We start from the raw sequence: 111,572 nt of genomic DNA, 5'->3' as shown, positions 1-111,572 counted from the left end.
CATTTGGAAATGAATTATGGCAGATATACAGATGAACTGTACATGTTCACACAATGAGATTTTAAAAATCCACTAAACAACTCTCTGGAAATGAAGAGATTTTATTAGAGGACACAGATTATTAGAGAAGACCAAACAATACAATGTTAGCAAACGAAAAGCAAAAGAAATTCCACAAAACATAGATTTGATATGTGGAGAAAATGTGGGAATTATTTGAAAAAAATGTTGTGGTTATAATGATGAATGAAACACGGGGATAAAAGTCAAAGTTCTTTTTAGTAGAGCTTAAAAGACTTTGTATTCTGGAATGAAGAAGTACTAAGTATTCACCAGAAATTTCGGTGAGTCTGCTCTAAAGAGATTTTTTATTTTATTTTATTTTATTTTTTTTACATTCAGTGGAGAATAAAAGTAATTGAGAGTGGAGAGAATAAGGAAGTTACAAGAAAAAATTAAGTTAAACATATAGACCCCAGCTAAATGTTCACTGGTGGGGTAGAGGGAGTTACGTTAAAGAATATTTTAAAATATTTAAACACCCCAACTTTGATAAACAATAGTAACATTAGAGTCATTTGGTAATAGCAAATAAGATGAAAGTCTTATTTCCATATACAGTGTGGGCCCGACCCTTGACATATGCTATGGTAAAGAAAATGCAACACCAGATTCGGCTGGTGATACTTAAACACCTCGTACCTGATAGCACATTGCAGGTAATGACTTTGATGTATAAAAGAGAATTCGTAAAGTAGGACTGAGTACTAAGTCATATTAACTAAAATCCACGCAAAGCTCTGGCCTTTCATTTATCTATTCATTCTATGCATTTATCCCATAAATACACAGATTTGCTTTCATTGGGAAGCTCTTTGCTGGTCTCACCTGGGTTCACTCTTAATAGTTGCATTCAGCTGGGGGATCAGTGGGTGGCTGAGCTCAGCTGGGAGAGCTGGGGTGGTTGAGCCTCTCTGCAGTCTTTCCTCCTGGGCTTCCTCAAAGCATGATGGCCTCAGGGCAGTTTTCCAAAAGGGCGAAGGCAGAAGCTGCAAGATCTCTTCAGTTCTAGGCTCTGGAGCTGATACACCATTACTTCTGCCACATTCTACTGGTCACAAGCCTAGCCCAGATTAATAGGAGTAGCTGCAAAATACTGTGGCCATGTTTTCCAACCCACGACAGATGGTGGTAAGTGCTGTGAAGAAAAATCAAGCAGGGAAGGAGAAAGGAGGTGCTGAGACACAACAGGGAGAAGGCTTCACTTTTAAATAGGGTGGTCAGGCAAGACTGCATTGAGAAAATGATGAGAGTCAAGACCTCCTGAAGATAAGGGCGTGAACCATGTGACTACCTGAGGGTAGAGCACTTCAGGGAGAAGGAACAGCTGGCTCAGAGCCTGCTGAGCTTGAGTAACAGCAAGAAGGCCAGCGTGGGTGGCCCAGAGTGAGGGGCCCGCAGCAGGAAATGTCCTCAGAGAGGAAACAGAGCAGTCCAGTGAGGCAGTACTGATCACTGCAAGAACTTAGGTTTTCCTTCTGAGTGTGATGGAAAGTCATTGGAAGTTTTCAACAATCAGATGGACATTTTGACAGGATCACAGACAGAGGGGGGCAAGGGTTAAAACAGAAAAACCAGTCTGGAGGCTACTGCAGTAACCCCGGTGAGAAATCAGGGGAGGGGGAAGATAGTTTGCTTATGGATGGATTGTGGATGTGACAGAAAGAAAAGGAGCAAGGATGATTCCAAGGTTTTGGGCCTGAGTAACTGGAAGGATGAATTTCTCGTAAACGGGGTGGGAAATCCTCTGGAGGAGCAGGGTGTGGGGAAGATCAAGAGCTCGGTCTTGTACCTGTTAAATTTGACCTGCCGGGGAGACAGCCAAATGGAAATCTTGAGTAATCTACAGCATCTACGGGTCTGGAACCACGGGAGAGGCCTGGGCTGGAGATACTCATTGGGAGTTACCCCAGATATAAATGGCCATTGGAGCCACAGGACTGGTGTGATCACTCTGGGGTGAGGGCAGAGAAGTCTAAGGACAGAGCCCTAGAGTTTGAGGAGGTGAGGGCAGTGGGGTATTAGGAGAGACAGAATGTGGATCCTGGATGTCAAGGGAAGAAAGAGTGGCAAGGAGGAAACAGTGATCAACTATGGCAAATGCTGCTGAGAGGTCAGTGGGATAACGACTGAGAATTGGTCAGTGAATGTAACAACTTGGAGGTCACTAGGATGCTTGACAAGAGCAGTTTCTAGGAAGTGGTGGGATGAAAACCTTATGAGAGTCAGTTCAACAGAGAATCAATGAATTGGAGGCAGCTAGTGTAAGCTACCCTTGAGGAGTCTTGCTTAAGGGTGTGACCACTGGCGTGAGTGGCAGTCAAGGCAGGGATGGAGAGCACATCACTGGAGGAGAAGAGATCAGGGGATGGAGAGGCCAGGGTATGAGAAGCATCTCAGCCGTGTGGGTATTGAAATCACCAAGAATTATCAAGAGTAGTGATGGAGAGCTGAGAGCTAGCAACTCAGGGAGTGATTTGTGGGGCTGCAAGAAGATACAGTGACTGCTGGAGTCCAGTGACATGAGATTCAAAGCTGGGTGTTTTTAGGGAAGGAGGGAGAGCAGCAATGAAGAGAAATGAAGACGTCTTGCATGTTGCCAGGTCCAGTTGGATGAGGAGAGCAGAAGTGTTGCAAAAGAAACAGTGTCCTCTGGGGAGAACCAGGTTTCAGGGAAAACAAAATGCAGGGAATTTGTAGGGAAAGGAAGAGAATGGAGGAAATTTTGTTGGTGTAAATATTGGAGGGCACAGAGGACCAGTTTCAGAAGTCAGGAAGGGGCGGGAGTTGGAGGAATAAAAGGGAATGTAAAGAACTACTTGGAATTAGAGTTAGGAGAATGTGAGGTGAGCTGGAAAACGTACCTAACTAGGATAAAGGGCAGGATGAGATTGCTGAACTCAAAGCAGATGGTGGTGGACAGTGTTGGAGGCAGGGAGGGGTGCTGGCCTTGCCATGCACAGTGGATCCGGATCTGGGATCCTGCAGCTTCCACTGGGCTACTGCTGAGTTGAAGGAGGTCTTAGGCACAGCACTAGGTCCCCGGTCCCTAGTCTGTGAAGGCGGAGCTGGCAGAGGGTTGGGCTGATCTGAGGCCCCCTGGACTTTGCTGGGTTAGTTTGAGAGCTAAGGGTGGAGACTGCAGCAAGAACTTTGAAAGTTGCTCCTTTCACTTTACATTCACCTTAAGGACCTAACAGCAGGGAATGGTGAAGTTGGGAGGACTCCAGAGCTCCTATGCTTTATTAGAGTGACTTATGCACTCACAAAACTTCAGTTCTGGGCTGTTGTTTGACAGAAACACGGCACTACGGCCTCAGGGTCATCAAAGGCTATTTGAAGCATGAGATATGGGAAGAATCCAAGCCCATATTTTTTTATTCTTAAGAAGATCTAAGTGTGCTGTCAGAAAAGTGAGAGTTCAGAGTTCAGTGAGGAATTTCAGGCTACACTAAAATTTTCATCTTTTAATTGGGGACAGCTCTAAGATTTTGTACATTTAAAACCCTGAAAAATATTCTGTAAGAGAGATGGAATTAATAAAACATTTTCCCTTAAAAAAAATCACTTCTTCCATTATTTATTTCTTCTGCGTTTTGAGAAACTTCTTGAAAGTGTGGCCCTTCTAATGAACTCCAAGGAGCTTTCTCAGGTTACCTCCACAGGGGACCAGAACACAATTATTTTGATTTGAATGATTTCTTGAAGAGTTGAACAATAAGACAAATGGAGCACCATTAATGCATTTTCTTATATTTTCCATTTAGTAGCAAATGTAAAAGGGTGTTGGTTATCGTCTTAAATAATAGTAGCCATCTCTTTTTTAAAAAAATTTCAGGTTAGTTTTACATAAAGTAAAATGTGTACATCCTACATGTGCAGTTTAACGAGTTTTGTAAAATGTATACATTCATGTAATCATTACTCAAATCAAGAGAGGGAACATTTCCCTCAATACTGAAAGCTTTTCCACACCCTTTTCTAGTCAATACCCCTCGCTGAGAGGCAATCATTCTGATTTCGATCCCTATATATTAATTTTACCTGTTCTCAAACTTCATGAGAGCAGAATCATACAGTTAAGTAGTCTTTTGTGCCTGGATTCTTTGGCTCAACATAATCTAAAGATTATAAAGATTCAGCCATGCTGTTGCCTGAATCAGTTGTTCCCACTGCCCCCCGCCTTTTTGTTTTCTTTTTGAGACAGAGTCTTACTCTGTCACCCAGGCTGGAGTGCAGTAGCATGATCTCGGCTCACTGCAACCTCCATCTCCTGGGTTCAAGCAATTCTCTTGCTTCAGCCTCCTGAGTAGCTGGGATCACAGGCATGCACCACCACACCTGGCTAATTTTTGTATTTTTAGTACAGACGAGGTTTTACCATGTTAACTGGGCTGGTTTTGAACTCCTGACCTCAAGTGATCTGCCCACCTCGGCCTCCCAAAGAGCTTGGGATTGCAGGTGTCAGCCACTGTGCCTGACACCTTTTTTTTTTTTTTTTAAACTGCTGAGTAGTGTTCCATTCTATAAATATATCATTATTCTGTTGATGAACATTTGGGTTGTTCCCAGGTTGGGGCTATTATTATAAATATGAAGATTTTAAAAAGCACCTTTGAAGATTGTTTTGTAAGTCTTTTTGTGGATGTATATTTTCGTTTTTCTTGAGCAAATACCCAAGAATAGATGATAGCATAGAAGAGATCATAGGGTAAGTATATATTTAACTTTAAAAAATTACCTGTTTTCCAAAGCAGCTATTCCATATTTCATTCCTGCCAGCAATGAATGAAAGAGTTCTGATTCCTCTACATCTTCACCAAGACTTAGTGTTATCAGTCTTTTTAATTTGAGCTATTCTAGGGTGGTATATAGTGGTGTTTCATTGTGATTTTAATTTGATTTTCTGATGAGGCATAATGGGCACATTTTCATGTGCCAACTACCTATTTAGACTTCTTCTGTGAAACATCTTTTCAATTCTTTTGCCCAATGTCCAGCTCTTTAATAAATCTTGTTGAGGATATGACCCTCTCAGGCAGTATTCAGTTGACTGACCACATTCTTTAATAGAGAAGCTAAATGTTGTAGAGACATTGAGGCAGCAGTGGTAGAAATAAAATTGCTGGGTAAGAGCATTAGATTCATACATTCGTTCATTGATTCATTTTTAGAGATGAGGACAGGATCTTCCTATGTTGCCCAGGCTTGTCTCAAACTCCTGGCCTCAAGTGATCCTTGCACCAGAGCCTCCTGAGTAGCTAGGATTGTAGGTGTAAGCCACCACACCTGGCCAAAAACATTGAATTTAGAGCTTTCCAAACAGTTTAAATTTGTCAGGACAAGTATAGAAGCAACCGTTTTATTTGTAAAAGCCTCCACATGCTATTTCAATTCAGAGTTTCAAAACACAGAGAACAGGTACTCTCTAGAACCTCAGCATAAAATTCAAGTTTGGAAAATACCTGAAAGTGGTGTTACAGCTTATGAAACATTAGATTTTTTCCATATGTATATTTTGAGATGTATAATTTTATTTAAGGACTGTCCAAATTTCTGTCATAATGGACATGTGTCCATTAAAAAGCCCACCAAAAAAACACTTTACTTTAGAAGTTGGCATATTCAAAAATATAAACACAAAGATGTCATATCAGAGATAAAATAATCTCTAAGATTCCAATTCTAAGAGGCTCTGAAAAGAAAGTATATGTAGCAGCAACTACCCAAGTATCAGGAATTGTTCATTGTTAATATCAATTGTGGCTGATAATATAGGTTGAGTCATTCAACATCCATTCCCAATTATTCTTTTCCTTTTCTTCCTTTACTGTGAAAGCTGGAAAACCAAAAGCTTCATCTCTGATTTTTCCCATGTGATGTAATTCTGGCCAGTGAGCTACAGATTAAAGACACTGGGGAGGCATGCGCCTGTAATCCCAATTACTCAGGAGGCTGAGGCACAAGAATCACTTGAACCCAGGAGGTAGAGGTGGAGGTTGCAGTGAGCAGAGATCGCACCACTGCACTCCTGCCTGGGTGACAAAATGAGACCCTGTCTCAAAAAAAAAAAAAAAAAGACACTGGGGAGAGGAGCCCTTTACCAAGTACAAGTCAATGTCTCGCTAAAGAAAAAAAAATCCTTTTTCCCAAGAACATAAATAGGAGGCCTGTCTGAAAGTACAGCATTCATCTTGGGAACATGAAAGGGCAGGAGAATGAGCCATCAGTCTGACATGGTCAAGAGCAGAGAGCAGAAAGCCTGGTTTCCGACGGCACTACTGTTCTGCTGTACCAGCCGTGGACTTCCTACCCCTGGACTTCTTATTGTGTGAGACAATAACACCCCTATCTGTTTAAGCAGCAGAGGTTTTCCGATATTTGTTGCCAAGTGTATTGCCAGCTGATTCACTAGTGTTTGAAAGAAGATACCATACCAAACACAAAATTAACTGCTTATATTATGCACCATTATCTCTTTATTAAACCTGGTTTTATCAAAGACATAATTGACTTTTCAAGGAACCCCCAGTATTAAGACATCATTATACTTCTGCATGAGCAGAAGGGCTTAACACTTTCACCCCATTATCTGCTCCTGGAACCAAATTTGAAACTATTGATAAATGTTAGTAATAACCTGCTCCAATATTGTTTTAGCATTTATGAAAACTGTACCAATTATTTTAATATGCTATTTTTTACCAATGATATCTTCATACGCTCTTAGTGTTTTAAAACAAACATAAATTCCCTTTTTAGCAGTACGAACATTTGCATTTAGATCAGAAACCACAGCAGTATAATAAAACAGGGGTCCCCAATGCCTGGGCCATGGACCAGTACCAGTCCCTGACCTGCTAGGAACTGGGCTGCACAGCAGGAGGGGAGCAGCCAGCGAGCAGTACTGCCTGAGCTCTGCCTCCTGCCAGGTCAGTGGCAGCATTAGATTATCATAGGAGCGCCAACCCTATTGTGAACTGTGCATGTGAGGGATCTAGGTTGGGTGCTCCTTATGAGAATCTAACTAATGCCCGAGGATCTGAGGTGGAACAGTTTCATCCCAAAACCATCTTCCATCCCACCACGGAAAAATTGTCTTCCATGAAATCTGTCCCTGGTGCCAAAAAAGTTGGGGAACCACTGTACTAAAACAATAAAATTGTATACAACACCACGAAATGGTTTGGTCAATAGTTGAAAACAGAATATACAGCTCTAAAATCTCTCTATAAATGAAGTTTGTTTGTAGCTTTACAGAACTAAAAACAGAAATATGTGAACAAACTTTAAAAAAGCAATTTTGGAGAAAAATATGTTTAGAGAAGGTATTCTACTGAGACAGTGTTAAGCAAGTGGTGAAGAATGTTGATTCCAGAGCCAGACAGCCTGCATTCGGACCATCTTCCTTCTGCCAGTGTCATCTTAGGCAGGTGTTAGTCAGCTCGGGCTGCCAAACAAAATGCCATGGACTGGGTTTTGTGGCTGAAACAACAGAAATTTATTTTCTCACAATTTGGGAGGCTGGCAAGTCTAACATCAAGGTGCCAGCAGGGTTGATGGCTGGGGAGTGTTCTCTCCTGGGGTGGCAGATAGCTAGCTGCCTTCCACTGTGTCCCTACATAGTTTTCTTGGGTATGTTCATGAAAAGAGAGATATGCCTCTCATCCTCTTCTTACAAAGCCACCAACTACCTCAAAATATCATCACATTGGGGGTTAGGACTTCGACATCTGAATTTTGGGAAGACACAATTTGGTCCATAGCAGCAGGTTACATAACCTCTCGGTGCCTACATTGCCTTAGCTGTAGAAAGAGTTGATAATAATGCAAAGGGTTTTTGCAAGGATTAAGTGAGTTAATACATGTAAAGCTCTTAGAAAAGAATGTGATGCATAATAAAGGCTATACAAGTTTGGTTATTATCACTGGCCATATTTTAGCAAATTTCTGGTAGGGAATTCTCACTTCCCAAAACTATGATCAAAATGTATTGAAGTTATTAATCAGGGCTTCTCAGCCTCACTGCTGATGACATTTTGGGGCCTGACAGTTCTTTGCTGTGGGGTTGTCCTATGCCTTGTGGACGATTAGCAGCATCCCTGGCCTCTACCCACTAGATCCTGGGAGCACCTCCACTCCGTTGTGGACATCCACAAATGTATCCGGACATCACCACATGTCCTCTGTGAGGTAAAATCACCCCTGGCTGAGAACCAGTGCTATACATCTATTAAAGACACAGAAGCAGCTACATGAATTTATAGCTTCAAATAGTGTCATTTTGCAAACTTAAGAAATTCTTACAAAACCTAAAGAATGGGAAACTATGTCAACAATCCCTTTTTATAGTGAGCACTGAGGTTTTTCATATAATTTGGAACCTTTGTATTTTTTTTTCTCCAGGTCCAGTGAATTTGGCAGCTAAAGATTTAAAAACATATACTTCTTTCCTTTTGTTAAGATGTAATTAGTAAAGTAAGGTTCATGTTCAATATCCTAGTTTCAAGATAATCTTTTGAATATATGCAGAAGGTTACTTAAAACAGATTTTGATATATCACTGAGGTGTCCGTGATTCTGAAATTCTGATAAAACAGAATGGATCATCTACATTGTGCTGTCCAATAGAATTTTCTTCACTGAAGGGAATATTCTGTTCTGTAATATCCAATATGGAAGCTACTATCCGTATATGACTACTTGAGCCCTTGAAATGTGGCTAGTATAACCATGGGACTGAATTTTTAATTTCATTGTAATTAATTAAATTTTACACAGTTACATGTGGCTAGTAGCTATACTATTAGACAACACAGATCTATATACATAAAGAAATGATTATGTTATTTTCTTCCTTAATAGGGTCTTTTTGTCAGTGGGCAGACTGCCCCATACCCCACACATACCACTTACCACATGTTAAATACAATAGAAACAGGTTTTTATAATCCACATAAGAAATGGTTCTTGTAGTCACATATGGTGTAATGTTGTAGTAGAATATGGTTTCTCGCTTCTACTTCTCTTAGAAGGTTCAACACTTTATACTTTACAATTCTGTTGTAAAGCTAACATTCCCTAACAGACCCTGCAGTCTCTGAAGAGAGAAGACTTATTTTTATTAAAATTCTTTGTCATTATGGTGAAGCCCCATATATAGCAGGCATGCAATAAACTTTTATTATAAATATATAATATTAAAATGTATAATTTTTGTAAAAGTAGAAAAAGCAGAGCTAGAGTGAGTATGGCAGAGGTTAATTTACAATGAAGGTATAAGAATGACTACTATAGAGTTTAAGTCCCAATAAATTTACATAGTTGGCAGGCATCGCCTTAAAGGCTAGGATAAAATGCAAATGGCATAGAACATTTCACCTGTGCTGAAATAGTTTAAAGAGTTTTTTAGCAAGATTTTCACCTGGGCAGTTTTTTAACTTTTCTGTTTGTTTTGTTTTGAGATGGAGTCTTGCTGTGTTGCCTGGCCTGGAATGCAGCAGCTATTCACAAGCATGACCATCACACACTAGAGCCTTAAACTCCTGGCCTCAAGCAATCCTCCTGCCTCAGCATCCCAAATGGCTGAGACTGTAGGTATGTGCCATTGCACTCTGCTTGAGCAGTTTTCTCTAACTCTATTCCTTGCCCTGCCTGGTACACACACACTTCTTTGGGAACCACTGTGGGAGAACCCATTTTTGCTGACAGGAATGTGTTGGGGGTAGTTAAAAAAAAAAAAAAAAAGGTTATAAACCACTCTCCTGAAAACTCATGTTGGCAATTGTTTTACAGGTTGTAGCTGCACACAAACATCATAATTCTTACAAGAAGTATCTCTGCAAGCAATATTCCTTTCTTAAAGGCAATTCTATAATTAAGGCAAAGAGGTTACCAGCATCAGTAGTGATCTATATAATAATGGCTGACATTTGTTGAGTGCTTACTGTTTCAAGCACTGTTCTTGCAGCTAAAATGCAATTATTTAATCTTCATAACAACTCCATGAGGTAGATAACAATGTTATCCCATTTTAGTTGAGGAAACAGGCACAGAGAAGTTAAGGATTTTGTGCAAGATCACACAGCTAGTAAATGATAGAGCCAACATTTCAAGTGGGGCTGATTCTGAAACTGTAGTCTTAATTCTATGCTATCCTGCACTACACTCACCCAGGGCAAGTGCTTGCTTGTAACCAACACAGGAAAAACAGATTCCATTTCAACCACTGACTCAGATTTATCAAGTGTACAGATAAGAGAAAGCAGCAGGTTGATTGCAAAGCTTACTGCCACTCTGAAAGGCTATGAAAATGAAAATTGAGGGTTGTATTAATAGAAGTAATGGTTTATACCATTACTTTTAATGGCAAAAAAACCACAATTACTTTTGCACCAACCTAATAGAAAAAGGTTAATTTCCTAAGCATATGAAGATTCCCAAAATCAACTATGCAAAAAATTTATTTTTATATTCATATTTCTTTTCTTTTTTTTTTTTTTTTTTGAGATGGAGTCTCACTCTGTCACCCAGGCTAGAGTACAGTGGCATGATCTCGGCTTACTGCAAGATATTTCTACCAAGATGGAAAACCTAAAATTAAAATGAGACCTCACCAAAACCTTTTCTTAATATAAAATCTTGGCTGGGTATGGTGGCTCATACCTGTAATCCCAGCACTTTAGAAGGCCGAGGCGGGAAAATCGCTTGAGAACTCAGGAATTCAACTCCAGCCTGGGCAACACAGGGAAACCCCATCTGTACAAAAAAATAAAAAATTAGCTGGGTGTAGTAGTGTGTAACTGTGGTCCCAGCTACTTGGGAGGCTGAGGTGGGAAGATTACTTGAGCTTGGGAAGTTGAGGCTGCAGTGAGCCGTGATCATGCCAATGCACCTCAGCCTTGGAGACAGAGACCCTGTCATAAGAAATATAACATAAAAATTTAAAAATAAAATCTGAAAATCATGTTGACTGATTAGAAAAACATAACAGGCAAGTTATTGAGGCCTTACTACCATTATTCACAAAAACTCACAGTGCTACAAGTAATCTAATCATGTTCACAACAATTAACTTTTTCTTATAAAATTTTTATTGAGAATAGTTAGGAGTGTTTTATTTCATAACTGAAAACATATTTTTAAAGTAATACTTCTATTAAAAGTGCTTCTAACAATGACTAAAATGAAACAATAACAGTTGCACTGAACAATGTGCTAGATACCGTGCTAAATTTATAGTTAGTCCTCAATCCTCAAAAAAAAACTAAAGAGGTAAGTATTATTATTATTATTTGAAACAGGGTCTTGTTCTGTTGCCCAGGATGGAATACAGTGGCATGATCATGGCTCACTGCAGCCTTGACCTCCTGGGCTTAAGCAATCCTCCCTCCTCAGCCTTCTGAGTGGCTAGAATTACAGGTGCACACCACCACGTCCACTAATTTTGTTTTTATTTTCTGTAGAGACGAAGTCTCACTATGTTGCTCAGGCTGGTCTCAAACTCCTGGGCTCAAGCAATCTTCCTGCCTTGGCCTCCCAAAGTGCTGGGATTATAGGCATGAATCACCATGCCCAGCCAAGTATTGTTATAACGTTATTATTATTATTACCTACTTTGTACATGAAGAAATTGAGGTATGGAGAGGTGAAGTAACTTGCTTAAAATCATACAAATAAATGGTGGAGCTAGGGTTCAAATCCAGTTATCCTAGCTGTACTGCCACTAAGTGAGAGTATTAAAATGCAAAGAAAATACTTTCCCTGTAAGACATATTTTGCTGAACAAAACCTAATGATGGCAGAAATGGAATGACTTAAAGATGGAAAATGGGAACTTACATGCAAACATTTTTCAGTATTTTGTTATACTATCCAAATGTTCAATACAAAATAGATTAAAATTTAAAATAATTTGTACTTTAATTTTCCTTATAGCCAAATCAGTCATATTTTATTCTTTAAATATTTTTTTAAAAAACAAGGGCTGGGCCCAGCGTGATGGCTCATGCCTGTAATTCTAGCACTTTGGGAGGCTGAGGCGGGTTGATTACCTGAGGTCAGGAGTTCGAGACCACCCTGACCAATATGGTGAAACTCTGCCTGTCTCTACTAAATACAAAAAATTAGCTGGGCATGGTGGCGCATGCCTGTATAAATCACAGCTACTAGGGAGGCTAAGGCAGAAGAATCACTTGAACCCAGGAGGTGGCGGCTAGTGAGCCAAGATTGCACCATTGCATTCCAGTCTGGGCAACAAGAGTGTAACTCCGTCTCAAAAAAATAAATACAAACAAGGGCTTACTAAACACTTAAATTTTCTCCTTTTCATTGCAGAGCACAAAACATTCATTACTCCAAACTACCCTGTGGCAATAACTTAATATTTATTTGGAGACAGGGTCTTGCCATGTTGCCCAGGTTGGAGTGTGGTGGCTATTTACAGGTATGATCATGGTATACTGCAGTCTCAAACTTCCAGGCTCAAGGAATCCTCCCGCCTCAGCCTTCCAAGTAGCTGAGACTACAGGTGTGCACCACCATGCCTGGCTCCATGGCAATAACTTAAAAAGCAGCAAAGTGCTTTTTCTTAGTTACTTTTGTATTTCTTTCTTTTTTTTTTTTTTTTTTTTTTGAGACAGAGTTTCACTCGTTGCCCAGGCTGGACTGCAATGGTACGATCTTGGCTCACTGCAATCTCTGCCTCCTGGGTTCAAGAGATTCTACTGCTTCAGCCTCCCGAGTAGCTGGGCTTACAGGCACTTGTCACCACACCCGGCCAATTTTTATTAGAGACGGGGTTTCACCATGTTGGCTAGGCTGGTTTCGAACGCCTGACCTCAGTTGATCCACCCGCCTTGGCCTTCCAAAGTGCTTGGATTACAGCATGAGCCATCGTGCCCCATCGTGCCCGGCCATGTCCAAGCATTTCTATACTGAAATACAACTGAGTTACAAGTTCTTTTTAGTTCTGTCATATAACAATTATATACATTTAAATTATATGTGTAGGAAATATATTTATGAATTTCACTGCATGACAGTAAAGGGGGATACAGTATTTTTATAAAAAAGGAAGCAATGGGACTGACAGAGTTAAGATTTACTGATAGCGGTCAGCTGTAATAACACAATTTGCATAGACGGAAAATTAAATAGAGAAAGATAACTAATGTTTGTTTCTAATGCAAGAGTAAAATAAAACCAGCATCATTTAATCAAATGGAAAGAAAAATCTGTTCGATGCTTAACTTTTGTGTTGGAACCCAAAATTACCCCAGCATTCCTTCTGATGAGTATGTATTAAATTTTCGGACAGCTGTGCAGATGAGCTGTGATCACGGCAGGCTGGGCAGCATCAGCACTGCTTTGTCACAGCGCCTCCTCTTCCCTCAGATGCTGGTGTGTAGCATAAACAGGGCTTTGTTAGGTGGTGGGACTATGGTTTTGCTGTGTGGAAAATCAAATTGTTAGCGCCATCCTCCACATTTCATTTACATAGTGTCACACTGCCTAAAGTAACCTGACATTCTATTGCTTTCCTCTTCAATGCAAAGCCGTGTATCTGGTTCACATATTAAGGATGCAACCTTCTAAAAAGGTCAAACAGAAAGTTACTAAAACAGTTTACTGCACAATGATAAATTCAAATGGCCAAAGATATTTGTGTAATTTTTTCAGTAGCTAGAGAGACAACTGTGAAAAAATATAAAGCAAAAATTTCCAGAGAAATGTGATTCATAAAAAGTAACCCATACAAAAGCATAATTTTAATTTTTTATTCTAATTGTTACGTTTTTAAACATTCTATGTATCCACATCTCTTAGATTTAAAAATTCAGAATGGCAAACTGAATCTGCAGATGTGAAAAGTTAAGATTCTAAGGTTTTTTCTTAAATTGATATCAGTAGACTCTACCACAGAAGAATCCAAAATGAACTTGTGGTCTGTTATTTGTTACAAAATAACCTCCCCTCAGTGTGAAACAGTTTGATAAAGTTTAGTATTTTCTCGCACTGTTTCCAGGTAATAAACCTTAAATTTTATTATTGTCAAATGAAAGAGCAAATGAATATGAATTTTTTCAAATTATTTACTCGACAAATTCGTTAAGTTTAAGGTTGCACATAAAATTATAATGACAATTCAAATAAGGTAAGCAGAATAAACCATTTATTAAAACATTGTGTGATAAAATAAACTTTTTGACCCAATGCTACACTGGTAAACATTTTCCCTTATTAACATGTTACCTAAAACACAGTTAAATTATATCATCTGGGCCGGGCGCAGTGATCCACACCTGTAATCCCAGCACTTTGGGAGGTAAGGTGGGCGGATCACCTGAGCTCAGGAGTTCGAGACCAGCCTGGTCAACATGGGGAAACCTGTCTCTACCAAAAATACAAAAATTAGCCAGGTGTAGTGGCACACGCCTATAATCCCAGCTACTCGGGAGGCTGAGGCAGGAGAATCGCTTGAACCTGGGAGGTGGAGGTCGCAGTGAGCTGACATCATGCCACTGCACTCGCAAGACTTCAACTCAAAAAAAAAAAAAAAAAAAAAAAAAAATTACATCATCTGACCAGAACCAAAAAATACTTCTGTCCTTTACCACTCAATGATTGAACAGTGAGGTGAGTGCAGATCTACGTTTTCTTGCTGAATGACAGAGAATAGTAACTTTAAAGGCAATCAAAATTCCATATGCCTAAAAGTTAAATTTTATCTACCCCGTTCACTGGCCCAAACTTAAAATCCTCACATCACATAAAGATTTCATGGACCGCTCCCTTTCCCTGCCAAAAATACATATTAGGAACAAACTAAGAATAAGAGTTGGGTTTTAAACTGCACTTTATTTGTTACTATAACATTCTTTTTTAACTGATCAACCATAAGCATGCAAAAAGTTCTCTGAAACTGCTTCCACTGCCTGTTGTAGAGAAATGGGTAAATTATAAAGGTGATTCAATTTGGAGTTCTTTCCTTTTTTATAGCACTTCTAAGCTGTGTGCGCGACACACACCACAGAGGTAGAAAGGACCATCTTTAATAAATTATCTTCTTAATCGCAGAGAATTTCTGAAAATAAAACTGACAAAATGCTAAACCAAGGCTTTGATGAGTCCCAAAGGACCACAGATCCATCGGCTCCTATTTGAAGAATTCATCCCCTGGAGTGTTCTAGCCTTTGTAGGGCACTGGATTACAAGATCCACCAGGGCTCTGAACAACTGCACTAAGAAGCCTTCTAACCACTCTCATTTGCCGATTCTTTGGACCACCCAGTCCTGCTGGCAGAGAGGGCAGCGATTGTTCTGTTTCACCCACAGGGACATGCAGCAGTTGTGGAAGGAATGATTACATTCTCCCCAGACCACTGAAAGAAAGAAAAAGAAGAGTTGACATTACATATTTCAATTTAAATACTGAACTCAAAATTATAGCTTATTTTATATTACAAATAATAATCTTGAAAAAAGATAGTTAATTGGCCAAAATAATGTTTTTCTATCTATAAAGAAACAGAAACTTAAATGTGTAAGTTACACAGAGACACAAGTCACTGTTTGAGAGCCTTTCCATCCCCGTTCTAGAATCTATGGGTGATGTGATGACCCCTAGTTCCTACACAGCTCCACATGCTGTCTTCTTGAACTTAGGAGATGAAAGGACTTGAACCTTCCTTAGATCTGACCTTCTCAGTTATGCACTGACCTTAGAGACCTTCTGGGCTTTGTTTTATGGAAAAATGTCCTTCCAATTTTTATTTACCAAGACAGAATGAGTTGTAAATGTTTTTAGCATGCAGTAGGCTATTATAAATAACATGCTTCTAAATATTCAGTTGTACATCTACTGAGCTGAGCTGTTTTCTAGAAGTAATGAATTGTCAAGTCATCCATAAGCAGTGCAATTCCTCATGTGACGATGAAATTTTCAAAGTGGCTGGCTGGAGAGAGAGGTCTCTCTGTGATCCAAGAAAGTGGCCTGCTCCTCACAATTCCCAAATTAATACTTTTTAAACAAGCAGCATGGAAGAAAAACTTTAAAACAAGGGAAATCATCCATAACCTAGAATGCAATCTCAAATTTGGTATTCATCTGTCCTTTGCTTGATCAACTGAGCTATATGACAAGAGAAAAAGATTAAATGAAAGAAATAAGGCAGAAAAAAAGAAAAAAAAATTCCTATGAAAATTTGCTACAGGGGGCAGGAAGCAAGGGTGAAACATTCTGAGTGTTTCAGGAGGAAGAACTGGATCAAAACTGCAAGAATCAATATTAAGAAGTTCTATGTACATCATGTATTTGTGTTCTATGTACACCATGCAAACACAAAATACAAAGCCAATCTTTTATTCTAAGAAAATCTGTAAACATGTTTATATAGCAAACCAGACTTGATCACCTCAAGAACTAGGGCATAAAAATCTTTGAACTGCCTAAAATATTTAGCCTACGACAACTTTTATAGTCTAAGACTCTAAAGAAAATTTGATACACAAACCACATTCCAAAAACATACTTGAGACTTAGAATTTTTCTACTCTGGTTTTAAAGTTAAATACCGTATTATAAAAGTATTGAAAAGTGAAATGCCTTATTAAAACCAAAAGTGACCTATAACATAGCCAAAATTCAAATAATGTTTTGACATTCTGATTTTATAATTTTCTAAATAGAAAATATTTAATTTTTGATTACCAAAATGTTTATTATGACCATGTCTGGAATATATAACCAATTCTTAATTATGGCAATAAAAGGATTTGCAGGTGCATTCCATTAAACTCTTCTGAGAACCAACATATTTTATATTAATAATGGATCACTGCTTTACAGTTTATTTTTGTGTATTGATAAAGTCAATCTTAATTTCAAACTCAAACATCCCTACTGAGAGAAAACCTTCAGTTGAAAAAGCAAGAGAACGAAATTACAACATACCAACACAGTCCTCTTGTTTGTTTTCAGCTTGACATCTAAGACAGGCATCTAAAAGTAAACAAACAGCAATTCTCATTCTGATGCTCAGAATGCAATTGTTAAAAACCAGACACTTCAAAGTCAAAAGCTCTAAGGGTTAGAGACGGCAGTAAAGACTCATACTATTAATTTCTCATCTGAATATAACTATTTAAAGAGGAATAAAGTACAAGGCATTCTACTAATTTACTTATAACCAGGGGCAATTTCACAACAGTTAACAATAAATCCTCTATTTTTATAAGCTCTGATGAAAAGATGTCCTGACAGTGCCAACAGAGAATATTACTAGAGAAAAATATGCCACACTCCACTATATTCGAAGTTACTATATGCTTACTGGGCATGCTCATGGGCAGTTTATTTTCAAGACACCCTTTAAATAAACCATATATATATGTTAGCATTTGTTTATACCCAAGGAACCAATAATAAAGTTTACTGGGAGGGTTTGGAATGGGAAGGAGAGTTTTCACTCCTCTTCCAGGTAATATACATACCTTCCTCAATTTCTGAACTATGTGAATATATAACTTACATAAAAATTAAATTGAAAAAATTTGATTCTTTCATAAACAGGTTTTTTAAAGTCATCCATACTTACTGATACAGAAGTTTTCCTTCAGCAACTCATCAAAGGCAACTTTTCACTTTCTACCCTAAGACACTTGAAACTTCCTCTAAAATGAACTGCTTTGTATGCTCCTAATAGGTTGCTACTGATGGTCATCCAGACAAGGCTGGTGGAAGCCAGTGAGACACAGAGGGGAAAGCAACTGCTGCGGAGCCAGACCCACAGTCAAATCCCATTTCACTGGCATTGATTAGGTTCATGGCCTTGGACCAATTACGAACTCCAATTCCCTCATCTGTAAAAAAGGGACAATACCGTGAGGTATTTATATATTAAGTGGGAATGATATATACTGGTGTGAATTTTATAGATAAAATAAGTAAATACTAGATATCCCTAAACACTAACGTTTTTTTCTTTGTAAGAAAATGCTTGGGAGCTAAATGATGAGAACACATGGACACACGGCGGGGAACAACACACACTGGGGCCTTTCGCAGGTGGAGGGTGGAGAGGATCAGGAAAAATAACTAACGAGTACTAGGCTTAATACCTGGGTGATGAAATAATCTGTACGACAAACCCCTGTGACACAAGTTTACCTATGTAACAAACCTGCACTTATACCCCTGAACCTAAAATAAAAGTTAAAAAAAAAATACTTCCTTTACAGGTAAGTCTGAGCCCAAAGCATTTACCCAACAATGGTAAAGTACTTTAATAAATTACTTTATTACTGGTTTCTTGGATATCCTTCTAGAATTTCTTGATGTACATATAAACAAACACTAACATTATATGTATGGGTTATTTAAAAGGGTGTCTTGAAAATGAACTGTCCATGAGCATGCCCAGTGAGCTTACAGTAACTTCTAATATAGTGGAGTAGGTGTAAACACTAAAAATGAGATCCTAAAGGCTGTACTAGAAGTTTTCAAAATTCAATCTGGAATACTATCAGCTTAATGAAAAAAGTACTATAGAATATTTTAGGGACCAAAAATGGACTCATCCACTAGCTGGAAGAGGAGTCAGTGTTGGGTAAAAGGAAGTTCAAACCAACAGAAAATAGTTTTTAACATAAATAGGAGAAAAATAATTCTGTAAAAACAGAAACACTGTGGAGTTGAAGCCTGCTTCTCTTCTTACACTGGATTTTGCTCAGGCATTTGTTTGCTCCTCTCCACATGCTCTTACCCTTAAAAACACACCACCGCCCTAGTCTCTTCAGTGTGGATTAAAAACAACCACTGCCTCCTAAGGTTTTCTTCAATCCCACAATTACTCCTCTGTGCAAGGAGTTATGCACTGCGGACACCAAAATGACCAAGGCTGGGTCTCAAGGGGCTCACCAGCAAATGGGGACGTAGACAGACAACTATATATCATGAGGGTTGTGATACAACAGTGAAGACATGCTACCTGTATCTGGCTCTAGTTCTGTGCAATCACAGAATTTTAATATTAAGGTTGGTGATCCCAACTATCTCTTTACAAATTAGGAAAATAAGGCTCCCAAATGTTATGTGAAATATCCAAGGTGACACAGTCATGAAGGGTTACCCTGGCTATTATAACTGGCTGTACTAGCAAACCTATTCAACCCTTTTCATCAGCACTTGCTCACTGTGCAATCATCACTCCTTTCTGAATGAAGGGAGGATAGTGGAAACCAAGATGAGAGTGTTATCCGTATCAGAATGGGCTGACAGGCAAATCTTGGGAGCAGAAAGTATAATAAATCACAAGTGTGAGATAAATTCCAAATACTAAGGAAAGGGAACAAAGTGGGTTCTTGTTGCTGAATCTAGGAATCTCTAAATTACGCTTATAGCTCTAATGTAGATTATCAAAACTGACCCAAATCTACACAAATTCCTAACGTTTCAGATAAAAGATAAAAAATCTCTTTAATGATCTTCCTAGAATCTAAAACAGCACATTTCTAAGGAGTACAATAACACCTTTTAGAAGGGTGCTAGGGTAAGGACTAGGAAGTCTGGAAAAAAAAATTTCCTTCTGCTGTCACCTGACCTCTAAGTGGGTTTTAACACCTCATAAACAAAATACAAAGGTCTAGCCTAGAATACTTTCCTGAACCCAAAGTACAGCTGTTTGCAAATATGCAAGACTGATCCTGTAGTAGCAGGATACTTGCTATAATTAGAAAGTTTACGATGAAATGTGTCCTTTATAGCCTATACTTTGACCTACATTAAAATATCTCAGTAAAGTTTATTTGTTGCAAAGTTTCAATCATTATTTCAGGTAATACATTTCCACTTACTGCTTAAATGTTTTTCCTTTGGGGAGGAAATAGCTTTTGGGGAGAGAAATCTTTTAAAAATACCCTTTGGGAACATTATTTTTAAACTGAAAAGGAACTAAGTGAAAGTTTAGTTTCCTTTAAACTAAAGGAAATTTATTTAGAAGATAAAATGTTTAGCAAAACTTGTATTGTAAAAAAAAAAAAAAAAAAAAGTCTCCTGGATCAGTTAAAAAATGCTTCCCAAACTGGAAATTATGATTCCTAAGTGAGGGTAGGGGCAGCTGTATTGCTGGCAAATACACTAGATACTTTTAAAGCCTAATATGTTTTGTTTGTTTTTGAGACAGGATCTCATTCTGTCACCCAAGCTGGAGTATCGTGGCAGTGGCAGGAACAAGGCTCACTGTAACCTCGACCTCCTGGGCTCAAGGGATCCTCCCACCTCGGCCTCCTGAGTAGCTGGAGGCCACCATGCCTGGTCACTTTTTTTATTTCAATTTTTAATTGTAGAGATAGGGTCTTGCAATGTTGCCTAGGCAGGTTTCAAACTCCTGGGCTCAAGTGATCCATATAAAATAAGTGGGTCATGTCTAATAACAAGGTCTTTCAAAAGTAAAAGGTAAAAATATCTGAATCCAATTGTTGTAAATCCTCTTTGAAACAAGCCCTTAGAATAAAAGACAAAAGAGCATAAATTGAGAAAGCTCTTGATTCTGGAAGGTTTAAAGTCTCATTCCCCCTCAAGGACAGCAATTCTCTTTATGTTCTCCAATTCTCTCATTTTTCAAGACAAGTCACTTTTCAAACTATAGAAATATCTGTTTTCTTTAACTACCCTCAATAAAGAACTCCACTGAAGATGCTCTCACAGTAATTTTAAATACCCTATCTGAAAATATAACTTGCATTTAAATAGCACCTGCTTTTCAAAGTGGTCTGAGATCTTAGAACCATATAAAACATAGTAAGATTAAACTGTTCTGAAACGTTTCGCTTGGTCTAATATTTTAACTCAAAATATCACAGAAAGAAGACATATTTGTAAGAGGGTTCTCCACAAAGGCATGACTCAGAGCAGGGCAGTATCTTCTCCAGGAAATGACATCCGATATGGAGAGGGGGGTGTAATGGAGATGAAGTTTTACATTTCTGAAAAAAGGGCTTACAATTCTTCAGCTTCCATGAAACTTAGATATTCTTGAATCACACTGTCCCCTTCAAGCCACGCTAGTGCTATCTGACCCGTCTTAGATCAATCCAGATTTAAAAGCCATTCGAAGAGCGGCGGTAAGCTAATCCGGAAATGCAATGGCTGTGAACACTTTCCTGCGTCCCTCGAGGAGAACTAAGGGTGTCGTTTTGTGGAAGATGACTCCGGAGCATCACTTTGGTGGTGACCAAGACTATTATAAAGTTCACTGCTGAATCACGGCCTTTACTCTGTCCACCTTGCGATGAGCTTTTAGAACAGGGGCTGGCCACACAAACCGGTGTTTCCTGCTAGTTCCCAACAATCACCCGGTTTTATTTTCCTGGTCACACCCATCACTACCTGAAATTACCTTGTTTACCTCCCTTTATTGCCCATTTCTCTCCCTAGAACACCAACCACCCGGCGCCGGGCCGCCTGTTGCACAACCCCTCAGCCCTCAGGAGCCGCAGCAGGATCGTGGCTCCGCGTTCCTCCGGCGCCCGGGCAGGGCGACCTCCACCCACTCCCCAAGGCAGTGGACTTTCCGAGGCTTCTGGCTGTCGTCCGTCCCTTCCCAACCCCGAAGTCGGGTCCCGGAGGCCGCAGCGCGGCCCCGGCCTTGCGTGCAGCGCTTACCCATCACCTGGACCCTGCAGATGGCGCACGTATCGCACTCAACGTCCCAGCTCCACATGGCCACCGCGTTCCACTTCTTGAGGGAGAACATCTTGTCGCCTCCCGACTTGGAGCCTGAGCTCCCGGAGTGAGACGCCAGGGCGCAGGTTTCCTCTCCGTCTTCCACGTCGGCCATGGCGGCGCCGCGGAGGCGACGGCGGAGACGTTGGCTTGGGGTAGGCGGGAGGCTAGGGCGGCTCTGCTGGGCCGCCGGACGGGCCACAGCGCCGCCCTCAGGCCGCAGGCCACCGTGGTGCCTAGACCCCGGCCGCCCACGATTGGCTGGCGCGGCCCAGTGACGTCACCGGACGCCAGCGGCGGGGGGCAGGCAGGCCCCGCCCTCGCCCTCCTGGGGCGACGGAGCGGGCTTGGCGGCCTCTCGGGGCGACGCAGCTGAATTCGCCTGCCGCGCTGCGGGGTATTACGTCTGAGCAGGCGCACAGATTATGCTGGACTGTGTGTTCTGCTTTATGGCTTGATTAAAACTACTGCTCTCAGAAATAATCTTGTTTATTTATTTGTTTGTCTCTTCCCTCCCAAGTGTAAAACTCTATCAGAGCAGGGAACACGTTCTTATCACCACATTGTCCTCGGTATCTGCAAAATGCCTGGCCACAAGAGGCACAATTATTTTTTGAGTGAATTAGTGATCTTAAACATCTAGATATCTGGTTCAGTGATTCTCAGACTTTTTGGTCTCAGGACTCCTTTTCACTTAAAAATTATTAGTCCCTTAAAGAGGTTTTATTTATGTAGGAAACGTATAAACATATATATACACACACACATTATGTATGAATATATATACATATATACAATGAATATATGTACATTCATGTATAATGAATATTCATACATTTCCTGTATATGTATACACACATATATAGAGATTAATGTTTATTTTTAAGAAATTAAAACATTTTAAAATGTATTCATTAAAAATCACAGTAATAACCTCATTAGAGGTTATCACTAGAGGGATAACTTCACATACCATGTAATTTCTAGAAACTCCGGTGTACACTCGTAGAATGAGAGTGAAAAGAGAGAACTAGCTCTAAATATTGTTAGGCAACTAGTTTGCCCTCTTTTGACCCCTAAAAGAGGTCAGGATCCCAGGAGTCCCGGTGTGTGGCGACACAACCCACACGTATTTTTCAGGCCCTGCTTCCTCATCTGCGCAGTCTCCATTCCTTCTGCTCAGTACATTTGGGCTAGTTTAACTTCCTCTTTTTATATGTAGGACTAATGAGGTCCGAAGAAGTGAAATGACAAAGATCACATCGTTATTACAGTAGTGTTTCTACCGCTAGCCCACCATCACATGTGTTTCCAAGAAAGCAGGCATCTCCATTGAAAAGAAAGCAGAAGCACAGACAGCCTAAGGAGATACCTGATTCCACCGTCACCTAGTGGTGGACACCTACTCTGTCAAGTTTGGATTCTGAGCCTCTCGCCATCCCCTCATCTCCTGATACCTGGGCAAAAGCTAACCAGGCTAATGGAGCCTTGCAGGGGAAACAAGAATGCATTAATATATAGAAACATAAATATGGACGCAGGGTCATATTTGGTTAGATGCAAATGTGTATTTGCTGAGTGGTGTGTTAAGGGCTGTGAGGGTACAGGATGCAGTGAGGGAAAGCCTCATGGGAGAGGTGAAGTTTGAACTGGGGGAACATGGGAGGCCTTCAGGGCCAGTGGAGAGAGCAAACCTCTCTGAGCTGTTGGCCAGAGCAGAGCACAATGGTGGTGGCAGACAGGAATTGGACCACACCAACTTTATAAGCCAGACACCCATTGGAGTGAGCACACAAAACATGTGTTCCCTTCTTACTGAACGACCACACATCTGCCTAGAGATGGCTGTAAATGCTAGGTATCTAACAAAGAGAAGGATAAAACGCACCCAGTTGGTGAAAAGTTTGAAAGACAAAAGGATGAAATGGTGAAAAGGGAGAAGGATGGCTTTGCTGGAGGAATGGTATGTGCCCTTGCTGAGGCATGAAATCTGGAGAGAGGTGTCTGCTGCGGTGAAATTTGAGAATAGAAGCCAGGAGGGAGCATAGGGGCGGGAAGTGGAAGGCGGGTTGGGGAGATGAGTATGGTTTTGACACACTACATGTCAGGAGAACTTTTTCTCCTGACAAAAAGAACAGGAATGAGTGATGCGCCGGAGTTCAGTGCAACAAGCAAGCATGCATGGGGAGAAGGGAAAGCAGGAATGCGGTAGAAAGTTCAGGCGGCAGCAGCTGTTCAGGCGTGGCGGGGCCAACGGGTCTCCTGTGATTTCCCTCCTTTGGTTCACCTTCATGAGAGCTTGTCTGCCATCATGAGCACCCAAAAGGCAGGAACTATAGGGGGCCTTGAAGGCAGCAAAACAAATATCTGTCCTCCTCATGGCCTGCTCAGTTCCCACTCCACCACTGTGCGTTGTTCCTCTCACCAGTCCTTGGTGTGTGGGGACACAACCCACGCTTATTTTTCAGGCCCCGCTTCCTCAGCTGCATGGTCTCCATTCCTTCTGCTCAGTACATTGAAGACGTAGTTTCTTTAATTTTGAGGACTTCTCTTTAGCAGAATATTTAAGGACTAACTGATAAATATTTAGGAAAAGTTTGTCTCAGTACAAGTGGACATTTTTGTTATTTCTTTGGTCCTCACTCCAACCATCATTTCCCCCTTCTGTGCCATTCATCTTTAACAAAATAAGTTTTCCTGTTGTCAGGGAGGTAAAACTTTCCCTCTACCCTCTTAGGTTCAGTATTTGGGGGGACTGCAAATTAAACAACAAAACACAGATTAGCAGGAGAAAAGATAGATTTTTATTCACCGAAGTAGTCAGAGTTCATAGAAAGTTATGACTCAAGGGGCAATTAGAATTTGGGGCTTATATACTGTCTAAATAAAGGAAAGGGAGAAGGAGAAAGGGTACTTCTGGAAAATAACTTTCAGAAAAGATAAATGGGCCTTTGGGAGAATAGATGGGAGATATGATAGTTTTGTGACAAAGTCTATTAGCTGATTTATTATCCCAGTACTAACTTCTTGTTTCTAATGATAGGGTCAATCTTCCCTGGTTTTAAAATTCCTGGGAAGGAATTTAAGACAGTTGAATTCTTTTGAGAGGCATTGCTTTTAGACAGGTAAGTTCAGGGAAAAAATTAAAATAAAATAAAACAACTCTTCCTGCATCTGTCGATTCTCAAATGCCTTTCACTCAAAATAATCCTTATACTATAGAGGCATATTCTGGACTTCTTTCCTGCACTAAGGAAAGAAAACAAAAACAAACCTGATGACATTTGCTTGTTGAGCTGGAGTAGTTTCCCCAAAGGGACCAATGTTTGGAACTATAATGACAAAGCAAAAAAATTGTTCCTAGAGGCTAGAGATCAAAGCTAGCCTGAAATGTATATGCTACCTCCTCCTGGGAATGTCCTTCTAAGCAAGTCTGCTCTCCATCACACTTGTCAGACAAGAGTTATGGCTCATCTTTTTTCTTGGAAATAATTGTGTTCATGTCCATAGGTCCCTGAGCATTTGCTGGTCTTTTTTGGTCAGATGGAACCCTCCAGTTCATTTGCCTGTCTTGGTCTTAGATGACGCTGCTGTGGCCACAAATTATTAATCCTGCTGCCCCACTCCCCCAACACACACACACACACACACACACGTGCACACACACCCCATACTGAAAGCGTGCATTTGACCAAAGCAATCAGCCTTTGTTGGAGAATTCCTTAAATCCTCCCAACATTATATTTCATTCATTGTAAGACATCAATCATCAACTGTGTGACGTAAATCAATTTCAGATGTAAAAAAAAAAAAGTGATGTAGAATATTTCAGAATAGATGAAAAATGAAAGAGAGAAACCCATGCCTAAATTTCATGATGCCTTCTTTAGAAACCTGGTGACTTTGCTGAGAAAGTAGAGTTTTGGGGATCGATTTTAATCCATTTGTCTAAAATTGCTCCACATTGAATCTTCTGGAGCTGCAGGTGTGGATGAGTATAGCACTGTGTGTATGTTTTTACCTCTTTTTTGAAATCTGCTGAGTTTTTCTATTAGATATTGGTGACATCTGCTTGAATGACTCATTGTTGTTTCATACTCGACAGGTGAAAGGGAGTTCATTTCCTTTCTTGCAAAATTTAGCTTTCTTTCAACAGTTTGCTTTCTTTGCCTGAGATGTAATTCTCTCCTAGGTATAACTGTTCTGGTCTGAAACCACAGTCACTGTTGACTCTTTCCCCTTCCTCACCCTTCATACGTTATTATCTGTTCATTCTTTCTTTAGAAGTTTCTAGAGTCAACCAAACTTTCCATTCCCATTGTGGAATCTTAACCTCATCACCCTGCTTCTGGATTACGGTGTCCTGACTTCTTCGCTGCCTTTCCTCCCCAGTCTAACTCCCACTCAATCTAACATGCCTGGTTAATTTTCCTGTCTCTGACACTCTCCTGCTCAAAATGTTCCAAAGCTCCACATTATCATCAGAACGAAATCTAAATGTCCTGATTGTTCATTTAAGCCCTGCCACAATATGGCCCCAACCTACCTGTCAAGGCCATCCCCGGCACCCCTCTGCAGGATCCTGGTGAGATTGGTCTGCACAGTCATCCAAGTGTACCATGAACTGGCTTTTCCTCAAAATCAGACAGAACTTTTCCTGCCTTCTTCAGCTGGATTGCCCTCTGTGCTTAGAAAAAACGTACTCATCTTTGTGTTCTCACTGGCCACTCTTTGCCACCACATATTCATGTCCTCCCAGGAAATCACAGGATTTACTGCGCGTCTTCTACACTTTTGGCACCAGGTCACACAGCAAGCAAAGAGCGCTGTTACTGATGTTTAACAAGCTCATCATAATTTATTGAACAATTTTAAGTTTTTGAAAATTGACAGCTCACAAATGATAAAAACAGTAAAACAGGAATACAATAAAAACCCAAGTACTATTAATAGACTCTCCAGAAATTCCTGTATATGTACAAGCAGATACATGATGCATCAATTTAAAAAAAAAATTTTTAATTGTGGTAAAATATGCATAACATTTACCATCTTAACCATTTTTAAGTGTACAGTTTAGCAGTGTTTAGTATGTTCACAGTGTTGTGCAAACAATCTCCAAAACTTTTTCATCTTGCAAAACTGAAACTCTGTACCTATTAAACAATAACTCCCTCCTCATACATCCTCCCAACCACCATTCTACTTTCCGTCTCTGATTTTGACTACTGTGATTATCTAAGTGCAGGCATGCAGTATTTGTATTTTTGTGACTGACTTATTCACTTAGCATAATATCCTTAAAGGTTTATCCATGTTGTAGCATGTGTCAGAATTTCCTTCGTTTTTAAGGCCAAGCAATATCCCATTTTATGTATATATCACATTTAATTTATCCAGTCATCTCTTCATGGACATTTGGGCTACTTCCATCTTTGATTTACTGTAAATGATGCTGTTTTGAACATGGTGTTCAAATATCTCTTAATGACGCTACATTCAGTTCTCTTAGATACATACAAACGTGAAATTGCTGGATTATACTATGTCAATTCATTTTTGTATGGATTTTTCACATATTCTATACCTGTTTTTAAAAATGGTGTTACTTGGATGCCTTTCCATATAAGCACTTACGTATCCACATTATTCTTTCAATGACTGCATAGTATTCTACCACATACATTTACTGTGATTTATTCTCCTGAAACTCTTTGAGAAAAATTTAGTTATTTCCCATGTAAAATAAAGAGTGCTGCAGTGAACATCCTCATATGTATGTCCTTGCACACATGTGACAGTAAACACATTTCTAAAAGTAGAATGGCCGGGTCGAAAGCTATGTATTTTTCATTTCAATAAACACTGCCAAAAGACCCGCTAAAGGGGTATACTGATTTTACACTCCCACCCAGTGGATATGTGTGGCAAATTTCAAAAAAAGTCTTTTTAAATTTTATTTTCATTTCTTTTTCTTTTCTTTTCTTTTTTTTTTGATGGAGTCTTGCTGTTTCGCCACGCTGGAGTGCAGTGGCGTGATCTCGGCTCATTGCAACCTCCAACTCCCTGGTTCAAGCCATTCTCCTGCCTCAGCCTCCCAAGTAGCTGAGATTACAGGCATGCGCCACCATGACCAGCTAGTTTTTGTATTTTTAGTAGAGACGGGGTTTCACCATGTTGGCCAGGATGGTCTCTATCTCCTGACCTCGTGATGTACCCATCTCAGCCTCCCAAAGTGCTGGGATTACAGGCGTGAGCCACCGAGCCCGCCCAGCCTATTTGCATTTCTTTTAAGCAGGAACTGTTCTCAGGAGCTCTCACATATTGGATACATCAGTTCTGGTAAATTTGTTACATTGATCTTGTTACTCTATGGTCCTATTGCCTTTCTTATCCTGCTTAATGACACATATTTTTCCAACTCATATACTTTATTTTTGACTTTTAATGCAAGAAAATCTTGGCTTTTTTTTTTTTTTTTTTTTTTTTGGGAGATGGAGTTTCGCTCTTGTTGCCCAGGCTGGAGTGCAATGGTGCGATCTCAGTTCACTGCAACTTCCGCCTCCCGGATTCAAGCGATTCTCCTGCCTAAGCCTCCCGAGTAGCTGGTATTACAGGCATGTGCCACCACACCTGGCCAATTTTTGTATTATTAGTAGAGATGGGGTTTCTCCACGTTGGCCAGGCTGGTGTCGAACTCCTGACCTCAGGTGATCCACCTGCCTCAGCCTCCTAAAGTGCTGGGATTACAGGCATGAGCCACCGCACCTGGCCGAAGATCTTGTCTTCTTAACTAGCTCCTAAGACCCTGGAGAATGGAGCTAATTTACTATGCCATTCTTACCCCACAGTTAGTTTGATCTACAAACTTGCTAGCACTTGTTAAATGTTTTTTGTTTTTTATTTTTACTTCAAAGCGAAGAGGTCTTAAGTCTTCTTTTTTTCATTTCTTTCCTATGTTTCTTGTGTGGTTGTCATAGGTGAAATAACTGGAACCACTCAATTCTAACATCCACAATGATAGCAGCAATAATAAGAGCCACTCATATTTATTTTTGAGTATATAACATGAACAAGGCATTGTTCTAAAATGCCTGACATGTGTGGCCTCATTCAATGCTCACCAATTGAGATAGGCACTACTGTTTTTTTTTTTTTTTTTTTTGTGGTAGGGCCTCACTTTCTCACCCAGGCTGGAGCACAGTGGTGCAATCATAGCTCACTGAAGCGCTGTCCTCCTGGGCTTAAGCAATCCTCCTGCCTCAGCCTTTCAAATAGTGAGGCTTACGGGCACATGCCACCACAGCTGGCTAATTTTTCAACTTTTTGTAGAGATAGGGGGTCTCACTATGTTGTCCAGGTTGGTCTTGAAGTCCTGGCCTCAAGAGATCCTTTTGTCTCAGCCTCCCAAATTGCTGGGATTACAGGCGTGAGCCACTGCACCCAGCCCTGCTCCTCTTAACTATATCTTACATATAGTAAGTTCCTCAGTTACAAGAGGAAACTGAGGAGCATGAGGTAAACTGACTTGCCGAGGCTCAGTACCTGGAAAGTGGCAGTTCCTCCACAGAGACTTCTGGTTCATCTAACTGCCCAGGCCATGCTCTTCATCCTGCACCATATTGTTGTGGCATATAAAACCCAACTCACCCACTGTCATCCGTACATCAATCAACTACACCTCTTCCATCTGTCACAGGGCTGTGTTGCATCTTCATGGTGGGGCAGAGGGATTTGAAGTTTCCTCATTTGGCCGGGCGCAGTGGCTCACGCCTGTAATCCCAGTACTTTGGGAGGCCAAGGCAGGTGGATTACCTGAGGTCAGGAGTTCGACATCAGACTGGCCAACATGGTGAAACTCTGTCTCTACTAATAATACAAAAAATCAGCTGGGCATGGTGGTACATGCCTATAATCCCAGCTACTCAGGAGGCTGAGACAGGAGAATCGCTTGAATGTAGGAGGCAGAGTTTGCAATGAGCTGAGATTGCACCATTGCACTCCAGCCTGGGCAACAGAGCAAGACCCCATCTTAAAAAAAAAAAGTTTCCTCATTTAGGGAGAATCCTCATTTTTAGGGATGGTGTCTTTTAGGAAGTGGTTATTATTTCCAAGCATTCTTATTGCTCCCAACTATAGGTATATTTATGAAAGAGAATTCTTTCCTTCTTAGGTAAAAGTATGACTTCCTTCAACTTATAAATTTCATATGCAGGAGAGATGAAGCCTCAGAGAATTGCATCTCTTTTTACTAAGGCCTACTTGTGAAACCCACATTTTAGAAAATGACAAGTGTGATGGGATCATCACAAGATAGGATTATCACATGACTTTAAACTTTCATATAATAATCATCAAATTTGAGAACTTGAAAGGGACTTGGTTACAGTGAAAAATATTACTATAGAATAAGCAATATCTATCTAGGCATGTCTGCTTGGCCATGGAAATAGATGACATCCATATGGAAATACAGCACCCATATTCAGTTTTTAGTCTGTGAAATAATAAACAGGACATCATAAATTATAGAAAAAAGGAGTTCAACTTCTTACAGTAGAGAATAAACATACATAAAGCATTACCTCCTAAGAGGTAGCACAGCCTTCATAAAGAGTTTAGGTAAATTTAAAGGTAAATTTATCTTTTCAGATCCACAATAGGTTAGCAGCAACTAGGATGTGGGTAGCGGTGGGAATTAAAGAGGGGAGGCCCAGTCTGTGCCAATCTTTGAGGAAACTGTTGTTCTCTTACTACTTGTCTCTCGGTTCAATAATCATCCATCAGACTGGAATGATGGTGTAGAGGAGCATGACCTAGAACCTAAATTCTCATATAATCAAATGCAAAACCGGCAGCTGATGGTGCCATCTGCCCCAAGGGCCCAGGCTCCACACAGCACTCCCTGGTGGCTGCTCCCCACTGACACAGACGTCCAAGAACTTACCTTTTTCTTCTTTTTACGGATAGTATTAGACTTCTTGCTGTTTTTCCAAATTGATCTGAAGGTATCTGAAGAGATCTGGGGAGTGACTGTAATTTTTAAGACCGGTAGTTTACCTGCAAGGGGAAAGAATATGATCATAAACAGGTAGGATATCTCACAACTACCTTAGAGGGAGTGGGTCTTAGGCTTCTGAGAGAGGCGTTCTCCCACATTCTTATTAGCCAAGTGACTTTTCTCTGACCTCATACCTCTTCCTTATATCTTCTTGGCGTGAGTGATCCTGACAATTAATTTACCTCTGAAGTAACTTTTTACACTTGTCCTGTCTTTCCCATTCGCACTGTCATGTCTTTTACCTGGATGATAGAACAGCCTCTTAACTGGTTTTCCTAATCCCAAACGTCCCCAACTCCAAGCCCATCCTGGACCCTGCTTCCAGATTAATCATCTGAAAGCAACATTCTGATCTTATCATTACCAGCTCTAATACCATTCCTGGCCCTCTTTCTTTAGTAGACATCTCTTGTTTCCGCCTACCCAGCTTCCATTTTGCTTCTTTCTGGAACAGTACCTTGAGTCTGTTTTAGGGTTCCACTCCCCTGCCCTCCAGGGTATGCACATAGCCCAGGGATGTCTAGTGTATTTCATCTCCCTGGCACAGTGATTGCTTAACAGGTGTGCATGTGACTCACGGTCGTCCAGTGAAAATCCAAAGAAGAGCTCCTTCTTGAGATTATTAACCAGGCAGAATGTAACCCTTTGGCTAATGCTGCTCAACTTGCCCCCATGTGGGAAAGAGCCTGCCCCAGAGTAAAGTCAACACAGCAGCAGAACTCTTAGGAGACGGAGGTGGTGGCATTATGGGAACCCTTGATTCCAGCTGGACTTTTAGCTAGAACCACCCTGGACTTATAGGAGTCAACAGATTTACTTTTGTACTTAAGTCAGTTTGAATTGGTTTTCTATCATTTGAAACCCAGAGTTCTCACTGATTTTCCTATAAAATAAAGACCCAAATCCCTAATTGTTATTCAGAGAGCCTATGTCAACCCCTCCTCCATATTCTTTCCCATGGCACTCTGCCTTCTCCTCTTTCCTGCTTTTCATTTAGCCATATGGCCAGGTCCTGCTTACAAGACAATGTGGTTTAGAATGTCACAACTTGAGGACGGGTGCAGGTGTTCACGCCTATAATCTCAGCACTTTGGGAGGCCGAGGAGGGCAGATCACCTGAGGTTGGGAGTTTGAGACCAGCCTGACCAACGTGGAGAAACTCTGTCTCTACTAGAAATACAAAATTAGCCAGGCATGGTGGCTCGTACCTGTGATCCCAGCTACTTGGGAGGCAGGAGAAATGCTTGAACTCGGGAGGCGGAGGTTGCAGTGAGCCAAGATCATGCCATTGCACTCCAGCCTGGGCAACAAGAGCGAAACTCTGTCTCAAAAAAAAAAAAAAAAAAAAAAAGAATGTCACAACTTGGAAAGGGCCAGAAATCAGATACTAGCACTTCCTCCTTGTCCTTTCCTTCTTTTTCTTCTGGCCTGGAATGGAGATGAGAGGTTACAGGTGTGGCAGCCACCTTGTAGCCATGAGGATAAGGGGCATTTGCTGAGGCGATGGTGGAGAAGGAGAGAAGGAATCTGGGACGTTGATGATGTGGGCAGTAGCTGTACCTGCCCAGTCCTCTTCCACCTGTGTAGGGCACTGTAGCTGGTTCTGTTACCTGTAGCCAAACACTATCTCTATGTGACACAGTATTTAATCGGAAACAGGTATAAATCATGGTCAAGGAGAAAAACAAAGCTGAGTTAGAAATACAAAGAGGACAGGTCCAAAGCAGGGGAAGGCAAAGCCTTCAGTAAGCAAAGATCAAAGTCTTGACCACTGAGGCAAGGAGGCAGTGTGGGATGCACGGCGCAGGCTGTGAGGTGTTTCATATGCTACAGACCATTTGAAATGGGGCCAGCAGCGTGGAGTGGAGGCCAGCTGAGGCCTCACAGGATTCATGTGTCACCTAAGCTCACAAAAGTCTGTTACGTTTCCTGGATGCCACACTTTTGGTCATCCTTTCTACTTATTTTCCACTTATAAAATTCTGCTCATTGGCCAGGCGCGGTGGCTCACACCTGTAATCCCAGCACTTTGGGAGGCCAAGGCGGGTGGATCACGAGGTCAGGAGATCGAGACCATCCTGGCTTACACGGTGAAACCCTGTCTCTACTAAAAATGCAAAAAAATAGCCGGGCGTGGTGGCGGGCACCTGTAGGCCCAGCTACTCAGGAGGCTGAGGCAGGAGAATGGCGTGAACCCGGGAGGCAGAGCTTGCAGTGAGCCAAGATCATGCCACTGCACTCCAGCCCGGGCGACTGAGCAAGACTCCGTCTCAAAAAAAAAAAAAAAAAAATTCTGCTCATTCTTCAATGAAGCATATCCCAAGTGTATGAGACTTCCTGTTCTTTTGTGCAGACTAAGATGATTTAAGCTAGCATTAGGTATTGGCCTGGACTTATACAACAACAAATTACATGGTGAGAAAGCTAAGCACTTTTCAATTCTCTCTTTAAAAATATTTTTGGCTGGGTGCAGTGGCTCGTGGCTCATGCCTGAAACCCTAGCACTTTGGGTTTCAGGAGTTCAAGACCAGCCTTGGAAAGATCTCATCTCTACAAAAGACCTAATCTCTACAAAAAATTTAACATTAGCCAGGCATGGTGGCACATGCCTGTAGTCCTAAGTACTTGGGAGGTTGAGGTAGGAGGATCACTTGAGCCCAGAAGTTCAAGGATACAGTGAACGAAGATCATGCCAATCCACTACAGCCTGGGCAACGGACCAATTTTCTTTCTTTCTCTTCCTTTCTTTCTGCTTCCTTCCCTTCCCCTCCCTTCTCCTCCCTTCTCCTCCCTTCCCCTCCCTTCCCCTCCCTTCCCCTCCCTTCCCCTCCCTTCCATTCCCTTTCCTTCACTTGGCTACAGACCAATTTTCTTTCTTTCTCTTCCTTTCTTTCTGCTTCCTTTCCTTTCTTTCTTTCCTTCCTTCCTTCTTTCTTTTCTTTTCTTCTTCTTCCTCTTCCTCCCCTCCTTCCTCCTCCTCCTCCTTCCTCCTCCTCCTTCTTTCTTCTTCTTTCCTTCCTTCTCTTTCCCTTCCTACCTTCCTACCTTCCTTCCTTCCTTCCTTCCTTCCTTCTTCTTCCTTCCTTCCTTCTTTTTTTCCTGTTTTTTTTTTTTTTTGAGACGGAGTCTTGCTCTATCGCCCAGGCTGGAGTGCAGTGGTGTGATCTTGGCTGACTGCATGCTCCGCCTCCCGGGTTCACGCCATTCTCCTGCCTCAGCCTCCTGAGTAGCTGGGACTACAGGCGCCCACAGCCACGCCCGACTATTTTTTTTTGTACTTTTAGTGGAGACGGGGTTTCACCGTGTTAGCCAGGATGGTCTCGATCTCCTCACCATGTGATCCGCCCGCCTCAATCTCCCAAAGTGCTGGGATTACAGGCGTGAGCTGCCACGCCTGGCCTGCCTTTCTTTCTTCCTTTCTTCCTTTCTTTCTTCCTTTCTTCCTTTCTTCCTTCCTTTCTTTCTTTTCTTTCCTTTCTTTCTCTTTCTTTCTTTCCTTTCTTCCTTCTTTCCTTCCTTCTTTTCTTTTCTTCTTCTTCCTCCCCCTCCTCCCTCCTCCTCCTTCCTCCTCCTCCTTCCTCCTCCCCCTTCTTCTTTCTTCCTCCTCTTCTTCTTCCTCTTCTTCTTCTTCTTCTTCTTCCTTCTTCCTCTTCCTCTTTTGTTCCTCTTCTTCTTCTTTTGTAGAGATAGATGGGGTCTCCCTAGGTTGCCCAGGCTGGTCTCAAACTCCTGGGCTCAACTTATCCTCCCACCTTGGCCTCCCAAAGTGCTGGGATTACAGGTGTGGGCCATTGCACCTGGCCCCAAGTCCTCTTCTGCAGAGGCAGCCACTTTCAACTTATTCAGCAGTTTTTCATGATATTTACTGCCCGATTTTAAGCAAAGTGCTTATGATATTATTTCTTGATATTTCTGTTTAAAATATGTAAATATTGACTTTTGTAACTTCTTCTTGCCAAGCCTCCCAATAAAGATATATCACAATTTTTAGTTAAATCAACACTTGGTGTATTCATTGGTATTTTTTTTGTACATATTTCATTGTATATCTGTCTTCTGTCTAAGTTAATAATTGCCTGTTTTTTCATTTGCAGAGTTTTCTGTGTACCTATTCTAAATATTTTCCCAGAGGTTTCTGTCATTTCTCATATACTTATCAATATTTCTTTCAAAATACTTAAGTATTTCTTTTTTATTTATTTGTTTGTATTTTTAGTAGAGATAAGGGTTTCCTCATGTTGGCTAGGCTAGTCTTGAACTCCTGACCTCAGCTGATAAAATACTTAAGTATTTCACATGCTCTATAAGTTCAGTTTTTACCCAAGTCTTTCTTCTTTCTGAAGTCTTCTACTTTTCTGCTCCAATTTGGATTTACCTCAACCATCATCTGGGACTCCCTTTTTTACTGTCCTGTATAGGGCCTTCTGATTTCTGAACTTGGTGTTCTTTGTAGTTTACTTTATTTTATTTTATTTTTATTTATTTATTTATTTGAGACAGAGTCTCACTCTGTTGCCCAGGCTGGAGTGCAGTGGTACGATCTCGGCTCACTGCAACCTCCGCCTCGTGGGTTCAAGTGATTCTCCTGCCTCAGCCTCCTGAGTAGCTGGGCTTATGGGTGGTTACTGCCATGCCTGGCTAATTTTGTATTTTTAGTAGAGAGGGGGTTTCGCCAAGTTAGCCAGGCTGGTCTCAAACTCCTGACCTCAAATGATCCACCCGCCTCAGCCTCCCAAAGTGCAGGGATTACAGGTATGAGCCACTGCGCCTGGCCTGTCTTCGTGTTTTATTTTCTCATTTTGCTCAAGCATGTTCTTTGAAAGTTTCCTAGGAATGGACTCAGAGGAGGTGCATGTTTGGAATGCTTGCATGTTGAAAACATCATTATTTTGGCCTCATATGTGGTTAGAAGTTGGGAATGTATAGACTTCTCATAGAATTGTCATAGTAGCACTTTGTTGCCCCTAGCTTCTGGTTAGAAAGTCTGATGTCATTCTAATTCCCAGTTCTTTGGATGCAAATTATTTTCTTTCAGTCAGTTGTTAGGATCCCCTTTTTATTCCTAGTGTTCTGAATGTCATCATGATGTACTTTTTATATTTCCCTGTGCTGGACACCCAATGGGCTCTTTCAATGTGCAGATTTATGTTCCTTGGTTCTGGGAAAGTTCTTTATTTATTCCTTTGATAATTCCCTGTCTTCACTTTTCTCTGTTTTCTCTTTCTGAAAACTCTGAGTTAGACACTGATGTTCGTAGGTTGATCCTCGTCTCTTATATTTTCTCACCAATTTTTCATCTTCTTATCTTTTGTTTTACTTCTGAAGACTTTCTTTTTTTGGGTGGGGGTGAGCTGAGTACAGGGAACTTTGTTGATGGTACACAACAAAGCAGGGCTCCTCAGCCCTTCCCTCTTCAGGGGTCTGTGTTAAAGCAATCCTGTTAAAATGTGGGTTACATCAGTTAATTCCTAGGTTTATCATTCTCAAAAGCCTTTCCATCTCAACAGAGTTATACCCTAAAGTCCTCACAAGGGTCTGGAAGGCCTTCTGCTCTGCATACTTGCATCTCAAATTGTTTGGAAACTGAGGAGGGGGCAGTCTCAGTGTGGTGGGGGACTGAGTGCAGCAGGTATTCCCCAGCAGCTGAGGGCCTCCCTCATCTTCTCTGCTCTGACTGGTGGTCCAGGGGTCTTACTCCTTGGAGGTCATGTGGAATTTGGCCTTGTTCTTACTGGAACATGCTCATACTGGAACATGTACGCCATGTAGTTGTGGTCAATGAAGGGGTCATTGATGGTGACAACATCCACTTTGCCAGAGTTAAAAGCAGTCCTGGTGACCAGGGCCTACTATGGACACATCTGTTTATTCTGGCCTTCACCTTCACCCTGGTGTCTGAGGGGCGCAGCTGGTGCTGCATGAGAAAATGCAGTTGTCTATCGAACTGGAGGAGCAGAGGGCTGACTTTCTTGATTTTACCTGTCAACCTTTTTTTTTTTTTTCCAGAATATTTTATTTTGGCTATCATTTTTACTTTCCAAAAACTTTTTCTTATTTGCTAACTGTTCTTTTTTCATAGTACCCCATTCCTTTTTCATGGTTGCCTTATCTTTTCTTGCATTCAGAACGTTACAATGTTAGAGCTTTTTTGTTTTTCTTTAGTTTTCTGCATTGTTTCTGTATCTTCAGGGTTCCTTTATTCCCTCTGTTTCAGGGTTAGTCTCTCATGTTGGCTACTTGCCTCAAGTGTCTGGAGGTTCTCAGGTATCTGTTCACAATGAAGCATAAGACATACAAAGGCTGATGGGCAGCTCTCATGTATGTTCAGGGCTTGCTGACCCGCTAGGCTTCTTTGAATGGTGAGGAGATGGCCAGCTGTCAGCATCTAGAATTTCCTTTTCTAGGGCAATTCAATTTCTCAAGGAATACCCCAATCTTCTACATGGCTGTCAGCCTTCTGGAAGCAGGGCAGATAAGCCTGGGATGGTAGTAAGGACTGAATTTCAACTGTTCAATGGATACAATTTTCCTTAATTCTCGTATTTGTAGCTTCTCCCCAACCCACATTTTCCACCTTGCTGGGTGTTCTGGGTCTGCTCAAAGGCCCTGTGTAGTTTTTCCAGAGAAAACTCCTTAACTAGAATCCTTGTTCTGCCCTTGCCTCCCCTATAGTCGATTTTTAACATAGAGCTGGAGCAATCCTGTTAAAATGTGGGTTACATCAGGTTACTTCTAGGTTTATCATTCTCAAAAGCCTTTCCATGTCAACAGTTACACTTGAAAGTCCTCACAAGAGTCTAGAATGCTTTCTGCTCTGCATACTTGCATCTCAAATTGTTTGTCCTCTGACTCTCCCATTCTAGCTCACTCCATTCAGCCATGCTAGCGGCTTTACTGAACACACCAGGAGGCTTCTACTTTAAGGCCTTGGTACTTGCTGTTCCTTCTAGCCAGAATGCTCATCTCTCAGATATTCATATGGCCTGCTCTGTCACTGCTTTAGGTCTTTACTCAAGTGTCCCTTCTCAGCAACGCCTTCCCTGGCTACCCTCACTAAGATGGCAACCCCCACACCCTGACACACACTTTACCCCCCATTTGCTTTATTTTTCCTCTAAGTATGATCCCCATCAGATATACAATCATATATATGCCTCATGAAGGCAGGAATTCATGACTCCCCTCCCCAGGGTCTAGAACAGGGCCCGGTACATGATAGGCATTAACAAATATATAAAGAAAGAAGAATGAATAAATGAAATGTTCCTTCAGTACTCTGTTTTCTTATTAGTGAAAAAGCAGTAAGACAGAATAACAGCTTCTTGTTTCACTAGTTTTTTTTTTTTTTTTTTTTTTTAATGAAATGAGGTTGCTAATTTCTCTGAGGAAGATTTCATTGGCCTAGTCCATCATTAAAGTCAGGTTATTAAGATCTCCTTGACAGCCAAGTAAGTGACCTGAGGCTGTTAATTTGGATTTCGTGAAAGAATTAGAATTAGAATTAGAAATTAGCTTGTTAACTTGCAAATGTTAAGAAACAATCAATTGAAGAGCTTTAATACTACTATTGCTTTTAATGTTTAAAATGATGCCATTAGGGCAAAATGGGAAGAGATTTTCCCTATAAAACCCAACCAGTTAACCCTGTTTTGAGGAATCTTCTTGGTGTTCAAACTAACAATCCAATTGAAGTATTCCATCAGAAACACCATAATTATTTCAGCTCAAGAGATAGATGCATTAAGGCTACTCATTATATATATTACTATATTTGAAAAAATGATTCTTGAACTATAAATTACTTTTTAATGCCTTATAAATGAGTATTTGTATTTTCAGGTGGGTATTTCATAATTATCTTCTCATTTATGCAAATTAAAACATTTACTAAGCAAAGCATGATGTTTTCCAGCTCCAAATACGTACTCAGAGATGATCATTTTCCATCAAGTCATCTGAGACTGATTGTCATTAGCATTCACTAGAGTCATGGTCACGAGACTGCCTGCAGACTTGTAACAACTTCTCCCTCAATGTATAATGAAAAAGTTACTATGGTGCCAGGAAAAACAAAATGAAATCATTCACCTGCCTTCAGTTTATCAAGCTTAAAGCTATATTTGAACTAAATTTAACAGAGTACTTCTGCTGAAATTGAATTCAACTCTAAAGGAATAGAAAGTAGATATTCTGTTTCTCTAAAGGGATAATTTAAACATCATGGAATCACTTGATTGGAGTTTTAGTTTTAAAAATGTTAATACAATATATAGTAATATCATTATAATTCTTCTATCTAAAACTCCAGAACCTTAAAAGAAAAATGCAATCTATGATTATACTACGTCTCTAAGACCACGCTGAGGAAATGGTAGAGACCCATGCTGGGACTGCTTAATTCTCTCAGCTTAACCTACCCAGTAACACACCAAGAGTTCTTTCTGCTTTTCTTAAGGTTGAATTTGCGTTTTCAAATGTGTTTATGAAGTCTTCCTTTGAGCTTCACTTAAAATGACATTTCTTCCCCTCCTCTGCCTTAGCATGGCGAGCAGCCATCATTAATTCCAGTCATGCATGCTGGTGATGGAGAGGGCAGGAGTGGCAATAGGAACCAACTCCTTCCACACATGATTCTCTCCTTTTCAAAGGATTGCAGCATCATAAAAGACTTACTGCTTTCCCTATGCCGATCACAATTTAATCATTCTTTGATTATCCAGAAAGCACATCAAAATCTTATGGGGGGTGTTACTTGAATTTTCTTTTTCTTTTTCTTTTTTTTTTTGAGACGGAATCTCGCTCTGCCGCCCAGGCTGGAGTGCTGTGGCCGGATCTCAGCTCACTGCAAGCTCCGCCTCCCGGGTTCACGCCATTCTCCTGCCTCAGCCTCCGGAGTAGCTGGGACTACAGGTGCCCGCCACCTCGCCCGGCTAATTTTTTGTATTTTTTAGTAGAGACGAGGTTTCACCGTGTTAGCCAGGATGGTCTCAATCTCCTGACCTCGTGATCCGCCCGTCTTGTTGGCCTCCCAAAGTGCTGGGATTACAGGCTTGAGCCACCGTGCCCGGCCTCGAATTTTCTAATTGATATCTGGAGACCTCTCTGCAGGTTGGGCTGAGAAGAGAATGGAGAGTGGGAAAAGCATTTCTTGGAGAACAGGCAAGGATGAGAGGAGCAAGAAAGAAAAAAAGCAATAGAGAAAATTTCCCCTTAAAAACACGTGTTACTTAGATCGAAGGCTACATATGACATCCTAGAAATTCTTGAACTCTGTGCAAATCACTGGGAAAATTGACACAATGATGGCTGGCCTGTGACAGTGTCCCTGGTCATTGCATAGTTCGGGCCAGTTACTTAAATGAAAAAAGCGGAGCAAGTTGTGAGTAGTACAGCATTTAGGAGTGAGTGGCTGTAGGCAGGTGGAGGGGAAACACATAACCTGAAAACACTCTACCTGTCTTTCTGGCTCTCAGCGCTTCAAGTATTTCAGCAGCAGCCATTTCTCCCAGAACATTGTTTCCAAGGTCAATTTCCCTTAAGTGGGCAGAGTATTTGATCAGGCTGTCGAAAGAAAATCACACACACACACACACACACAGGCATCGTGTCAAGCATTGTTACTCAAAGAACCTCAATTCAGTTATTTTGGAGAATGATCTCTCTTTTTAAACCCCTCCCCCAACCCCAAACCCAAGATGATGCATTGGCACAATGTGAGACCAAAGACATCCCAAAACCAATTTTTACCAATCTAATCTCTCTAGTTTGGATACTTCTCCTAGGTAAGTTGGTAGAATAAGAATTTTTGGTTGTTTGAATCGTTCATTTGTTTATTTACTCAAAAGATATGGTATGATATAATGTAATGTAGGACTACCTACTTTAGATTTTATATACCAGCAAATGTCTAAAACTTTAGAGGGACAGAGAAAGGTTTGGCAACTTTTGGTATGTCAAGAAATAACAACTGTCAACACTGTAAACGAGCAAACATTTTTACATCAAAGTAGGAAGGGCATAGTCTGAAAACAAAGGATAGCTTTTTAAATCAAATAACTTTAGTTTTACGAAAAGTAAACTGCACTGTTGTTACATTCGTAATTTCTTTGAGGACTATTGCAAAAAAAAATTTTTTTTTTGAGACAGAGTCTCGCTGTGTCACCCAGGCTGGGGTGCAGTGGGATAATCTTGGCTCACTGCAACTTCTATATCCCGATTTAAGCAATTCTTGTGCTTCAGCCTCCCAAGTAGCTAGAATTACAGGCACATGCCATGACGGGAAATTTCTTAAAGTGCAAGCCTTGCACTGGACTGCCGACTGGTCTTTGGGACTCTGGCATCATGAGTGAATAAGAAATCTGGGCAAAGGCCTGGACTCCTGGTCAGCTTCAACTCCTTGTCAAATCATGTGTCAAATCATGTGATCACGGCAGGCTATGTGCCCTCACCTCCCTCATCTATAAAACTGGCCCGAAAAAGGCTGTTCTGCCTATTTCATAAGGTTGTAGTGAAAACAGAATGAAGCCATTTCTATGAAAGTATTTTGCAAATGCAATGCCGATGATGGTATACTGAGAGCATACTTATTACATGCATATTATGTACGTAGCACTGCAGGGATTAAGAGAAGTTTGACACAAGGCCTCTGCTCTGAAAGAAGTTATATGACTATCAATAAAACAATTTCAAGCCCTTACCACGGGCTGCAGGTATGAAATTTCAGTTAGGGACCACACTGAATACGAGGCTACCTTCTCGCTCATTGTGTATATGTTCCACTGATTAAGCAGCCGGAATGCAAGGCCAGTGCTGAATGGTCCTGCCAGACTCTCTCAAAGGTCTTGCTCTTGAGGAAACTGTCGGCCTAGTCAGGATTTGACCAGCCTTGGCTTCCTGCACTGCCTGGTTGTGTGCAGTGTCTTCAGACAAAATGAGTGGACAGCAGGGATGTGAGGCAGAACAGATGGTCCACAGAAGGAGGGCAGGAAGTGAGGAGGACGAACTTCATAACTCAACAATTCTACATCTAGGTCGACTCCAGAGGCCATGGATCTCACCACTACACCATGCAGCCTCACGAGTGAAGGTTTGATGGAGTATTCACTACATGCCAGCTGTGACCAGGGCCCCACATGGTTAAGTGCCTATGCCCTGCACAAGGTGCCTTCCAAGAGGGTAAGTGGGGCTGAAATCCAGCAGAGTTCTGCTTGCCAAATGCTGGGCTCCAAAGCATGGACCTGAAAGGGGAACTTCCTCTGATTCATTGGCCAGAGGTGGTGCCTTCTAAATTCATCTGTGCAAAGGGACTAACAGCCCCTGGTCAATCCCCTTGGCTCTCTTACATCCACCGAGCTCCTCTTCCTGGATACTGAGAGCCCCCAGTGATAAAAGGTGAGGAGCTATGAATCTGTTCCCTGAAGTCCTCCTGAAGTCTGTGATCATCCTCCAGCTCTCTACAACTGGCCCAGAGTGGGGCCTGCCAGAGTGGGCTGGGGCTGCAAAGACGGTGCTTCTACCTCTAGGGCATAGCCTGTCAGCACTGCAGAGGGGCGCAGCAGGAGCGTGGGGGTTTGCCTGTGAAGGTGGAAATGGAGAGGGGTAGCTATGCTTGAGGTGAGCATGCAGTCGACTGCACAAGTCACATTGGAAAGCTACCAGCTGCCCATGGGATGGGGTGAGGCTGAAAAGGTGTGGAAGAGTTCGATGATACAATATTTAAACTAGCCAAGTTAAATGGATGCTAAATTTGCACGAAGTTATCATTATGAGTTCAAGTCGTTCAGGTCGCTAGAGTAGGAGTAGTTGAAAGGGAATGCAAAACCAAGGAGGCAGGTGGCAGTCATCATGAATGAGAGTCAGGAGTGGTGCAAGAAACATCAGAGTGAAATGAAGGTGAGCTGGGTAGAGAGGGGAACATGGGAGTACTCCAGGGTTCTGGGAGGGTAGGGATGCTTCAAACAAGGAACTTGGCTTAGACTTTGAGTCAGTAAGACCCAGGTTTAAAATCCTTTTTTTTTTTTTTTTTTTTTTTTTTTTTTGAGATGTCGCCCAGGCTGGAATGCAGTGGTGCAATCTCAGCTCACTGCAACTTCCACCTCCCGGGTTCAAGCGATTCTCCTGCCTCAGTCTCCTGAGTAGCTGGGACTATAGGTGTGTGCCACAACACCTGGCTAATTTTTGTGTTTTTAGTAGAGATGAGGTTTCACTATGTTGGCCAGGCTGGTCTCGAACTCCTGGTCTTAGGTGATCCACTTGCCTTAGCCTCTCAAAGTGCTAGGATTACAGGTGTTAGCCACCATGCCAGCCCTAACACTCAGTTTTACAGTTACAACTCTGACTTTCTGGGCAAGTGACTTACCCATTTTGAATCTCAGTTTCCTCATCCGTAAAATGAGAGTAATGATATTTATGACTTAGAATTGGTGTGAGGAGTAACAAACCTATGTTCACAGCATCTATTGCATTATAGGTGACCATAAAGTGACGCACGACTTCTGCTTTTGGCTATGATGGAGAAACGGGGATTGAATTTACCCTCTGCCCAAAATCAAATTTTAACCACCAGAGAAAATATATTGAACAATGGTTTTCAAATATTGGACAAGAGACAGGATAGGCCAACAAGCTCTGAGAAGGAGAACACATAAGGTGAGCCCTGTGAGTGCCCCACTTACTGCCTGAAGAGCCTTTCTGGGTCCCCAGCACTGCAGGCAGGGAGGGCAATCAGATTCTGTTGGTCTCACTGAGTTGAGACACAGACTTCAGAGTTTGGGTAAAGGTGGCTAGAATTTATAGGACAGAATTTCGGAGAGGAGAGGGCCTTATAGAAATAGAGAGTTCTGTGCCTTTTGCAGAGAGTTTGCCCCAAAAATTTGGTTGAGTACACTTCTGAGGAAGGTACTAAGGCTAGGGAAACATTCACAGGACAGGCAAGTGGAACAAGCCCTGAGGCTCATACAGGGCTGAGAACAGATAATATTCCTACCAGCCAGAGTGTAAAAACCTCCTAATACATGAGGCATCGACAGCTAAAAAGTGTATTGCCTCAGTAGTGGGACCAAATTAATCCTAGAGTCAAAACTCTTCTGGATGTGTCCAAACAAAGCTTTAAAACAAGCCTCGGCTGGGCACGGTGGCTCACGCCAGTAATCCCAGCACTTTGGGAGGCCGAAGCAGGCAGATCACTTGAGGCCAGGAGGTCAAGACCAGCCTGGGCAACATGGACAAACCCCGTCTCTACTAAAAATACAAAGATTAGCCAGGCATGGTTGCATGCGTCTGTAGTCCCAGCTACTCGGGAGGCTGAGGCATGAGAATCGCTTGAACCTGGGAGGCGGAGGTTGCAGCCGAGATAGTGCCATTGCACGTCAGCCTGGGTGACACAGTGAGACTCTGTCTCAAACAACCAACCAACCAACCAACCAACCCCAGAAGCCTCAAAGGAATCCAACTATTGCCAAGAAATTAACTGTATCAGAGGACAAGCCTGTAAATATTAAAAGGAATGAAAAGGGAATTTTAAAAATCCATCACCCAATAACATAAATTCACCATGTTTGGCCTCTACTGAAAAGAGAAGCAGGAAATCTGACTTATAACTGGGAACAAATATTAATCAATCAAAATATCCAAAAATGATACTGAAGATAGAATTAATAGTCGAAGATATTAAAACATTTAAGTATACTCTATATATTCAAGAGGGCAGAGGAAAATATGAACATGAAGAAGACTGAAATGGAAGATACTGAAAAAACTCAAATTGGGCCAGGAGCGGTGGCTCACACCTGTAATCTCAGCACTTTGGGAGGCAGAGGCAGGCAGATCACCTGAGGTCAGAAGTTCAAGACCAGCCTGGCCAACATGGTGAAACCCCGTCTCTACTAAAAATACAAAAATTAGCCAGGCATGGTGGCGGGTGCCTGTAATCCCAGCTATTTGGGAGGCTGAGGCAGGAGAATTGCTTGAACTTGGGAGGTGGAGATTGCAGTGAGCTGAGATCACGCCACTGCACTCCAGCCTGGGTGACAGAGAGAGACTCTGTCTCAAAAAAAAAAAAAAGAAAAAAAAATTTAAAAATTTAAATTGAACTTTCAGAGATTAAAAAGTACAATGTCTGAGATAAGAAAAATACATTGGATGGACTTTGCAGCATAGTAGACATTGTAGACAATATGTGAAGACATAGCAACAGAAACTACCCAAAGTGAAATGCAGGGGAGAAAAAGACCAAAAAAAAAAAAGAAAAAAGAAAAAAGAAAAACACAACATCATTTAGCTGTGCAATAAAATCAAGTAGCCTAACATATATGTAATTAGAGTTTCAGAAGGATAAAAGACAGGAGTGATAGAAAAAAAAATACTTGAAAGGGAGTGGTCTAAAATTTTCTAAATTTGATGAAAACTACAAACACATAGATCTAAGAAGTTCAACAAACTCCAATCTGAAAAAACAAGAAGAAAGTCACACTAAGCATGTCATACTTAAATTGCTGAAAACCAGTGATAAAAAGAAAGTCTTAAAAGCAGCCAGAGACTGGACATGGTGGCTCACACCTGAAATCCTAGCACTTTGGGAGGCTAAGGTGGGTGGATCACTTGAGGCCAGGGGTTTGAGACTAGCCTGGGCAACATGGCGAAACCCTATCTCTACTAAAAATACAAAAAAAATTTAGCTGGGCATATTGGTTGCACACCTGTAGTCCCAGCTACTTGGGAGGCTGAGGCACGAGAATTATTTGAACTGGGGAGGCAGAGGTTACAGTGAGCCAAGATCACGTCACTGCACTCCAGCCTGGGTGACAGTGAGACTCTGGAAGAAGAAAAGAAGAGAGAAGAAAGAAGAAGAAGAAGAAGAGGAAGAAGAAGAAGGAGGATGAGGAGGAGGAGGAAGGAGAAGAGGAAGAAGAGGAAGAGGAAGAAGAAGTAGAAGAAGAAGGAGGAGGAGGAAGAGGAGGAGGAGGAGGCAGCATACAGAGGAATAAAAACAAATTATATACAAAAGAATAGAGATAAAAATGATGTCTCTTCAGAAACAATACAAGCAGAAGATAGTGATGCTTCTTCAGAAACAATACGAGCAGAAGATAGTGCAGCAACATCTTAAAAGTATTAACTGCCTGCTGGGCATGGTGGCTCATGCCTGTAATCCTAGCACTTTGGGAGGCCAAGGCAGGTGGATTACCTGAGGTCAGGAGTTCGAGACCAGCCTGGCCAACATGGTGAAACCCTATCTCTACTAAAAATACAAAAATTGGCCAGGTGTGGTGGCACATGTCTGTAATCCCAGCTACACGAGAGACTGAGGAAGGAGAATCACTTGAACTCAGCGGGTGGAGGTAGTAGTGAGCCGAGACTGCGCTACAGCACTCCGGCCTGTGCGACAGGAGCAAGACTCCATCTCAAAAAAAAAAAAAAAAAGTATTAACTGTCCATCAAATATTTTGTACCTTGCCAAAAAAAAAAAAAAAAAACAAAAACACTTTAAAAATGAAGGCAGCATAGACTTGTTAGATATACAAAGGCTTAGAGAATTCATCACCAGCAGACCAGGATTATAAGAAATGTATAAAGTAAGTCTTTCAGACAGAAGAATATGATATCACGTAGAAATGTGAATATAGCCAAAGGAATAAAGAATGCCAGAAATGGTAAATATGTGAATAAACATAAAAACTCCCCCCTTATTAAAAAAACAACTGCTTAAAATAGACATAATAATAATGTATCCTTGGATTTATAAAACTTGTAAAGGTAAAATATATGACTACAAAAACACAAAGGATAGGAAGAGAATGGAAGTATACTGTTGTAAGATTCTTATACTATAAGTGAAGTAGTATAATGTTATTTGAAGGTAGGTTGTAATAAGTTAAACATGAAGGCTGTAAACACTAGAGCATCCACTAGAAAATAAAAGACTAAGAGGTATTGCTCACAAGCCAATTAAAGACATAAAAATGGAATTATAAACATTAATCCAAAAAGCAACAGAAAACTAGTTTAAAAGGAACAAAGAACAGATGAGACAAATAGAAAACAAATGGCAAGATGATAGGTTAAAAAACCAAACCATAAAGATAATCACATTAAATATAATGGTCTAAACAATTAAAAGACAAAGATTGTCAAATGGATAAAAAAAGAAGGTCTCAGCTATATGCTGTCTATAAGAAACCCAATTTCAATATAAAAACACAGATAGGTTAAAACCAAAGGATGAAAACAGATATATTATGTAAATATTCATTAAAAAAAGACCTGAAGTGGCTATATTAATATCAATCAAAGTAGGGAGCATTACCAAGGATAAAGAAGACCATTTCATAATGATGAGTGCCAATTCATCGAGAGGCACAACAATCAAAAATGTTTATGTACCTAAAAACAGAGCTTCAAAATACATGAGGCAAAAACTGATTAAACTATAAGGAGATATAAACAACATCACAATTTTCCCCTCTCTCAATAGTTGATAGAACATGTAAAAATTTGTACATATATATAAGACTTCAATAGCACTGCCAACCAACTTGACCTAATTGACATTTATGGGGCATTCAATCCAATAACAGCAGAATACAGTATTTTCTCATGCACATGGAACATTTACCAAGATAGATCAGATCTGGGGCATAAAAGAAATAAAACAAGTGTGTTCCTTTTTTCCCCTAGAGATGAGATCTTGCTATGTTGCCCAAGGCTGATCTCAAACTCTTGAGCTCAAGCAATCCGCCCACCTAAGCCTCTCAAGTAGCTGGGACTACATGAGCACACCAGGCATGGGACCTGTAGTTCCAGTTACGTGGGAGGCGGAGGTGGGAAAATCGCTTGAACCCGGGAGACAAAGGTTGCAGTGAGCCGAGATCATGCCATTGCACCAGGTATGTTTTCCAACCATAGCAGAATTTAATTAAGAATCAAGAGATTCTTAATCTCTTGATTAAAACAGAATGATATCTGAAAAAATATACACATATGTGGAAACTAAACAGAGCTATTCTAAATAACCCATAGGTTAGAGAAAAAATTAAAAGGAATATTAGAAAATAGTTTGAACTGAATGAAATGAAAATATAACATATTGAAATTTGTAGGAAACAATAAAATAAGTGCTTAGTGCTAATATAAACATTTATATTAGAAAAATTAAAAGATTTAAAATCAATAAGTTAAGCTTTCACTTTAATAATCTAGAAAGAGAAGAACATATTGAACCCAAGGTAAGCAGAATAAAGGAACTAATAAAGACAAGAGATGAAATCAATAAAGTTAAAAACAGATAAACAGTAGTGAAAATCAAGAGTGGTTCCGTGAAAAGATCAATAAAATTAATAAATTTCTAACCAGATCAATCAGAAAAAGAGAGAACACAAGTAATCAATACCAAGAATGAAAAAGGAGACATCACTATAGATGCTACAGATATTAAAAGGATCACAAGAAAATATTACGAAGAACTTTATGCCAATAAATCTGACAATTTAGATGAAATAAATTTCTTGAAAGACACAAACTACTAAAGCTTTGCTCAAGATAAAATATCCAGCATAGCCTTATACCTATTAAAGAAATTGAATTTAGGCCGGGTGCAGTGGCTCATGCCTGTAATCCCAGCACTTTGGGAGGCTGAGGCAGGAGGATCATGAGGTCAAGAGATCGAGACCACCCTGGCCAACATGGTGAAACCCTGTCTCTACTAAAAATACAAAAATTAGCCAGGCATGATGGCAGGTGCTTGTAGTCCCAGCTACTCAGGAGGCTAAGGCAGGAGAATAACTTGAATCCAGGAGGTGGAGGTTGCAGTGAGCTGAGATTGTGCCACTGCACTCCAGTCTGGCGACAGAGAGAGACTCCATCTCAAAAAAAAAAAAAAAAAAAAAATTGAATTTATTGTTAAAAACCTTCCCATAAAGAAAGCTCCAGGCCCAGATGTTTTCATTGACAATTCTACCGAATATTTAAGGATGAGATAATGCTAACGCTACACAAATTATTTCATAAAATAGAAGAGGGGGACACACTTATTAGCTCATTCTGTAAGGCCAGAATTACCCTGATCTCAATGCCAGACGAAGATATTACGAGAAAAGAAAAGTTCAGCCAGGCGTGGTAGCTCACATCTGTAATCCCAGAATTTTGGGAGGCCGGGGAGGGCAGATGACTTGAAATCACAAGTTCAAGACCAGCCTGGCCAACATGGTGAAAACCCATCTCTACTAAAAATACAAAAAATTAACTGGGTGTGGTGACCCACACCTATAGTCCCAGTTACCTGGGAGGTGGAGGTGGGAGAATCGCTAGAACCCGGGAGGCGGAGGTTGCAGTGAGCCAAGATCATGCCGTTGCACTCCAGCCCAGGCAACAGAGCAAGACTCCATCTCAAAAAATAAATAAATAAATAAAAAGAAACAAAGAAAAGAAAAGAAGAAAAGAAAAGAACTGACTAATATGCTTCATGAGCATAGATGGAAAAATCCTTAACAAAATTTTGGCAAAATACTAAAAGCATAATATATCAGCAATATACTAAATCAGCATTGTATTAAAAGGGCAATGAAATGAAGCTTATTAATAGGATTATTATAGGAAAAGCAGAGAAGCTATTAAAGTTGAAAATCTTCCCATCCTTCCTGAATAAGTATATTAGAGAAAAATTTTTCTTTCTTTCTTTCTTTTTTTTTTAAATGATGAAGTCTCCTTCTGTGGCCCAGGCTGGAGTGCAGTGGCGCGATCTTGGCTCACTGCAACCTCTGCCTCCTGGGTTTAAGTGATTCTCCTGTCTCAGCCTCCTGAGTAGCTGGGATTACAGGTGTCTGCCACCATGCCCAGCTAATTTTTTTGTATTTTAGTAGAGATGGGGTTTCACCATGTGGGCAGGCTGGTCTCAAACTCTTGACCTCAAGTGATTTGCCTGCCTTGGCCTCCCAAAGTGCTGGGATTACAGGCATGAGCCACCATGCCAGACAGAGAAAGAATCTTTTTCTTCTAAAATAATAAGTAGACTGGGCACAGTTGCTCACACCTATAATCCCAGCACTTTGGGAGGCTGAAGGGGGCAGATAACTTGAGGTCAGGAGTTTGAGACCAGCCTGGCCAACATGGTGAAACTATGTCTCTACTAAAAATACAAAAATTAGCTGGGTGTGGTGGTGCATGCCTGTAGTCCCAGCTACTCAGGACGCTGACGCAGGATAATTGCTTGAACAAGGAGGTGGAGGTTGCAGTGAGCAGAGATCGCACTACTGTACTCCAGCTGGGTGACAGAGCAAGAATGTGTCTCAAAAATAAAAATAAAAGTAATAATAATAACAATAATAAGTAGCCATCCATCAAGCCCTCAAGCCTCAAGCCTTGGCTGTGTTTTGTTGCCCTTGACTTTCCCCGCGGTGCTGTCACTATCAACTACCTGAAACGATATATCTTGGAGTTGTCTCCACCCAGCAAGCTTTTTCTACAGTAGCTGCAAATCCTACTTGGCCCACTGGGGATGTGGACTTAGTAGGCCTGGACAGGGAAATACCTAAGATTCTCAACACAAACATGGCAAGGAAATATCCTGTTTTTGAGAAGCTTTTGAGAATAGCTGTGTCCTTCTGCCTTGAGGAGGCTGGGACAACTTTGTAATCAAATACAAAAAAGTGATCACTCCTGAGTAGGCCGCCCTTCTTCCTTAGGTCACATCGATTACATTTTACATTATATCCTGACTTCAAGAAAGAAAAATCGGGAGGTCATACGTCCTGTTTTTCCTCAGTTGCCAACTTCTTAAAATGGGGCTTCTAGTGAGGTCTTAGAGATTGCTTCATGGTCCACACACAACTGTTTGCCACGTTAGGTACCAAGACCAAGATGGGTTCCTGCTTGGCTCTCAGAGCTGTAAAACCTCACTGGAAACTGGTAAAAAGATGCAGCTAAATAATTATCCCCATGATTTAATTCAAGCACTTAGTTTTAAAAGGTGAACAAATAAGGCCTCTTAAATTGCTACTCACCATGTTAAAGTTTGAATGAATTCCAACAAACCATTTTCTCCTTCTTTTCCTTTTCCATCTATGCCATTATCTGCCAAATGCAACTTCACTAACCAAGGACCAGCTTCCATCAGACTTTCAATTTTCTTCTTGATTCCTATAAGAAAATCAGAGTATTTTATTATTTTTAGACAATAGTTCCCCTGTTTATCACCAGCTAAGCTGACTTTATTCTTTTAGATTGTACTTTACTGGACTTGTGTGAGTAGATGCATTTGCAATATAGTCAAGGAAATATTGTATATATAATTTTTAAAGTCCTTGTTTTATACTCAGTACATCCTTCCTTCTTTAGAACAAGAAGCCCAAAATTACTCTGCATGAAAGGAAATTCCATCTAAGATTTAGATTGTTGCCTTTACTTTGAAGAAGAAAATTGATGTATCTAGAAATTTCCTGGAAGAATATGAATGAGTTGCCCACTGATCTATGGGAAGTGATAGCTCTTACGAAGGAATTCAGCCCTTTAAAGGAGCCTGAAAAGCTGTTACCTTTTTGAGCTTTAAAAGAGAAAATCTGAAGGAGAAAGAACCATCCTGCCTTTGTAGAATTCGTGACTGGGCTGAGGGATCCTGGGGTTGGTTCAGCCTCATCAGTCGACACAGCTTTTGTAAAGAGTCTATTGTCAGTGCTGGGAAACAGCATCAGGTCCACATTTAATTTATGTCAGTTCAAGTTTAGGAGTTTGGCAAAGAAAAATACAGGAAGGGGATGGAGGAAAAGAAATAATCATGGGCATAATGCGGGCTCATCCACTCAGTAAGTATGAAATGGGAAATTGGAATTGCCTGTCCCAAATTCAAATCTTTCTCTGGGGGCCTACAAGTATTTAGAGTTATATGAGCCCCCTAAACACTAACCAACTACTTCATCCGGACCCAACCAAAGAAAGACCAAGTGATCTGTTCCAAAAGTGGGGAAGAAACTGTGTGGGACTTAGAGATAATATGCCTAGATATTGTAATGTGTGGGCAAATCACAGAATTTTAAAGGATCATTTAACTATACACTAATTTTGTCCACCAGGCTGACTCGAGAACCTAACCCTGCAGCTAGACAGGACTTGAATTCCTTCAGCATTTAACAAACATTTTCGAGCTCCTATTACGTGTCAGGCACTGGTGTAGGTGCCAGGGACCCAGTGGAGAACAAGAGACAAAAATCCCTACCCTTATGAAGCTGACATTAAGTGAATGTTAACTAGCATGGTTAGAGCAAGGAAGAGAGCAGAGTCAAGGATAATCAAGCATAAATTTTCAAGCCTGGAGGGAAAACTTGCTTTTCAGGAAAAGGAAATAAATCTGGACATCAGGCCTTCCTAGGTTGCCAGTTGGGGAAAAAGAGTAGAAAGTATGCTTTTTAAAAAAGGATTTGATTGGTTTCTTTGGACATGAATCTAATCTGCTGGATCGTTGGATGAAATAGACAGGATTGATGGGGCACGGTGGGTCATGCCTATAATCACAGCACTTTGGGAGGCCAAGAAGGGCAGATCACTTGAGGTCAGGAATTTGAGACCAGCCTGGCCAACATGGTGAAATCCGTCTCTACTAAAAATACAAAAATTAGCCAGGTGTTGTGGCATGTGCCTGTAGTTCCAGCTACTTGGGAGGCTGAGGCAGGAGAACTGCTTGAACCCGGGAGGCAAACGTTGCAGAGAGCTGAGATTGCGCCACTGCGTAAACTGGATGACAAAGCAAGACTCTGTCTCGAAAAAAAAAAAAAGAAAAGAAATAGGCAGGATTTATCTTCCTTTAGAACACAGTTGGAGGGATGAACTCTGGTCCATCCTTTGGTTTTATTAGAGGTAAGCCTAACTTGTCTAAATCTCATTCATCCTTACATCTAAGTAAGGCATGGGAATGATAGCAAATGACAGCTGTCATGAATGATACAACAGTGCTCCATTATTCACACTAGAATCGTATCTGGCACATGGTAGGTATTTAATAAATGTTGTTCAATGAATTAATGAATCAATGACTAATAGAGTATAAAGTGCAATTGTGTTATGGAAACTTTATCTCACTGTTCAGTGCTTTTCCAAGTACAGTGTTGCTAATAATGCCTTGAGACCACTCGTGAGCAAGATGAAATATGATTTTTCTACCTGTAGAATCTCTTCAAGAAAAATGCATTTGAAAATGTAAGTTGACTGCCCAGAATGATGGATGATGTGGATACTGATCACATGTGGCATCTATTTCTTTTTGTCCCCTTCTGGCATGATGGAAAGCAGTGGTGGCCAATAGGGCCAAAGCTGAAGGCCAAAAGCTAAATTCCTTTACCGCTGCTCAGCTTTGCAAGGAAAGACAACATCTTAGCCAGTCTACATCCCTAACTAAGCCAGTGTGGCACAAACGTGTGCCCTTGGAGAAGAAGGGACTTCCAGGCCTGTGATTGGCCTGGTCCAACTTGTACTCCCATGGGAAAAACAAGTCAAAGTCTCCCTCCAGCGGATGATAAGACAGGTCACAATGTCATCTCTTCCCATGAAAAATAAGCAGTTTGGAAAATGCTAGTCTAAACCACTCTCCAGAATTTAGACCTCTAATGAGTTACGGTGGCCCTGTTAGATAATAGGAAGGCTGGCATTGCTCAGTACAGGAACTTCCCCCTCCAGGGCTTTAACCAAAGTTCAAGCAAAACTGAATTATTTTCTTTAGGTTGAAAACAAATTCCTTGGAGTAAGGGCAGGTATGTGCTCAAGCCCTGGTAATACTTGATACATCCCAGCTGTGTTCACAGCAACCCGTTTTTACCTAATCTTACATTTCTTTACTTTGAAACAAAAACAAGCTCCCTAACAATGACCATTTCAATTTACCCTCTCTGTCTGGGAGAACTTAGCAGTGGCATAGCTATGCCTGGTTGTGCCCAAGAGGCAGGGTGGTGTACTTAGATGTGCGGAATCTCCAGGTTTAAAACCTCTCTCTGGAAAATGCTGTGAGACTCCTTGGAAAGTCACTTGACTTCTCTGAATCTAAATTTCCTCTGGCAAAATAGAGATCATAATACCCATCTCTTAGAAGCATTGTGAGGACGGCTGGGAAGCATTGTGAAATAGTGGTGGCAGAGGCACGTAGTACACAGTTTTAGTGCTTCGCTTGCCAGCGTTATCTCTGGATTTCATACGTCACTGAAACACTGGAATGGGAGCAACCTGGCAAAGAACCTTCATGTGCAAGTGTCCTCCCTTCTACCACTGTCTCCCTGAGGATCAGGAGGACAATGGCACGCCTTGCCTAGAAGCCACTCCACAGATCCAGTATGGACTCTCCCAGCCTCGTGCTTTCTCTCATTTTCTCTTTGGTCAATTGCCAAGCTTCCCCAGGTGTCCTGGATGGCAGAATCTTTCTCACCACCCTCTTTGAACTGGCTACTAGGTCCTGTCAACTCTCTTCCTTCTAAATATATCGAGACTCCAGCTTTCTATCACTGCAGCTTCACTTTATCTTCTCTTGCCTGAAACAGTGTAAAACGTCCTGCTTTTCCTGCCACTCCCCTCTCATCCCCGACTCCCAACACTGCTCCAGAATCCCGGTAAGCTAGTGCAGTTGTCCTCTTCCTTCAGTGGACCTCATCAGACACGATGAGGAGCCCTCTGACATTGACAAGATCTGGGAGATCGTGGATAAACTGTGCCTGACAGTGGAGGAGAAGGTAATCACCAGGACAGAGGGTAACACTGATGACTTGCTCATTGGTAGAAATGCCTCCTCTGAAGGCCCCAAGGGTGAAGGTACCCAAAGCACCCAGAGTCATCATTGGTGTTGATATTGCCATGAACCTCACTTGCAGGAAACCAGCTTTGCAAGGATGCCTATAAGTACGTCAGTGGGGCAAGGTGGTTCATGCCTGTAATTTCAGCACTTTGGGAGGCGGAGGTGAGAGGATCACTTAAGCCTACCAGTTTGAGACCAGCATGAGCAACATGAAGACATGAAGAGACCCAGTCTGTACAAAAAAAAAAAAAAAAAAATTAGCTGGGCATGGTGGTCACACCTGTGGTCCCAGTTACTTGGGAGGCCGAGGTGGGTGGATTGCTTGAGGCTGGGAGGTCAAAGCTGCAGTGAGTCATGATCACACCACTGCACTCCAGCCTGGGCCACAGAGTGAGATCCTATCTCAAGAAGAAAATTAAAAAAAGAAGTACATTAAAGATGACACGAAATCAATGAAAGGGGAACTTGAAGAAGTGAGATCAGAAAGAGTAAAACCTTTTATGGTAGGGCTGCAGAACAAATTAAGCACATCCTTGCTACTTTCAAAAACTACCAGTTCTTTTCTTGATGAAAACATGAATCCTGATGGCATGGTTGCTCTACTGAACTACCATGAGGATGGTGTGACCTTGTATATGATTTTCTTTAACAATGGTTTAGAAATGGGTAAATATTAACAGATTTGGCAATTACTTTGAATATATCACCTATCATCATAAATGGCTGCTGCTTGTCATCCACAAAACACCATGTCTTAAGATAAATGGGCCCTTCATTTATTTTGACTGTGATTTATGTGGAGTGGAGGCCTCGTTTTTTTAAGAAAAAAAAAATGTCACATAGGTTGTCTAAAAATAAAATGCATTTAAACTAAAAAAAAAACAAAAACAAAAACAAAAAAACGCCTCATAACTAGTCTGCCATCCTTTAGCTATTCCTCTCTCTAAAGCATATTCTACAAAACTGCCCAAGATACTTTTCAAAAACCCAGTCCTTACTATGCTACTGTCCTGCTTCAAAACCATCATGGCTCCAGCCCTTTGCACACAGGAGAAAATCTAACTCCTGAACTCAGCATTCATGGCTTTCAGTCATTTGGGTCCACTGCCTCTTCAGTCACATTTCCAGTCACTTTCCCAGTGACCGCTCTGCAGCAAACATCACCCCTCCAGATGCCTAATACGCCAGGCACCTTCCTCCTCTTAGCCTTTTCTCATGTGGTCCCTCTGCCTGGAACCTCCTCTCTTAACATAGCTGACAAACCTCTTCTCATTCCTTCCGAGGAGAGCCCTGTTTCCTAAATGGGCCGGTACTCAAAGGTCAAGTGTAAATTTTCATGGAACCAGTATGCCCCGGGGAGGCTCTCCATATCCTTCACTTGCTGGCCTCTTCTGGGACCGCCAGAACAGGTGGGCATCCTACATTCTGGGGGGCATCAGATCAACCACTACTCAGATGTTCATCTGTAGATGCCAGGCCCTGGTAGGGCCTTCTCCTTGTGGTTGAATTATATTTTTAACTTGTTAAAAATAGCTTTTTCCCATGAAAAGGAACATGTGTAATTTCCTGTGTAAGTCCTAGTCATATAAACCAGAACATAAACTCTGTTTGTTTGATTATAGGACTTAAGAAGGCAAAATGTAAGTAGTGTTTGATGATTCACACCTTGGGCCTTGGGACCTTTCTATAAAGGTTTCCATTGTTTAGCTGTCACCCCAGGATGAAGCCCCAAATAAAATAATTGCAGGATTATAACTGGCAACTTCCTGTTTTGGAACTAATAAAGCTGTTTTGAAGATTACATCTTGACTTTTGAACTTGGTCTTTGCATTCCTTAATGCCACTGGTATTTCTGGGGACTGTGGCTATGATATAAGCAACGATGCCTTATTCGGGGAAATGTATTTGCCCTTGGGTGGCATAGTACTGTAGTAAAGCTCTGATCAATCCCAAGTTTGTTGATATATCATTTTATGGTTGGATTTTTGCCCCATGTACATGTCTAAGTCACTTACTGGCTCTCTCTGTCCTAAATCTTCCAGAATTGAAACAGCCGTGGAGGTTGTCTGTGGAGCTTGGGCTGGGAGTAAACAGGCACAGGATACCCCTGAGTCCTCACTGGGTCTTTCAAGAACTTTGGGAGCCTTGAGACAACAAGGCAGCACTGGCTGAATAGGGCTCAGAGAAACCATCTAAACTGAGGTTGGCTATTCCTGACGACCTTACAGTGACTTCCAGCCTTCAGCTATCTTCTGGCTCTTCGTGGACCTCACAGGTTTGTGACTAGGCATAGACCAAGCCAGACATCATCCACTTGAACACTGATCAACTTCCAGGCCCATGATTCCTAGTTCCTGTATCTCCATGGTACAGAGAGCCATGGGGCTCAGAGGTGGCTTCACTGAGTACAGAAGAAGAAAGTATAGAAGACAGTATAGAAGAAGACAGAGAAGCCAGAACAGAAATGAGACTGGGTCTTGTCTGTTCTGTGGTTTTCAGGGCAGAGAAGAGGCATCTAGGAGCCTCGGTCTGCTCTCTGATTTTCTTCATTGTGCAAAATAAATCAGGAGCAGACAGTCTGATTTTCTCAAGTCCAAAACTGTGGTTCTCAAAGTGTGATCCTCGAACCAGCAGCATCAGGACCCTGGGAACTAGATAGAAATGCACACTGTCCAGCTTCACTCAGACCTACTCACTCAGAACCTGGGGTGTGGCGCCCAGCAATCTGTTTTAACAAGCCTTCTGAGTACCTCTGAGACTGCTCAAATTTGAGGACCCTTGTTCTAATAGCTCTTCATCCTCAGGGATGCACTGAGGCAAGACTGATTTGCACAAAAATCTTTAACTCCTGCAAGCATAGAAAGAAGACATTTTGCTTCCTTTATCAATTTTTAAATGGTTGCTCAGTGTTAAGTGGTCAAGTTCTTGTATTGCTCTAAATGTTCTTATCACTCCAAAAGAGAGGAATAATAATGGGCATCAGGTTTCCTAATGGGGGTTTTGCCTCAATGGCATTGTGGGGACAACTTTCCAAGCAGCAGGCCAAAAGCCTCTTGTCCACAAAGAGGCCGGCGTGGAAATAGTCTGATTGTTTCCAGTTAGAGCCAGATGGAAACCATCTGGACTTGTCACCCAGGAGGCTGATGTAGATCAATCTGAACCTCTACTTTGAAACAAGTAGAACTCTTCTACCAAAGACCAAACTCACCCCTCAAACAATTTATGATAGCAAAAACAATTGTCCAATGTGGGAAGCTGTTGTTTAATTTGCTTTGTAAACTCTGGAAAGCATGACACTAGACTGCACTGAAAGGAAGCTATAAAATAAGTATAATATTAGATACAAAAGGATTTGAGGCAAATAATTCCTTGGGAAACAAAAGACTTTAATGGCTCCCAATGTCTACTAGGTTAAGTACAAACTCTCCACCTGACATGCAAATTCTTCCTTACTATGACCCTCCCCGCTTGCCAAGGGCCGCACTCCGCACATCCTCTTGTTGTACCTAAACCTGCAGGCTCATGGCTTGCTTTGTTAAGGCCCTTCTTCCTTACTTAAGTCCTTCCTCACCTAAGTCTTTCCTTGGAAAAAAACTTTTTTTTACTTCCATAGATTATTGGGGAATAGTTGGTGTTTGGTTACATAAGTTATTTAGTGGTGATTTGTGAGATTTTGCTGCACCCATCACCTGAGCAGTATACACCGAACCTTATTTGTAGTCTTTTATCTCTCACCCTCTTCTCAGACTTTCCCCCCCAAGTCTCCAAAGTCCATTGTGTCATTCTTTTTTTTTTTTTTTTTTTTTTTTTTGAGACGGAGTTTTGCTCTTGTTGCACAGGCTGGAGTGCAATGGTGCGATCTCAGCTCACCACAACCTCCACCTCCTGGGTTCAAGTGATTCTCCTGCCTCAGCCTCCCAAGTAGCTGGGATTACAGGCATGTGCCACCATGCCCAGCTAATTTTTTGTATTTTTAGTAGAGATAGGGTTTCTCCATGTTGGTCAGGCTGGTCTTGAACTCCCAACCTCAGGTGATCCCTCCCCCTCGGGCTCCCAAAGTGCTGGGATTACAGGCATGAGCCACCTTGCCTGGCCCCTTGTGTCATTCTTATGCCTTTGCATCCTCATAGTTTAGCTCCCACTTATGAGTGAGAACATACGATGTTTGGTTTTCCGTTTCTGAGTTACTTCGCTTAGAATAATAGTCTCCAATCTCATCCAGGTCGCTGTGAATGCCATTAATTCATTCCTTTTTATAGCTGAGTAGTATTCCATTGTATATATATACAATCAGTTCATTAATTGATGGGCATTTGGGTTGATTCCACGTTTTTGCAATTGCGAATTTTGCTGCTATAAACATGCATGTGCAAGCTTCTTTTTCGTATAATGACTTCTTTTCCTCTGGGTAGATACCCAGTAGTGGGATTACTGGATCAAATGGTAGTTCTACTTTTAGTTCTTTAAGGAATCTCCACACTGTTTTCCATAGTGATTGTACTAGTTTGCAGTCCCACCAGTAGTGTAGAAGTGTTCCCTGTTTACTGCATCCACGCCAACATCTTATTACTTTTTTATTATAACCATTCTTGCCGGAGTAAGGTGGTATTGCATTGTGATTTTGATTTACATTTCCCTGATCACTACTGATGTTGAGCATTTTTTCATGTCTGTTGGCCATTTGTATATCTTCTTTTGAGGATGTCTATTCATGTTTTTAGCCCACCTTTTGATAGGATTGTTTATTTTTTTTCTTGTTGATTTGTTTGAGTTCATTGTAGATTCTGGATATTAGTTCTTTGTCAGATGTATAGATTGTGAAGATTTTTCCCCATTCTGTGGGTTGCCTGTTTACTCTGCTGACTGTCCCTTTTGCCATGCAAAAGCTCTTTAGTTTAATTAAGTCCCAGCTATTTCTCTTTGTTTTTATTGCGTTTGCTTTTGGGTTGCGGGTCATGAAATCCTTGCCTAAGCCAACGTCTAGAAGGTTTCCCAGTGTTATCTTCTAGAATTTTTATACTTTCAGGTCTTAGATTTAAGTCCTTAATCCATCTTGAGTTGATTTTTGTGTAAGGTGAGAGATGAGGATCCAGTTTCATTCTGCTACACATGGCTAGCCAATTATCCCAGCACCATTTGTTGAAAAGGGTGGCCTTTCCCCACTTTACGTTTTTGTTTGCTTTCTTGAAGATCAGTTGGCTGCAAGTATTTGGGTTTATTTCTGGGTTCTCTATTCTGTTCCGTTGGTCTATGTGTCTATTTTATACCAGTACAGTGCTGTTTTGGTAGCTATGGCCTTATGGTATAGTTTGAAATGAGGCCGGGTGCTGTGGTTCACGCCTGTAATCCCAGCACTTTGGGAAGCCAAGCAGGGTGGATCACCTGAGATCAGGAGTTCGAGACCAGCCTGGCCAACATGGTGAAACCCCCATCTTCACTAAAATACAAAAATTAGCCGGGCATGGTGGTGGGTCCCAAGTCCCAGCCACTTGGGAGACTGAGGCAGGAGAATCACTTGAACCCAGGAGGCAGAGGTTGTGGTGAGCCGAGATCATGCCACTGCACTCCAGCCTGGGTGACAGAGCAAGACTCTCTCAAAAAAAAAAAAAAAAGAAAAAAGAAATCAGATAATGTGATGCCTCCAGATTTGTTCTTTTTGCTTGTCCTTGCTTTGGCTATGCAGGCTCTTTTTTGGTTCCATATGAATTTTATACTTGATTTTTCTAATTCTGTGAAGAATGATGATGGTATTTTGATAGGAATTGTGTTGAATTTGTAGATTGCTTTTGGCAGGAGTCATTTTCACAATATTGGTTCTACCCATCCATGAGTATGGGATGTGTTTCCATTTGTTTGTGTCATCTATGAGTTCTTTCAGCAGTGTTTTGTAGCTTTCCTTGTAGAGGTCTTTTGCTTCCTTGGTTAGGTACATTTGTAAGTATTTAATTTTTTTTACAGCTATTATAAAAGGGGTTGAGTTCTTGATTTGATTCTCAGCTTGGTTGCTGTTGGTGTATAGAAGAGCTACTGATTTGTGTACATTAATTTTGTATCTGGAAACTTTGCTGAATTCTTTTATCAGTTCTAGGAGCTTTGTGGAGGAGTCTGTAGGGTTTTCTAGGTAAACAATCATATCATCAGCAAACGGTGATAGTTCAACTTCCTCTTTACCAATTTGGATGCCCTTTATTTCTTTCTGTTGTCTGATTGCTCTGGCTAGGACTTCCAGTACTATATTGAAGAGGAATGATGAGAGTGGGCATCCTTTTCTTGTGCCAGTTCTCAGAGGGAATGCTTTCAACTTTTCCCCATTCAGTTGGCTGTGGGTCTGTCATAGATGGCTTTTATGATGTTGACGTATGTCCCTTGTATGCTGACTTTGCTGAGAGTTTTAATCATAAAGCCATGCTGGATTTTGTCAAATGTTTTTTCTGCATCTACTGAGATGATCATTTGATTTCTGTTTTTAATTCTGTTTATGTGGTGTTTCACATTTATTGACTTGCATATGCTAAACCATCCCTGCATCCCTGGTATGAAACCCACTTGATCATGGTGGATGATCTTTTTGATATGTTGTTGGATTCAGTTAGCCAGTATTTTGTTAAGGATTTTAGTATCTGTGTTCATCAGGGACATTGGTCTGTAGTTTTCTCTTTTGGTTGTGTCCTTTCCTCGTTTTGGTATTTGGGTGACACTGACTTCATAAAATGATTTAGGGAGGTGTTAGAGACAAACCGCCCCCAAAAAAGCTTCTTGGTATTGCCAACATCCCTCCCCTTCCCCCAAACCTTTTTATATTTCTAAGCGCTTATTTAGGCACCACAGTGAAGCCAGCAGACTTTACCTATCAGGCCTTACTGCTATGAAGCAAACCCCAATTACAAACCATCCAGACCACACAGGGGGAGGTCATGGAAAGCATAAGCAAACTTTACCTACACCCTCCAGTACCATACACTTCACAAGGTGATATGTGGCAGAGTTAACCAACAAACGACCCCAGGGTTTCTCTCCCCCATATAAACCCCTCATTCTGTAATGGAGCAGCCAGCAGTTTCAATAAACTTACTCACCTGAACTTGGGTCTCTCTCTCTTGTCCTGTCTCTTGGCTGACCTTACATTCTGGTGCTGAAACTCGGGAAGGGGATAGACTCAGGCCAGGATTTTCTCTCTCTCTCTCTCTCTCTCTCTCTCTCTCTCTCTCTCTATCCTATCACCCCTCTCCCAGCCAACTTCCCCTTCCCCGAACCTGCCGAAGACCCAGAGAATCTCCTAGACTCTCCCATTGCTGGAGACCTCATCCACCATCAAAGCCTCCACCAGGGTGAATGAAAAAGAGACTGTTACTGTTACCGTTCCCCGGAACCCTTGACCATCCGTCTCTCTGTTTCCGAAAGACCCAGCTCTGGGCCAAGAGTTTCCTCCGGCCTCCGGGCCTCTGGTTCTTCCGTTTCAGGGATGACTGACTTGGCGATTACCTCCTCTATTCCAGACAAGTTAGACAAGTTTCGCGGGAAAGGGGACGCCCTCTCCCGCTGTCCTTATCACCAGCAGTCTCTTTTTCCTCTACCCCACCCCCCTTCCATTCACTATGAGAGCCTCTCAGTCTACCCCTTCCAAGACTACCCTCCTTGGGTGTCTCCTCCACAGTCCCAGGGCTCTCAGCCTCCATTCAGAAATCCACCCTAAAAGGCTTATCTTTTACTGTAATACCGCATGGCCTCAATACAAATTGGACTGTGGCTCCTAATGGCCCAAAAATGGCATTTTCTATTCCAACGTGCTCAAAAACTTAGATAACTTTTGCCATTGCAATGGGAAGTGGTCTGAAATTCCTTATGTTCAGGTTTTCTTCACCCTCCGTACCCACCCTTCCCTCTGTCAGTCCTGTTCTACTTTCCAAATCCTCCTTGCCCTCTCCAAACCTGACTCGCCTCCTGCCCCCACCACCACAGCCCCAGCCGATGACTCCTCTTCCTTTGACCCCGCTGATTTTCCCCCTCCCAGACAGCATCGTAATCCTCCACCGTATGTCCCCACTCCGGCTCTACCTCTTTCTCTCCCTCTCTGTAACCACCCTGCTTCTGACTCTGAGTCCTCTCTGTTGCCGCCCCTCACCCGCCCTCAGGCCCAACATGCTCAGCAACCAGCTCCCTTGCTTCCTTTCCAGGAAGTAGCAAGAGCTGAAGGTATTGTTAAAATTCATGTTCCGTTTTCCCTCAGTGATCTCTCTCTAATTAACAAAAGACTTGGTTCATTTCCAGAGGACCCTACCTCTTAATATTAGGGAATTTAGTACCTTACCCTGTCTTATGAACTAACCTGGCATGACCTCTGCGTTATTCTCTCCTTCACCCTCACCCCAGAACACAGAACACCAGGACCGTATCCGGACCCTAGCTCAGGTACATGCTGATACCATTCATCACCAGGCTCCTGCCCAGCCTACTGGTGCAAAGGCAGTCCCCAGCCAAAACCCCCAATATTCAGCGCAAGCTTCAGAAGGTTGACCACGGCCCTCAAACCCCACAATGAGACCTTCTTAATTTAGCCTTCAAAGTCTTTAACAGCTGTGATGAGGAAAAAAAGGCAAAAACAGGCAGAGTTTCAAATGCTTACCTCTGCCATCAGGGGCCCTGCAGGCCCACGGGGCCACAGCTCCACATGGAAACCTCCTAGCAATCCACCTCCACGTGGCACTTGTTTCAAGTGTGGCAGTGAAGGCCACTAGTCCAGACAATGCCCTAACCCAGGTAAGCCCACCAGGCTGTGCCCCTTCTGCGGAGGACCCCACTGGAAGTCAGACTGTGAGCAGCCCCCACAAGGACTGCCCCCATCCCTTCCTGAGCCAGCCAAAACCTGCTACTAGGATCTCATTGGCCTTGCCACTGAAGACTGACGGTTCCCTGGAACGGAAGCCCCGGCAACTACCATCACTTCATCCGAGCCAAGGGTAACCCTGATGGTGGCAGGTAGGCCAGTATGTTTTTTCTAATTAATACTGGGACAACCTACTCTGTTTTACCTAATTTTTCAGAATGCACCAAGTCCTCCCAGGTCTCTGTTGGAGGAATTGATGGACAAGTCTCCACACCCCGAGCCCCTGCTCCATTCTTCTGCTCCCTGCACACCTTTCCCTTCACTCACTCTTTCTTAGTCCTGCCCTCACACCCAACTCCCCTCCTAGGCAGAGACATCCTTTCAAAACTCCACACTACTCTCCACCTTCATGGTGACCTACTTAGAAATTCAACTTTCTCCTGATGCCCGGGCTGTGAGGCCAGCCCAAGCAGCATTAATAGATCTCCTACCCGCTCCCTCCTCCAAAAGCGAAATCCTTTCCTTCCTAGGGTTAGCAGGCTTCTTTAAAATATGGATTCCCAACTTTGCCCTCCTAGCTTGCCCCCTCTATAAAGTGGCCAAAGGCCCTCTCAATAAACGCCTAAATTGCTCACATATCATACTCCTCAGCTTCCACAAACTCCAAACCACTCTTATCACTGCACTAGCTCTGTCCTTACCTGATATTTCCCAAACTTTCACTGTCTATACTGCCAAAAGCCAAGGAACAGCCCTCGGTGTCTTATGACAACAAAAAGGAAATCCTCCTTCCTTTGCTCCCTGTAGCCTACTTCTCTAAACAGTTAAACAGCACAGTCGGAGGATGGCCAACCTGTCTTAAAAGGCTAGCAGCAGTGGCCACTTTAACTCTAAAAAACCAAAACACTAACATTCAGTCAAAATACCACCATTTACAATCCTCATAATATACAGGATCTCCTCTCCCCTTGAGCGTTAGGCTCCCTTCCTCCTTCCCAAATTCAATTACTCCATGCCTTCTTTATCAAAAATCCTAAATTCAGGCTTGCCAAAAGTGCTCCCCTCAACCCAGCATCCTTACTCTCTGTATCTGCTTCCCCTCCTACTCATTCTTACCCTGACATCCTAGATTACCTGCAGCCACACTTTCCAAACAGTTCCTCTGAGCCTCTCACCAACCCCGATGACCAGCTATTTAGAGATGGCTCCTCTTCCAGGCCCACTGGCTCCCCAAAAAATGGCTGGGTATGCGGTTGCTTCCCTTAACTGAGTAATCAAAGCTAAGCCCTTACTTCCAGTCACCTCCTCTCAGAAAACAGAACTGATAGCTCTCACCAGAGCCCTAACCCTCTCCAAAGGCAAACGAGTCAACATTTACACAGACTCCAAATATGTATATCATATTCTTCATTCCCACACTGCCATCTGGCATGAGAGAGGATTTCTTACTGCCAAAGGGACCCCCATCACTAACGGCCCCCTTATTTACCAACTCCTTCAGGCCGCACACCTCCCAACTGAAGTGGGAGTTATACACTGTTGGTGACATCAAACAGGAAGAGATAAAATCTCAAGAGGGAACAGAAAGACCGATAAGGCAGCAAAAGTAGCCTCCCTTTCTTCTGCTCCTGCCTCCTACCTCCTCAGTACCCCTGCAATCCAACCTCAATATTCCCCCACTGAAAAAGCCTCATTACTACAACAAGGAGCCTTCCTCCAGGGGGACTGGAGAGTTAAGGACCAGAAGCTGGTCTTTCCCAGGGCCAAACCGACAGAATCCTGACATCTCTCCACCAATCTTCCATATTAATGCACGTCCCCTGTATCTTCTCCTCCGCCCATACTTCTTCCCTCACCTATTCACTTCACTAAAAAACGTAACTTCAAACTGACATATATGCTCTGCTGCCTCCTCTCAAGCAGGCCTGCATTCCCCATCTATTATACTACTTACCCTATTGTTTACAGTAAAATTATATAGTGTGACTCTTTCCAATTGGGATACCAGCCAAAAATTCTCCCTCACTTTAGCCTTCTGCCTAATCTTTATCCTTACAGCAAAAATTACAATCACTAACAAACAAGCATTCCCACAGCCTCCCTAGATGCCCTGCTTTTGTCTATCCTGCCACTTCACTCTCTTCCTTCACACTTCTCACGGAATATTTCCTGGTTCCACCCACAGAACAACACCCTGGAAGCCTGTTTTGTGTGGAAAACTGACCTTTTCCTCCAAGGCTCTCTCTATGGCTTCACTCCGGATAAAATCAAACTACTTACCTTTCTGCTCACTCTCTGCCTTTCGAAACTGTCCCATAATCAATACCCCAACCCTTCTTTCAGCCCAGCCGATACCTACAACCCCTAAAGACCTATACAGAAACTTAAAAACTCCAGTTCCTCCCTGGCAAGAGACTGCTGGCTCTGCGTATCCCTCCTCTCCACAACATACAATACAATCCCTATCTCAGCCTATAACTGAACTTCCACCTAAGTAACCTACCATCCTAAAATCCTTATTAACAGCCCCCTCAAACTCAACATACAGGCATTAACAAAAATCTCCCTCCAGTTAGCTAGCGAGTTTGGTCCAGCTGTTACAACCTTACATCCCTACTTACGCAACCTATCCCCAAGCTGTCCCCCTACCACAGCTGTAATAAAACCCATATTAGGAGCCATAACAGCCACACAATCTTATCTTATCCAGCACCACTATGCATCCAACAACATCTACCCTCTGGCAGTCCTCTCAGCCACCTAAATTCCAAACTGTGCAACTATACCCTACAACTCAAACCTTCCACCAAACATACTACTCTCAAAGCTGCCAACAATAAAGATAGGCTTCCTTTCTCTAGCACCCCCGCCCTTGACACCTCCCACCTCCTTGATAAAAATTCAGAGCCCTGCAACGGCCACATCTCCCCTGTTTATCCCTCTACCTTTCGCTCCCCTCTCTATGCACCATCCCTGCACCCATCACCAGCAACTGTCTCCTTATCCCAACATCCAGCAACACTTCCACATGAATCTTAGTAAAAAAAAAAAAGAAAAAACCCTTCTTCTTACATTGGGAAAAACCAGCCCAAAAGCCTCCCAGCCCAAACCAAACAACCTTTTGCAACCACTTACAGCAGCAGCCCTAGCCAGGACCCTAGAAGTATGGATGCATGAAAATAACAAAATAGTATATCTTTTCAGCATACACAACAAGTTCTCTCTATCAAGCCAAGGCATACTTTTCCTCTGCGGTACCTCAACTTATATTTGCCTCCCCTCTAACTGGAGAGGCACCTGTACCCTGGTTTTCCTCAGCCCAAAAATCAACGTTGCCTTAGGAGACCAGCCCCTACCAATCCCAGTTAATACCCCTATCCGACACTGCCATGCTATACAACTCATACCTCTGTTAGTAGCCCTCAGAATAACTACAGAAGTTGGAACTGCGATTGTGAGATTAGCCACCTCCGTTTCCTATTACCAATCCCTCTCCAAAGACCTCACAAATAGCTTGGCAGACATAGCCAAATCCGTTACAACTCTCCAATTGCAAACAGATTCTTTAGCAGCAGTAGTTCTTCAAAACCGCAGAGGCTTAAACCTCTCACAGCCAAAAAACTACTCACAGCCAAAAAAGGAGGACTCTGCCTTTTTCTAGATAAACAGTGTTGCTTTTATCTTAACCAATCTGGCTTAGTACAAGATGCTGTAAAAAGACTAACGGACTGAACAAAAAAATTAAGAAAAATGTACCCCGATGGCCAGCGTGGCCCTCCTGGTCCTTTAGTACCTGGTTTCCATGGCTAATGCCCCTCCTAGGCCCAGCCATAACCGTTCTTCTCTTTCTAGCATTCAGCTCATGTCTCCTATGCCTTCCAATCCAGTTTTTACAGGACCGTATCAGAGCCTTCACCCACTGGACAACACAAAATATGATGCTGCTCCAAGAATACCAACAGCTCCAAGAACAGCAGTCCCTACCGTCCAGCCTCCCCCCATAACCGTCGCCCCTTCCCAGCAGGAAGTAGCCAAAGGACAATGCTGTCCCTCTTCCATTACCTATTAAAAGGCTAGAATGTTAGAGACAAACTGCCCCCAAAAGAGATTCTTGGTATCGCCAACACCACTCCGCTTCCCCCAAGCCTTTTGACATTTCTAAGCCCTTGTCTAGGCACCACGGTGAAGCCAGCAGACTTTACCTATCAGGCCTTACTACTATAAAGCAAACCCCAATTACGAACCATCCGGACCACACAGCGGGAGGTCATGCATAAACAAACTTTACCTACACCCTCCGGTACCATAAACTTCACCAGGTGATATGTGGCAGAGTTAACCAACAAACAACCCCAGGGTTTCTCTCCCCCATATAAACCTCTCATTTTGTAAGCTCAGGGCTGCCTCCTTTGTCTGTAGTGGAGTATTAGTAGCTGAAAGGCACTGTTGTAACTTGGGCCTTGTCAGACCTCTGAGCCCAAGCTACCCAAATCCTATAAAACTGCCCCACTCCTAACTCCCTTTGCTGACTCTCTTTTCAGACTCAACCCACCTGCACCCAGGTGATTAAAAAGCTTTATTGCTCACACAAAGCCTGTTGGTGGTCTCTTTACACGAACCCACGTGACATTTGGTGCCGTGACTCGGATGGGGGACCTCCCTTGGGAGATCAATCCCCTGTCCTCCTGCTATTTGCTCTATGAGAAATATCCACCTACGACCTCGGGTCCTCAGACCAACCAGCCCAAGGAACATCGCACCAATTTTAAATCGGGTAAGCAGCCTCTTTTTACTCTCTTCTCCAACCTCTCTTACTATCCCTCAACCTCTTTCTCCTTTCAATTTCGGCACCACCCTTCAATCTCTCCCTTCCCTTAATTTCAGTTCCTTTCCTTTTCTGGTAGAGACAGAGGAGACGCATTTTAGCTGTGAACCCAAAACTCCGGTGTCGGTCACGGACTCTGGAAGACAGTCTTCCCTTGGTGTTTAATCGCTGCCAGGGCGCCTGCTTGATTATTCACTCACATTTCAGAGGTGTCTGACCACCGCGGGGATGCCTGCCTTGATCCTTCACCAACTCCAAGTGTCGCTGAGTCTTTTCAATCTTCCTTTTCTACGGACCCATCTGACCTCTCCCCTCCTCCCCAGGCTGCTCCTCGCCAGGCCGAGCCAGGTCCCAATTCTTCCTCAGCCTCCGCTCCCCGACCCTATAATCCTTTTATCAACTCCCCTCCTCACACCTGGTCTGGCTTACAGTTTCATTCCACGACCTGCCCAGCAATTTCCTCTTAAAGAAGGGGCTGGAGCTGAAGGCATAGTCAAGGGTAATGCTCCTTTTTCTTTATCCGACCTCTCCCAAATCAGTTAGCATTTAGGCTCTTTTTCATCAAATATAAAAACCTAGCCCAGTTCATGGCCCATCTGACGGCCACACCTCATTGCTCCCCTTTTCCCCAGTTCAAAGCCTCCTTCGCAGACTCCCCTTGTGTCTCCCTACCTTAATCCACAAATATAAGACACTTCTACACCTACCTTGGTGACCAATCATGCACCCCTTATCATCCCATTAAAACCTAATCACCCTTACCCCATTCAACGCCAATATCCCATCCCACAGCAGGCTTTAAAGAGGTTAAAGCCTGTTATCACAGATGCTTTGGGGAACTCTTACAGTGGAGGGTAAGTCTGTCCCATTCTTAATCAATACAGAGGCTACCCACTGCACATTACCTTCTTTTCCATCCGTGATGGTCCAGGAGGCTTTTGAGGCAATTAGGCATCCGTCTTCAGCCGCTAAGCCTAGAAGATCTGGGAAGGAGTCAGTCAGAGAGCCTTGGGCCAGAGTTCCAGGGGCTCTGGGAGTGGCTGCCGGGCAAGTTGGACAGTCCAGTTTCCAGTGGAGTCCCACACAGATGGGGCATGGCTTAGGAGGAATCCCAGGCTGCAGGCATTCCTTAGCCCAGTGGCCAGATTTCTGGAACTTGAAACAAGATCCTGGGGAAGGAGGTCCTGGAGGAATGCCTGGCCTGTTATCACTCGCCTGCTACAGCATGGGCTTCTAAAGCCTATAAACTCACCTTACAATTCCCCCATTTTACCTGTCCAAAAACTGGACAAGGCTTACAGGTTAGTTCAGGATCTGCACCTTATCAACCAAATTGTCTTGCCTCTCCACCCCGTAGTGCCAAACCCATATCCTCTCCTATCCTCAATACCTCCCTCCACAACCCAGTATTCTGTTCTGAATCTCAAACATGCTTTCTTTACTATTCCTTTGCACCCTTCATCCCAGCCTCTCTTCACTTTCTCTTGGACTGACCCTGACACCCATCAGCCTCAGCAACTTACCCGGACTGTACTGCCGCAAGGCTGCAGGGACAGCCCCCATTACTTCGGTCAAGCCCAAATTTCTTCCTCATCCATTACCTATCTCAGCATAATTCTTCATAAAAACACACATGCTCTCCCTGCTGATTGTGTCTGGCTAATCTTGCAAACCCCAACCCCCTTCTGCAAAACAACTCCTTTCCTTCCTAGGCATGGTTAGGTACTTTCCCCTTTGGATACCTGGTTTTGCCATCCTAACTAAACCATTCATTCTCCCCATTTTCCCATATTTCCCTCTTTCCTGTTCCCCACCCAGACCACACTTGGTTTATTGATGATAGTTCTTCCAGACCCAATCACCACCCACCAGCAAAGGTAGGCTATGCTATAGTATCTTCCACGTCTATCCTTGGGGCTACCGCTCTGCCCCGCTCCACTACCTCTCAGCAAGCTGAACTCATTGTCTTAACTTAGGCCCTCACTCTTGCAAAGGGACTACACGTCAATATTTATATTTATACTGACTCTAAATATGCCTTCCATATCCTGCACCACCATGTTGTTTTATGGGCAGAAAGAGATTTCCTCACTACACAAACGTCCTCCATCATGAATGCCTCCATAATAAAAACTCTTCTTGGGCCGGGCGCGGTGGCTCAAGCCTGTAATCCCAGCACTTTGGGAGGCCGAGACGGGTGGATCACGAGGTCAGGAGATCAAGACCATCCTGGCTAACCCGGTGAAACCCCATCTCTACTGAAAAATACAAAAAACTAGCCAGGCAAGGTGGCGGGTGCCTGTAGTCCCAGCTACTCGGGAGGCTGAGGCAGGAGAATGCCCTAAACCTGGGAGGCGGAGCTTGCAGTGAGCTGAGATCTGGCCACTGCACTCCAGCCTGGGCGACAGAGCAAGACTCTGTCTCAAAAAATAAATAAATAAATAATATAAATAAATAAATAAATAAATAAATAAATAGATAGATAAAAACTCTTCTTAAAGCTGCTCTACTTACAAGGAAGTTAGGGGTCATTCACTGCAAGGGCCATCAGCAGGCATCAGATCCCATCACTCAAGGCAACGCTTATGCTAATAAGGTAACTAAAGAAGTAGCCTTCCAACTTCTGTCCCTCAAGACCAGTTTTTCTCCTCATCTTTTCACTTTACATTTCCAGTTTTGCCTTAAAAAAATCTCTTCTTCCTCTGTGGCTCCTCCACCTACATGTGTTTACCTGCTAACTGGACAGGCACATGCATACTAGTTTTCCTTACTCACAAAATTCAATTTGCAAATAGAACTGAACAGCTTCCTCTTCCCCTCATGACACCAACACTTCACTACTATTTTGTTTTGTTTTTCTTATTATGAATATAAGAAGACAGGAATAGGCCTTGACTTACTCACTGCTGAAACAGGAGAACTCTGCATATTTCTTTTTTTATGAGAATTTTTTTTATTATACTTTAAGTTGTAGGGTACATGTGCACAATGTGCAGGTTTGTTACATGTGTATACATGTGCCATGTTGGTGTGCTGCACCCATTAACTCATCATTTACATTAGGTATATCTCCTAATGCTATCCCTCCCCCCTCCCCTCACCCCACCACAGGCCCTGGTGTGTGGTGTTCTGCAATCTGTGTCCAAGTGTTCTCATTGTTCAGTTCCCACCTATGAGTGAGAACATGTGGTGTTTGGTTTTCTGTCCTTGCGATACTTGACTCAGAATCATGGTATCCAGGTTCATCCATGTCCCTACAAAGGACATGAACTCATCTTTTTTTATGGCTGCATAGTATTCCATGGTATATATGTGCCACATTTTCTTAATCCAGTCTATCATTGATGGACATTTGGCTTGGTTCTAAGTCTTTGCTATTGTGAATATTGCCACAATAAACATACACGTGCATGTGTCTTTATAGCGGCATGATTTATAATCCTTTGGGTATATACCCAGTAATGGGATGGCTGGGTCAAATGGTATTTCTAGTTCTAGATCCTTGAGGAATCGCCACACTGTCTTCCACAATGGTTGAACTAGTTTACAGTCCCACCAACAGTGTAAAAGTGTTCCTATTTCTCCACATCCTCTCCAGCACCTGTCGTTTCCTGACTTTTTAATGATTGCCATTCTAACTGGTGTGAGATGGTATCTCATTGTGGTTTTGATTTGCATTTCTCTGATGGCCAGTGATGATGAGCATTTTTTTTTTTTTTTTTTTTTTTTTTTTTTTTTTTTTTGAGATGGAGTCTGGCTCTGTCGCCCAGGCTGGAGTGCAGTGGCCGGATCTCAGCTCACTGCAAGCTCCGCCTCCCGGGTTCATGCCATTCTCCTGCCTCAGCCTCCCAAGTAGCTGGGACTACAGGCGCCTGCCACCACACCCGGCTAATTTTTTGAATTTTTAGTAGAGACAGGGTTTCACCGTGTTGGCCAGGATGGTTTTGATCTCCTGACCTCGTGATCCGCCCATCTTGGCCTCCCAAAGTGCTGGGATTACAGGCATGAGCCACCGCGCCCGGCCTCATGATGAGCATTTTTTCATGTGTCTGTTGGCTGCATAAATATCTTCCTTTGAGAAGTGTCTGTTCATATCCTTTGCCCACTTTTTGATGGGGTTGTTTGATTTTTTCTTGTAAATTTAAGTTCTTTGTAGATTCTGGATATTAACCCTTTGTCAGATGGGTAGACTGCAAAAATTTTCTCCCATTCTGTAGGTTGCCTGTTCACTCTGATGGTAATCTCTTTTGCTGTGCAGAAGTTGTTTAGTTTAATTAGATCCTATTTCTCAATTTTGGCTTTTGTTGCCATTGGTTTTGGTGTTTTAGACATGAAGTCCTTGCCCATGCCTATGTCCAGAATGGTATTGCCTAGGTTTTCTTCTAGGGTTTTTATGGTTTTAGGTCTGACATTTAAGTATTTAATCCATCTTGAATTAACTTTTGTATAAAGTGTAATGAAGAGATCTAGTTTCAGCTTTCTACATATGGCTAGCCAGTTTTACCAGCACCATTTATTAAATAGGGAATCCTTTCCCCATTTCTTTTTTTGTTAGGTTTGTCAAAGATCAGATGGTTGTAGATGTGTGGTATTATTTCTGAGGACTCTGTTCTGTTCCATTGGTCTATATCTCTGTTTTGGTACTAGTACCATGCTGTTTCGGTTACTGTAGCCTTGTAGCATAGTTTGAAGTCAGGTAGCATGATGCCTCCAGCTTTGTTCTTTTGGCTTAGGGTTGTCTTGGCAATGCAGGCTCTTTTTCTGGTTCTATGTGAACTTTATAGTAGTTTTTTCCAATTCTGTGAAGAAAGTCATTGGTAGCTTGATGGGGATGGCATTGAATCTATAAACTATCTTGGGGTGTATGGCCATTTTCACGATATTGATTCTTCCTATTCATGAGCATGGAATGTTCTTCCATTTGTTTGTGTCCTCTTTTATTTTGTTGAGCAGTGGTCTGTAGTTCTCCTTGAAGAGTTCCCTCACATCCCTTGTAAGTTGGATTCCTAGGTATTTTATTCTCTATGAAGCAATTGTGAATGGGAGTTCACTCATGATTTGGCTCTCTGTTTGTTATTGGTGTATAGGAATGCTTGTGATTTTTGCACATTGATTTTGTATCCTGAGACTTTGCTGAAGTTGCTTATCAGCTTAAGGAGATTTTGGGCTGAGACAATGGGGTTTTCTAAATATACAATCATGTCATCTGCAAACAGGGACAATTTGACTTCCTCTTTTCATAATTGAATATCCTTTATTTCTTTCTCCTGCCTGATTGCCCTGGCCAGAACTTCCAACACTATGTTGAATAGGAGTGGTGAGAGAGGGCATACCTGTATTGTACCAGTTTTCAAAGGGAATTTTTCCAGTTTTTGCCCATTCAGTATGATATTGGCTGTGGGTTTGTAATAAACAGCTCTTATTATTTTGAGATACATCCCACCAATACCTAATTTATTGAGAGTTTTTAGCATGAAGGGCTGTTGAATTTTGTCAAAGGCCTTTTCTTTATCTGTTGAGATAATCATGTGGTTTTTGTCTTTGGTTCTGTTTATAGGATGGATTACGTTTATTGATTTGCATATGTTGAACCAGCCTTGCATCCCAGGGATGAAGCCCACTTGATCGTGGTGGATAAGCTTTTTGATACGCTGCTGGAGTTGGTTTGCCAGTATTTTATTGAGGATTTTTGCATCGATGTTCATCAGGGATATTGGTCTAAAATTCTTTTTTTGTTGTGTCTCTGCCAGGCTTTGGTATCAGGGTGATGCTGGCCTCATAAAATGAATTAGGGAGGATTCTCTCTTTTTCTATTGATTGGAACAGTTTCAGAAGGAATGGTACCAACTCCTCCTTGTACCTCTGGTAGAATTTGGCTGTGAATCCATCTGGTCCTGGACTTTTTTTGGTTGGTAGGCTCTTAACTATTGCCTCAACTTCAGATCCTGTTATTGGTCTATTCAGGGATTCAACTTCTTCCTGGTTTAGTCTTGGGAGGGTGTATGTGTCCAGGAATTTATCCATTTCTTCTAGATTTTCTAGTTCATTTGCGTAGAGGTGTTTATAGTGTTCTCTGATGTTAGTTTGTATTTCTGTGGGATTGGTGGTGATAGCCCCTTTATCATTATATGTATTTGATTCTTCTCTCTTTTCTTCTTTATTAGTCTTGCTAGCAGTCTACCAATTTTGTTGATCTTTTCAAAAAACCAGCTCCTGGATTCATTGATTTTTTGAAGGGTTTTTTGTGTCTCTATCTCCTTCACTTCTGCTCTGATCTTAGTTATTTCTTGCCTTCTGCTAGCTTTTGAATGTGTTTGCTCTTGCTTCTCTAGTTCTTTTAATTGTGATGTCAGGTTGTCAATTTCAGATCTTTCCTGCTTTCTCTTGTGGGCATTTAGTGCTATAAATTTCCCTCTACACACTGCTTTAAATGTGTCCCAGAGATTTTGGTATGTTCTGTCTTTGTTCTCATTGGTTTCAAAGAACATCTTTATTTCTGCCTTCATTTTGTTATGTACCCAGTTGTCATTCAGGAGCAGGTTGTTCAGTTTCCATGCAGTTGTGCGGTTTTGAGTGAGTTTCTTAATCCTGAGTTCTAGTTTGATTGCACTGTGGTCTGAGAGACAGTCTTTTATAATTTCTGTTCTTTTACATTTGCTGAGGAGTGCTTTACTTCCAACTATGTGGTAAATTGTGGAATATATGTGATGTCATGCTGAGAAGAATGTATATTCTGTTGATTTGGGGTGGAGAGTTCTGTAGATGTCTATTAGGTCTGCTTGGTGCAGAGCTGAGTTCAATTCCTGGATATCCTTGTTGACTTTCTGTCTTGTGGATCTATCTAATGTTGACGGTGGGATGTCAAAGTCTCCCATTATTATTGTGTGGGAATCTAAGTCTCTTTTTATAGGTCTCTACGGACTTGCTTTATGAATCTGGGTGCTCCTGTATTGAGTGCATATATATTTAGGATAGTTAGCTCTTCTTGTTGAATTGATCCCTTTATCATTATGTAATGGCCTTCTTTGTCTCTTTTGATCTTTGTTGGTTTAAAGTCTATTTTATCAGAGACTAGGATTGCAACCCCTGCTTTTTTTTTGTTTTCCATTTGCTTGATAGATCTTTCTCCATCCCTTTATTTTGAGCCTATGTGTGTCTGTGCACATGAGATGGGTCTCCTGAATACAGCACACTGATGGGTCTTAATTCTTTATCCAATTTGCCAGTCTGTGTCTTTTAATTGGAGCATTTAGCCCATTTACATTTAAGTTTAATATTGTTATGTGTGAATTTGATCCTGACATTATGACATTAGCTGGTTATTTTGCTCATTAGTTGATGCAGTTTCTTCCTAGCATCTGTGGTCTTTACAATTTGGCATGTTTTTGCAGTGGCTGGTACCGGTTGTTCCTTTCCATGTTTAGTGCTTCCTTTAGGAGCTCTTGTAAGGCAGGCCTGGTGGTGACAAAATCTCTTAACATTTGCTTGTCTGTAAAGGATTTTATTTCTCCTTCACTTATGAAGCTTAGTTTGGCTGGATGTGAAATTCTGGGTTGAAAATTATTTTCTTTCAGCATGTTGAATATCAGCCCCTGCTCTCTTCTGGCTTGTAGAGTTTCTGTTGAGAAATCCACTGTTAGTCTGATGGGCTTCCCTTTGTGGGTAAACTGACCTTTCTCTCTGGTTGCCCTTAACATTTTTTCCTTCATTTAAACTTTGGTGAATCTGACAATTATGTGTCTTGGAGTTGCTCTTCTAGAGGAATATCTTCGTGGTGTTCTCTGTATTTCCTGAATTTGAATGTTGGCCTGCCTTGCTAGGTTGGGAAAAATTCTCCTGGATAATATCCTGAAGAATGATTTCCAACTTGGTTCCATTCTCCCCATCACTTTCAGGTATACCAATCAGACATAGATTTGGTCTTTTCACATAGTCCCATATTTCTTGGAGGCTTTGTTCATTTCTTTTTACTCTTTTTACTCTAAACTTCTCTTCTCACTTCATTTCATTCATTTGATCTTCAATCACTGATACCCTTTCTTCCAGTTGATCGAATTGGCTACTGACGCTTGTGCATGTGTCATGTAGTTCTCGTGCCATGGTTTTCAGCTCCAAAAAGTCATTTAAGGTCTTCTCTATGCTGTTTATTCTAGTTAGCCATTCATCCAATCTTTTTTCAAGATTTTTTAGCTTCTTTGCGATGGGTTCGAACATCCTCCTTTAGCTCAGAGAAGTTTGTTGTTACCAATCTTCCAAAGGCTTCTTCTCTCAACTCATCAAAGTCATCCTCCATCCAGCTTTGTTTAATTGGTGGCGAGGAGCTGCGTTCCTTTGGAGGAGAAGAGGTGCTCTGATTTTAAGAATTTTCAGCTTTCCTGCTCTGGTTTCTCCCCATCTTTGTGGTTTTATCTACCTTTGGTCTTTGATGATGGTGACGTACAGATGGGGTTTTGGTGTGGATGTCCTTTCTGTTTATTGGTTTTCCTTCTAACAGTCAGGACCCTCAGCTGCGGGTCTGTTGGAGTTTGCTGGAGGTCCACTCCAGACCCTGTTTGTCTGGGTATCACTAGCAGAGGCTGCAGAACTGCAAATATTGCAGAACAGCAAATGTTGCTGCCTGAATGTTCCTCTGGAAGCTTCATCTCAGAGGGGCATCCAGCCATATGAGGTGTCACTTGGCCTCTACTGGGAGGTGCCTCCCAGTTAGGCTACTCGGGGGTCAGGGACTCACTTGAGGAGGCAGTCTGTCCGTTCTCAGATCTCAAACTCCGTGCTGGGAGAACCACTACTCTCTTCAAAGCTGTCAGAGAGGGATGTTTATGTCTGCAGAAGTTTCTGCTGCCTTTTGTTCAGCTATGCCTTGCCCCCAGAGGTGGAGTCTACAGCAGCAGGCAGGCCTCCTTGAGCTTTGGTGGGCTTCAACCAGTTCGAGCTTCCCAGCCTCTTTGTTTACCTACTCAAGCCTCAGCAATGGTGGGTGCCCCTCCCTTAGCCTCGCTGCTGCCTTGCAGTTCAATCTCAGACTGCTGTGTTAGCAGTGAGCAAGGCTCTGTGGGCATGGGACCCTCCAAGCCAGGTGTGGGATATAATCTCTTGATGTGCCATTTTCTAAGACTGTTGGAAAAGCACAGTGTTAGGGTGGGAGTGACCTGATTTTCCAGGTGCTATCTGTCACAGCTTCCCTTGGCTAGGAAAGGGAATTCCCTGACCCCTTGTGCTTCCTGGGTAAGGTGATACCTTGCCCAGCTTCTGCTCACTGTCCGTGGGCTGCACCTACTGTCCTGCACCCACCGTCCGACAAGCCCCAGTGAGATGAACCCGGTACCTCAGTTGGAAATGGAGAAATCACCCATCTTCTGTGTCACTTATGCTGGGAGCTGTAGACTGGAATTGTTTCTATTTGATCATTTTGGACTCTGCATATTTCTAGATGTTTTTACCGAAATCAATCTAGCCTGGTATATGACAACATAAAAAACTCAAGGATAGAGCCCAAAAACTCACCAACCAAGCAAGTAATTATGCTGAACCCCCTTGGGCACTCTCTAATTGAATGTCCTGGGTCCTCCCAATTCTTAGTCCTTTAATACCTGTTTTTCTCCTTCTCTTATTCGGACCTTGTATCTTCCATTTAGTTTCTCAATTCATACAAAACCATATCCATGCCATCACCAATCATTCTGTACGACAAATGCTCCTTCTAACAACCCCACAATATCACCCCTTACCACAAAATCTTCTTTCAGCTTAATCTCTCCCACTCTAGGTTCCCACGCCGCCCCAATCCCACTCAAAACATTGCCCATTATCTCTCCATACCAGACCCCCAAATTTTCACCGCCCTAACAGTTCACCACTATCTTCTTTTGTTTTTCTTATTAATATAAGAAGATAGGAATGTCAGGCCTCTGAGCCCAAGGCTGCAGGTATACATCCAGATGGCCTGAGGCAATTGAAGAACCACAAAATAAGTGAAAATGGCCAGTTCCTGCCTTAACTGATGACATTACCTTGTGAAATTCCTTCTCCTGGCTCAGAAGCTCCCCCACTGAGCACCTTGTGAACCCTGCCCCTGCCCTCAAGAGAACAACCCCTTTTGACTGTAATTTTCAACTACCCACCCAAATCCTATAAAACAGCCCCACCCCTATATCCTTTTGCTGACTCTCTTTTCAGACTCAGCCCACCTGCACCCAGGTGATTAAAAAGCTTTATTGCTTACACAAAGACTCTTGGTGGTCTCTTCACAGGGACATGCATGATAGGCCTCAACAATGCTGTTATTTAAAAGCTGAAGGATGAGTAGTTGTACTGCTTTTTTTTTTTTTTTTTTAACTTTTCTCTCAAACTATCCACCTTCTAAGGGGGTTTAACACCTGCAGGAAAGATCTAAAATTGACACCCTAACATCACAATTAAAAGAACTGGAGAAGTAAGAGCAAACACATTCAAAAGCTAGCAGAAGGCAAGACATAGCTAAGATCAGAGCAGAAGTGAAGGAGATAAGAGACACAAAAAACCCTTCAAAAAATCAATCCAGGAGCTGGTTTTTTGAAAAGATCAACAAAATTGATAGACTGCTAGCAAGACTAATAAAGAAGAAAAGAGAGAAGAATCAAATAGATATAATGATAAAGGGGCTATCACCACCGATCCCACAGAAATACAAACTAACATCAGAGAATACTATGGCACACAGGAAGAGTCACATTTACAAAGGGCCACAGTCAGCTTCTGGTACTGTTGCCTAATGATGTTATGCAGGTATTCCCTGGGATTTTATGTGTGTTAGGAGAGTTATTGCATCAAACACAAAGTCTTCAAACATTATGCCATTTATTTTAACCTTCCTTGCCATTAATTAATTTTTGTTTTTAAAATCGGGAAGGCTCAAGAAATGGGAGTGGTCAGGGCCTGACCCTAGCCTTCAGAGGGCTTGAAACTCCCAAACAGGTCTTGACCCGTTGGTTTTTCTGCAGTGCTGGGTTAGCTGCACAGTGTGATGCAGTTAGATGCTCCTTTGTTCTTTTACCACTTTCTGGTAAAAGATACTGAGCCTAGATTCCAAGTTAGGATTGGCGACTCAGGGTTCTTCTCACGTCCCCTGGCCCGGGTCATCTAGCCCAGTGCAGGGCCACTTGTCCTGGAGATACTGATTATTCTCATCTTCACAGGAGTCCCATCTCCTGTGTGGTAACTCTGTTATGGACTGAATGTTTGTGTCACCCTAAAATTCATATGCCAAAATCCTAAACCCCGATGTGATGGAATCACGAAGTGTAGGTCTCTGAGGGATTATTAGGTCGTAAGGGTGGAGACCCCATTGAATGGGATTTGTATTATGAAAGGAAAGTATCTCGGGCCCCCAAAATCCCTAAGGAAAACTCAAGCTGGAAACTGCTTAAGGTAAACGTGCCTCCCATTCTATTCAAAGTCACTCCTCTGCTCACTGAGATAGATGCATATCTGATTTGCCTCCTTTGGAAAGGCTAAGCAGAAACTCAAAAGAATGTAACAGTTTGTGTATTGCCTATCTGTGATCTGGAAGCTCCCTCCCTGCTTGGAGCCTTCCTGCCTTTGCTTCAAGTTGTCCCGCCTTTTCAGACAGAACCAATGTACTTCTTACATATATTGATTGATGTCTCATGTCTCCCTAAATGTATAAAACCAAGCTGTGCCCTGATCGCCTTGGGCACATATCGTCTGGACTTCCTGAGGCTGTGTCTCGGGCGCATCTCCAATCTTGGCAAAATAAACTTTCTAAATTAACTGAGACCTGTCTCCGATTTCCTGGGTTCACAGTACTTTCAGGAAAGAGACCCCAGAGAGCTCTCTAGCCTTCTTCCCACCATGAGAGAACACTGGAAAAAAACGGCCATCTATGAAGCAGACGTCTCCAGACACTGAATCCTCCAGTGCCTTCATCTTGGACTTCTCAGCCTGCAGAACTGTAGGGAATAAATGTTTGCTATTTAAGCCACTCACTTTATTGTATTCTATTCTAGCAGCCCAAACTGACTAAGACACTGTCAAAAACAAATTATAAACTCACCTGGTTTTTTCTTTTTTTTTTCCTTTAATAGACTTTCCAAAATTAGCTCTGCCCAGTGACAAGGCTATATTAATAGCCTTTATTAGCCTACATCAGGTAACAGAGACAGTCTGATGAATTTTCTTTCTTTCTTTTTTTTTTTTTTTGAGATAGAGTTTTGCTCTTGTGGCCCAGGCTGGAGTGCAATGGTGCAATCTTGGCTCACTGCAACCTCCACCTCCTGGGTTCAAGCGATTCTCCTGCCTCAGCCTCCTGAGTCGCTGGGATTACAGGCACCTGCAACTATACCCAGCTAATTTTTTTTTTGATATTTTTCTTAGTAGAGATGGGGTTTCACCATGTTGGCCAGGCTGGTCTTGAACTCCTGACCTCAAGTTATCTGCCTGCTTCGGCTTCCCAAAGTGCTGGGATTACAGGCTTGAGCCACCGCACCTGGCCAGTCTGATGAATTTTCTTACTTTACATTTTCATTTGACATTTCGGATCATAAGAATTTGTAATTTTCTAATTCAATGAGATTTCACGGAGGAGTTATAAGGATAATTTCCAGGACAGAAAAAGACTGCAGAAAAACAGATTAATATTGAAGAAGAGAAAGCCAAAGGATCACGAGCTTCATTATAAGGGCCAGTTGCCCTCCCCCAAACTCATGGTAGGGAAAAACATGAAACGGACTAAAACAGAACAACACAAATTTAGATGAGCCCCCACAAGGAACTTCCCAAAGACTGTGTTCATGACTACGCAGTGATAATCTTGTGTTGTCTCTTTAGCATTTCAAAATGGTAAAGCTGGGGTGGAATTTAGGATCCTGTGAGCGAAAAGTTCTCATTTTGCAGAAGAGGATTCTGAGAGCCAGACATTAGTGGAAGTGTCAGGGATACAATCCGGGTCCGTAATGCTTAGCTGCCCATCTTTAATACTTAGATAGCTTCTCATATAGTCTAATCCAGTTCAGAGGTTATAGAGTTGTTGATTTCTTAAAATTCCTTCCAGATTACACAGTTGCTGATTCTAAGTAAAAATCATAGGATAGAAGTCTGTGAGCTGAACTGATCAGATTCCACAGGCTGTTCATTGCAGAAATATTCCCAAACCAGCTGAGGCCCCATTAGTCTTTTTTTTGAAATGTTGAACATGTCAAAGATGAATTCGTCTGATGGCCGTGGCAAAGCCATTTGGTGTTTGGTTTACATGAAGTCACAAGACATTGAGTGTTCTTTTATCTCCACTTGAGTTTTTCTCTGTTTGGTCCAACTACTTAGTAGTGGAACACACAGCTCATGAAAGGAGGAAGTGATTTAGAAGATGAGGGAAGTGGAAGGAACAGTTGAAACGACAAAAAAAAAAAAAAAAAAAAAATACCTTTTTTTCTCTTTTTCTTCCCTGAAGTAGTTTTCACTGTTACAGCTTCAGACGATCTTGTAATCTGGTTCAAAGTTGAACTTCCTCTCTGCTTGGCTGGTCGAGAAAAAAAGACTTTTTAAAAAGCAGCCTGTTGAAAGTGAAATGAATGGGTTTCTGACACACCCTGATGTTGGTTATGGCCTTTATTTTATGTTCACCTTAGGCAGAGATATTTCTCACAAAAGGGACTGATCTGACCTCTTGTCAAGATCACATTCACTTCAGTCCTGTGGTTTCTTTGTTTTTTTTTTTTTTTTTTTTTTGAGACGGAATCTCGCCCTGGCACCCAGGCTGGAGTGCAATAGCGCCATCTCGGCTCACTGCACCCTCCGCCTCCCGGGTTCAAGTGATCCTCCCACCTTAACCTCCAGAGTAGCTGGAATTGCAGATGTGCACCACCCCACCCGGCCAATTTTTTTGTATTTTAGTAGAGACAGGATTTCATCATGTTGGCCAGGCTGGTCTCAAACTCCTAACCTCAAGTGATCTGCCTGCCTCAGCCTCCCAAAGTGCTGGGATTACAGGTGTGAGCCACCGCACCCGGCTGGGTCCTGTGGTTTTTGTGTTTCTTTCCTTAAAGTCTCAGGGTGAACATGCAACCAATTAGAGCCCCAAGAACCATCCTGCCAGCCTCCTGTTGCTTATTCTTTACATTTCAAAGCTGCCATCTATAAAAGTGACTCCAAAGCCCTGGAATTGGTAAGAGTGTAGCAGGGAGGAACACTTTTTTGGCATGTTTAAAGCAACATATGAGAACATATCACTCTGGAGTCATTCTGGACTCTTCCTTTCTCTTGTACCCTACATCCAATTCATTAGGAAGTGGGATAATGCAGAGTCTGACTGCTTCTCGCTGCCTTCCTTGCTATTGCCCTTCTCTCACCTGGGGAGACAGCTCTCTCCTAGAGGACAACGGCCACCCAACAGGCCTCCCTGCCCACCCGCACCGTTTCCTGCCCACAAGAAGAAAAAGGAATAATGTAAAAATTGACATTTTACTTACATTTCAATTCTACTTATTCTGCAAAATCTTGTATTAAAAAGTATTTTAGGCTGGGCATGGTGGCTCAAGCCTGTGATCCCAGCACTTTGGGAGGCCAAGACAGGTGGATTATTTGAGGTTAGGAGTTCAAGATCAGCCTGGTCAACATGGTGAAAGCCCATCTCTACTAAAAAAATATAAAAATTAGCCGGGCATGGTGGCTCATGTCTATAATACCAGCTACTTGGGAAGCTGAGGCAGGAGAATAGCTTGAACCCAGGAGGTGGAGATTGCAGTGAGCCGAGATCACCCGACTGCACTCCAGCTTGGGTGACAAAGTGAGACTCCATCTCAAAAACAAAAACAAAAACAAATAAAATTTTATTTATACACTGTAGCAAGTAATTAAGATTAAGAAAACAAACTTGTCATCGGGTCCTAAGGCATTTGGGCCCCTTTGGTTGTCATCAACTGAAAGCCACTGTGGCTGACTCTGGCCTGAAGGAAGAGTTACCGAGAGGCCTGGGAGTAACTCACAGAATGGGAGATCAAACATTTGGTCCTCAAAGAGCAGTGGTCTCAAACATTTTGTTCTCATTTTGTTTAATATTCCACATAGAGGAATATTAAAAAGTTTATGTACTATCTTGCACATTTTTAGGTTGGTATCTAAGTTTTTCATCATCACTTTTTTTTTTTTTTTGAGATGGAGTTTTGCTCTTGTTGCCCAGGCTGGAGTGCAAGCACGATCTTGGCTCTCCACAACCTCTGCCTCCCAGATTCAAGTTATTCTCCTGCCTCAGCCTCCCAAGTAACTGGGATTACAGGCATGAGCCACCACGCCCAGCTAATTTTATATTTTTAGTAGAGATGGAGTTTCTCCATGTTGGTCAGGCTGGTCTTGAACTCCCGACCTCAGGTAATCTGCCCACCTCAGCCTCCCAAAGTGCTGGGATTACAGGCATAAACCACCGGGCCTAGCCCATCATCACTTTTAAACTTTCAAAAGAGATTTTTAGAATATGACAAATAGTGACATTTAAAAATAAAATCTGTTATATCATTCCCTTAAGTGTATCACGTAGAATATAAACCAAACCATTTGATACTCACCATCACTCACCAGAATATCACAACAACAGAAAACATGAGCAAATTTGTCTTTAGCAATTGACATTTTTACATTATTCCCTTTTCTTCTTGTGTTTTACTTATATTTCCATTCTATTTATTCTGTAAAATCTTGTATTTAAAAGTATTTTATAGGCCAGGTGCAGTGGCTTACGCCTGTAATCTCAGCACTTTGGGAGGCCAAGGCAGGCAGATCATGAGGTCAGGAGATTGAGACCATCCTGGCTAACACGGTGAAACCATCTCTACTAAAAATACAAAAAATTAGCCGGGTGTGGTGGCGGGTGCCTGTAGTCCCAGCTACTCAGGAGGCTGAGGCAGGAGAATGGCATGAACCTGGGAGGTGGAGCTTGCAGTGAGCCGAGATTGTGCCACTGCACTCCCTGTGCAACAGAGTGAGACTCCGTCTCAAAAAAAAAAAAAAAAAAAAAAAAAAGTATTTTATAGCTAATCCTGTTATACTCCTCTGTAATAAAAATGTTACATGTTCAAATACTCAAATTTAAAAATTTCTTGGGATCAGGCTGGGCACAGTGGCCACACCTGTAATCCCAACTTTGGGAAGCTGAGATGGGTGGATTGCTGCCGTCCAGTAATTTGAGACCAGACCAGCCATTGTAGAGAAACCCCGTCTCTACCAAAAATACAAAAATTAGCCGAGTATGGTGGTGGCCTGCACAGATAATCTCAGCTACTCTAGAGGCTGAGGCAGGAGAATTGCTTGAACCTGAGAGGTGGAGGTTGTGGTAAGCCAAGATCGCACCACTGCACACCAGCCTGGGTGACAGAGTGAGACTCTGTCTCAAAAAAAAAAAAAAAAAAAAAAAAAAAAAAAAAAAAAAAAAAAAAAAAAAAGTTTCTTCTCCAGTTATTCATCAATTTTTAGAAGTACGTAATTGATTCTAATTACATAGAAAAAGAAATTTTTTGAATGCATTGCTCAGTGAGATGGATGGTGTACTTTTATGTATTTGTTTTTATAATTAATTCATGTATTAATTGAATATTACTGCTAGCATGAGGCAGAGTTCAGCATCAATTATATTTCCATTTTTCATTGTTATACTTGAAGTGCTGAGAAACCTTGTTCACACGTGATGGGAATGGAATAGGATTGCCAGATTTAGCCTCTCTTTCCCATCTACTCCTCACCCCACTAATATGTGGCTGTTGGCTGAAGTTAAATGTCAGCTATGGAAAGCCATTTACAGAGGAGTAAGCAGTTGTTGTTCTTGTCTGTCCTGCATTTGTCCTCCCGTCTGTCTACTCTTTGGGGGACTGCCAATTCCCCCCGGCAAATCCAGTGGTGCTGGCAGGGCTGCCGGTCACAGGGCTCTACCCTCCCAGGATGGGCATGGAATGCATCCTGGCCAATCACAGTTCGCCCTGACCTGAGATTGGCCAAGAGGTAGGTATGTGACCCAAGGAGGGCCAATCAGAATCTTCGTATGGGATTTGACACATAGTCATTGGAAGAAAGACGCTTTTACTTTCTGTTTGATTATAGCCGTGATGATGTAGTCCCGGGACTGTTGGCAGGCACATCGGCTGTCTTTTCCTGCTTGGAGAAAGCCTGGCTGCAACCGGAGGGAGAAAGGCCAACCCTTGGAAGGGAAGTAGAGTCAAGAGCAGCAAATTCTGGGTCTCCTGATGAGGTGGTTTGAGCCCCTGAATTCGGTCATCTCTGAAGACAGCTGTACCCATGGATGTCCCAGTTATGTGAGCCTATAAACTCATACTGGTTTTTAATCCTGTTTGGGTTGCTTTCACTTTTAACCTAAATAATCTGATTAACAAACTATAGTAGTTTTCTATTGCTGCTGTTGAAAATGACCACACACTTAGTGCGGTCATATAAATTTCTGATCTTATAGTTCTGGAGGTCTGAACTCTGAAATAGGTCTTAAAGGTGAAAGTCAAAGTGTCAGCAGAGCTGTATTCCTTTAAAGGCCCTGGGGAAAATTAGTTTACTTGCCTTTTCCACCTTGCAGAGGCCGCCTACGTTCCCTGGCTCCTGGCTCCTTCCTCACATCACTCTAACCTCTGCTTCCACAGTCACATCTTCTCTGACTCTCCTGCCTCCCTCCTATAAAGATCCTGGTGATCACACTGGACCCACCGGGATGATCCAAGATGACCTCCCTATCTCATCCTTAACTTACTCAAACAGGCGGAGTTGCTTTTGCCATGTGAGGTGACATAGTCACAAGTTCTGAAGATTAGGGCAAAGACATCTTTGGGAGCCATTAATTTGTCTCCCACACATATTCAAGACGAAAAATCATACTTGACCACTGAGAAGGTCACTTTTAATCACAGAGCGAAGCGTCCTCCTTTTAGGTGGCCCCAACAGGATTTCAGTGCCAAGTTCCCCAGCACTTACCTTGGAGCCGCTGAGGGGGATTTCCAGCGTCTGGTGAGCCTGGGGTCAGCCGGTCTTTCTCCTGTGTCTCTGCAAAGTCTGCTATGGGCCTGAGAAGAGCCAGTGCTCCAGAACATTCCAAGTAATTGCCTTCAAGGTACAGCTCGCTGGGGAAGGGAGCAGAATACGTTGTCTATTTTATGTTAGTTCTACTTCCTCAAATTTGGATTTAAAGTTTTCATCTGATGAAATAATATACCTAGTCATAAAATAATAAAGAAATAATCATAATAATTAATTAATTAATAATAGGCCATGTCATAAAAAATAGACTTAGTGACTATGTCAGCTGGCCAAACACATATATTCAGTATGACACCACTAATTTTCAAACTTAACTAAAGGACCTTCTTTTATGGTTAAGAAAAGGCAAGCAAAAATAACAAGAATGGAGAAAAGATGATTAGAATTATAACAGATCGTATAAATCAAGACAGAATAGACCCAAGATAAGAAGGGGGCAGCGGGCGACACGTCTCACCAAATGGCACTCTGGCTGATGACCGAACCCAGCCTTAGCCCGCTCTGAGGTCCCAGACCACAATAACGCAGACTGAGGCCTTGAAGCCTTTGGTTGTTCTCCAGGCCTGAGAAAATGCTCTCAAGTTCTTCCTTTCCAAATCTACAAAGAAATGACAGTGCCAACTTAAATAACAGAGAGGCCGTCTAAAAGGAGCCTGTTTATTCAGAACCGGAATTGCAATGGGAATGGGAATACACAGGCCATGGTAAACTATGCACATATTCAGGGAAGGCAGAGGAAGACAAAAGTCTTTCAATGAAAAGTGAGGAGGATTACATCATTGTTTTCAGATAATTATCCTTGACTACAAGGATCAATAACAAGGGTGACACCAGACTGAGGTTGGACAGTTGCTGGGTAGATGTCCTCGTAGAAGTATTTTTTTATGTAAGGTTATGATGGCCTTGTGCAAGGCTGTGGTTGTTGCAGGGTCTTTTGTGATAGTTCTTGTTATCAGGCACTTATGCATGAGAGCCCTTCTTTCATGGCCTTCCCTGGCTCTATTTATCAGGTTTTCTTGTTGTTGAACACAAGTGGCTCCATTTTAATCTGACAATTTTCACAATAGAAACAAATTAGTGACTTTTTTTCTTTTTTTTTTTTTTGAGATAGAGTCTTGCTCAGAAATTCACCAAGGATTACAGGCACGCACCACCACGCCTGGCTAATTTTTCTATTTTTAGTAGAGACAGGGTTTCACCATGTTGGTCAGGCTGGTCTCGAACTCCTGACCTCAGGTGATCTGCCCACCTCGGCCTCCCAATGTGCTGGGATTACAGTCATGAGCCACCGTGCCCGGCCAAATTAGTGACTTTTAAAACCTGTGCCACTCACTGGATTATTAATTGTAAAGCCATTTCCAGGGTAATTAGCGACATTTCTGCTGATCCCTAATTTGAGCGCCTTCTGGGTAAAGGCAGCAGAAGATGGTTGGAACTACCCAATCCAGGCAGCGGATGAAGAACAAGCTGTAAACCCCAGAGAGAAGAGCTACAGGGAAGGACAGAGACAGGTGGAGTCCTAGAGACTCCAGCAGGGCTGTTCCCTCCTCTTGCATTGCAGGCTTTACTTTGCAAAGTGAAACCTTGTGCCTCGTCCACAGCCTCTGGGGGTAGGTAGTGGTAAAAGCCATGGGTCAGGAAACTGAGGCTTGGTGAAGGAAAGCAACATCTTTAAGGAATTTGGAATGTCAAAGCTTGAACCTTAAAATGAGGTGGGTAAGATGAACAGAAATAACTTTTAACATGTATCAATTCATGAACAAGTAATTACTGAGGGCCTTCCCCGAGTCACCTACCAAGGTGGGCGTGGGGATGCAGCTTGTGTGAGAAAGGACTGTCTGATGGACCTCATAGCCTCTCAGTGGAGCCAGTGAGGAGAGAACTGCAACCCCCAGAGGCCAGTATCCTGCAATGTTACCAGTGTGAAGGTCTCGGGTGGTGATTCCCAGCTAGGCAACCCTGACAACACTAGGTGTTCTCGCGTCAGCAGAGGTGTGTCATCTGACTATTACCACAAGCTGTCTCCTGAACAAGAGAATTCCTTCTTTCTTCCTTCTCTCTTCCCACCAGTGCACGTCTCTGGGTGCCCCTCCCAGGAGCTGGGGCCTGGAGGGGTCTCTTAGCAGTGGGGCTGGTGCTGCCCAATAGAGTGTGGGAAGCTGGGGGTCTCGTAAGCAGATCCTGCAGTCACTGCATGGTGTCCTGTGTGCTTTGGGCTTCTGCTGCCCCCCGTTACAAGACCCTGCTTGATGTTCCTCCCAGCATTTCAGAAACCCTGAGAACCTCCACAGAGAACACCCTCTCCCCAGCTTTTACCACCAGGGCCCTGACCGGATCCCAGTTCTGCATCTCTGGGCTACCACTTCTCAGGCTCAAATCTCCTCTCTCCTCACAGCCCACCGGCCTTTTGAGTTTAAGGCCCCACCCAATTGCATGGGAACAGTCACAGAATCACAGACTCCTGGAGTAGGGGAGATCATTTCATTACAGACCAGAAAGGTTCTGTGACTTATTCCAGATCATACACACAGTTTGAAGTTGTTTGTGGACGGCAACTTACAGACCCCAGGGAATCTAGTGTCATGGATCAGAGTTGGTCTCTGATTCAGACAACCTGGATCCATATCAAGGTTCCATCCCTGGGGGGCTGAATAGCCTTGAACAAGTCTGTGGACCTCATCCACAGTCTAGGGATAGTAATGGTGCATAGCTCATGAGGTTGTTGGTAGGATAAATGAGCTCATTCCTGCATCGTGTTTGGCACACAATAAACACTTATTAACTATTAGCTGGAAGTATTATTATTATTCTCATCCTGTGGACACTCCCCTAACGTGCTTGGTACCCCAGCTCTGAAGGACTTGCTCCACTGCTCCCCAACACCACACCTTTCCCTCCCTCTTTCCCTCCCTCCCCCCCTCCCCCCTTCCTTCCTCCCTCCCTTCCTCCCTCCCTCCCTCCCTTCCTTCCTTCCTTCCCTCCTTCCCTCCTTCCTTCCTTCCTTCCTCTTTCTTTCTGTCTTTCTTCTGTTTTCTTTTTGAGACAGAGTCTTGCTCTGTCACTCAGGCTGGAATGCAGTGATATGATCTCGGCTCACCACAGCTTTCATCCCCCACCTCAGCTCAAGTGATCCTCCCATCTCAGCTTCTCAGAATGCTGGGATTACAGGTGAGGGCCACTGTGCCCAGCCTACCACACCTTTCTTTATACCTCCTCATCTGGTGAATATTGACCGATCACCTAGGGAATTGTGGTTTCCCTGGTCCAGACTACCAAAATAATATACATGGACATCTTTTGTGGTCTTCAGATTTTCTACCTTGCATTAAGAGCATCTCTTCTCTACTGTACCAAGGACACACTGGAACAGCAGCATTGCCTTCTATATTTGTATCTTTCTTAGCACTGAGCACAATATCTTGCATAAACTAGCCTTCAACAAATATTTGTTGAAAGAATAAACAAATGAAAGTGACTTCTCAAGAACTCTAATATTTACTCAGAAACATTAACTCTAAGAAGGTTTTAGAGGGTCCTCTTCAGCCATGCCTTGATAAGGTGCAAGGAAACTGGACATGCAACCCCCTCAACCCTCCCCATCTTTGCTTCCCTCAGCTGACAGCAGTAAGAGCCCTGCAGGAATTCCAGCCTTACTTGCAGTAATCGAGGACAAGAGAAGGCAAACTACTGAACTGCAGAGCCTTCCCAAGTCGCTCTAGAGACCACAGATCCATTTTGCAATCAATGATTTCTAGGGTGGTAAACGGGCAGGTGGTGTGCCCCTTCGATTCCAGAAGCAAAGCCTAAGAATGCAAGATATAAAAAATGCTTACGTAATGATGACAACTATGCTCTGTGCTTTAAAATGTTGCTTACAAGTCCGTCATGTTAATTACCTCAACATTTTCGCCCCAAGATAACTTTCTAATTATCTGAGGAAAAGGTGGCATGAAAATAAAATACTTTCCCTTTGAAACAGAGTCATTGAAGAATTACAAGGGAAACATCAAGCTTTGTAAAGAGGTAAGATATATTGCAGATTATTATTTTAGATGTTGTTATGGGCTAACTTGTGCCCCCCCACCCAAATTCTTATGTGGGAATCCTAACCCCCAGTTCCTCTGAATGTGACTGTATTTGGAGATAGGGTATTTAAAGAGGTAATTAAGTTAAAATGAGGTCATTAGAGTAAGCCTTAACCCCATATGACTGGTGTCCTTAAAAGAAGAGTACGCTTGGACACTCATGTACAGAGGGAAGACCGGGGAAGACACAGGAAGAAGGTGGCCATCTGCAAGCCAATGAGAGAGACCTCAGAAGAAACCAACCCTGTCACGTTTTTTCTTTTTCTTTTGAGACAGGGTCTCCCTCTGTCACCCAGCCTGGGGTACAGTGGTGCTATCACAGCTCACTGCAGCCTTGACTTCCTGGGGTCAAGCGATCCTCCTGCCTCAGCCTCCTGAGTAGCTGGGACTACAGGCGTGTGCCACCATGCCTGGCTAATTTTGTTTTTTGTAGAGACAGGAGTCTCGCTTTGTTGCCCACACTGGTCTTGAACTCCTGGGTTCAAATGATCCCCTCCCCTTGGCCCTTCAAAATGCTGGGATTACAGGCGTGAACTGCTGCACCTGGCCCAACCCTGTCAACTTGATACGACTAGCCTCCAGGGCTGTGAGAATATAAATTTCTGCTCATTAATCCACCCAGTCTGTGGTACTTTGTTATGGCAGCCTGAGGAGACTATAACAGATGCTGATGTTCTAATGAGCAAATTTATCCTCCTATGGTTGTGTTATTTATTTTATTTTATTTTATTTTAATTATTTTTTTGAGACGGCGTCTCCCTCTGTCGCCCAGGCTGGAGTGCAGTGATGCAATCTCAGCTCACTGCAACCTCGGCCTCCTGGGTTCAAGTGATTCACGCCTCCTGAGTAGCTGGGTCTACAGGTGCTGCCACCATGCTCAGCTGAATTTTGTATTTTTTGGTAGGAATCGGGTTTCATTATGTTGGTCAGGCTGGTCTCAAACTCCTGACCTCAAGTGATCCACCTGCCTTGTCCTCCCAAAGTGCTGGGATTACAGGCGTGAGCCACCTCACCTGGCCTGGTTGTGTTATTTTTAGTAGAGAGGTGTGACGACTATGCCAATCTTCTAATAATTAAATAAAAATTATAATAGTTAAATTATCTGTCATTCATAGTCCTAAATATTATTAGGAGTTGGAGGTCCACTGTGAACTGGACTGTGCAGATTCAGCAACTAGGAGCTCCTCATATGGAAGCATCTGGATTGGAGCCAACACATGAGCACTGGAGCCAGCCCAGGTTCTCACAGTTTCCTGTGCTGAGGGCCCATGGCCAGGTCATTTCCTGTGGTAACAGTGGATACCAATGACAGTTAAATCCCCACCTAATGAAAGGAGAGGGTATTTAAAAATGTAAATCAGGAGAATGTCGTGAACAGGTCACCTTTTAGCAATTAGAGCCATCACAACCTGAGGACCCTTCAGTTCAGAATTTCAGCCTAGAAGAGGCTTTGGTGGAGTTTGGAGAATTCAGTTTTTTGAGGTAATGACATGGTCAGATATAGGATTCCAAATTATACCTTGGCAGAGATTAAAAAGGCACTTGCAACCTTAACTACAGAGCTGGTGCCCAAGGCCTCTTTAATGAGAGGTGCCTCGTTTGAGTGCTGGCTTGGATGCCGTAAGCCGTGTTTCTGACAGAGGAGACAATGTGGCATGTCAGTGCCTATGTTAACATCAGTCTGTGCTAAATAGGCTCTTGAATGGGTCCTAAAGCTCCTAATCAGAGGTTTGTGCGTCACTCCTTCGGCACTAGTACTGCCGTGGGCAAGGACCATGCTATCCAAGATAGAATTCCTCAGCAGCCCCCAGATTAGCAAGAGGGCTACATTGAAGGAAATATTAAGGATCACTTTTAACATGCATGGGCAGCATCTTATTTCCAGCTTGAGTGGACTGGGTACCCCGACTGACGCTCTGAATAAAAGCAGGATACATATTTAAAGTAACTTTAAAAATGTATTTCTTTTCTTTTTTTTTTTTTGAGACGTAGTCTCGCTCTTTTACCAGGGTAGAGTGCAGTGGCGCAATCTCAGCTCACTGCAAGCTCTGCCTCCCGGGTTCAAGCGATTCTCCTGTCTTAGCCTCCTGAGTAGCTGGGATTACAGGTGCCCACCACCATGCCCAGCTAATTTTTGTATTTTTAGTGGAGACAGGGTTTCACCATGTTGGCCAGGATGGTCTTGATCTCCTGACCTCGTGATCCGCCCTCCTCGGCCTCCCAAAGTGCTGGGATTACAGGCGTCAGCCACCATGCCCAGCCAAAAAATGTATTTCTTAGCTGTGGTAAAATGCACATAACATTTACCACCTTAGCCATTTTTAAGTATACAGTTCAGTGGCATGAAGCATTCACATTGTTGTGCAATCCTAACCACCATCCATCTCCAGAACTCTTTCCATCTTACAAAACTGAAACTCTACTTATTAAACAATAACTCCCTATTCTCCTCTTTCAGCAGACCCTGGTAACCACCATTCTATTTTCTCTCTCTATAAATCTGACTACTCTAGGTCCATCATGTAAGTGGAATTCTACAGTATTTGTCATTTTGTGACTGGCTTATTCACTTAGCACAATGTCCTCAAGGTTCATCTCATGCTGCAACATGTGTCAGAGTTTCCTTCCTTTTTAAGGCTGAATAATATTCCATTGTCTAGCTGGGCGCGGTGGCTCACGCCTGTAATCCCAGCACTTTGGGAGGCCGAGATGGGCGGATCACTAGGTCAGGAGATCGAGACCATCCTGGCTAACACAGTGAAACCCCGTCTCTACTAAAAAAATACAAAAAACTAGCCGGGCAAGGTTGCGGGCGCCTGTAGTCCCAGCTACTCGGGAGGCTGAGGCAGGAGAATGGCGTGAACCCGGGAGGTGGAGCTTGCAGTGAGCTGAGATCCGGCCACTGCACTCCAGCCTGGGCGACAGAGCAAGACTCCGTCTCAAAAAAAAAAAAAATTTCCATTGTCTGTGTACACCACGTTTTGTTTATTCATTCATCTGGGGTTGCTTCCACCTTTTGGCTATCATGAATAATGGAGCTGTCAATATGGTATAGCAATCTCTCTTTGAGATCCTGCTTTTAATTATTTGGGGTATATATTCACAAGTGGTATTGCTGGATTATATGGTCATTCTATTTTTAATTTTTTGAGGAACCATCATACTGTTTTCCATACTGGCTACACCATTTTACATTGCCACCAACAGTGCACAAGGTTCCAACTTTTCCGCATCCTTGCCAACACTTGTTATTTTTTTTTTTTGATAGTGAGGTTGGCATGTCATTGTGCTTTTGATTTGCATTTCCTTAGTGATTAGTGATGTTGAACATCTTTTCATGCGTGTATTGGCCATTTGTATATCTTCTTTGATGAATGTCTATTTAAATTCCTTGGCTATTTTAAATCAGGTTGTGGCCAGGCATGGTGGCTCACCCCTGTAATCCCAGCACTTTGGGAGGCCAAAGCAGGTGGATTGCTCAAGGTCAGGAGTTCGAGACCAGCGTGGCCAACATGGTAAAACCATGTCTCTACTAAAAATATTTTTAAAAAATTAGCCCGGTATGGTGGTGCGCACCAGTAGTCTCAACTACTTGGGAGACTGAGGCACAAGTATCACTTGAACCTGAGAGGCAGAGGTTGCAGTGAGCTGAGATGGGTCACACCATTGCACTCCAGCCTGGGTGACAGAGAGACACTATCTCAAAAAAAAAAAAAAAAAGATCAGGTTGCTTGCTGTTTTGTTGTTGAGTTGTAACAGTTTTTTTTCTTTTTTCCTTTTTTTTTTTTTCATAACAGGGTTTCACTCTGTCACCCAGGCTGGAGTGCAATGGTGTGATTTCGGCTCACTGCAACCTCCACCTCCCGTGCTCAGGCAATCCTCCCGCCTCAGCCTCCTGAGCAGCTGAGACTAAAGGTGCATGCCAGCATGCCAGGCTAATTTTTTTGTAGAGATAGGATTTCACCATGTTGCCAGGCTGATCTTGAACTCTTGGACTCAAACAATCTGCCTGCCTCAGCCTCCTGAAGTGCTGGGTGGGATTACACACATGAGCCACCACACCTGGCCAAGTTATAGCAGGTTTTTTTTGTTTTGTTTTGTTTTTTACATATAGATTCTAGATGTTAACCCTTTATCAGATATATAACTTGCAATTATTTTTCCCATTGCATAAGTTTGCCTCTTCACTTCATTGATTACGTCCTTTGGTGCATGGAAGTTTTACATTTTGATGTAGTCCAATTTATCTACGTTTTCTTTTGTTTGCCTGTGCCTTTGGTGTCATTTCCAAGAAATAATTGCCAAATCCAAGGTGATGAAGGTTTTCCTCTATGTTTTTTGCTAAGGATTAAAAAAAATCTCTTTTTAAAATGTGTCGATTGGCTGGCAGTTTAGTGAGGAATACAAAGGTCAATGAATGAGAGAAAGTGGGAGCCCAGTGAGGTATGCAGAGCATTGACATCAGCTTTTCCTTTGAGAGCATCACTCAAACAGTAGTTGGTTTACATGGATCGTGGAGTCCAGGGAATAGGAGATAAAGTCATAGCCACTGGTGACAAGGAGTCCCTCAGAAAATGCTGCATGAAGTTATGACCCCAAATACAAAGTGGGCCATAGTTTTATTCTCTTCGAGTAAGGATAACTAGAAATAAAAACCTAAGCTCCTTTTTCCCAAAGGACCTTAGGGAAAGTTGCCTATCTTAGACTGATAAATATAAGGAAAAAATATATCCCCTGAGAACTCACAAACTAGTTCTAATACAGTTTTGCACCCTGTGTTAATTAACCATCTGGATGGTTCAAATAAATCACAGGTCAAGAATTTAATTTAATGTAACCCTGGGATGGTAGCACCCAGAGAGAATGGCAGACACAAATTCAAGCCCTGAAGAGGAAGCTCTATTCAAACCAGAGTTTAGGAAATTGCCACAACCATTTTCCCAGGAAATATGAGTTAACAGTAAAAAAGAAATCACAAAACACACAAATTGGTGTCACCATGAGTAAGAGCCAGTAGAAGCAAGAGATCACAATATCAGCCCCAAATAATTCAGATTATTGAAATTATTAGACAGAATACAAAATAACTTTAACACATTTCAAATAAATAAAATAAGGGATTTTTTTTTAAAAAGTAAGAGACTAGAAAATGACTGCTAGTATCCTTTCCTATTCTCTACTTCCTCCTTCTTCCCTAAACATAATTTTGTGATAATCAAACATTATAGTTGTACCTGTTTTTTGAACTTTACATAAATGCAAGCATACAGTATTCATTCTTTTGTATCTCTCATCATTTGTATGACATTATGTTTGTGAGAGTCATCATATTTTCTTTTTGTATAGCTACAGTTAGTTCGTTGTCATTGCTACCTAGTGTTCCACTATATGAATATGCCACAATTTATTTATTTATTCTGTTGTTGACAGAAATTTGGGTTGTTTCCAGTTCTTGATTTCCACGAACGTTTTTCTATGAATCTCCTGGTTTCCATGTACAGACATTCATGTTGGATATATACCGAGAGTGGAACTGCTGGATCACAGACTCTGCAATCAGTAGATATTGCAGTACAGTTTTCCAAGGTGGCTGTGTGAATATACACTCCCACCACAGTGTATAAAAATTCCAGTTGCTCCAATTCCTCACCAACACATGATGATGTACTTGTATTTTCACTATTTCAGTGGCTGTGTATTGGTATGTCTTCATGTTTTTATTTGAATTCCACTCATTCCTAATGAGGTGGAGCACCTCTTACTATTTTTATTGGCTATTTGATGGGTTTTTGTCTGTGTGTGTGCTAAGTGCCTATTCAAGTTTCTTGACCATGTTTCTATTGGATAATTTGTCTTTTTCTTAATGATGTGTGGGAGTTATATATACATCCTGCCTAAGAATCCTTTTCGATTATATGTGTAGCAAATATCTTTTCCAGTTCTGTGGCCTGCCTTTTCACTCTGCATGGTGATTCTTGATGAAGGAAAGTTATTAGTTTTAATGGAGTCTAACTTAATCAATCTTTTCTTTTATGATTAGTGCTCTTTGTGTACTTTTAAAAAAGTGTTTCTCCACTCCAAAGTTATGATGATATTTTCTTATATTATCTTCTAGAAACTTTATTGTTTTGCCTTTCAACTCGGTAATCCACCAGCCTTGATTTGGGGGTATGATGTGAAGTAGGGGTCAAGCTTCTTTGTCACCCACATTTATCTCCAGTGGTCTCATTATCATTGATTGAAAAGACCATCTTTTCCTCAATACCACGCGTTGTCATCTTTGTCAATAATTAAATGTCCATATAGGTAAGACTTTGTTTCCAGCCTTTTTATTCTTTCCCATTGGTTTATTTATCTATACTTGTAGCAATATTACACTATCTTAATTTCTTTAGCTCTATAAGAAGTGTTTAATATCTGTTAGAGAAAATTCTCCAACTGCGTTCTTCGTGTTCAAGATTGTCTTGCTTATTCTTCGCCACTTATATCTCCATATAAAATTAACAGTCAGTTCTTTTGAGTTCTATAAGACAGCCATTTTCATGGCTCTTTGATTCTTCCTGCACCTCCAACCTTCCATCTGGGATCATTTTTCTTTGAAGAATGGGCTTTAGTATTTCTTTTAGGGAAGATCTGCTTGTGACAAATTCTTCCAGTTTTTGTTGGTCTGACAATGCCTTTGTTTCACTTCCATTTTTGAAAAATATTTTTGTTGGGTATAGAATTCTTAGTTGACATTTTCCCTTCAGCATTTTGAAGATATTCTATTGGTAAATGACTTCCACTGTTTCTGTTGAAAAGTCAGATACCAGTTTTATTGCAGCTCCTTTGAAGGTAATGTGTTATTTCATTGACTAATTTTAATATTTTCTCTTTTATCTTTGGTCTTTAATAGTGTTATTATGATGTTTCTAAATTGTCTTTGTGTTTAACCTTCTTGGGATTAATAACTCTATTTGGATTTGTGGTTTATGTCTTTCACCAGTTTAGTTAAGTATTGTTTTTGCCCCATTCTCATTCTCTTCTCCTTCTGGGACTCAATTACGCATATGTTCATCATCTCACTTATCTACATTGTCTCTTTTTTTTTTTTTTGAGACAGGGTCTTGCTCTGTTGTCCAGGTTGGAGTGCAATGGTGTGGTCATGGCTCACTGTAGCCTCCACCACCTGAGCTCAAGCAATCTTCCTGTCTCTGCTTCCTGAGTAGCTGGGACTACAGGCATGTGCCACCACATCTGGCTCATTAATTTTGTTTTTTATATTTTTTTTAGAGATGAGGTCCTGCTATGTTGCTCAGGCTGGTCTCAAACTCATGGCCTCAAGTGTTACTCCCACTTTGGCCTGCCAAAGTGCTGGGATTACAGGCACAAGCCACAGAGACCAGCTTATCTACTTATGTCTCTTACCTTTTCTTCTGACTTTTCTTTCTTTTATTATTTCATGCTTCATTCTTTCTGGATATTTTCTTCTGATCTGTCCTTTTTTAAACTAATTATCTCTCTACATCTATCAAAAATGCTGTTAAACCCATTTATTAAGATTTTAGGGTGGGCATGGTGGCTCATGCCTGTAACCCCAGCACTTTGGGAGACTGAGGTGGATAGATCCCCTGAGGTCAGGAATTCGAGACCATCCTAGCCAAAATGGCAAAACCCTGTCTCTACTAAAAATCCAAAAGTTAGCCAGGCCTGGTGGCACACGCCTGTGGTCTCAGCTGCTGGGGAGGCTGAGGCAGGGGAATCGCTTGAACCTAGAAGGTGGAGGCTGCAATGAGCCGTGATCATGCCACTGCACTCCAGCCTGGGCAACAGAATGAGACTGTCTCAAAAACAAACAAACGAACAAACAAACCCCCACAAACTTGTTTACAGGTATAATTTGTAATTTGAGGCATAAGACATTGTAATTGTCTTCCAGGGGTTATTTTCATATGCTTCTGGACCCATGAGGGCACCAGCAATCCAGCCTCCTTCAATCTAATTTTAGGACTTGAGATTATCAGAAATCAATCTATAGTCCCTTGAGGACCTGTCTACCTGCAGTTCGGCTTTGTTCTTAGGCTATGACCCTTCATGGTCTCAAATCAAAGCACAAGAAAATTTATTAGGGCTTCCCCAGAAAGTCTGTGTCTCCTAGCATTGGAAAGATTGTCAAAAGCTCTGTTAAGTTTCTCAGCTTCTCAGCTGCCTTCTGACAAATCAAATGCCTGTAGACATAATTGCCTCTGTGATGTTCTCCTGCCTGTGTCTCCTCCCAGACTCTCTTGGATTCCGTGCCTAATATGTATGTGTGTGTGTGTGCGCGCACGCGTGTGTGTGTGCGTGTGCGTGTGTGTGTGCACGTGCGTGTGTGTGTGTGCATGTGTGTGTGTGTCTTCAGTAAAAGAGTTGGTCTGAATTATCTGATTTGCCCTTTTCAGAAGTAAAGTCCTATATATGACTTCTCACTAGTAATAACAGAAGTTTGGTTTTTTTAAAAAATAATCTGCTGGGTGCTGAGGTGGGTGAATCACCTGAGGTTGGGAGTTTGAGACCAGCCTGGCCAACATAGTGAAACCCTGTCTCTACTAAAAATACAAAAATTGGCTGGACTCACTCCTGTAATCCCAGTACTTTGGGAGGCCAAGGCAGGCGGATCACTTGAGGTAAGGAGTTTGAGACGAGCCTGGCCAACATGGCAAAACCCTGTGCCTACTAAAAACACAAAAATTAGGCCAGGCGCGGTGGCTCACGCCTGTAATCCCAGCACTTTGGGAGGCCGAGGTGGGCGGATCATGAGGTCAGGAGATTGAGACCATCTTGGCTAACACGGTGAAACACTGTCTCTACTAAAAAATACAAAAAATTAGCTGGGCATAGTGACAGGCGCCTGTAGTCCCAGCTACTCGGGAGGCTGAGGCAGGAGAATGACTTGAACCCAGGAGGCAGAGGTTGCAGTGAGCTGAGATCCGGCCACTGCACTCCAGCCCGGGCAACAGAGGCAGACTCTGTCTCAAAAAAAAAAAAAAAAAAAAAAAGACACACACACACACAAAAATTAGCCAGGCATGGTGGCACACACCTGTAGTCCCAGCTACTTGGGAGGCTGAGGCAGGACAATCGCTTGAACCTGGGAGGCAGAGCTTGCAGTAAGCTGAGATCTTGCCAACTGCACTCCAGCCTGGGCAACAGAGCGAGACTCCCTCTCAAAAAAAAAAAAAATTAGTCAAGTGTGGTGGTGGGTGCCTATAATCCCAGGTACTGGGGAGGCTGAGGCAGGAGAATTGCTTGAACCTGGTAGGCGGAGGTTGCAGTGAGCTGAGATCAGGCCACTGCACTCCAGCCTGGGCAACACAGTGAGACTCTGTCTCAAAAAAAAAGTTAATCTATAATTGTATCCCCAGCAAAACTACCTTTCAAGAATGAAGGTTATGTGTGATACAGCAGTCAAAATTTATAAACATGGAGAAATCTTGATGACATAATGTGAGTAAAAGAGTGAGTCACGAAATCATACACACAGTGTAATTCCATCTTTGTAAATAAACACATGCATGCATATATAATAATATATTTGTCAATATCTGCAAATTTTAAGCCTTTAAAAAATATATTACATTTGGGTCATGGGTCCATGGATGTCAGTTCTAATATTTTCTCCATTTTTATGTTTGAAATATTTAACTTAAAATATAGTGTTGGTTTTTGTTTTGTTTTAGAGAAAACCTTGTAGCATATCAGTCAGCAACCACATGAACTACAGCTGGAACACATGATATAATATGCTTATATTCAATTCTAAGGTTTGAAGAAATATTTTTAAAACCGTAACTCACAAGTCTGGCAATCTCTGGGTTGCTCAGTGGAAGGCCCCAGATGCAGATCTCTTTCGCCAGCGTGTAACACTCATCTTGAATTGTCATGGGCAAAGGTTACAAGGAAACTGGTAGGATTCTTGGTGGGGAGTCATCAGATCTTACAAGCATAAACTGGAGTGTAAGAAAAAAACAACATCACAGTGGATATCATAAAGAGAAGTCTATGCATCTGAATATGTGGAAAAGGAATACTCTCATTAGACAACAACATTAGAAGAACATTTAAAATAGTATTAACTTTGGGCCAGGCATGCTGGCTCATGCCTGTAATCCCAGCGCTTTGGGAGGCCGAGGTGGGTGGATTACCTGAGGTCAGGAGTTCGAGACCAGCCTGACCAACATGATGAAAAATTAGCCTGGCGTCGTGGCACATGCCTGTAGTCCCAGCTACTCAGGAGGCCAAGGCAAGAGAATTGCTTGAACCTGGGAGGAGGAGGTTACAGTGAGCCGAGACATGCAACTGCACTCCAGCCTAGGCGACAGAGCAAGACTCTATCTAAAAAAAAAAGTAGTATTAACTTTGGATCAAGAGTGCATTGGAATGGTAATTAAAAATAAACTTATAAAGTTCCAGCCACGTACAAAGCTCCATGAAAAGTCCTATAGGGCAGAGATTTTTCTAGCAGGTTACCCAGGGTTATTGGGTCAGAAAATCAATCTAGTTGCAACCAGCCCTTCCTTCCTTCCTTCCTTCCTTCCTTCCTTCCTTCCTTCCTTCCTTCCTTCCTTCCTTCCTTCCTTCCTTCCTTCCCTCCCTCCCTCCCTCCCTCCTTCCTTCCTTCGCTCCCTCCCTCCCTCCCTCTCTCCTTCCTTCCTTCCTTCCTTCCCTCCCTCCCTCCCTCCCTCCTTCCTTCCTTCCTTCGCTCCCTCCCTCCCTCCCTCTCTCCTTCCTTCCTTCCTTCCCTCCTTCTTCCTTCTTTCTTTCCTTCCTTCCATGGTCCCTCCCTCCCCTCCCCTCCCCTCTTCTCTCCTCTCCTCTCCTTTCTTCTCCTTCCTTCCTTTATTCCTTCCCTCCTTCCTCGCTCTTTCCCTCCTTCCTTCCTCCCTCCCTCTCTCCCTTCCTTCCCTCCTTCCTTCCCTCCTTCCTTCCCTCCTTCCTTCCTTCCCTCTTTTCTTCCCTCCTTCCTTCCTTCCCTCCTTCCTTCCTTCCCTCCCTCCTTCCTTCTTCCTTCTTCCTTCTTTCCTTCCTTCCTTCCTTGCTCCCTCCCCTCCCTCCCTCCCTCCCTTCTTCCTTCCTTCCTTCCTTCCTTCCTTCCTTCCTTCCTTCCTTCCTTCCTTCCTTCCTTCCTTCCTTCCAAGTCTCCCTCTGTCACCCAGACTGGAGGCAGCTCACTGCAGCCTCAAGCTCCCAGGCTCAAGCAATCCTCCTACCTCAGCCTACCAAGTAGCTGAGACTACAGGTGGGTGACACCACACTTGGCTAATTTTTTAATTTTTTTGTAGAGACGAGTCTCACCATGTTGCCCAGGCTGGTCTCAAATTTCCGGCCTTAAGCAAACCTCCCACCTCAGCCTCCCAAAGCTCTGGGACTACAGGCCTGAGCCACCACACCCAGCCTCTTTCTTCTTCTTTAACAAAATAGAAAAGAAAGGAAATTGTCTGAGTGCCTCTTATGGAGTAAAAATAATAATGATTACCTCATGAGACTTTTATTTTAATGATATTCAAAATCATAATGGAGACCCCACCCAAGCAACCCACCCAACATAAACAGCCCTTATGGTGGTGCTGATGCAGGCTGACACTTACATATGGGGTCATGAGGTTAACTGGATTTCTGACAGTGACTGCAGTGAAACAAATAATTCAATATTGCTGAAGGGACTAGTTTGAACAAGTTATGATTAGCCCTTATAATTAAGTAGTGGAGGTTGATTATTAAAACTGCAGTTTAAAAAAAAAATGACTTACGAACAATTTTACCACAAAAGGGCTAGTTCTGGGAAGGTCGTCCATTGGGATGAGCAGGGAGAAAATGGCAGGGACCCCAGCTAAGACACTGTGAAAGGAAGGATTAGAGAGACTGGGGGTGGATGAGGGAGGGCAGAGTGGGGGAGGTGCTGGGTGGAAGGAGGCTTGGAGGAAGGAAAGGAGAGAGGGAGCAGCAGCTGGAGAACTGGAAGTTCAGAGTACAGAGGGAAGAGTTGGGGCCTGGCCCAGCTGTGTTCGGGGTGCCAGGCTCCCCCGTCTGGTCTGTCAGGTACCCGCTTCCCAAGTTACCCATTTCATCTCAGTGCTGACCTCTCCTCTCCTCTTTCCCCCTCACATCCAAGCCCTAGATTTAATCTCAGAAAAGATATGACTTCAGAATATTTTCTGAAACCCAGTGCTTTTGGAGTCAGAATTCTGATTGCTGGTCTTCCTCCAAGTGAGCTGGCCTCAGGAGGGGAGGCGCGGGCAAGAGCAGGTCTGACCTCACGGCAGGGACGCATCAGCAGCCAAGAGAAGGAGGCCCTCACTTGGAGGGGTCAGTGGGGGTGGCTGGAGTGCCGGGAGCAGAGGTCCTGTAGTGATAACCAAAGTGCTGACTTTCAAGCTGGGCTTTCCAGATGTGGAGGAGGGCCAGTGGTCCTTCCAGGGAAGTGGTGTGAGAACAGGCCCTCTGGAAGGGATGGAGGGGCAGCCGTGGAGGTCAAAGGGGGAAGGGAGGAGAAGGGCTGAGCAGGCAAGCCAGGCTTTGGACTCCACTCAGGCAGGAATGCAGAGCGGATGACACAGCCAGCTCTGGGTTTGCAAGTGAAACCACCTTTGCAAAAATTATAGCTGAGAAAATTATGACAGTGAAAGAAATCTGACCTGATCAACTCCTTCTTGCTTTTAACCTTCAAACTGTCCTTGCTTATTCCCGGGCACAGGCCAGACTAACTTAGGGAGGAACTTAGTTTACGTTAATAGATTAACTTTGAAACAAAGACAATAACAACCCTTTCCCAAAACAAACCCCCTTCTTGACTAGGGACTAGACTGTCTTTGCAGGACTAACAAATTAGCCACAAGATTAGAAATTATGGTTTAGGAGTCACTGTTGTAAAACCTGAGCTCAGTACTTGAAATAGTTTGCAGGCCCTGTGTTCCAAAGCACCAGCTGGCACCACTCCGATGGATAAGCTGCCTCATCTGGTCTTGTGGACCCTACCCAGGAACTGACTCAGTGCAAGAGGACAGCTTCAACTCCCTATGATTTCATCTTCAACCCGACAGATCAGCATTCCCCACTTTGTGACCCCGTACCCACCAAGTTACCCTTAAAAACCTCAATCCCAAATTTTCGGAGAGACTGATTTGAGTAATAACTTCATCTTTTGCATGGCGTGGCTGGCCTGGTGTCAATCAAACTCTTTTTTTACTACAATGCTGTGGTCTTTATTTGTGCGGCGGGCAGGAAGAACCCCTTGGGAAGTTACACAAGGACTGAGGACCCATGTGGCTCGGGAGTAAACCCTAGCCAGTTCATTTTAGAGAAGAATAAGAAAACAAGACTGTACACTCACCTTCCTGAGCACCTGGTCACTGTCAATGCTGCTTTTCAGGTCACTTTTGATGGCTGGACACACAGACGTCTGAGACTGCGCACAGTGCTTCTCATACGTTTTCAGAAACTTTTGAAGAATCAAAACAATGGGCAGGGGAGCCCCTTTAGATTTGTGTTTTCCTTCATTTGCTCTTGGCATTGTTTTATAGTGTTCGATTTCTCTTGGATTCTGAAAACAGTAACTTGAAACCCAACATACAGGTATCTTTTTAAGGAGCAGAACATACTTCATCCACTAAAAACATTAGGAAAATATTGCTGCATAATCTTCTCTGAAAATCTTGAAGTGCTTCATTGACCTTAAAATGGGACTAAGGAATCAAAATGGAGACCGTTGGAAGGAATTGTTCAATTTCCAATTTCTCTATTCATGGGTCCACGTCGTTCTTTTAGATTCTTCAAAATAGGGGTAATAGCCGCTGGAACTCAGTTATAAAGGAATGCAATTAACATTAATACTGGTTACTAAAAATTCCCAAGAACATACTGATTTTTAAATGGCATAGTTCCCTTTATAGACACAATTCTTGCCAGACAGTAATATATCATGGGGGTTAAGAACGTGGACTTTGGAGATGACTGGGTCTGGACTTTAGTCTTGTCTCTACCACTTGACCCACTGGGTAGCCTTAGATAAATTATGAGGCCTCTTCAAGTTTCCATTTCCCTATCTGTAAAATGGATTATGAGCCACAGTGGTTTTTGAAATGTAAATCAGGTCATATGACTCTTCTGCTTAAATCTCTACAGAGGCTTCCCACTACATTTATCTCTAATGAATTTATTATATGCTTATTCTACCAGCTATTGAGAGAGGTATATGAATGTGAATTCATCTATCTCTGCTGTTAATTCTGCCACCATTTGTTTTATATATTTGAAGCTATGTTATTAGGTGTCTATACATTTGAAACTGATATATCTTCCTGAGGAGCTAACTCTTTTGTTATTATTTAATATTCCTGTTTATCTCTAGTAATGCTTTGCACTTTCAAGCCATGTTTCCCATACTGCACTGAGGTGCTTCGGGGCACTGCCCTAGATATACAGGGCACTATAGGATAATTTAAATTTCAAGAGAAAGCCAGCAACATCTGTTAGATGCTGTGTGAATTATTAGCTGGAAGTATTTTATAATTTCAAATTAGATCACACTTGTATTAGTATCCTATTTTTACATAGCAAATGATCCCATCATGGGTGAAGAGCATTCTGGAAAGGGGAATGAACCCAGTAGAATGTAGACATCCAGTTACTAGGGTAAGAGAAAATCACAATATCATAGTTCTGGTTGGGACTTCACAGATTGTCTAACCCAGGACGTTGAGTGCTAAAACCAGAAAAGCGCTAGGCAAACCAGGATCACTGTTAACTCTAGCAGTCCTCCTCCACTCATGGCCATCTCCCAGGTGTCCTCTCAGAAGTCTGTGCTCCCGTCTGCTGCCACAGAGCAACCAGACTTGGCAGCTACAGAAAACTGTTTCTTGGGGGAGGTCAACCTTTTTTTCTTTTTCTTTTCTTTTCTTTCTTTTTTTTTTTTTTTTTTTTTTTTTTTTTTGGTGCAGTGGCGCAATCACAGCTCACTGTAACCTTGATCTTCTGGGCTCAAGGAAAGAAAAGAAGGGACTTACTTCAGCTGAAAACAGAACTGGGTCTCCTGACTCCCAGGACTGTTTCAGGCACAAATACATGGACCCTTAAGAGCACGCAGAGAATGGCTGGACACGGTGGCCCCAGTCTCTCGGTTTTTTTTTTTTTTTTTTTTGCTCTGTCGCCCAGGCTAGAGTGCAGTGTCGCCATCTCGGCTCACTGCAAGCTCCACCTCCCGGGTTCACGCCATTCTCCTGCCTCAGCCTCCCGAGTAGCTGGGACTACAGGTGCCCGCCACCACTCCCGGCTAATTTTTTTTTTTTTTTTTTTTTTTGTATTTTTAGTAAAGATGGGGTTTCACCATGTTAGTCAGGGTGGTCTCGATTTCCTGACCTTGTGATTCACCCGTCTCGGCCTCCCAAAGCGCTGGGATTACAGGTGTGAGCCACCGTGCCGACCAGGCCCCAGTCTCTACTAAAAATACAAAAAATTAGCCGGGCGTGGTGGCACACGCCTGTAATCCCAGCTACTCCGGAGCCTGAGGCAGGAGAATCGCTTGGATCTGGGAGGTGGAGGTTGCAGTGAGAAGAGATGTCACCACTGCACTCCAGCCTGGGCGACAGAGCAAGACTCCGCCTCAAAAAAAAAAAAAAAAAAAAAAAAAAAAAAAGCACTCAGAGAAATGGTGACACCCCCACGGCAGGCCAAGAGGAGTGGCCTCCAAATGAAACCCACCTCAGTGGCAGCTTGATCTCAGATATCCAGTCTCCAGAACTGTAAGAAAATTCTGTGGTTTAAAGCCAGCCGGTCTATGGTATTTCGTCATGGCAGCCCAAGATAAGACAGGTAGTATACAGTATTACTGCCCACATTATGGATTATTCCTCACCAACACTTAAAATATTTACAGATGCACAAACTACCCACATAGATTCTGCAAATGCTCTAATAAGACACTTTTGAATCTTGAGTTTTTCACTTAATGTTTTATCACGAGAATTTGTCATTTTTATATAGAGTAAATGCTCTGGTTAGCAAATATCTAGGCACTTCAAAGCCAGCATTGATTGAATCATCAATGACTATTTATTGAAGGTCTAAGGTGTATGTGTCCTGCCCTGTGCTAAGTTTTACTTATCTTTTCTGAAAGTGACTCTCCCTCCCCAGTGTCCTGGAAATGGGACAGTGTGGGTGCCGGAGGAGGGGTTGAGAGTGGGGGCGGCTGGACTCTGCCCTCTGTCCCGAGGGGATGCGGAGGGCCCTGCTCTGGGTCCCTTGCCCGCCCAGCTTGGACAGCTCCTGGTTCCAGCTCGGAGTCCCAGGGGACATGGAGACGGCCTGGAAGGAGGGGCCGCTTTGCGCTCCCTCTCCAAGGCTCCCGTGCTTTTGATATATTTTCCTAGACCCTAGCTGCCCACCCCGAGGTCGAGGCCGGGCACTGTTCCCCGCCCCCGCCCTGGGGCTGTGCGGGTGGGTAGGGGAGGTCCGCCTTCGGAGAGAGTAGGGAGCTGCGGGCATCACGGCCTCCATGGAGCCTCACTCCCGGGATCGAGCATTTCTCCCGGGGTCTCACAGTTCTCAGGGCTGGGGCAACCTCCTCCGGCCCCTGCCCGCCCCACCGGGCGCCCGCACTCACTCGCGTTCACTCTCCCTGCGTCCCGGGCCGGCTGCCCGCGTGGCGTCCCGCGCCCTGGAGACGGCAGCGAGGGGCGGAGGCTGGAGGGACCGTGGCCACCCAGGGCGCCGGCGCTGGGGAGATAGCGAGAGCTGGAGGAGGAGGCAGGTGGCGGCAGGAAGCAGTGCCGGGACTCGTCGGAGCTCGGGCTCGGGCTTGGATTTGGAGAAATTGAGAAATCCTGGTGTCCTCGCTGCAGGTCAAGCTTATCGCAGCCAACATCGCTGCGAGGGACGCTGCCTGGCAGGGAATAGGGGAAGTTGGGGAAGGCAGACCGGCGTCCCTGTTCATCAGTGGGGAATCTGGGGAAGACAGAGGCCTCCGAAGCGTGGACGCTGCAGACTGTTGCCGTCGCTCCCAAGGCCGCGGTGGACCAGCCCTGGAGCCGCCAACACGATTTCCCAGGGAGTTCCGTCCGCGCATCACCCAGCAGCAGCTGCAGGCGCCTGGGACTCGCTCGCGGTCCCGCCCAGTCCTCTCCTGCCCACTAGAGGGGCTTCGTGGAGCCGCTGCTTCCCGCTCCCAATCCCAGGAGTAAAGGGGCGCAGGGATAAAGGCAGAGGCTCAGGGACTAGACCTGTGTAGGAGTTTATCTGGGGAATATTAAGGAGAAAGGTGCAAAACAGATGAAGCTTTCAGGACTCGAAGGCGAGGAAAAAGGATTTTTAAGAAGCTTTGCTGGCCGGGTGCAGTGGCTCACGTTTGCAATCCCAGCACTTTGGGAGGCCGAGGGGGGCAGATCACCTGAGGTCGGTAGTCCGAGACCAGCCTGGCCAACACAGTGAAACCCTGTCTCTACTAAAAATACAAAAATTAGCCGGGCGTGGTGGCGGGTGCCTGTAATCCCAGCTGCTCTGAAGGCTGAGGTAGGAGAATCATTTGAACCTGAGGCAGAGGTTGTAGTGAGCCAAGATGGCGCCACTGCACTCCAGTCTGGGTGACAGACACTCTGTCAGAAAAAACAAAACAAAACTTGCTTCGGGCAGTAGTTTGGGGGCGTAGAAAGGAAGGATTGGGAGGATGTAGTAGGCAGAATAGAGTCCCCCAAAGATATGCATGCCCTAATCCTGGGAACTTGTGGATATGTTACCTTACATGGCAAAAGCGACTTTGCACAAGATTAAAGTTACGGACCTCGAAGCAGGTTACAGGCTGGGGGGAACGGTTAGCAGTGATTACCCAGGTGGGCCCTATCTAATCACAGGAGTCTGCGAATGTAACACTGAGGTTGGGTCAGAGAGAGATAAGGAAGATGTGTGTGTGTGTGAGAGAGAGAGAGAGAGAGAGACAGAGAGATGCAATGAGAAGGATTCTATGCACTGTTGAAGCCTTTAATGGGGGAGGTAAGGAGACTTAAGGAAGGTGGGCAGCCTCTAGAAGCTGGAAAGTGGAGAAAGGACTCTCCCCAAAGCCTCCGTGAGGAAACACAGCCCTGCCACCTCCTTGACTTCAGTCCAGTGAGAGTTTTGTGGGATTTCTGCCCTCCATATCTGGCACATAAGTTATCTGTCTCTATCTTAGGATATAGAATAGGTGCTTAATGCATACTTGCTTAATGGAAAAAAAAAAGTGAATAAAAATAACAGTTGGATTAAACAAATTCACAGTAAACTGCAAATGAAAAGTAACCCCTTCATTCCTGTAGGGCTGGCTGTAGTTTTCTAAGCGTATGTTTTAAACCCAATTGGCTCTAACGGGAGGAAGTCTGGGCTCACAGTGAAGTCAAGAGGGTCAAGGAGGGGCAGGAGGGATCCTGAATTTGGTCCAACATGACTTTCCCATGAGTGTGCCTTCAGGAGTCTGTGCCCCTCTGTTATTTTTGCCTCTTCTCTTCCTGTCTCTGTTGGAACTTAGAGCTTTTCTCAAAGGGTCCTATTTTGTGCATGACTATTTTGGCCTTCCTAAGACAAAAAGCAGGCAAGGGCAGTGAGGGAGAAGAGTTCCAGAGTGGGCAAGAGGGCACCTGCAGGGCACCCGCTGGGACTCAGGGCAGATGCTTAGGGAGCAGAGGAATGGTCAGGAAGGCCAGAGCCCGAGGACAGGGACAGTGAGGGGCAGAAGCTAGACAGCCCATCAGAGCTGAGATGAAGGGTCCTTCGTGTGCACTGTGGGCAGGTTCTTAAAGGAACCGTGTCACTAGGATTTGGTTCAGCTGCTAATGACAGAAACCCAGTTACACAGTTGAAACAATACAGAAACCCAGTTACACAGTTGAAACAATACAATACACTTCCCTTTCACGTAAATGAAGGTCAGGAGTGAGCAGTCCAGAGCTGCTGCAGAAGCTACAGGATTATAAAGAACCGAAGCAACTTTTACTTTATTACTCTTCCATCCTTGGTGTGTGATTTCTACCTGATGGCCCAGAATGGTTGTTGAACCAGCCATTTTGTCCCAAATTCAGGAAAGACAGCTGGACAAAGAAGGGCACATTCTCTGTCTTTAAGGATATCTTCCAGAAACTGCACTAAACACTTGTGCTTACATCCCCCTAGATTAGGGACATGACCATACATGATCATACCTAGCTGCAGAGGAGGCTGGGAAAAGTAGTCTTTATTATAGGCAGCCATGTGCCCACCTGAAAATGGGAGCTTTTGTTACTTACAGAAGAAGGGAAAGACAGATATTGGGAGATAACTAGCACCCTGAGCCACAGCAGCTGGTAGCTGCCAGGGCCACAGCAATGGCATGTGCAGTGGTGAGATAGTTGCGTTTATCAGTACTGACACAGGATTTTTCTCAGCCACTTTGCCAGCTGGGGACCTCCTTACCCAGCAATGCCCCCACCTGCCTCCCAGGTCTCACTTGCCCGCAGCCTGCTGCTGGAGGCACTCCACCATAAATTGGCCCACCTGTGTTATGTCTTGTACCTGAGTTCAGTGGTTTCCGAGCTCTTGTCCCACATCTAAGAAGAATGAAGATACACTGACAATTCAAAGAGTGAAGAGGGTGGAGAAGAATTTTATTGAGCCACAGAACAGCTCTCAGCAGAGAAGGGATGTGGGGCTGGTACCCCATCCCAGCAGTTGGGTGGGTTTCTCTCCCAATGTGACTGAATCAGGGCTTTTATGGACTCAGAACGGCAAGTGCGTGCTGATTGGTTTGTGAGTATGCAAAAAAATTTAAAGTGAAGATACCACTCAAAGGTGGGCACAACACTGTAGAAAACCCTTAGGAAAGTGTAGGTATATGTAGAATAGGTGAAGGGTGAGGATCAATTAGAGGAAAGCATCCCAAATGGAAAGACAGGTTCTCAATCTGGTCCATGAATTTGACATGTAGCTTGGCTTTCAGGCTTTAAACTGTCTTTGACTTGGAGGTGGGGTTTCACCAGGGACCTGCCCCTATCTGCCTAGGCGTTTGGCTGACTCCTGTCACTATCAGTACTATGGGGATTTCTCACACATTGAGTATTTGTAAATCAGGGCAGCCTGGAACTCATTTAACAGCTATAATTTTGGATGTGACTCACCAGGGCTGAATTACCAAAGAGGCTACCCAAGCATGTGTGCAGGGCTCCAGCAAAGTTGGAAACAAAACAATAGCAATGAGAAGGAAAGAACTTGCTATTTCATATTGCAAGCAAACAAACACACAAACAAAAACCCAGCAAAATAGTTTTGGGAAAAATCAGTACTTTGATGGGCTTCATTATTTATATTTTGCAGTGCAGGGCTGTTTTGGTTTTCGATTTACATAGAAGAGAAAGATGGATGTGCCACAATCTCTTTGGTTCTTAAAAACATGATCAGGTACTCAGAATCGATATCAACCTGCCCCACCAGGTGCCTTTGCTCCCTGCTAATCCATCACTGGAACTGTTAAAAGGCCTTTGAGATGAATTTTGCTTTTGGTGGAGAGGGGCTGTTGTGCTACTAAATACACAAGAGATTATATGCCAGAGGGGAGAAATCCTGAGAGAAGAAAAAGAAAGGAGAAAGAGAAAGAAAGAGAGAAAATGAGAATAGGAGGGAGAAAAGGCAAAGGAAGAAGGTGAAGTCGAAGGGACAGACCAGTTCAGGGGTGGCCCACTCCTGATGTGGGGGTTTTAAATGTATCCACAAATACATCTACTCCTCCCTTCAAAAGATGGAGCTTCATTTTGCTTTCCTTGGGTGTGGGCTGAACTTAGTGACTGGCTTCTACTGAATAAAACACGGTGGAAGTGATAGTGTGTGACTAGGTCAGAAAGGCATCGCGACATCCTTCTTGTCCTTCCTCTTGGTTCACCAGCTCTGAGAGGAAGCAGCCCCTGTGTTTGTGAAAATGCCCAAGAAGCCCAGAGAAAGGCGCACGTGACAAGGAACTGAGGCCTCCAGCCAACAGTCATTTGGGAAGTGGATTCTTCAGGCCCAGTGAAGCCTTCAAGTCACTGCAGCCTCATGAGCAACTCTGAGCTGGAACCACCCAGCTAAGCCACTCCCAGAATCCTGACTCTTAGAAATTGTGTGAGGTAAGAAGTGCTTGTTGTATAATGCCATCACATTATAGAATAATTTGCTCTACCACCAACATCAGACTAACACACTTAGGAACTTCTTTCTCCATAATGGAAGATTC

At 42.8% G+C, this 111,572-nt stretch overlaps 2 protein-coding genes, 1 long non-coding RNA gene and 1 pseudogene across 4 annotated transcripts; 2 read left to right on the top strand and 2 right to left on the bottom strand.

The window, feature by feature from the left end:
* Positions 1 to 13,817: 13,817 nt before the first annotated feature.
* RNF7 (ring finger protein 7) lies at positions 13,818 to 22,031 on the bottom strand. Of its 2 annotated transcripts, none has more exons than XM_010378269.2 (3): positions 21,725 to 22,031; positions 17,015 to 17,062; positions 13,818 to 15,443 (listed from the first exon to the last, which is right to left on the bottom strand). In XM_010378269.2, the coding sequence occupies exons 1-3, from the start codon at positions 21,897 to 21,899 to the stop codon at positions 15,325 to 15,327; spliced, it is 342 nt and encodes a 113-aa protein (XP_010376571.1). In that variant the 5' UTR covers positions 21,900 to 22,031; the 3' UTR covers positions 13,818 to 15,324. The 2 variants fall into 2 exon arrangements, with proteins under 2 accessions (XP_010376571.1, XP_010376572.1); XM_010378270.2 differs by having other exon boundaries at positions 21,732 to 22,026.
* Positions 22,032 to 30,262: 8,231 nt separating this feature from the next.
* Positions 30,263 to 103,776, bottom strand: LOC104674072. Its single transcript, XM_030939375.1, has 10 exons — positions 103,704 to 103,776; positions 100,171 to 100,323; positions 89,925 to 90,073; positions 86,728 to 86,868; positions 86,208 to 86,353; positions 81,670 to 81,765; positions 50,840 to 50,975; positions 40,300 to 40,406; positions 30,732 to 30,844; positions 30,263 to 30,281 (listed from the first exon to the last, which is right to left on the bottom strand). Exons 2-10 carry the CDS (start codon positions 100,255 to 100,257, stop codon positions 30,270 to 30,272), a joined length of 987 nt encoding a protein of 328 aa, XP_030795235.1. The 5' UTR covers positions 100,258 to 100,323; positions 103,704 to 103,776; the 3' UTR covers positions 30,263 to 30,269.
* On the top strand, positions 51,619 to 55,280 carry LOC104674068 (annotated as a pseudogene).
* On the top strand, positions 85,394 to 111,295 carry LOC115899998. The gene is made up of 3 exons (XR_004059663.1): positions 85,394 to 85,543; positions 86,165 to 86,343; positions 111,246 to 111,295. It is a non-coding gene; the product is annotated as an uncharacterized LOC115899998 (long non-coding RNA).
* Positions 111,296 to 111,572: the final 277 nt, after the last annotated feature.

The sequence above is a fragment of the Rhinopithecus roxellana genome, chromosome 1 (assembly GCF_007565055.1).
Source record: "Rhinopithecus roxellana isolate Shanxi Qingling chromosome 1, ASM756505v1, whole genome shotgun sequence".
Classification (NCBI taxonomy): domain Eukaryota; kingdom Metazoa; phylum Chordata; class Mammalia; order Primates; family Cercopithecidae; genus Rhinopithecus; species Rhinopithecus roxellana.
The sequence above is the reverse complement of the archived record's forward strand: the minus strand, read 5'-3'. Positions and strand labels throughout refer to the sequence as shown.

Coding starts and splice junctions, on each gene's coding strand:
- RNF7 (XM_010378269.2), bottom strand. CDS start 21,899: ATGGCCGACGTGGAAGACGGAGAGGAAACCTGCGCCCTGGCGTCTCAC. Junction 17,063..21,724: donor CTGCAGGGTCCAGGTGATGG/GTAAGCGCTGCA, acceptor GTTTACTTTTAG/ATGCCTGTCTTAGATGTCAA. Junction 15,444..17,014: donor CAAACAAGAGGACTGTGTTG/GTATGTTGTAAT, acceptor TCTTTCTTTCAG/TGGTCTGGGGAGAATGTAAT.
- LOC104674072 (XM_030939375.1), bottom strand. CDS start 100,257: ATGACAATTCAAGATGAGTGTTACACGCTGGCGAAAGAGATCTGCATC. Junction 86,354..86,727: donor ATCAGCCAGAGTGCCATTTG/GTGAGACGTGTC, acceptor TCCCTTCCCCAG/CGAGCTGTACCTTGAAGGCA. Junction 81,766..86,207: donor TCCCCCTCAGCGGCTCCAAG/GTAAGTGCTGGG, acceptor TTTCTCGACCAG/CCAAGCAGAGAGGAAGTTCA.